The sequence below is a fragment of the Microtus oregoni genome, unplaced genomic scaffold (genome assembly GCF_018167655.1).
Source record: "Microtus oregoni isolate MIOR12 unplaced genomic scaffold, Mior012 000000F_ref0000247, whole genome shotgun sequence".
Lineage (NCBI taxonomy): Eukaryota > Metazoa > Chordata > Mammalia > Rodentia > Cricetidae > Microtus > Microtus oregoni.
The window spans coordinates 11,078,011-11,195,682 of NW_024543059.1; the positions used below are offsets into that span (position 1 = coordinate 11,078,011).

The 117,672-nt window shown below is 43.2% G+C and overlaps 2 protein-coding genes and 1 long non-coding RNA gene across 9 annotated transcripts; 2 read left to right on the forward strand and 1 right to left on the reverse strand.

Moving 5' to 3' along the window:
• Positions 1–21,822: 21,822 nt before the first annotated feature.
• Positions 21,823–26,090, reverse strand: LOC121432282. The gene is made up of 3 exons (XR_005974146.1): positions 25,906–26,090; positions 23,186–23,279; positions 21,823–22,188 (listed from the first exon to the last, which is right to left on the reverse strand). It is a non-coding gene; the product is annotated as an uncharacterized LOC121432282 (long non-coding RNA).
• Positions 26,091–26,317: 227 nt separating this feature from the next.
• On the forward strand, positions 26,318–90,844 carry Zfand6 (zinc finger AN1-type containing 6). Of its 7 annotated transcripts, XM_041652050.1 has the most exons (9): positions 26,321–26,487; positions 58,451–58,611; positions 68,273–68,430; positions 75,962–76,132; positions 76,481–76,589; positions 77,734–77,834; positions 84,225–84,269; positions 87,613–87,720; positions 89,916–90,844. In XM_041652050.1, exons 4-9 carry the CDS (start codon positions 75,979–75,981, stop codon positions 90,062–90,064), a joined length of 666 nt encoding a protein of 221 aa, XP_041507984.1. In that variant the 5' UTR covers positions 26,321–26,487; positions 58,451–58,611; positions 68,273–68,430; positions 75,962–75,978; the 3' UTR covers positions 90,065–90,844. The 7 variants fall into 7 exon arrangements, with proteins under 7 accessions (XP_041508017.1, XP_041508026.1, XP_041507984.1 ...); XM_041652074.1 differs by lacking the exon at positions 68,273–68,430; XM_041652059.1 differs by lacking the exon at positions 58,451–58,611.
• A 5,539-nt stretch (positions 90,845–96,383) lies between these two features.
• Fah (fumarylacetoacetate hydrolase) lies at positions 96,384–116,327 on the forward strand. The gene is made up of 14 exons (XM_041652948.1): positions 96,384–96,579; positions 98,345–98,455; positions 99,375–99,496; positions 99,683–99,732; positions 101,238–101,328; positions 103,166–103,263; positions 103,371–103,423; positions 105,177–105,276; positions 106,269–106,399; positions 108,016–108,091; positions 110,335–110,381; positions 111,486–111,587; positions 112,182–112,299; positions 116,141–116,327. Exons 1-14 carry the CDS (start codon positions 96,499–96,501, stop codon positions 116,218–116,220), a joined length of 1,260 nt encoding a protein of 419 aa, XP_041508882.1. The 5' UTR covers positions 96,384–96,498; the 3' UTR covers positions 116,221–116,327.
• Positions 116,328–117,672: the final 1,345 nt, after the last annotated feature.

Below are 117,672 nucleotides of genomic sequence, written 5' to 3' on the forward strand. Positions count from 1 at the left end.
TAAACACCCAAAAACCACAAGTGGAACCCTAATCTGTAATGAAAGGGAGGAATTGTTAAGATAGGAGACAGCACAGGAAACTATAAAACATTACACCGCATAAAAGAAGCCAGCCACAAACACAGTTCATAGCTCATAACCTGTTTATGTGAAATTCTTAAACAGGCAAAGCCAGTCTTGGAAGGGCAGAATAAAGGAATCAGTGGTTCCCAGTGCCGGTGTCTGGAGGGTGCTGCACAGGGTAGGAGGGGTGTGTTCAGGTGGTAGGAATATTCCTCATCTTCAATATGTTGACTGTGGTTACAGAACGAGTTTTGAACTGCAAAACCTCTTCTAACTGAAAACAACCAAAAACAAACAAACCAACCAACCCACATCAGATGGTGCATTTAAAATGGATATAAACTTTATCCCAATAAAATTATTTTTAAAAACAACCAGTCCCCTTTGTTTTGCAATAGAAAAACTAGTTATTTACTCTTTGAGGATGGGACAGTTTGGTACCAAGAAAGAAAGAGATGGGGTGCAGCAGTGATCGAGCATTTTCCTAGCATGGGACAAGGCCCCCCAAAACAAGAAGTGACCTTGAGGAGAGGTAGACATTTCCTTTAAAATTAGACTTCATAGCCGGCGGTGGTGGCGCATGCCTTTAATCCCAGCACTCGGGAGGCAGAGGCAGGCAGATCTCTGTGAGTTCGAGGCCAGCCTGGTCTACAAGAGCTAGTTCCAGGACAGGCTCCAAAGCCACAGAGAAACCCTGTCTCGAAAAATCAAAAAGAAACCCTGTCTCAGAAAACAAACAAACAAAAAAATCACCAAAGCCAAAAACAGACTTCATTCTTCAGAGTAGTTGTGGGTTCACTGAGCAGAAGATGCAGATCTTTCCGGTTTAATCTCGGTTCCCCACATGCATGCACCGTCACCTCCACTATCAGCACCCAGCACTGAATGTTCCACTTGTGAGAACTGATAAATCGGCATGGAAACGTCACTATCACCTGAAGTCTGCAGTCCACACCAAGTTGCGACTGGGCACTGGGCACTTGATGGGTCTGGACAAATGTACAGTGGCGTGTACCTAGACCATGATGGTATCAGAGCTTTTTTGTGGCTCTGACATCCCTCTGGGCTTCGTTCTCTTATCTTTCTCTATCCAGCCTTTATAACCCCAATCCGCCAGCAGCCACTGACGCATGGTTTCCCTTCTCAGGGCATCATACAGCTGAAATCATCGTCTGCGCACTACGCATACGGGAGTCTTTTGACTCTGTCACTTAGAGTTAAGTTGCCTCATCCTTTCATCAGCTCGCAGATCTCTTTTTTAATAGCTAAAGTGCCAACCTGCCTAGACGTGCGATGGTTACATTGCTTATCCATTTACGATTACATTTGCCAATTTACCTTACTTGTTCTTGTTGCTGGGACAAAATACCTCACAAAAGCAATTTATAGAGGGCTTTATTTTTGCTCTCTGAGGGAGAGATGGTTTTCCTTTGGCTTTCCCACCTCATATCCCTGATGGCAGGAGTATGAGACAGTTGGTTACATTGAGCCTGCAGTCTGGAAGGGAGAAAGTGTAAATGCTGCTCTCCTGGGGTTTCCTCCCCTTAATTCAGTCTGGGGATGAGCCCGTGAATAGGTGCTGCCCAGCTGGGCAGTGGTGGCACATGCCTTTAACCTCAGCATTTGGTAGGCAGAGGCTGGCGGATCTCAGTGAGTTCGAGGCCAGCCTGGACTACAGAGCAAGTTCCAGGATAGGCTACAAAGCTACAGAGAGAAACCTGGTGGTGTGGCAGGGGGGAGGTGTTGCCCATATTCAGAGTGGGTGTTTCCTCCTTAGTTAAACCCTTCTGGACACACCTCCATTGAAATTCTCAGGGGTGTGTCTCCTAGATGATTCTAAGTGCTACCAAATAGACAATGACAGTGAGCCATCACTTCTATAAAAACGTATCTTGTTTGTTGGAAAAATGAATAAAGCTGCAGATACTCGTGAGCCGGTTTTTGTGGTTTGTTTTGTTATTGCTTCGGGGGTTTTGCTTTCTTTTTCACGGTGCTGGATATCAAAGCCACACCCTCACAAATGGTGGGCGAGCACCCTGCTACACCCCAGGCCAAATGAGAAGAGTTTCGTGTTGACACTTTTAATCAAGTTGAGTAAATATTTAGGGGTATAGGTATCCCCTGTGATCGACTCCAACCGTGTTAGCCACTAGACCCGTCTACTCAGAGTCCACAGAAATTCTTCAATTACAGTTCTGATTTCCCTGCCCTTGTATTGGCTCCTATGAGAAGCACCTGGTCTTGGAGTAGGTACGGCAGTGAAGAGGCCAGGAAAGGAGGGGGTTGAAGATCTAGGTTCTGGATTGGCTGGGTTGTACTTATATAACTGAGAGGGCAGTCATGCCAAGTCCAGCAAAGCTTCAGAATGTCTAATTTTCTGAATGTAGAAAACAAGAAATGTGACTAATAAGTACAAGGGGTGAGACTCAGGGATTAAGTTATAACATTCCGTGTGTGTGTATGTGTGTGTTATACACTTATACACAACTGTACCCAACCAAAGAACTTGGCATCAGAGACAAGAGCCTTTGGGTGGTGGAGAAGCTCAACCAATCAAATCTGGTTAGGGTGTGGCCACCTGGAGCAAAAGCAGAAAAATCGGGAGATGCCTGTGCACGCTCTCTCTTCGCGGTGCCCGCTGGACCTACCGGATTTCGGAACTCCCATTCTTACAGTGTAAGTTTCCCCTCTTTAACCATTAAAGTATCCCTGTTACTCTTGAGCTAGCCTGGGTACTTATCATAACTACCTAATTCGCCAGCAATTGGGTCAACAATAGTAAGAGAGGTGTTCAAATGCAGCTCTCAATTTTCCAGGAGTAAAGCGGACAGGTCGCCCCTCCTTTTTCCTTTCTTCCAAGGTTATTAGGAACAGTTAAGATCCACCCATAAGATCCAGTTAGCCCCCAGCAGCTGGACTTCTGCCTGTGTCCGAAGACTGAGTATCACTTAGCATCAGAATCGTGGTCTGTCCCCATCCCAGTAGAGGGCAGCAAGCCAACTTCCACCACCCTGTGAGTAACCAGGAAGAGCCCAGCTACAGACATGAGGTATTAGTCAGATTTCTCAACTGCAGACCACAGGATCCACCCCAGCAAGTGTAAACAGAAAAGTATCTATTAAGGGTTAAAGACGGCTCACAGAACTGCTGGAGGCACAAAGGAAGCCGACACTGGAGGAACCTTCCAGAAGGACTCTCCAAACCACAATAGAGACCTGTGCATTCAAGTCCCCTCCTGCTTCTGTGCTGCCAGGAAGCTTCAGAAGCAGGAAGACGCTACTCCGGTCACCTCCAGGAAGACATCTCCCAAGTCAAGAATCCAGAAGCACCAGTTCTGTGCAGCCCTTCTCTCTCTCTCTCTCTCTCTCTCTCTCTCCCTCTCCCTCTCCCTCTCTCTCTCCCAAATTCATTATTTTCATTATTACGTGCAAAATAAATAAATAAAACACACACACAAATGAATTACTTTTGTGGAAAGTAATTCATGTCTTCTCTAGGCACACAGGAATCTGGAAAATACCATTTGTAACTATCACCTCTTAGAATAGAAAGGAAATGTACCAATCTATTATGTCTTCATTTCCTCTATTTTCACTGGTCCCTAAAAGACCAGAACATGTTTTTTGTTTTTTTTTTTTTTTTTTTGAGACAGGCTATCACTACATAGGTCTATCTGGCCTGGAATTGGTACATAGACCAGGCTGGCCTGGAACTCACAGAGCTCTGTCTGCCTCTGCCTCCCTCCCAAGCGCTGGAATTAAAGGCGTGAGCCACCACACCTAACTTGTTTATATTTGCTTGTGTTTTGAGCATTGTGAATTGCTGAAGCTTTTCCCGTCTCCCAAACTCCATAGCAATAGCTTACAGGGCCACAGCCAAGAGGCTTCATAAGTGTGTACACTTTTCTGAAAAGTGCGGGATTTCCTTTCTTCCATCTTTGTTCTTAGTGTGCTCTCTTTGGTATTTGGGGCTATATGGTTCTCTGAAGCTCTCCTCCCTTCCATAGGATGCTTGTCCACCATGTGGCTCGCTGACCTCCATGAGGCTTAACTTAGCATGGTTTTTCCCCCCTTAATATTACTTTATTTTATTTATTTATGTGTTATCTATTAATTTTATTAATCCCTTGATAATTTCAGACAGTGTATTTTAATCCTAATCCCCTCTGACTCCTCCCTCAACTCTTCCCATGAGGCATTGTAGACTATTTTCCCACCTTACTAAGACACTAGAAGTTAGACAAAGCCCCTAGGAGGCAGACAGACAGGAAGTGGGGACAGGTACTAAAGCTGGTAATTTTACAAACTTTTCCAGCTTCTTTCTCACCCTTCTGACTTGAGACTAAAACCTAATAGCTTAAAACAAAGGCTTTGCAGGCTTCTGTCTCCTGCCAGCAGGCCCTCTGCTGATGGACTGCTCAACAAGTTCAAGGCCTTCTCAGAACATGTCACAAAACAGTTCTTGGCTACACAGCCAATCCAGCTTTCTCCAAAATGACCAACCCTAAATTAAGAGAGAAAAATTCTTCAAAGACTTTAAAACTCCTAGGCCTTGAGAAAAGACTGGATTTCTGAGGCCTGCCAACCCCACTCCCCAGCCCCACCCTGCCTTTATAGAGGGTCTTTCCCCTGAGTGTCCACTGCATGCCTATGTTTCCTCACCCCCAATAAACATCTTTCTTTAAGTGTTAATTCTGCCTGTGGTCTTTGAGACTTCTCTGCTGCCACCTGTTTTGCTCCAGATTTTTCCTGCCTTTTAATTCTTCAACTAGTGGGGGAAAAGAACCCATTCAGAATGTATCACTACCAGGCCCTAACTTCTTTTATAAACCGCCAAGTTCTTTGGTGCCCATAGACTTATGAGTTTGGGGCTAGCCACTGGAGGACAACTGGTTTACCTGTGAACACGCCCTTAAAGAAAACTGAAGAACTCCTGACAGTTGGTGGCTGGGGAGCAGGGATCAGGATCTAAAATGCTGAATGGGCTTGTGTAGGCGACCACAGCCACTCTGAGTTCATGAGTGCAGAAGCCCTTCTGTGTTCAGATGACACAGTATGGCCCTCCCTGACCTCTGGCTAGTATGATTGTTCTGTTCTCCCTCCCAAGATGCTCCCTGAGCCTTGCTGGGGGAGTGGGGATTAGTATAAATGTCCTATTTGCAGCTGAGCACAAGCATGACATTTTTTTTTCTCTTCCTTCTAGTCTCCATTCTCCTTCTCTAGGTGGCTGCTGAGATCTACAGCTTGCTTGACCTGGAATTTTTCTTTTAAAACTCAGACAAAGTTCTGATCCTACTGCACGTACTGGCTTTGTGGGAGCCTAGGCAGTTTGGATGCTCACCTTACTAGACCTGGATGGAGGTGGGCGGTCCTTGGACTTCCCACAGGGCAGGGAACCCTGATTGCTCTTTGGGCTGACGAGGGAGGGGGACTTAATTGGGGGAGGGGGAGGGAAAATGGGAGGCGGTGGCGGGGAAGAGACAGAAATCTTAAATAAATTAATTAATTAAAAAAAAAAAAACTCTGACAAAGTTGTCCTTGGTTAGAGTAACAAAACAGCAAAACTCCATGGCACTGCCTCCCATGGTCCAGCTTCTCAGAGGCTCAAGGCCCTTTGGAGGGATGCTGAAGGGTCACTGTGCTTAGTCGCCTATGGGTGTACGCTCCTCGCTTCTTAGACATCTGTCCTAATCCAGTGAGAGATTTTGAGGTTCACCCACTTAACCTAGAGCATGACAGTCCCCAGCTACGGGAACCACTCTTCTCACACAGCCAGCTTGGGAGATTCGGCAACTGGTCTGGCTTCTTCTGTTCCTTGAAATTCATTAAGGAACTCTTGTAATCTCTAGGACACATGGGTGCAGAATATCTTACTAGCGGAGATAAAGACCTTGGATTTATAAGCAAAAGGCCTGAGTTCAAGTCCTAACTCTCTGATAAATTACTCACATGGGTAATTTTGATAACTCATTCACTTACCTCCTGGAGATTTTCCTTTTCTCCATTCCTAAAACAATCCCACTATCAAACACAGTCCACCCTCCATGTCTGTGGATTCTACATCTACCGATTCAGTCAACGACAGACTTAAAATAATAGGAAAAATGCGTAAGTCTGGTATGGTGATATATGCCCATAATCCCTGTACTGAAGAGGCTGAGGCAAGAGGATTACTGTGAGTGGCCAGTCTGGGCTACATAGCAAGGCCCTATCTCAAGTAACTAAAATAGATAAAAGTACTAAACACGTACAGATTTCTTGTTTTGCCATTCTTCTCTAAATTACAACATAGCAACTATTTACAAAGCATTTACATCATATCTGGTATTACCAGTAACCTGGAGATAAGTCCCAGGATAGAGGGGGATATGCATAGGCCAAATACAAGCACAATGCAGTTTTATAGAAGGTACTGAGAATCTCCAGATTTGTCCATCTTCAGGGATCTCAACCCCAGGCCCCTAAGAATACTGAAGAAAGACTATTTTTTTTTTCATAAAACTAGCAGGAAAAGCAAAGGCAACACACTGAAATTTTGGTTAAGCTAGACCTGGAATCCTAGTGACCAAGTAAGCCGTGGTAGGAGAATTCTAAATTGCATAATTAATCTTTGTTGTCAACCTGACATACTGGGGAAGAAGAAACCTTAGTTGGGAATTGTATCCATCAGACTGACTTGGAGGGACAACCATGGGGCATTTTCTTGATTGATAATTGACATAGGAGGGCCCAGGCTAGTAAGTAGGATATACTTCAGGAGCTAACTCATGATCTATTAAGACCAGGGCAACATCTCATGAGTTGATCATCATGAAGCTATCAGAACTGTTTGCAAACTGGGCTGAGAAGGATTCTGGGTTGGCGGAGAAGAAGCAGTTGTTGAACAGAAATGCCTGTTGCGATTATGAAAGGCTGTTGGTGGCAGAGCATTGATTAGTAAGGATGTCGCTGATGTCACAGATTTGGAATGACTCTTCTCAACAGGTAGGTGTTGTGGCTATCATCATAATGTCAGATGTCATATGCAGCCACCTTAAAAACACAAGGCCAGTTCACTGAAGGAGCAACAGGATAACAGCCCCAGAAGAATGTGACCTGGAGAAGCAAGGGGCTTCCTTTGTTGGACCAGGAGTTGGTTTCCCAGACATCAAAGTTCATACAGGGCCATCACTGGCTGGAACTAGAGGTCTGCATTATCATACGTGTTCCAAGTAGATAGTTCCTCCCTATCCACCTTGCCTCCTGCTTTGTGTGATAAAAACTTGCTCAACAAATCTTACCTACTCCCTTAGTGTCAGTGTCCTCCATGATCGCTGTGTCCTAGATCTCCTAAACCCTGCTCCTGTCAATCCAAGTGTGACCTAAACTTGAAGGTCTATATGGGACCAAGTGCCTGGTTAAATGCAGTAGAGAGACCTGATGAGTTTGTACAAGAGAAAGAGACTGTTGTAAAAGTATATATTAAGAAGTTCACAGAACCTGAGAGACAATCATGAGAGACAATCAAGACCAGCAAAGTGCAATGTCTAAGACCACTCCACGGAGCTGGAACCAGCAGACAAAAGTATGAGCAGCCCCGACATGATGTGCTGCAGCCCATGCAGTTACCACTTCCGCCTCTCCTGGCTGTGGAGGGCACTGCTGTTGTCTCCCTCGGCTGACTGCCTTCTCAGAGCCAGTTGATTCTTTATGCCGTGGTTTCCAAACCAAAGCCAGAAGGCAAAGCAACTAAACAACACAGGAGAAGTCAGACGCCCAAGCCTTGGAAATCTGAGAGTTTCAAATGGTTAGCCTTATGGTTCTGACACATCAGTTCAGGGGAGGGATTAGATGCTAGATGCATTTGGGGGCTACAATGCTACAGTAATAACAGATGGAGGAGTCAGGGACCGTGAAGCCATCACGTCAGAATATGTGCTCACCCCACACACGGACGGTTAGACCATCATGGGGACCACAGAAACAAAAAGAAAGTCAAACCAAAAACAATTTGAATTCCCACTTTTTTGCTTCAACAGAGACTTCAAGGCCACTGAGGAATCTTTTTTATTCTGTACCTTCAGATTATTCTCTCTTATTGTCAATCTCCTCGCCACAGCCAGAACCCTGAATATTACCTGTCACTCCTTCCTTCCTCGGCTTCACTCCTGAAGCAGCTCCTATCAGGCAACCACTGACCAAATCAGACAGACAGTCTCCAGCCAACCCCTCCTTGGTTTTCCCTCCTTCCTTCCCACTGTGGCCTGTTCACCAACCCTTAACTAACTCTGCCTTGATTCTAGATCAGTCTATTAACTGGCCTTGGTTCTGCCTCAGTTCCAGTCCACACATTCAGACATCCATCATCTCTCCACCCACCCGGTCATCCATCCATGCATCTACACACAGCCATCTTTCCACTCACCAGCCAACCACCACCCAGCAACCCTATCCATCCATTCATCTACCATTTCACCTTATGTTATTGTGCCAGACAGCATAACTACTATAATAAATGAATCCCTGGCAGACATGATAAACACTAATAAAACAGTTCCTCTAATAAATACATAATCAAAGATGCTATGAAAGAAAATTACAGGGTGCTGTGAGAGCATCACAATGGGGCCCCGCATTCGTGAAGAGGCCAGGGAAGCCAATCCTAAAGAGATGACCTTTGAGGAGGGTCAAATGATGGAGGAGATCACTTGACCTAGGTAGGCGGAGCTAAGATCTTCTAAACAAAAGAAACAGTGAGTATAGATGTTGTCAGATAGGAAGAAGCAGGGCACATCTGGGAAGTCAAAAGTTTGATACGACAGAGGAGCCTATCCTTTGTACTATACTTCCAGAACTGGGCAGCATGCCGGCATACAACAACGGTTTCAATGGTTTGTTGGAGGAGAAAATGGATAGATAGGTGGATGGATGATAAAGATATGTGGACAAAGAGATGGTAGCCGTCATTCACAGCACAACCTACAACTGAGAGGCAGGGCTGCATCCTCCCTGCTAATCTGCAGTCTCAAATCTCTACCCAACCTTACAGCGACTTATGCCACCCAGGCACTTATCAGGCTGCATATAATTGACTGGTGATTGTCTCCTCTCCCCCATAATAAGAGCCATAGGCCCTTGACTTGTTTCCCAATAGAGCCCCGGCACCCGGCTCATTACCTGCACAGAGGAAGTGTTGCATATAAATTTTAATGAGTTGGTAGGCATCAAAGTCAGGAGGGCAGGAGAGGGTGGAGTTGAGAGTGAGTCATAGGAGTCAGCTGCCAGCACAGGAGGGGCTGAGCGCCAAGTGGAGCACACACATGCCAGGGGCATTCAGCATTCATGTCTGGAGACAAGCCCAGAGCCTGCAGGTGAACGAGGGAGCAGGTGCAAAGGACTCAAGGAGGAGCCACAGGGTGGGCCCACGCCTTCTAGGGTATGGCATCCTTCTGGCTGCTCTACAGAGCCTGATTTATAGCTTTAAGGTCATTCTGTGGCCTTCAGGAAGCTTTGCTCTTGACATTTAGCCTTCTGCACAGACAGGGGGTTAGGGAAGAGATTGTGTGTACACATACACACGCATGTGTGCAGTCCAAATTTCCCCCACACCCATGTATGAATGTCCTGTTCCTCTTGACTTGTGCTGCTACTGCCCAGCCCAGTAGCCAGCCTTTTGGAAGAGTCAGAAAAAAATTACTAGAGAAATTTGAGCTCTGGACCAGTGACCAGTTCAGTTGAAAGGAGACCCCCAAGACCAACAGAACTTTGATGGGAAAGATACCAATACTACGTTGCAAAGGTGGTTGTGGCGTGCCTGAACAATTCCATTGGATGGTTGGAAATCCGATTTCCTACACTGCCTGTTCTGCTCCTCTAGTTTTGACTTAATACCTTTCAAAATTCTCAGTCCCATCCATTTCATTCTGCCCTGTTGGCTCCTTGTCTCTGCAAAGACTACCCTGATTCTTCATGTGCGGTTTAGTAAATATTTACTGAGACCCTAGCATGTCTTGGATACTAAGTCACGATACAGTGTTCTCTATTTATTTGTTTGTTTGTTTGTTTGCTTGTTTATGCAGGGTCTTACTATTTGCTCCAGGCTGGCACGAAACTCACAATCTTCTTACCTTAGCTTCCCTTGAGGCTGAGGTTACAGGTATGATCCTGTATCCTGCCTATACTATTTAATCTCAATATTTTCCTTAGATGTATTTCCTCATAGATGAAGATGAGTAACAAGCCAGAATCGGAGGTATTTAGGTCAGAGATGCCACTAATTAATTGCTTCCGAAATGCCTAGCCATGTGGTCCTTCAGAGGAGCTAGACACAAACACCAACTTGGCCCCATTTGCAGGGATGATGAAGCCCCAGGGCTTCATCTTGGCACCATCGCTTGCTCGCTCTGCACACGGCCACTCCTCACTCCTGTCAAGGCTCTCAGTCCTCAGACCTCATCATTTTATACCACAGATGTTTCCAAAGATAGCGATAAAACCAAGCCAGTCCTGGGCAAACCGAAAGAGTGGGTCTAACTCAAGTCTGTGTTCTTTGCTGCAAAGCCTTCCAGAACAGGCGGCTTGAGCTGGCTGAGAGGGAGAGGCGGCGCCCGCCTGTCGCACAAAGGAACTGGCTCTCAGATCAGGCACTCAGCCAACCCCAGTTCCCTAGATCCAGGCCACTGGAACCTCAGGGCCTGCTGACTCAGCCACACCTGGGCTGCCAAGTCAGTTGTCCTGGCAGCAACAGGAAGAGCAGCTTTGAGCTCTGGAGAGTGGAGACGGACCTGTTGCTCTGGTTTACGGCTGCGTGCCTCACAACAGAGAGCTCAGTGAGGAATAGACGACCAGTAATCCTGGTCTCTTTCTCTCTAATCAGAGGCTTGGAGCAAATCCTAGAACCCCTGCCTCATGGGCCACCCCCCTCAATTCACCCTCTTCCATCCCTACCTCAAGAGCCAGCCTAGAAAATCCCTGTTGTCTAAAACCCGGGACACCTTCTCTACAGGAACTCTCCAAAGCTCCTCCCAGGCCCTTCGGACCAGTATCCCACAATACCCCACTACCCTTTACCTCTGAAGTAACCTTACCTTGTGTGAGCCAAACTTCCTGTGGTCCGGGGCTGGGATTTTCACATCCTGCTCAGATCTCTAGTGTGTGGCAGGCTTCCTTACTCTCGGTTTGAGGATCTGGTTTCCAGGCTAAGAAGCTCTAGGAAATCTGCATGTTGGCTTTTCTGAACCTCTGAGCTGGCACCATCCCTAGGTTCTGTCCCAACCCCCACCTGGCTGCACCCTCAAGGTCAGTCACCCTTAGCCAGGTGAAAATGAGGCACCGAGGAAAGTGCCAATCTTTCCTCTTCCTGATCAACACATTTACCACCAGGTAGGTAGTTCCCCTTCCCCTACACCCCCCCCCCCCAAGTCTATAGGAGGGTGCAGAAGAAAGAGGAGCTGTTGGTAGCCTCACAGTTTCAGAACTGGGAGAAAATGTGCGGGTCACTGAACCCTGCTCCTCATTTTTATGGAACTCTTGCTGTACGATGCGCACCAGGGGGCGTCGGCTTTTGCTCCGATCTGCCTGGATGTGTGTTTCCTTCTTTTCCTGTGGCCAGCTGATAGGTAGGAATGCCCCCACCCACCCCATATTCATCTCTTCGAAGGAGGCAGCTCCTTGTGGTACGTGTGGTAAATGTAATCCAAGGCCGGATTCTGGCAAGTCTCCCCAATTGGTACCATTGAGAGTTGGGGTAATATCTCCCTTCCATGATGTTACCATGCCTAGCTGTACCAACCATGATCCCACTCAAGTTAAGACAACGTGAGACAGTGTCTTAGTTACTGTTCTATGTTCTGAGTTATGCTATGAAGAGACACCGTTACCAAGGCAACTTAGACAGGAACACATTTAACTGGGGGGCTTGCTTACAGTTTCAGAGGGTGAGTCTATGATCCCTGGCTGGAAGGCACGGCGCTGAAGCCATAGCTGAGAGCTGACACTCTTGATCCACAAGCACTTGGCAGAGAGAGACAGAAAGAGAGAAACAGAGACAGACTTGACCTGGTGTAGGCTTTTGCAACCCCACCCCCAAAAAACACACCTCCAACAAGCCCACACCTCCTAATCCTCCCTAAACAGTCTACCAGCTGTGAACCAAATATTCAAATATATGAGCTTATGGGGGCTGTTCTCATTCAAAGCACCATGGGTAGATTTATCCTCAAAAGGACTACTGATCAAGTTGAGGGCAGGAGTATAATGAAAGCTCAGCGACCTGCCTGAGGCAGCAGGTCTAAAGTTAGGGAGATTATGAAGCCTAGAAAGTGGGTTCGTGTGCTGGAGATGGGTTATTAGGACCTGGGTGGTCCTATCCACCCTGCCACTCACAGTCAGAAGCCAATGCTAAGGTGGATCTAGGCAGGGGAAGGCTTTCCAGTAGAGCTTCCTAGACCAGTTACCATGGGTGCACACTGGGCACCAGAGGCTGTGGAGCAGGGAGATTGAGGTTTTGTCATCCGATCTGAAAGCTGAGTGGGATGAAGGAAGTGAGAGATCTGAGCGTTTATGATTCAGAATGTGACTGGCTAAGGCAGGAAATCTAGATGGCAGGCCCAGGAAGCCTAGGAGGCTCCCTATCTATGAGAGGAATGACAGGGCTTACTACAATTGGCCTTCAGCTTTGGTCTGGTCTCGTCACTCTTCAAGATTTCTTTGTTGCTCCAGGCTGAGGATCCATTTTTTTTAAAATTTTATTGAGCTATACATTTTTCTCTACTCCTCTCTCTGCCTCTCCCCTCGCCTTCAACCCTCTCCCGTGGTCCCCATGCTTCAAATTTACTCAGGAGATCTTGTCTTTTTCTATTTCCCATGAAGATTAGATCTATGTATGTCTTTCTTAGGGTCCTCATTGTTATCTAGGTTCTCTGGGATTGTGATTTGTAGGCTGGTTTTCTTCGCTTTATGTTTAAAAACCTCTATGAGTGGGTGTGGGTTACCTCACTCAAAACGATGTTTTCTAGCTCTATCCATTTGCCTGCAAAATTCAAGATGCCATTATTTTTTTCTGATGTATAGTACTCCATTGTGTAAATGTACCACATTTTCCTAATCCATTCTTCGGTCGAAGGTCATTTAGGTTGTTTCCAGGTTCTGGCTATGACAAACAAAGCTGCTATGAACGTAGCTGAACACATGTCCTTGTAGCGCAATTGAGCATCCTTTGGATATATGCCCCAAAGTGGTATTACTGAGGACCCATTTTCTTACAGAGAGTACCTATTTGACTGGACTCTCTATGTCCTTGTCAGAGCACACAGTGATGCTGAGCAGCTGAAGTTTCTTTGAGCCTGGAGCCTTGTTCTAAAGGTCTATTCAGCAATCCAAGCCTCACGTGTCTCAAAGTAAAACTTCCCCTGGGGTCCTGTTAAAAAGGTGGCAATGATCCAGCAGGGCCTGGTGGTGTGGGAGATTTTGTTTCCAAAACACTCACTGATGGTACTGATGCTTCCTGGTCACAAGCCCTTACCCTAGCAGTTCTCCAACAAGATAGAACCGGAGCTACCTGGAGCTTTGAGAAAGTGAAAGGCAACCAGTGTAGGATGCCAGGCCAAGCTACAGCTAGCGAACCTTCGATAGCAATCCCTACAGGAACCCTCCTCCTAGGGTGTCCATTAACTCCCTTCTTGTCTCCTTTCTCCTAGTCTGTCTTCATGATAGCACAGAGAGACCTGGCCCACAAACTTGGAACATAGTTGTTGTTTTTTTTTTGTTTTGTTTTGTTTTTGTACATAAAATAGACAAACATACCCTGCCTGCCCACTGATGACTAAAAGTTCTGAAATGCTCTCTGATTGGCCCAAGCCAGTGAGAAGGGTGAAAATGAAATGAAGAAAGTCCAGATGTGGGTGGCAAGCCAGCCATCGAACATCCTCTTCCACATCACTGAACCCAGAGTGGGATGCTGTGGAAGACTTCTAAAGCTCCTTCGGGGTCTCTGCTCAATACGCCAAGAGTACCACCACTGTCGTCACCACCGTCTGAGATGGCATACATCTTTGTTCTGGGACTTGGTTCAGGCCAAGGCTTCTGCTGGGTGACCCAACTTAATGCCATGGATCTACTATGATACTTCTTGTCACCCTGTAACTCTGGTTTCTCTCCCCCAAGGCTCCAATTCACTGCTGATACTGGTAGTCCCCACTGCCTAGAGCAATGGCCCACAGGCCAGATTCATTCAGCCATTTCTAAAAGCACAGGTATGAATGAAGTGTGCTTATACTTTGAAAAATTTCACATTCTATTATTTTTGAAGCTCAAATGTTATCCCTAATTTATTGTGTACTTTATAGCTTTAATTATTATTATCACTATTGTTGTAGCTTGTAAACTCATGCTTTTTAGTTTACAACTCTGAAAATAACAAAACTTATACTTGAAAAAATGAAAGTATGACTTTTACCAAATTTCTTTTCCTTTTTTTTTTTTTTTTTTTTTTGTTTCTTTGAGACAAGGTTACTCTGTATAGCCTGGATATCCCTCACAGAGATCCACCTGCCTCTGCCCCCAAGTGCTGGGATTAAAGGCATGCACCACCACCACTCGGTTCTGATTGTTTTTAAAGATTTGTTTATTTACTATGTATACAGTGTTCTGCCTGAGTGCCAGAAAAGGGCACCAGATCTCATTGCCAATGGTTGTGAGTCACTATGTGGTTGTTGGAAACTGAACTCAGGACCTCTACAAGAAAGCAGCCAGTCTCGTAACCTCTGAGGCATCTCTTCAGCCCCTTTCTGATTCTTCCAGCTTGGCTGGTTAAAAAAAAAAAAAAAAGCCAGTGACTCTTGTCTCCACCTCCTAGCATGAGGATTTCAGGAGCATGATGCTGATCCCTGCTTAAGTTTAAAATTTTTTTCTGTGTACTCTGGGTATTGAACTTAGGGCTCCATGGATACCAAGCAAGTGATCTACCATTGACTTAGACTCTCAGCAACTGTAAATCTTTCTTTCTTTACAAAAAGACATTGAGGGACTGAGAAGATGGGCTAAGTGGAAGAGTGACTAACTACTCTGTAAGCATGAGGACTTGAGTTTATCTCCAGCACTCGGATAAAAATCTGGGCATGCCAGGAGCAGTGGTGCACACCTTTGATCCCAACACTCTGGCGGCAGAGGCAGGTGGATCTCTGTGAGTTCGAGGCTAGCCTGGTCTACATAGCTAGTTCCAGGACAGCCAGGGATACACATAGAGACCCAGTCCCTGTCTCAAAAACAAAGAACAAAACCGAAACAAAGGCTTCATGTGATTTCATGTACTTGTACCCTAGCATTGGAGGATGGAGGAACTTGGATCCTAAATGCTTCCTGGCTAGTCAGCATAGCCCAAACAGTGGGCTTCCAGTTCTGTGAGAGGTCCTGACTTGCATCATGCTTTGAATTCCACATGTGCATGAACAGGTGTGAACACTTGTGTATACTCACATGTAACACACACACACACACACACACACACAGTAAATAAAAAAAGCAATGGTTATTTAAAAAAAAAAAACAGCATTGTTGGTAGCTGCCTCTTGAGACGCTCACACCTACACTGGGGTGTGTCCCAGCCTTCCCTGAGCAATTCTCTCTCACATTAATTCTCTCTCACGCTTCAAACTATGCAATAGGCTTTTCTTAACAAACTCAAGTTAAAAAAAAGAAAGGCAGTGTTCTAACCGCTTTAAGTACTATCAGGACAATATTTTACTTTTGGAAGGGAGACATGCACACTCTTCTATTAGTTCCAATTTCTTGCCTAACCAGCTAGGTTGAATAAGTTTACAATTTTTTTTTTTTTTTGCCAACTTCATTTTTCTTTTTTCTTTTTCTTTTTGGTGGTACTAGGGTTGAACCTGGGCACCACACACACTGAACCAATTGTTTGGGTTGCTCATCAACTATTTATTTATGTTATCTACTTATTTATTTATAAACTATTTATTTATGTTATCTATTGCAAAAGACAAGCTAATTTTAGCTACAACTGAGCTGAGTAAGACTGATGAGCACTTTTCACTCTCCCACAGGTGCTAAGCACTTTGCTTATGCTATTCACACTTCATCAACCAAGAGAAGAAGATAACCCATAAAGATAAGGAACTAGGTCTTGGAGAACTAAAATCACTTAAGCTCACCTGAGAAGTTGAAAGACCCACAGTGTGAGCCTGGTTCTGGAGGTCCACTGCTCTAACTGCTGAGAAGCAAGGTTACAGGTTCTCACCATGTGAACTGTCTGTAGTTCATTGGCTGACTCAGGTTCATGCAGCAAGCATCTATCTGCCTGGTGCCCAGGGCACTGGTGAGGTTGCTCAGAGGTAGAGATAAGCTCTCCCTGTGGTGTTAAGCAGGGGCTGTGCTTCAGACTGATAAGGGACACCAGAGGACAGGAGTGAGCTGCAATGACACCTGGAAGGAGCAGATGGATGGAAAGGACAGCTAACAGACGCTGTGGTTTTGGCAGGAGAATGTCCTCAGCCTTCTGTGAGGCACCAAGGTTAGATGTGAGAATCAACATGCCAATTTCACTCCCCCCACCCTACCTCATGGGAGCTCATTGAGGAATTCCATGTGGCTCACCTCTCAGAGAAATTTTTGGGAAAAAAAAAAAAACAACAACATGGAAAAGTTACCTAAAAGGATAATCAAAAACGACAGAAAAGCCTGTATTTTGCACATGGGCACCGGGTTTGTGGCACTAGCTGGGTATCCGTGCATCTTCCTTAATGTATAAGCAATATTCATTAACTCGAGACTTGGCTAAAGCAGGCCACCAATGTACATCTGTGGGAGAAGAAATAGGTTAGCGGAGGGATGTCTGAGGTGTTACTTAAATGAATAAGTGGAATAAATGCATTCTTAAATGAAAATTTTATTTTAGGATAGTTTATATATTAAAATTTATTTGAGCTCTAGAGTCACCAAAAAATGATGATACCGAAAATCCTCATTTAACCTTTTATTAGTGGTACATTTGTCACAATTAATGAAGCAGTATTGACACAATATCATCATCATCATTATCATTATTAGCCTTTTCAGGACAGGATTTCTCAGTGTGTATTCCTGGAACTGACTCTGTAGACTAGTTTGACCTTGAACTCAGAGATCCTTCAACCTTAACCTCTGGCAAAAACAAATATGTCTAATATGTTTTTCCCCAACTTTTATATCAAAACATCTTTAAATCAAAACAACACTGACCATTTTGTTAGGTTGCAAAATACCGAGCCAGGTACATTCTGTCTTTACAAAGCTAAAAGGTGGTAAACATAGGCATACATCTTCAAGAACAACAATATTCTTCAAAACTTAACAAAGCATATTTACAGAAACGGGTAAATTGCCTCCGAGCCTGTCAGCACTGAATCAGGACAGTTCTCAGGGTCTGGAGTGACAGCTGGCATCCCCAAAGAGAAACTTGAGAAGGATAAGCACCCAATGAATTTTAAGGGAAAATAATTGAGAAAAAATGGGGTTTCTGGGAATGATCATATTTGTCCCATATATGACTGACAATGTGACATTAAAAACCTCTAAGAGAATCATCAATAATACGAGAGAGAAGAGAGTGTGCAGGCTGCGTGGTCCCAGCAGTACTCTGCAATGTCCCCAAGTCCACTGGTCCTTGCCGAGTGAGACTGTCCCCATGGGCTCACTTGGAGACCTGTTGGACGAGCACTCACATACTGGTCTGAAATTAGGCCATACAAGAGTGCCTTCCTTCCTTCGTTCCTTCCTTCCTTCCATTCTATCAATTTTATTTATTTACTTAATTATTTATTTTTCGAGACAGAGTTTCTCTGTAGCTTTGAAGCCTGTCCTGGAACTAGCTCTTATAGACCAGGCTGGCCTTGAACTCATAGGGATCCATCTGCCTCTGCCTCTTGAGTGCTGAGATTAAAGGTGTGCACCACCACAGCCTAAAAGTGTACCTTTCTAAACTTTAAATTGTCCCTTAAGATTTTCTGCAACAAAGCCATTAACAAAAACACCGTAAGTTTACTAACAGTGTACATCTCGACATTCTTTCTAAGGGTGGTGGTTGAATCATTAACCTGCTTCAGCAGCAACGCTTGGAAAAAGGCAATCACTATAATCCTAAGTACTGGTGACGCTGCCCAGTGAGGGGCTAAAACCCCTTACCGTTTTCCTACAATTTATAGATTATGAGGGATGGTGATCCCGAGGGCAATAAGCAGAGCTATGCTCAATAACAGCATGAGATCCTTGGGAAACAGTCTCTGGGGCTCTGCCTTTCCAAGGCTCACCCACCATGGTTACGCTAGCAAAAAAGCAGTTTCCCTGAGTTCCAAACATGGCTCCCAATAATAAACAATCCCAGAGCAGCAAATAAAAAGAAGGGTCACACACACACACAGAACATGGCTCACTGATATCTCCCAACATCAGTGGTACCAATTCCCCAGTAAAAAAAAATCAGAATAGATGCAAAAACAAGATCCATCCTTCTACTGCCTCCAAGAAACACATCCACATCACGGTAAAAGAACGGAAAAAATTATCCCAAGCAAATAGACCTGAGATTCAAGCTCATGTAGCCATTTTAATATCTGACAAAGTACACTTCAAACTAAAACTAATCAGAAAAGATAGAGAAGGACACTTCATACTCATCAAAGGAAAAATTCAAGAGAACATTGAATTCTTATTATCTAGGCACCAAACACAAGGAAACTTAAGTTCCTAAAAGTAATGCTTAAATAACATAGTGACCCTCACACAGTGACTTCAATATCCCACTCTTGCCAAAAGACAGGTCATTCAGACAAAAACTAATCAGAGAAATGCTGAAGCTGACTGTCATTATAAACCAAATAGACCTAACGGATGTTTCGAGTACATTTTACCCAAACACCTTTTTCTCATCGGCTCATGGAAATTTCCCCAAAACTGACCACATATCTGAATACAAAGCAAGTCTCAACAGATGATAGATAACTGAAATTATACTGCATCCTGTCTGACAGCCATGGACTAAAGCTAGATATCAATAACAAAAGCGACACAAAGCTCACAAACCCATGAAAACTGAATAAATCTCTAATGAACAAAAAATGGGTCAAGAGAGAAACGAAAGACTTCCTACAACTGAATGAAAATGAATACACAGTGCACCCAAACTGATGGGACACAATGAGATAAGTTCATAGCACTAAGTGTTTTTTTTTTCTTAAAAAAAAACAAAACTAGAGAGAGCTCATACTCGTAATATAACAGTATAATGAAATCTCTAGAATGAAAAGAAATCATATGCAAACGGAGAAGGTGGCAAGAAATAACCAAACTGAGGACTGAAATAAATAAAATAGAAATAAACAGACAAAAACAATACAAATAATCAATGAAACAAAGAGTTGCCTCTTTGAGAAAATCTGTAAGATTGACAAACCTTATCCAAATAAACTAAAATATACAAAATCAGAAATGAAAAAGGGGACATAACAACAGACACTAAGGAAATCCAGAGAATCATATGGACATCCTTTGAAAACCTATACTCCACCAAATTGGGAAATCTAAAAGGAATGGAAAATTTTCTAGGTATATACTACTTATCAAAATTAAATCAAGATCAGATAAGCAATTATAACAGATCTATAACTATAGATAGGAGTTTCTGTCCTGCACAGTCCCACAACCATTCAGTCCCAAATAAATACGAAGAGGCTTATATTAATTATAAACTCATTGCTCAGGCTTATTACTAACTAGCTCTTACAACTTAAATTAACCCATAATTCTCATCCATGTTTAGTCACGTGGCTTGGTACCTTTTCTCAGTGAGGCATTCTCATCTTGCTTCCTCTGAGTCTAACTTGAGACTATGTCTCTTTCTTTCCTCTTTCCAGAATTCTTTTAGTCTGGTCACCCTGCCTATACTTCCTGCCTGGCTACTGGCCAATCAGCATTTTACTAAACCATTACGAGTGACAAATCTTTACAATGTACAAGAGATTTATACTACAGCATATAACCCCTAGAGAAACAGAAGTTGTAATTGAAAGCCCCCACAAGCAAAAAAAAAAAAAAACCCAAGACATTAAGATTACACTCCTAAAACTAGCTACCAAGGTCTATTCCCTTATTTGGTCATTTCCTCTTCCTGAGGCTGACCACCAAGGGTTAGCTATCAAAGTACTGAAGTCAAGCAATCAAAAGCCCCCTTTTGGCTAACAAAATTAACATGCCCAATCAAAACAAACCAACTCATCCTAAGGTGGGTTTCCTTTTTTCCTTTAATAAACAGTTATCTACCTACGGGTCACATCTATGTACTTTTGGGGCAAATATTCCTTTCTCTTTCCCTTGCTCCTTTTCTCTTCTCTCCAGTCCTCTATACCCTGTCTCTGTCTCTGTTCCCTGCCCTTTGTCCCGCCTGGGCAAATAAATATCCTTGGTTTGGTGTGTGCTTGTGCCGACTCAATCCTTTGAGGAGCAGCATACAAAATTGTATCACAAAAATCAGTAACTCTCCTATACACAAATGACAAACAGACGGAGAACGATATCAGGGAAACAATACCTTTCACAGTAGCTGTGAATAACACAAAACATCTTGGGGTAACTAACCAAGCAAGTGAAAGACCTATATGATAAAAAAAAAAAAACTTTAAGGCACTGAAGAAAGAAATTGAATAAAATATCAGAAGATGGAAAGATTTCTCGTGTTCACGAATCACTAGGATTAATATATTGAAAATGACCATTCTACCAAAAGCAATCTACAGATTCAATGCAATCCTCATGAAAATTTCAGCACAATTTTTCACAGACCTTGAAAGGACAATTTTTAGCTTCATAAGCAAACACTAAAGTCTAAGATGGCTAAAATAATCCTGAACGATGATTAAAAGAAAAAAAACAACCAAACTTCAGGATGTAGCACTATCTCTGATTAGAATTTGTACTACAGACGTATAGTAATAAAAACAGAATTGTAATTAGGTCGGGTGGTGGTAGAGCACACCTTTAACACCTGCACTCAGGAGGCAGAGGCAGGTGGATCTCTGTCAGTTCAAGGCCAGCTTGGCTACAAGAGCTAGTTCCAGGACAGGTTCCGAAGCTACAGAGAAACCCTGTCTCGAAACAAACAAACAAACAAACAAAACCCGCATTGTATTGTCACAAAAAATAGACACATTGATCAACAGAATCAAATTGAAGACCCAGACATAAATCCACACTTCTATGGCCAAAAACTATACGCTGGGGAAAAAGAAAACTTCTTCAATAAGTGGTGCTGGCATAACTGGATGTCAGCATGTAAAGGAATCCAAATAGACCCATATATATCATCCTGCACAAAACTCAACTCCAAATGGATCAAAGACCTAAACATACAGTCAGACACACTAAGCCTGCTAGAAGAACATGTGGCAATATACTCCAACTCATCGCCACAGGAAAGAACTGTCTGAGCAGACCACCATTAGCACAGGCACTAAGATCAACAAGTAATAAACCGAACCTCATGAAACTGAGAAGCTTCTGTGAGGCAAAGGACACCACAAGGAACAAAGCAGCGGTCTACAGAATGGGAAAAGATTTTATCAACTCCACATCTGATGGAGAACTAATATCCAAAATACATAAACAACTACATATCAAGACAATAAGTAACCCAATTAAAGTCTGGAGTACAGAGCTTAACAGAATTCTATAAAGAAGAAACTCCAATGGCTGAGAGACACTTAAAGAAATGTTTAACTTTATTAGGCATCAAGGAAACACACAAATCAAAACTATTCTCAGATTTCTTATTACCACAGTCAGAAAGGCCAAGATCAGTAATACCAGTTCTGCTCGTGAGGATGTGGGATAAGGGGAACACTTATTAACACTTATGGGAGTGAAAACTACTGCAGCTGCTATGAGAATCAGTGTGCTGGTTCCTCACAAGGCAGAAAAGAATCCACGTCAAGATTCAACAGTAACACTTTGTGCCATGCTCAGCCGTCAGGAGAGAAGCTTCCTTCTGCAACAGAAGGGAACAAATACAGAGACCCACAGCCAGATATTATGCAGGGACTTGGAATACTCAGCCCCGATGGGATGTCTTCATCAAATCCCTTCCCTCAGAGCTCATGGAACCCTGTAGAAGAAGAGGGGAAAAGAGTGTAAGAGCCAGAAGGCATGGACGACACCAAGAAACCGGAGTCCTCTAATCAGCTTGAACAAAGCTCGTATGAACTCACAGAGACTGAGCAGCTTGTGCAAGGCCTGCACAAGTCTGCACCAGGTCCTCTGTGTATATATTATGACTTCCAGTTTAGTGTGTTTATGAGATCCCTGAGTATGCAAATGAGTGGGCTTCTGAGGGCTGTGCCATTTCTTGGGCTCTTTACGTTCTGTTTGTCTTTTTCCAACTGTAATGTGCTAGTGTTTTATTTTATTTTATTATCCCTTAGAAGGCTGTTTATTTTCTTTTTCTTTCTTTCTTTTCTTTTTTCTTTTTGGTTTTTCAAGACAGCATTTCTTCGTGTATCTAAAGCTGTCCTAGAACTCACTCAGCAGACCAGGCTGGCCTTGAACTCACAGAGACATGCCTGTCTTTTGTTTTCTAATGAGACACAGAAAAGGGTGGATCTGGTTGGGAGAAGAGGTAGAGGGTAAGTAGAAGGAGCAGCAGGAGGGGAAATTTGTAAGAAAAAAATCCATTTTCAATAAAAAGATAAAAAAAATCATATACTCAAGAGAAATGCATACTGGTAACACACACACCTGTAATCCCAACAGTCAGGAGGCAGCAGCAAGTGGATCTCTACATTCAAGGCCAGATTGGTCTACAATGTAAGTTTCAGGACAGCCAGAGCTGCACAAAGAAACCCTGTCCCCAAATAAATAAATAGATACTCCAAAAAAAAAAAAAAAAAGAAGGAAAAAAGAAAAAAAAAGAGAAACCAGAGAGAGAGAGATACACATATATGTTCTCACTAAAAGTTAGAAGTAGTCACCATGGCACTATTTATTTTGCTCCCAATCAGAAAGAAGCAACTCAAATGTTCATATGCTGATTAATGGATAAATAAACCGTGGCACGTGGCATATCAAATACAATGGCATATTTTCTTAGCAGTGAAAGGACTTACGGCACCAACGCAAGCATGAATGGACCTTGCAAACATCATCCTTAGTGGGAGCAGCCAGGCATCATGCTACGGTTCCATCAGTAGTTGCCTAGGGCTGGGGTGTGGGAAAGAACCGGAAAGAAGGAAGATTATTTTAGTTACTCCAGGTGCTACGGCCAAATACTTGACAGAAACAGTTTAAGCAAGGATTTAATTTGACTCATGGTTTCAGAAGATTCAGTTCATGATGTCTTGGACCTGCGCACTAGAAGCAAATGACACAGAGGGGGGAACACGTGGTTGGGGAGCTTCAGCTTGGTATGGATGCAAATCAGAGAAAGACACAAAGGGGGCTAGAGGCGGGGTACCCTCAAGGACCTCCTACCTCTTCCAGCTGGGTCCCTTCATCTAAAGGTTCCAGAACCTCTGAAACATGTCAGATATCTGCCTACAGATCTTACCTTCCGCTTGGATGGGCTGGGACCTCAATTCTCTCTCACTCTACCTCTCAGTTGCGCGAGCCAAAACTCAATCTCGCCTGATTCATTTCTCTCTCACTCCACATTCCACGGGAGTGAAAAAGTATCATCCGATCAGGAAACTCTGTTGGCTCTATTTTAAAAGTATACCCACAATTTGGTCTCTTCCGGTAGCCTCCCTCGTTGCCGTGGTGTAAGTCGCCATCAGCTCTAACACACACAGTCAGACAGAATCTTACATATAGACTCCTGCTGCTAACGTAAGTGTTCTTGGGACTACCCTTTTGTTTTTGTTTTTTTGAGACAGGTTTCTCTGTAGCTTTGGAGCCCGTCCTGGAACTAGCTCTTGTAGACCAGGCTGGCCTTGAACTCACAGAGATCCACCTGCCTCTGCTTCCCAGTGCTGGGATTAAAGGCGTGCGCCACCACTGTTTGGCGGGACTACTCTTAACAAGGAATTATCCCTTAAAGTGTTCCATGTTACTTTTCTGTTCAAAACCCTGTGCTGGTCCATTTTACTTACAGTAAGCCCATGGTATCTACAAAACCTCACAGGTTCACCCGATTGACAGTTTCCCCACCCTCCCGGGTCACAGGACCCACCACCATCACTTTTTTGTCCTTCCTAGCTTGACAATGAGGTTTATCAATCCTCACACTCTGGAATCCTCCCCAGGGCACTCTCACTGTTTACACTTCTGTTCAAACTTCCTCTTCACACTGGCCTGTCCTGACTACTGTGCTACAGCCTCCAAGCCTCCATTTAGATGGCTACCTTCTCCACCTAGGTCACCTATGGCCTTAAGATTCACAACAGACCAACAGACGTTTGCTATTAGGTTGATTTGCATGCCCTCCATCAGCATTCCCTCTACCGAGGAGGGGGATCTTTGCTTCCCTCACTGACAGTTTCCCAATGGGTAGAAAACTGAAGACCCCGAAAGATTAGACATGGCTCAATGTAGTAAGTCAAAGGCGGCCGAGCAGCAATTTAAACCCCAAAACAAATTCTACATTTTCCTCCTTGGGCAAAATTCTCTTGGTGGTTTAGCCTGTGAGTTAAAGAGAGGGCGGGAGGGAAGGAGGGAGGGAGGGAAGGAGGGAGGAGATTTGTTGTTTTTGTTTTTGGACTAGGTCTCTCTAAGCAGCCCTGGCTGTCTGGGAACTCACTCTGTATACCAGATTGACCTCGAAGTCCGAGATCCACCTGCCTCTGCCTCCCTAGTGCTGGGATTAAAGACAAGAGTCACCACACCTGGCTTTAAAGATTTATTTTCAAGCGTATCAGTGTTTTGACAGTTGTGAGCCAGCACGTGGACGCTGGGAGCCCAATCTAGGTCCCCCACAAGAGCACTAAGTGCTCATAACTGCTGAGTCATTGTTCCAGCCGTAAACAGAAATATTGACAGGAAGTTGAATGCTTCTCAAAAATACCCCTAGGATACCCACCGGAGCTGAGTAAGGGCCTCCAATTCTGCTCCGTTTTCATGCAGTAGGCTTAGCTTTATTGATGTTTATTTGGGGCTGGGTTTCACTAAGTAGCCCTGGCCATGCTGGAAATTGCTAGGTACTTCAAGCTGACCTTGAACTCCAGAGATATGCCTGTCCCATGGCTGGAATTATAATGGCATGGGCCATCATGGCTGGTCTAGCTTTAGCAGTTTAATACCTTGCCCCAGAAGCTGTCTGTCATCTCTCAAGCCCTGTTCAGGAGAGCATCCCCTGGCTTTCCAAGAAGTCGTTTTTCAAAAGTTAGCTCTTCCTGGAATAATTCTTCCTGACCTCCAGCATGTCCCCCACACCAACTACCCTCTCATTCTGCAGGACCATAGAAAGCAGCCCAAACACATGGTCAGCTGTATCCCAATCATGCGCCCGCGAGCCCTGCTACTGTAAAAGTAGGGCAGAAACTTCAAAAGAAATATTTTAAAACACCAAAATTAATTAACTGACAAATTAACAGAATTTCAAATAAAGACAGGAATCTTGGCACTCCTGCTCGGGCTGGGGACTCTCAGGGGAGTCGCTCACGACATCACACTTGCTCCCCAAATCCGCCTCTCCCTGCTCCTCTGCACGATTTGTCAGGAGTAGCTGAGACTGGAATCCACACTTCCGCAAAAGATAGGGGTCCAGGAGGCTCCTAGAGCCCGTGTGTGTGGGTGTGCGTTACACAAGCGAGCACACACACACCTCCAAGTCTCCTCTCTGTTTAAGTCCAGGCTCAGTTAAGTTCAGACCCTGGACTTTGCTCGGGCCCACCTGGAGGCCGGGAAAATAGAAGCTCAAGATTTCCTCTCACGCTATGCAGGTGAACACTACACGTGGGCAGCCGCTCCCTGAGGGGCTGCAGAGTCCGGAGCTACGTCATCGGACCCCCAAAGCCGGCGCAGGACCCTCCCGGCCACGAGGCTGCAATGGAGGAGGTAAGCCCAGCCCAGCCGACCTCCAAGAGGGCAGGGGCGTGGCCGAGGAAGGGGCATCGCCTCCGCGTCACGCCCCTCCAACGCCTTGACCAATAGCCGCACGCTCCGAGCCTCAGCCCCGCCCCCACGCCGCCGCCGGCCCGCGGCCCCGCCCGGCCCGGTCATAATTAGGCAGCGGGGCTGGGACCGCCGCGTCAGCGCGCGTCGCGAACCAATCGCGGGCGCTTCCCGGAGGCCGCGTCACAAGCCGAGCAGCCAAACAGAAAAGTTTAATAAACAGCGGACGGAGGGCCGGCGGCGGCGGCGGCGGTGGCGGCTGGCCGGAGCGAGTGGGGGTTCGGCGGCCTCACCTGTCCTCAGTCGGTGGCGGCGAGAGGCGGCGGCGGCGGCGCGTCCGGTGGAGAGGGCCGCCCGCCAGGTGAGGAGCGCGGGCCGTGGCGGGCGCAGCCTCCGGGCGGCCTGGGAGCCGGAAGCGGCGGGCGGCGCAGCAGGTGGCCCCGCAGCGGCGAGCGGAGGGCGCGGTCCCGGCGGGGCGCGGTCCCGGACTCCCCCGGGCGCGCGCTGGGGTCGTGGTTTGCGCTCCTGGGGCCGGTTCGGAGCAGCTGAGGCCGGCCGAGCTGTGTCTCCGCGACGTCCCTTTTGTCGTCTGAGACTGGGGAAGACTCGGTTGGAGTCTGCTCGCTGCCAGTCTCTGCCCCTCTGAGAGCGTTTTCAAGTTTCTCACCGTTGGGTGCGTAGACGAGCTCCGCGGTGTGTGGTGTCTGAAGTCAATTTAACTCTATCAAAGCTCCGTGATTTGCTTTCAGCCGCCAGAGTTGTCACCCGTGTGCGGAGCTGGGGCCTCGGGGTCACCTCCAAGCCGTGCATACTCGGTCGTCAGCACCTGGTGGCTCCGAAAAAAAAGCGAAATTAAACGCCACTTTGAAACCAGATTCGAAATTTATCTTTTTTCCTAATGTAAAATGCCACGTAGGCTTTTGAGATTACTTATGTAGTATTTTATGGTAGTTGTTGTTTTATGTATTGTCTCCAGGCCTACCAGGACATTATTTTTGTAAGCCATGAACATTTAGATGTACGAAAGGATTTTAAAAGAAAATTTAGGGTAACCTGTTTTGTAAGTGGGGTAAGGTAGGAAAAATTCGGGTTTGTTTGTTTTTTTTTATTTTGACTGCAGCCATTCTTTCCTGTGTTAACGTCAAAACTCACTAGTTTTTAAGTCTGTGCAGTTTATTATATGTGAGTTATATCGCAGTTTTAAAAGTAATAAGGTTAATAGCCAGGGGAGTACATAACACGTGAAAAATTCCAGACCAAAGCAAGAACCTAGAACATTACCCAGACTTGTATGTCCTCATGAGTTTCTTATCTGTCCAACCCCAGTTTACTGTTTCTGTGTGAGGTAAACATTCTAGACTTGTGGATTTTGTTTATCATTCTCTGTTTTTTTTTAATAGTTTTGTCACATGATCATCTCCCAACCATGTCATTTTAGTGCCCTTTTCCCTTTGAACTTTGGGCAGATAGTATATGGTTGTGGTTCATGTTTCATTGCTTTTTAATAACGTGTTCATCTTTAACCCCGGTGTTGCGATAGTGTTTCTTGTTTTGCTTTTAACAAATGTACTCTGCGAACTTTCCTTCTTGCAGCTGTCCTTGCACAAGCTGTCTCATCTAAAGTAAATACTGTCGCTCATGGGCGAAGTTTTAGGCAATCAGGAATAAAATAGAAGTCAAGTGAATGAAAACATTGAGGTTCTGCTTCCTTTAATCAGTAAGACTCTTTGTCATTGTGATTGGTTCCTGGTTATATTTGCACGGGGAGCTAAGATTCCTGTTAATCTCTTTACACTGAAGTCCTTCAAACAGATTGTGGAAAGTCTGGCACTGTTTGGTTCCCTTTCAGTGCAAAAAGAGCAAGTTGGAGAAAACCCTTGTTGTTTTGTAAAGCCACCCTTTCTCCTCCCCTCCGCACAGCCCTTGGCAGATTACTGAGGAATCTTCATGGCCTTAAAACACTCTTGCAAAAGAAACGTACTAAGCTTTCTCTACCTAGTTGGCACAGGCTTTGGCGGAAGGGAGCTTCTGTCAGAGGGCAGAGAAACATTAGGACCCCCGTGTCACTGCAGCTTTTGAGAAGGATGTGTGCCTCTGCGGTAGATATTTCAAGACTTGTCAACCACATGCTGAAGTATTTTTTAGGGATTTTTAAAAAATGTCACATTCTTAATACTCCAGACAAATTATGGAGCAATATTTTCTTAATTTCTCAAACATGGTGTGTGTGTGTAAGTAAGATAACTGTGTAGCTTTAAAGGACTTGTTGAAGGCATGACAGAACAGCTTTTTTATTTTTTGTATTTTTAGACAGGGTCTCACTGTGTGGCCTAGACCTGTTTATGTAGACCAGGCTGGCCTGGAACTCAGAGAGATTCCCCCAGTCACTGCCTCCAGTGCTAGGATTAAAGGCATATGCCACCACATCGAACTGAAAGGAGCATTTTTAATGTTTGTAGCTTGCAAACATTTTGTTTTTATAGGCTATAGACTCTGCTTTTAAAAAATAGCTTTGTATTTCATTATAATGGCAGTGGTGGAGAGTTTGGGGATTTCCCGCACAGTTTGAAAATGAATAGGAAGGGCAGAAAAACCACTCACGGTACTAACTCATAAAAGCATTGTTAATTAACATTTTGTCAAGCATACCTTTGGCCTTTGTATTTTGTATCTCCTAAGTTATTACATGTTTCTTTAGAGTTCATTCTAGGTACAGACGCTGAGTCAGAGCATATGAACATTTTAAAGTCTTGATAACTGTTGCCCAATCTTTCTTACAACTTTTACCAAAGTGTGTGTGTGCGTTAATATGCCACTGAAGTCCCAGCCACTCTAGAGAACGAGGCAGGATTGTGTGAGCATTTCAAGAGTTCTAAATGTAGATAGGCTGGCCCTGCTTTCAAAACTTACTCCAAATGTGATGTCTCAACTCCTTTGTTTTATAGAAGATGATAACAGTAGTCATCTAATTATTACCCTTTTTTCAGGTTTTGATCCCTATAGTCTGTCTTCTCTGGCTGCTCCGGGGGCAAGATTATATGGCCATTTAAATATGTTTATTAAAAAAAAACTGTGAGTGTGGCCATGTGTGTGTGGAGGTCAGAGGACAGATTGGAGAGTCATTTCTCCCCTTTCATGTTTACATGGGTTCTTGGAATCTAACTCAGGTCATCAGGCTTGTACAGCAAGAACTTTTACCCACTTGAGCCGACTTGCCAGTCCTGAATGCGTTTATAGATTAGAGTACTCCCAGGCCCAAAGTCCTTCAGTGACTCTTTAATCCTTGAGATAAAATTCAGACTCAGTTTTACTGTGTTTTATATACAGTGGTTGTGCCAGTGCAGATTTCACATCAGAGTCATGATAAGTAATTTAAAATTTTCTCATATCACAAGAGACTTATCTTAAATAAAAATATATTTCACAAGGTGGGCAGTGCTGGTGCACGCCTTTAATCCCAGCACTCGGGAGGCAGAGGAAGGTGGGTCTCTTTGAGTTCGAGGCCAGCCTGATCAACAGATTGACCTCCAGGACAGCTAAGTCTGATCCACAGAAAAACCCAGTCTCAAAAAGACAATATAGGGCTGGAGAGATGGCTCAGTGGTTAAGAGCATTGCCTGCTCTTCCAAAGGTCCTGAGTTCAATTCCCAGCAACCACATGGTGGCTCACAACCATCTGTAATGAGGTCTGGTTCCCTCTTCTGGCCTTCAGGCAGGCATACAGACAGAATGTTGTATACATAATAAATAAATAAACATTTTTTTAAAAGCCAATATATATATAGTGCTCTCAGTGGTGACTGTGAGAGATTCTTTGTAGGATAGTTTGTGCTTTCAGAGGTTGTGTGCATCATTCACTTGTAGTGTGTCCTATTCTGGTTGGCCATGATTCAGGGTTTATACTTGTAGGATCTTTCCTATGGAGCCTTTTATCTATCTCGGATAGCAGCCTTTTGCTCTGTTGCAAATATTTTTCCTGGCTCTTCATTTGCCTCGTATTTGCTTACAGGCCATCCTCCTGTCTCTTCTTTCCCAACCTGTTTACCTCCTTGAATTTTTAAAATATCTTGGTTAATATAGTTTAAAGATTTGTTTAAAAATTGTGTGTGTTGTGTGTGTGCGCGGGTGTACGCGCACACGTACTCACATGCCCACACACACGCGCATGGAGCACCGGTCCCTTGGGAGTCCAGGAATGGATGTTGGATCCCCTGGCGCTGGAGTTACAGTTGGTTGTAAGCTCTCTGATGTGGGTGTTGGGATCTCAGTTATTACCGTGTATATGATATAGGTGGTAGGTGAATGCTTGCATGCATGGAACAAAACATGGAAGTCAGAATATAACTTCGGATTCAGGCTATCAGGCTTGCATAGCAAGCCGTTTCCCACTGAGCCATCTTGCCAGCACATCAGTTATATTTTATAACTTTACACTGCTTTTGTATTTATAGTAGTCTCCTACCAAGATAACTTTTACTTCTCTTCCAATATTTAGTTTTATTATTGTTGTTTAATTGTGTGTGGGGGGGCAGTGTGTACATGAGTGCTAGAGGCTTTGCCTTCCCCTGGAGCTGGAGTTAAAGGTGGGTGTGGATGCTGGAAACTTACATTCTATAAGTTCAGCACTGACTCTCAATTTCTCAGTCATCTCTCCAGCATCTCTCTTAGTTCTTTAAAGTTTCATTTTTTTCCATTATCTGTATTTCTGTGTTCCTCTGAGATGTGTTTTAACATAAATGTAAATTGAAATAACTAGATGATTGAGCAGTTATTAGAATTCTATCAAAAATATTACTGGGGTCAGGCCCAAGTCTGGTGACCTGAGTTCATCATCAGGTAGAAGGAAAGAACTGATGTCAGAGGTGTTCTCTGGCCTCCAGACATACCTGTGGCACGTGCACCCTCCATCCTCACATCATCGTGTATACTTTTGCATACAAACACTAAATAAATTTAAATTTACCTACAACCCCCTTGTTTCTCTATAATAAAAACACTCAGGAGGTGGCGGCACACACCTTTAATCCCAGCACTTGGGGGGCAGAGGCAGGTGCAGCCTGGTCTACAGACCGTTAACATAGAGAAACCCTGTCTCAAAAAACCGACAAAACGAAACCCACCACCTTTATTTACATACTGAAATGAATATATACTTGATTCTCTTTATTAATTTAATTAATTCTGATTAATACAGTGGTTTGGTATTAATACTCCCTTCACTCCCAAAACTTGGTTGCTGGGTCTCTGACCCTGGGCAAGTACTTTTCCCTGGGGCCTGCCTTGAGCCCTGCTATGTAATGAGTTTGGCAAGTTCCCTTGGCTGTGTTTTTCTCCTTTTCCGTACTCTGAGCACCTGATTCACCCAGCCTTTGTGTTAGTGTTGAGGAGACAGTAATAACCAAGTTGTGCTTGTTTTTTTTTTTTTTTTTTTTTTTTTTTTTTGGTTTTTCGAGACAGGGTTTCTCTGTGGTTTTGGAGCCTGTCCTGGAACTAGCTCTTGTAGACCAGGCTGGTCTCGAACTCCCAGAGATCCGCCTGCCTCTGCCTCCCAAGTGCTGGGATTAGTTGTGCTTGTTTTTTTGTGGAGTTTGTAAGTGTAAGAAAGGGAGGCAACTAAAGCCACAGACATCTTTTCAGATTTTAAAGTGTTTGGAAATACATGATAAGTGCTAACTGGGTGCTTTTAGCATGTATCTATCTCTAAGGATTGACAGTTGACCCTGGGTCGTTGGTTGTTTCTTAGTTTCTCCAACCTAGGGGAACCTTTTTTCCCCTCTAATTTTTGAGAATTGTTTCCCACTGTGGACCCCTGGCTGCTCTTGCAATCCCCCTGCCTCAGCCTCTTGAGCACTGAGTGTGTGCCATTGTACCTGGCAAAATCTTTAAACCTAAGGTCAAGCGTACTTTTTGAATCCACTGTCATCCTGCCGTGCCTTCCCTAAAGTTAGTCCTGTGGTTGTGGTCTGTGGAGAGGAGGAGTTACTGGAATCGCCCAGGGGAGGAATGGCTAGTGCGAGGGAAGCACACCTGGGGTCTGCTGAGTGAGGGCAGAGTGGGACGTGCTCAACTCTGACTTTGGAGACCTCTGTTCTCTGTGTTCTTTGACCCTGGGTGCCTTTCTTCACCATTCCTAATGCATTGTCTGTTTGGACGATTTTTTTACTTTTGTCCCCCCTGAGCCCCTCAAACGTACCCATCTCCCCACCTCAACCTATAAGGTTTTTGCATCCTTGTGATTTCCTCGAGAATTCTTTACCATTACTACAAAATAGGCCTTATCTTTCTGTTGGTTGTACGCAGTTCTTTTGTAATCAGTTAGCAATGGGAGTCCATTAATCAAGCATGGTTCTAATGTCTGTTTCTTCCACCAGTGACATGTTTGATGGTTTGGTAACTACCAGCCTTTTCTTTCTGTTTAAGGAGTTAAAATGGCGTGATATTAAACAACAGTTCTTCGTTTATATTAGTCACATTTTAGGTACTCAGTATCCATGTGTAGTTATTGACTTATATTGGATAGGAGAGATATGAAGTCTTTTGCAGTAATAAAAATTAATCTTTAGAATCATGTGGCTAATGGCTACGTTATTGTAATTAAAATAGCCATGCCTAATAAGTGAGAATTGAAATACAAACTTGACATTTGTTTTAAAACAAGAATGAAAGTTTAAAAATAATATGTAGTCAGGAGTGGTGGCACATGACTTCAATCCCTGCACTCAAGGCCCAGGCAGGCAAGGGCAGCCTCATCTACATAGCGAGCTCCAAAACAGCCAGGGCTACATAGAAAGACCTTGTCCAAAAAAAAATTTTTTTCTTGAATAATAATATTGGTGTATATTATATAGTTACAATTTTAATGTTTTACTCTGACTCAAAGAGAATTGGACGTGTGTGCTTTGGTTACTTTTATCTGGACATGGTCTTACTCTTAACACAGTTGCTAAAGAGGTAGAGACCATGTTCAGAGACCCAAGCAGTGTTCAGAAGGTGTGGTGAGGTGGTTAACTTAAATACAAGATTCTTTTGTGAAGATTTATTTCATGGTCTAATTATATGTATGTGTGAGTGCAGGTGCCCCTGGAATTCTGAAGAGGGGATATCAGATCCCCTGGAGGAAGTTGTGAGCCACCCAATTGTGGGTACTGGGAACTGGAGGTGGGGTCCTCTCCAAGAGCAGGACACTTGACAGGAGACTTATCTGCTCAATTTCTGCTTTCAAAAGTGGTAAAATTGCTTTGTTTGCATCAGTGACTAAAAAACAAAACAAAGCTGGGTGTGGTGGCGCCTGCCTTTCAGCCTCTTTGAATTCAAGGCCAGCCTGGTCCACAAAGCTCATTCTGGGAGAGTCTTGGCTGTCACACCAAGAAACCCTGTCTGGAAAAAAAAAAAGAAAAGAAAAAAACCACGATAGTCCTTTTTTTTTTTCTTTAATTTTTCGAGACAGGGTTTCTCTGTAGCTTTTGATTCCTGTCCTGGAACTTGCTCTTGTAGACCAGGCTGGCCTTGAACTCACAGAGATCACCTGCCTCTGCCTCCTGAGTGCTGGGATTAAAGGCGTGCACCACCACCGCCCAGCCACGATAGTCTTTTGATAGCTATCTAATAACTAGTCTTTGGCTTTTGTCACAACACCTAAAATGATTTTTTTAATCTTTTTTAGATGATAGAAAATAAATTATTGTTGAAAAAATAATTTTTTTTTCTGGTTTAGGCAACGAAGTAGGGAGGAAAAAAACCTTACCAATCTGTAGTATGTTTTTCTCCATCTAGCAGTTTGATCTAGACCCGTGGAATATTTGTATTGTTCGTACTCCTGTTATTAAGCAGTATTGTTTGCCTCCAGCCCAGAACAATACATGGGGATTATGAATGCCTTTCTTTTCCTTACATTTTGTTTTGATCCCCATTTAGTTTGTGCTTATTGGTGACTTTGTTTAATCTATTTACATACCTTAAACAGCAGCTTACTGACTCTTGTATTATACATTCTCTCCTATCTGTAGTTTGTCTTAATTTTCCTTTTCTTTTCCTTCCTTCCTTCCTTTCTTTCTTTTTCGTTTTTGGTTTTTTGAGACAGGGTTTCTCTGTGGCTTTGGAGCCTGTCCTGGAACTAGCTCTGTAGACCAGGCTGTCCTCGAACTCAGAGATCTGCCTCCAGAGTGCTGGAATTAATTAAAGGTGTGTGCCACCACTGCCTGGCCTGTCTTTAATTTTCTTAATGTTTCCTTTGTGTGCAGTGTGTGGTTGAATGGGCATGGCCAACCTCTGAGCACATAGGCTTTGTATTCTCCTGCACCCTCAGTCAGAAGATAAGCCACACCAGGGCTGGCAAACTAAAGCACATCCCTGGCTGCTGGAGGTAAGGCGTGTCTGCCAGGGAAATAAGTTTTGAAAATTGTTTCCCTTACCCCATAGATAGTTGATTTCAGACCTTATTCTCGCTGTATGCTGAAGTCAGGGTGGTCTTTTCATTGGTGACTTTGCACATCACCTGTTCTTTCCAGGGAAAGTGCCAGGATGAATTGCTTTTGTAAAAACAACAATGGACGCTATTCTTTTTAGATTTTGTTTCTATTTTTTTGTTTTGTTTTGTGACAGTGTCTTCTTTGGGGTGGGCAGGCCTAACACTGTATTAATAGCCAGGGATGACCTTGAACTTCTGATCTTCCTGCAGCCACCTGCTGATTGCTAGATTTTTTTGGCACGCCTGTGTGTAGTGCTGGAGGTCACACCCACGTGCTTCTAGGGTTCAATCCTAGGGCTTTGTGTATAGTGGACAAGCATTCTCCAACTGATCAACACCCCCACCCCCATCCCCAGCTCTATGCAGGAATTTTTTTTTTTTAAATCAAACCTGGTCGGCCAAGTTGTTGAGTAGTGACTTACTGTTTTATGAATTGTTTTTGAGCTGGGCAGGTTTGGGGAAACCTAGGTTCCCATAAAGAATATGCAGTCTGTCCTCTGCAGTTTCACATAGAGAGCTTCTCAGCGTCATGCAGGCTCCTTGTTCTTACCACACAGTATGTTGTCATGGAATTTAGGTACATACTTCCTGGGTTTGATACTGCTTCTGGGCACTTGATTTTGATGCTCTTTTCTACTGTTAGAAAAAGAGTAAAATACTGTAATTTTAATATGTGCCACCTAAAATCATGATTATCTCCTGGAAGTTCTTTCACTTCTTGGTCTCCAAGTCCACAACTGCCCTTTTTGTTTTTGTCTTTTTGAGAGAATCTCGAAAAGTGTAGTCAAAGCTGGCCTCATGATATGTACTCCAGACTGACCTTAAACTTGTGGTCATCCTCTTGCCTCAGCCTCCCTGGGGTTGGGATTACAGGTGTGTACCAACACAGTTGGCTCACATCTCCCCTTTCGTCTTGGTAGTAGACTGGTTTTAGTGTTAGTACTATGTTAGCATGATTAGTATCTATTCCTTACAAATAATTCACTTGGGGAAATTGCACCCGGAGCAGCAGTTTCTTCGGTGCTCTGTCTACCAGTATATTATTGCCATTTTTTATTAGGCTAATTTTTTATTTTTTTGTGTGTTCTTTTGAGTTCATGTCTTTGAGCACTTCTGGAGGAAGAAGACAACTTGGCAGGAGTCAGTTCTTTCCTTCCACCACATGGGTTCCAGGGATCGAGTTGGGTTGAACTCTGGTGGGCACATTTAGATGCAGGTGCCTTTACCCACTGAGCCATCTTACCAATCTGATCCTACTTGCCAGGTTTTCACTTTGTTTTTCTCTAAGTTGTAAACATTTTGGTTATCCACAATCTGTCTTCCTCACGTCTGCACTTTAAATTAGATGTGTTCTTTTTGCCTATTGCTCTGGTACTTGTCTTCCAGTGATGCTCTGCACAAGTATCACACACTAGCAAGAAAGCCTGAACTTGACTCAAGAAGTGCTGGGCATTCAAAGCAATGAGTTGTTGCAAGGGATCTTGGGCCGAGGTCTCTGTGAATTGGCTCTTTCAGTTTGTCCACTTAAAGGGCATAATAGAATATGCAGCTGTTTGGGCTTCAACAGCGTATTGCTCCATATTCATGTCTAGTTGCAATTATGTGAATTTTCAGTTTGTTAAAAGACTTCTGTCTTCAACACAATTTTGGTGGCTTTCTGTTCTAACATACAATTTTTCTCTGAGAAAGATTGTTGTGAGATTTTGAACTTTGAAAACTTTAAATCTAAAATTCTGTAATCCATAAGGGTATTGAAAACATTTTAAGAACCCACTATAAATAGCAAGCATGGTGCCACTCGCTTGTAGTAGTGGAACTCAGGAGGTAGAGGTTTCAAGGCCAGCTTCACTTTGTCTCATAAAACAGGCAAAGAAAATAATCAGAAGATCCTAATTTGACTTAATTTTATATATTAAAGTATTGGTAGAATTGAAAAGTGCATCTTACTAAACATCTTAAATGCTAGTCAATCAGGTAATGCAAAAATGTCAAAGTTTGGGGTAAGTTACTAAAATGTAAGCAGTTCTGATTAAAGCATAAAATACAGCGGATGCGGCTGTAAGTGACAGCAGGTCCTTTCTCTTAAGTCAGAGTCCAGGAAAAATACCATCCTGCGCAGTTTCTTGGATTGTTTAAAGGGAATACACTTTACATTTGGTAATAATGATTTCCTTCCTTCTCAGCACTTAGGAGTCTAAGGCAGCCTCTTGCTTAGAAGACAGCATAGTGTGTTGTGAGACAGTCTCAGCTATATAGAGTACAAACTCTATTTCAAACAAACAAAAAACAACCTGGGGGGAAAATGACATAATCCTCCCTGAACTTTCTACCTGGAAGTCATGGCAGGATGCTGTCTAGTATGGTTGAGGTTCTGGGTTAGATCCCTTTGCACTGTGAAGTAACCAAATTAACTTTGTTCTGAATGTGCCATCAGACAAATTACCTTGTGTCTTTAGATCTCCTTTTGCAGTGAATAAGCAGTTTTAACTGGAAATAGCAATTCATTAAGAATTTCAGTGTGTTGTGATAACAAGACTGTGTCAGCGAACTTGATAGATAGCTTAGAAGCCACTGTTTAGCGTTTAGGGTTTAGCTTAGAAATGAATCTCTAGCATTGAGGGTTTGTTTTTTTAAATGCTGTTTTTTGGTTTATTTTTTTTCTTAAGTTAATGGTCCCCTTACTAAATCTTAGCGAACACACTGCTTTGTTCTTAGCGAGATTTTACTATGGATTTTGTGTAGATGTTTAAAATTTTTTAGATAAAATATGAACTCTGAAAAAAACCTGAACTCTGTTAAGAGTCTTAAAAGAATAACTACACTCGTGGCTTCGTAAAAATGCCACGTTGTTTATGTTAAAAAGCATGTATCTTCATAGCTTTTCACCAAGGAAGTGAAAGTTGCTTCTGTGAATTTTCATTGTACTTTAGCCCAGACAAAAGAAAGCAAATTGCTTATGATGGGAAAACTGAAACATTGCAGCCTGTTTCTTTAAGAAACCAGCTTATCCAGGGGTTTAGTGTGTTTAACCTAACCTGCTAGCGAGGAAAAGTTCTTTAAAATAATGGATATTAGTCGCGTCCAATCACAGCTGTCAGCCTCACTAACAGGGAGGAGGTTTGGCTCTCCAGCCACTAGCATTGCGGGAGGTGGAGCTTGGTATTCAGGTTTGGTTGCTTTGGAGTTCAGCTCCAAGTGAAGTTAATCTGAGGTGAAGCAAACAGAAAATTGTGGAGGTTTTGTTGGTAGGATTTTTGTTCTAATCTTTTAATGATCTTATATTTTATACTTTTGCTTCTTTATGCTTTTCTGTATACTAGGCTTTGTCATTGTTTGTATTTTCTGATGCAAACTGAACATTAAAATTAAGCAGGGAAGCAGAACAAAAGGGCTGTTTGAACAGGAAATAGGTGCTCAAAGCCTGACTTTGTTATTATTATTATTATTTTTATTTTAGAATGCAACTGCCATTAAAAACCTTTCAGTCAAAATCATCCTTACTAGCAGGCTTTTCTCTTGAATCGGGTATTGAAGCAGCCATTTGTCAGTTTTTATATATGACATCTTGAGGAGGTCTGTTTGATATCATTTTCTTTAAATGTAAACTGTTAACTTGCTAAAAGAATGAGAAATTTGTTCTTTTTAAAAAATAGAAATGCTACTGTTTGATTTTTTTTCCTCTTAGTGTACCACTCCCCCTTTAACTCCAGTGTATTTTAAATTTAGGAATATGTTGACATTTTTAGTATCTCAGTACAAACGTTATTGATAGTACATATAACAAAACTGCTTTCTTCAGAATTCATTTTTTTGAAAGGCAAAGATAGTGGTTATCTCTTTAAAACAGGAAAAAGTGGGTTTATATTTTTAATAGCTATATGTGGGCTACCAAAACTTGAAAAAAGTATGGATCTGTTAACATTTTTTTACCTAAGTAATTGCAAGTATGCGTCAGTATTTTTTTTTTCTCTTGTGCCTTTTGCTCTCAGGAATCGAGGTATAAAAAGTTCTTTTTCATATCAACACAGTTGCCAGCCCAGCCCTCCCAGCCAGTGTGTGTGTGTGTGTGTGTGTGTTTGCTGTCTGATTGTTCCAGAGCACTCGAAGCATTTAAATGAATGCTTTTCTCCTGTGGCTATTGCTTAAACAATACTGTAGTACAGTCAGTAAGTCACATGCGTGCTCACAGTACAATTGCATGGCCTCTTTTTCCCTCTACTTCTGTAGCTTATATTTCTGCATTTTACAATAGTTGTAAAATTGTGTATTGGACGTCTTGTGTTAAAACAATCTTAGTTCTGGTAGTTGTTTAGTCCTCTCAACTGATCTAGTTCTAGTTTTTCATCTTTAGGTTGTTCTTCATTTTTCATTATTTTAAATGGTACTGCAGTGACTATCTGTATCTACTACAGTACTTTTTGCAAAATACTAATTTATTCAGGAAAAAAGTCGCCTGTGGAATAGGCTTACCTAGATAAGAGGATATCAACCCTCACTGGCTAGGTTGCTTTCCAGGAAGATTTTCCCCTTTTCTGTCGCTGCCCACAGGGCAGCTTCAGAGTTCCCTGAGAATAACCCCTTAATTTTCTGTTAACTTTGTACCTTTTGAGCTCCGCATTGTTGATTAGTTTTTGTCTAAACAAATATTCTATCTTAAACTTCATTTTCCAAGATACAGATGGATCTAAATGCATTTTCTGGTTATTAAAATTAGCTTACCCACTTTAGTAAGCAATTGTGTGTCTGTTGGCTGTTTTATTTATTTATTATGCGTATTGCTCTCAGCATGTTCAGGGCTTAACATTTTACACTGGCTTTGTTGAAGCCAGCTCTCCTGAGTATGTGCTGCTTCTGTAGGCTTATTACCATAACAAACATGTTTTTTCCAAAGAAAATATATCAGGAACTTTTTTTAGAGAGTCCCAGTGAGAGCACTTGTTACCTCTTTCTGAACATGTAATAATTAAACAGCCATTGTTAATTGTGTTTCTGTACTTAAAAGGCAAAATTTATATAGTTCTATGTTTTAAAATATCAATACTTTGCCAGTATTTGCAGGTTTTTAGTTAAAGGTAAAAGATAACTTTATACACAGTGTTTCCACCCATGTCTGTGCTTAGGGACAGGCTTTGTTTTCCAAGAGTGCTGTCAGGAACTGGTCTCTAGGTGTGATAGGCTGTAGCTGAGTTAGAGCTGGTGGACTGATGTTGCAAAATAAATTTGACAGTTGTTTTAAGGCAAAATTCGAAATTACTAACTTTTAATAGGGATAATGATAAGCATGGACTGTTTTGTTACTCATAATGAGCACATATAATCTTGACTTAGTTGATCTCATTTTGCATTGTAAATGAGTTTGTTTCCTGTAAATTTTTCTTATAATTTACTGATGACTTAGTATCATTATTTTCCTAGCTGTTAGTGCTGTGATTGTCTTGATGTTTGTTTCCAGGGCAGTAGAGGTTTTTTTTTGGGGGGGGGGGAGGCTGTTTAATGCCAATTTTTTTGTTATGGTTGATGAATGATTTTCTTTTCCAGACATTTTTATTTCTTCATATTTGGAAAGAAGAAAACAAATAAATTATTTGTATTTCCATCATAAATATGTCCCTTATTCTTAGAAAAAAATGTCTGATTTTCTTACAATTTAACCTTACCACATCGAGTAGAGATGAAAATAATTATATACGTAGTAATTTTAGTAGCAGCCACTTAAGCGATGCCTGTTGATTAAGTTTTAATAGTTACTAAGGTAAAGATTTACCTGCTTATGTGCTCTGGGGAGCACTAACACTTTGAGAAATGATTACCCTGACCAGTTTCTCTCCTGCTTCTCTGCTCTATTAGTCTCTCGTTGACAAGTAGGAACTGTCCTCTCAGTTCATTGGCTTAGTGGAAGAGTAAATGTCTGTGAGTATAGGGAGAAGAGAATTTGTAAATTTACCTTAGATGTTGGGGAAAGATGTGAGAAGTGAAACAGTCAAAGTCCCTACTGTTATCATGGATAACAGTAGGATGTAATAATTTTTCCCTCTCAGTCATATGAGAAAAATTTTTTTGTTTTTTTGTTTTGTTTATTTTCAAGACAGGATTTCTCAGTAGCTAAGGAGTCTGTCTGTCCTGGAACTAGCTCTGTAGACCAGGCTGACTTCAAACTCACAAAGATCCGCCTGTCTCTGCCTGCTGAGTGCTGTGAACCATCACATGGCTCATATGAGGAAAAATTTTAATGGGCAGTAAGTTGATAAAACTTGAGGCAACCTTGAAGCTTGTTTTTTTATGAGGTTTCTTTGTTCTATATAATAACAGATTTTAGAGTTTTGAAATGTCTCACCTGTATTGGCTTCTACGTGTTTTATGAGGTGACTTCTATTGGTAACATAGGAAGTACTCATTTATGAGCTGATATCTGACTCTGTTGGGTGAATTTGGTCTTCTTGGTTTGGATATTCACTTGAAGCAGGTTGTGGTTAGTGGTGTGGGGAAGATGAGAGCAGATCCATCTTTGTACATTTCAGTTCTGCCCTGTGCATGCACCTGGATCTCTTCCCTTCATGGATTTTTGTCCTGCACTGATTTCCTCAGTAACATTTAGTACTCTTGACAGCTTTGAAAACCTTCTCATGAGTTCAATGACACTATCTGTGCTCCTATTTGTAAACCTTTGTGTCCTTTGTAAGTGTGTAATAGAACTCGATAGGATTCTTAACCCTTTCCTCATTCCAGCCACGTGTCCTTACTGTTATTGGTTCCAGGACTGGATTCTTTAACGTGGGTGGGGGGACATGGACGCAGGCACCTGAGTGTGCCTGTGTGTGCATGGGTGTGGTACTTGAGACCTGTAGTCATCCTGCTTACCAAACTGTGGGTGGGGGATGGGGGGATCAGGGGGTTCGGACTTGGGTGTCATTCTGATGATTTCTGTTCCCCAGGTAACCACAAAGTGTTAACTCTAAATCAGTAGTTATATCTAGGATCTGTCCATTTCATTTCCTCACCTCCTTAGCATGAGCCACACTGATTTTTGCTTAAAATTATTAGAACAGCTACCTCGCTGACCTCTGCCCCATTCTTTGCAGAGAGAATGTTGACTGTACAGTGTTGTCTAGCTGGGGACACCTGCCTCTGGAGCTGTAACTACCTAGGGGTAGTAATAATGCCAGCTCATTCTGGACTAAACATTCTCTCTGGTAGTCTCTAAACAACCTTAAAAGTAATGGGACATTTAGAAAGGCTAGCTAATTTGTCCAAAATTGCCTTCGTGTGTAGCTAACACAATGAGATTGAAACCAAAGTCCTTTCCCACTGCTAAGCTATGTTCCGTTTTGAGATAGGGTCTCATTGTAACCCGGGTGTCTTTGAACTTGGAGCAGTGGTTACAGATGACACCATGCCTTGCTGAGTGTGTCTTTCTAAACTTGAGTGTAAGAGTACTTGTCTAGATTTTTACTGCTTTTTTTCTCACACTACTCTACTTTATTCTTTAACCAGCTGTTTACAGTTCTCTTCAGGACAGACTCAATTTTTTGACATTTTTTTGGAGGAACTTTCCAAAAAAAGACATGACACTTTAGTGTGCATCTTCATGATATAAGAAGAAAAAAGAATGAGACATAGGAAAAGTGTAAAGGTAGTTTTCCATATGTGGCCTGTTTTGAATTTCTAAACTGTTGAATTCCTCACATTTAATAAAAGCTTGAGACCAGGCTGTGTTAGTGGAAGATTAGGCAGAGTGTGAAAGCGCTGTATCTGAGCTGTGGAAATGCTAATGATTGCTTCTGTAGCTGATAGACTGGGCCCTGGGTAAAGGTCTATCCTGCATCCAGGTGTGTGAAGTGTCTGCTTGGGAGCACAGGGCAAACAGGCTTCCTGGGTAAACATACTGCATGCCAGATGAGGCTGCTTACCAGTTCTTCTGTATCAGATGAGACTTTGCCACAGATGATGTCAATAAAAAGGATGAAGATGAGATAAAAAAAAAATCATTGGCTCGGATTAATTTTCATTTCAAATATTTCTTTCCCTTTTACTGTCCTCTGTTATCTACCCTACAATGTATGTGTTTAAAGCAAAAGGTCCTTCATTGAAAACCAGCAAAATACAGCTTTCCATCTTAGTTTTGAAGAAAGGGGTAATGAGCTAGGATTTAATTTCTTTAAAGAAGTATTAACATACTTAATCACCATTGGAAATAAAGGTAGAGTAAATATTTCATAGGTTGTTTGAAAACTAAAGGGTTTGTTTTTAACTTAAATTTTTGTGAAACAGAAACTACTAAACTGCTGTAAAGAATTTTAAGGTAGCATATTTAATATCCAAAATAATGTCTAGCTAATTTTTGATAGTGAAAAATAGCAATATATGTGTTATAACAATGTGACAATTTATGCTGTAATAGATTTTCATGTTATATAACGTATGTAATTTAGAAAGAATTTCATGTAGATAGAGTGCAGAACCTTTTAGCCAGTTGCTTCAAGTATATAGCATATATTCAGTAGCTGTAGCATTTTGTGTGTGTGTATGTGTGTGTAGGCTTTTCGAGACAGGGTTCAAAAGCATAATTCACCTTTAATGATGTGATCAAAAAGTCGTCAAATGGAGAAAAAAATTGTGTTAGGAAAAAAAGCTTGTTTTAGCTTTTTGCAACCAAAGTCATGCTGGTTAGCAGATGCTACCTATATTCTACTTGTCCAGTAGCTTGGCCTCACTCAAGCAGTTCTTGGCAAGGGAGGAGGCTCCTAGGGAACTAGGGTGACAGAATGGTGTGAGTGTGAGCCACACTGAGCTGTGAAAGCTTCTTTCTTTACAGAGTAGTGAGAACTGCTTAGGAAGATTGGTTCCGTGATAGCGGCTCCTACTGAACCCCCAGTCACATTTGCTCTGTTTTTACAGGGCTGAGAATGTAACCAGAGGGCTTTGAACCTTCTAGGGAAGTTCCCTACCACTAGTTATGTGACTAGCCTGCCCCTGAACCTGTCCTTTTTAATTCTCTTTGAGTTGGTGCATGAGTGTTTTCCTTGCATGTATGTGCACCCACATGTATGCCTGTTGCCTGAGGAGGTCGGAAGATAGCATCACATTCCCTGAAACTGGAGTTGTACATGGTTGTGAGCTGCAGTGTGGGAAGCATTCTCTTTAGCTACTTGTATTAAATCTTTATGGCTTGTTCTTTGTTTTTTATATAAGTGGAAATGCTTTGTCGTGTATAATAACTCAGTAAGAAACTGTTAAACAGTTTGTCTTTCACTTGTATTAGTAATACTTTGAAATTGTTTCCTCTCATAGTACTTGGTATGATCAGATTGAAATTTTTAATCATCCTGTGGATATAGAGCAGATACCTCACTGATGCTAATTCGCATTTTCTAACTATTAAAAATGTTTATAGTTGTTCATAGTTAATGCTAATACCCTACCTCTATGTGGATATAGTCTTTCTGTCTTTCCAGTTCTCATTCTACCAAGACTCAATTTCTTTTCCTTTAGCCTCTGATTCTCTCTTGAATCACATTTCTTCCTTCCCAATACTCAAGGCTTATAAAGCTGGTGATCAGTTCTTCCATCTACTCTGCTTCTAAACCTCAGCTACCAGAAGAAAAGCACATTATATTTGTGGTTTTTGACACAGCTACCATTTTTCTGCAATTTTAAAATATTTTATTCAAGGTAAAACTTTGTTTTTATTTTATTTTAAACTTTTTTGGTTTTGTTTTGAGACAGGGTTTCTCTAACAGCCCTGGCTATCCTGGAACTGGCTCTCTAGACTGGCCTCAAACTCACATAGGTCTGTCTCCTGTGCCTCCTGGCTTTATTTCAGGCTTTTATGCAGAAGTTGTGTGAAACGATTAGTAGCTTTGCTGACCCTACTCTGCCCTTACATTCTGTCGTCCATTCCAGTTTGACTTGCTGTGTTATACTCAGTGTGTGTGTGTACATGAGAATTGTGTGTCAGCAAGCTGGAGACATGTACCCCAAGTACTTTGTACTTCCTTAACAGAATATTCTCTTAGTGAGATTAAACTACCAGATTCCATGAGTTGATGTTTGGGGATAGTATGACATAATCTTGTGTCTGTATTCAGCTTTGTCAAAGATCCCAACAATATCTTTTATCATAATTTATTTTTTTTACCACTGATCTGAAAGTAGCAGAGAGATGTATTGGGAATGAGGATGTAAATAGGGGAATAAAACAGGGACCAGAGAGAGACGTGGGGACGTTCTAACCAAAAGATGTTTGAGATGGCCAAAGAATAAATAGAAGTTTCAGTATGAACTTTATAATTTACAACCCCTTCTTGGATGTCCTTTTAGGTAATAATAGCCTTTTCCCATCTAACTGTGTGGTTGGTTTAAACTGTTGTCGCTTTACAGGACTTGGACTTCCATAGCATTTCATCTCATAGTTACCATCCAGATTGTCATGAGATTTTCTCAGCTTCCTGTTTCTGCCTCCTAATTCACAAATACCTGTACCTTCATCTTCGTTTCTTTCATGATGGGAAATACACATTCCTCCTTGGTAAGGAAATTCTCTTGACATGTACAGTAGGCCAGTTCTGTTTAACATGGTAGGTAATGGCAAATTTTTAAATTTAAATTAAGTGAAATTAAAAGGCTGGAAAACTCCATGTGGCTCATTGATACTCATTGGACAGCACATGTTTAGATTCCTTTATATCCTAACATTTGAAGGATTTTCTTAGAGGCCCTCCATGGTCTTTAGCTTTTTATCTATTTGTCTTCATGTGTCAAACAGTTGTGTGTATATTATGTTTTGGTCAAGGAATTAAATACATTCTTTACAGATACCAGATGTCTTGCCTTAATCACCCTTACATAGTTCTGTTTGGTGTGTATAAACCTTCATATATTCCTGACAGGATACTCCAGTTTACAACTTCTTTTTCACTCATCATACAAGACGGCTGTAATTCAATACGTCTGCCTTTATGTTAAAGCACAGCACGATAGGGACCTTGCAGTGCTTACTTTGTCTCCTCAGAGCTCATATTCAAATAAATGTTGAGGTGAAATTTTGCCTCTATCTCTAAATGTTCTCTGTTGGTTAATATACTATTTGTGTAGCTCCCCATGTCTGTAAAAGTGACTAGCCTTCCCTGTAGCTGCCTGAGCTCTTTCTCCCTAGTCTCCTTTAGACTAGTTTGGGCTCTAGACCTTGACATCTGTGTAAATGCTGGAACTGTGTTTTATTATTCTACTGTCCTTCTCAAATCCAGCCTGTAGGTATTATACATCAGGGATAGTAGGCCACTGTGGCTTTGCTCACATTGAATCAGTTTTTTTTAACCCAGAATATCTGTCCTGTTTTAAAATACTAACCAGGCAACATCATAAACAAAGCAATCCCCTCTTGTGACATAGCAAGTCACTGTTCTGTAGCTTCCCTTCCTTGGTTAGGTTTATGCATGTTTGTTTGGTCTGCTTTTGTTTTTCATATGGTTTTGTGATTTGCTAGCTTTCTTATCTTTCTGATACTAGTGGCTGTTCCTTATTCAAATATGTAGCTCTGGAACTTTTCCAGGTTGCATATCTATTACTCTTAGAACAAGAATTAGAACCAGGTACTTGTGTGTATACACATTCTTTGAAGTGTGTGTGTGTGTGTGTGTGTGTGTTTTGTATTCTCAACCCAGATATACTTAATACTTGATCTTCATGGAAATGCCTCTTGAAATGATTGATTAGTGACCTTGACTCGTGTATCAGAATCCATGTCTCGGGGCTGGAGAGATGGCTCAGTGGTTAAGAGCATTGCCTGCTCTTCCAAAGGTCCTGAGTTCAATTCCCGGCAACCACATGGTGGCTCACAACCATCTGTAAAGAGGTCTGGTGCCCTCTTCTGGCCTGCAGACATACACACAGACAGAATATTGTATACTTAATAAATAAATAAATAAATATTAAAAAAAAAAGAATCCATGTCTCATTCTGCACTTGCTTGGCCTTTTAGATGGAATTTCTTGGTTCAGATCATTGCTTTACCCCTACAGTGGTTTGGCTATTGCTTGAGTCCTACAGAGGTGAGAAGCTTAAGTGTACCAATACTGAGAAGTGTTAGATTCTTTTAGTAGTAAAGGATTTGTACAAAGTAATTGGGTCAGAAGAGAATAAATTGGTCCACGGGAGTGAATTCCTCTGAGAATGATATTTATAAAAGAGAGGCATGGCTTCATAATCTGGCTTCCTGTCTCATCATGTGTTCTTCTGCGTGACTCCTGCCCAGTGATATGTCCTCTGCCATGAGGCCCTCACTAGAGGTCAAACCTCTGGGGCTACCCAGTCTTGGACTGTCAGACTCAAAACAACAAGCTAAGTAACCTCTTTATAAATGTTCGTGTATTTTGTTACAGGGACAGAAAACAGACTAATACTTGCCAGCAGTGTGACTTGAGCCAGTTCCATGATTTCTCTAATTTCCTCATCTGTTTCTACCTCCCAAGGACATTGTGAAGATTGGAGGGGACAGTGCAGACAAAACATTGGAAGTCCTCTTCTGTTCTTACCTTGTCCTGCTGAGAGCTCACTGGCAGTTTATTTAGTCTGTACTACCCCATTGTCTTTTTACTGGCAGAGGCAGGAAGTTACCTAAGTGAATTTCCAGTAGACAGTTTAGTAGAGAAAACCCAGATAGCCAGGCGTGGAGACACACCTGTAATTCTGGTACTAATGTTATGTAGTGTGAGACCCTCCTGTTAAGTTGGGGGCGTAGCCCCAGCCCCTGGCCTGAGAGCTGCTTTGCTCTGGACTCCAAATCCCAGCATGCAAGGTTCTGACCCCTCCCTGGGAGTGGAGGGTCAGGACCAGTCCAACAGGGTATTTAAGGGGCCTCCTAGAGGAGGAACACGTGGTTTTCGGGTCTGCATGGGCTCCTTGCTGTCCTGTCTCCCCGCCATGCACTCGGCCACCCGAGAGCATCTTACTTAATAAAACGATGGGCATTTTGATTTGGTTTGCTCAGGCCAGGGGCTGGGGCTACACCCCCAACCTAACACCTCCCTTAACTCCCCTCCCCCACCACAGAAAAGAACCAGGAGAAAGGTATTAAGAGAGTTGTATTGGAGAGAGATCTGTTCCCTGCTACTAGCTAGAACTCTGAAACTGGAGCATGGGAACAAAAAGTGACAAGTAGCAGGTGGTGGGTATTGTGATTTTTAATACTAGGAATTGTATCTCTTTGGGCAGCAGAGTCTTATTGTGTATTTATGTATATGAGTGTTTTGCTCAAATATATGTCTATGCAGCAGGTGCAAACCTGCCTTTGAGGTCAGAAGAGGCCATCACTTCTCCTGTATCTGCCATGTGAGTGCTGAGAATTGAGCTTGGTCCCTCATGTGCTCTTAACCTCTGAGCCCTATCTCCAGACCCAGGAAGTAGAGTCTTAATTTTCTTTTTACTTTTTAATTTTTAAGAACATTTAGAAATACTTTTTTTTGGCATTCATAAAATATAAGACCATGTACCTGAAGCAGCACTGAAAATTTAAATGCTGCTTTACTAGACCTGTCAGTGGTGGCAGAGGTAGACACAGTTCTATGCTCCTGCCTATAGCAGTCTGAATTCTTTTCATACACCTCCATTCAGATAAACTGAATCCTTGACTACAATAGTAAATATCAGAGTGGACAAATATGAACCCAACATGGAGCTTATTAAAAGGATGTTTCATAAATGTGGTTTTAAGTGCAGGGGTTAGAAAGAGAGACATTGAGGGAACGTACACGGCACACCCAAGTGTATGTATGAGCTTCTCGAGGTAGAGCTGTACTTTATTGTGTTCACAGTAGTCATATATGTGACTTTGTGGGTTTCAGAGCTATGAACTTCAAAGGGTTGCTGAGAAATGTAAATGAGGGGCTAGATGGTGTTGGTGCTTCCTGCCAAGGCTGATGATCTGGGTTTGTTTCCCAGGACCCACATGCTAGAGAGTGAACTGACTCCCTCTGACTTCGCTAAGAGTCTTGTGTGTGTCCACATACCAAATAAATGTAATACTTTTTAAAAAATGTAAATAAGTTACTGGAGAATTCCTGAGGGAAATGACAGGATTACAGTGGATAAAGTCAAACTCTAGATCACAGGGATGCTAAAAGGTAGGTATCGTCACTGTAAACAAAAGTCTTTTGTGTGAGTCCCAGAAATAATCCAAGAATGGAATAAGACCACACATGTAACCCAAAGCCCAGCTTTGTTGATTACTGTTTAACATTATTGGAACATACTTCTCTCTAAAACGATAGTAAACGAGGGTTGTCACAGCAAATTTTGATATTTTTTGTGTTGGAATTCTTGATTCTCAGCTAGCTTCTCATAGTCTCTTGTATGAGAGACTCCTTTTGCATATCCTCATAACTTACCCTCACCTGCCCCGTCTTAAACCTGTCACCAAAAGTTTTGGGGTTTCTACTAAAATATTCCTTGATGTTGGGTCACACTTCAGTAGGTTTTGATTTAGAAGGTTTTCTTATCATATCTCTGACTCCATTCTGCAAACAGAAGTCACCAAAAGGAAATATTGTCAAAAAAGAATTTCATCAGTGAGTCAGAGTGGTTCTTTAGACCCAGTGATTGGGGAAGTGAAGCGGGGAAGTTTACTTGAGCCCAGGAGTTCAGGGCTGAGCTGGGCAGTGTAGGAGACCCTGTTTCAGGGGTTGGGAATGGGTTCAGGAAGATTTCGTTAATGTTCTGTTGTCATTTTAGTCCTTCCTAAGTGTTAGGTGATTTTTATGTCGGAGAAGGGTGAAGAAAGGTACCACATGGGAACTAGGGAGCGAAGGCCCTTCAGGATGCCGAGTGACTGGCCGTCCATGTGAAACTCCAAGCCACATTGTATTCTAACAATTTGAATGGTTTTCTTAGAGCAATCAAATGTCCCTTAAAAGGAATGGGTTACCAGGACCTTTTTGTTCATTTTTATAGAGAGTTCCATTGAGATAAAACAGTATTTTAATAATACAGTGTTAACAGTGAAAATCAAGTGAAATATCTTAGATAAAAAGATTTTTAAAAAAATCACTTAAGGTGATTTGTCCTCAATATTCCTTGATCAAATGTTCTTGATTCATTCTTTTTAATAAACATTCTAATTTTAATAGATACTTAATTTCATCCTTGATATAACCATTTGTATTAGCAACTGATTATGTTCCTGAGTTTGAATGTTTGTTCCTGATAATGCAGAAATCTTACATCTCAGACTACAAGCAAATCATTTACAATGACTATTTAGTTGACAGATTAAGAGCTGTTTTGCCTTTTCAGTACCTTTTTTTAGAGCAAGAGAGCACTGAAAAACTTGAGTGTTTGTCAGTACAGAAAGAATGACAATCCAGTTCACTAGTATGTGGTCATTTGATCTAGGCTTATCGTGTCTTATGAGTAACCGTAGGAAGAATATTTCATTCTGACTAGAACTTTGCATGTTAATGTCATGAGAAAGGGTAATATTGATTGATAGGAGAGGAAGGAAGATCTTATATTTCAAGTAAATACTTTGTTTGTTAGGACCTTAAACAGAGTAAAAGAGATGAACGATTATTAAATAATGTTCCAGGTAAACAGAAAGTAGGTAAGATACTTATACCCATGGGTAAGGTGTTACAGTGCAGCATTTTTATTCCACTTTTTTTTTTATATTTGTGGATGGAACCCAGGGACTTGTGCATGCTGAGTAAATTCTGTGCTACTGATTCACCTCTCCAGCAAAACTGAGAATTTTTCTGAAATTATGATCTCAAGAAATCTGGTCATTTCATCATGTGCTAGATAGTTTTTATGTCAGTTCGACACATCCAGAGTCATCGGAGAGGAGGGAGCTTCAGCTGAGAAAAGGCTTCCCATAAATTCATTCTGTAGGAAAGCCTGTAGGACATTCTCTTAACTAGTGATTGATGTGGGAGCGCCTCACTGTTGATAGTGGTTTCTGTCCCATCTGATCCCGCAGTTGTTAATAATTATAAACTGGTTGGCCTATTAGCTCTGGCTTCTTATTCACTAATTTCTAAATCTTAACCTGTAATACTTGTCTGTGTTAGCCACGTGGCTCTGTACCTTTATTAGCGCGAGGCATTCTCATCTTGCTTCCTCTACTTCTGGGTGATGACTGCAGACTGAATCTTTCCTCTTTTTAGAATTCTCCTATTTTTATTGCCCTGCCTCTATTTCCTGCTTGGCTACAGGCCAGTCAGCGTTTTATTAAAATACAAGTGACAAATCTTTACATTGTCCCACAGCATTGCACCCTTTGTGGGTGATGCCACCCCTGGCTGGGTGCTAAGAGAAAGCAGGTTGAACAAGCCGTGGGGAGCAGTACCCCTCTGTGGCCTCTGAATCAGTTCCTGTGTCCAGGTTCCTGTCCTGTTTGAGTTCCTACCCTGACTTTCTTCAGTGATGAATAGTGTGATGTGGACTCATAAGCCAAATAAACACCCTTCAACTTGCCATTGGCCATGGTGTTATAGCAATAGAAAGCCTAGCTGAGACACGTCATTTACTTGAGCTATGTCGTTTTCTGACTGGACAATCCACCCCTTCTGATGGACTTCGTAGAATTTGCTTTATAGTTTCGAGAGAGAAAGGCAAAAAAAAGAACTGACTTAAAGATAGACGTTTTCCTTCCTGCAAACTGTGAATGTTTTGAAATAATTCAAACACGGGTCTTTTGTAACTGCGTTTTGTGAAATTCTGATGCATTATGCCAACCAAAGAAAGAAAGAGCTGGGAGAGTGGAGCACCCACGGAGCACCCAGACCTCTGACTGCCCTCTTGATGTAGCAGACCTTTCTGTCTCCTCCCACTGTAGGAGAGAAGCATTCTCATGTGGAGCAGGCTATCACTCTCTGGAAATAGTTGGGGTAGAGAGAGCAAATGAAGCTGGGAGTTTTTCTCCCCAAGAGAGTTTTCCTGTGTGCCACAGCTTTTCCAGCTTAACCTCATCTGTGGTACCCAAACTGGAGAGCACTGGCTTTGCTGGTTAGTTTACAAATTAGACGTTTTCTCTACTAAATACAAGCCATATGTGACTTAAGGTGATTTTGAGAATTCTGTCAGCTGTCTAGTCAATGCCGACTTTTCAGAGGAAGCTCTCAGAGAGGGGCTCTTGTATATTACCATCCAAATACCACTTAACCTACTGGGCAGCTGATTTCACAGTGGTGCTATTTATTTGCAGGAGACCATTTCTCCCTTTTACCTTTTCTCATCTTGTTTCTGGCAGTTTTGACAGCAGCATTTTTCTCTGCAGTGTTGAATTTGGAAGTCCTTATGCCTCTTTTAATGCCTGTCCGGTAGTTCAGAACAGAGAATATGAAGTGGACCATAGCAAGAGAATACTTATGCATTAGTTCATGGTGGACCATTTAGATAGCTTCCATATACGCTTTAATCTCCACCTCTGAAATTTTTTACCTAATTTCCCCTAAAATTGGAGTATTGTTAATTTGAGCATTCACATAAAGATTTAGGTATCCTTCTTTTAGATAGTAAGATGGTGATAAATACAACTTGGCCCCTACCAGCTACTTATGGTTAGTAAAAATCACATTTTCTAAAGGTGGTGTCTTAGGTGGATGCCCTCGAACTTGCTGTCCAGAATGACTTTGAGCTTCTGACCCTCCCTCCTAAATACTGGTATTTCAAGTGTGTGCCACTGTGCCCAGTTTATGTTGTGCTTGGGATTGAGCTCAGGATTTCATCTGTGCTGGTAGAACACTTTACCTGTTTAGCTACATCCCAGCCCCAGCACATTCTTATCCTAGCTAACCAAAAGCATTTATTGATACTAAAATCACAAGTCCTCTTTCTTAAACTTTACAATGGAGGTTTTGTTTTGTTTGTTCACCCTTAAGAGAATTCTTTTGGGAATGCAGTAACTCAAAAGAAGAGACAAGTTTTAAGAGCTGGCATTAGCTAAGCATAGTGATTGCATGCCTATCTCAGCACTCCAAAGGCTTAGGCAGGTGGCTTAGTAGTTCAAGGCCACCCTATGCTACTTAGTGAGACATTTTACAAGCAAATAATGACAGTAAAAATTTGGAGCTTTCCTGAATCATTAAGTGTGGATTCTTTCCTTCCACTATTTATTCTTTCTTGTGTTGCTTTTGAGGCAGAATTTCACTATGCAGCACAAGTTGCTCCTAATTTACTCAGGAGATCTTCTCTTTTTCTATTTCCCATGTAAATTAGATCCATATATGGGTCTCTTAGGGTCCTCATTGTTGTCTAGGTTTTCTGGGATTGGGATTTGTGGGTTGGTGTTCTTTGCTTTATGTTTAAAAACCACTTATGAGTAGTATATATGACAATTGTCTTTCTGGGTCTGGGTTATCTCACTTGATAGGATGTTTTCTAGGTGCATCCATTTGCCTGCAAATTTCAAGGTGTCGTTATTTTTTTCTGCTCCATTGTGTAAGTGTACCACATTTTCCTTATCCATTCTTCAGTCAAGGAAACATTTAGGTTGTTTCCAGGTTCTAGCTATGACAAACAAAGCTGCTATAAACATAGTTGAGCACATGTCCTTTTGTCATGATTGAGCATCCTTTGGATATATACCCAAAAGTAGTATTACTGGTCTTGAGAAAGGTCATTTCCTAATTTTCTGAGAAATCACCACATTGAAATCCACAGCGGCTGTACCAGTTTGCACTCCCACCAGCAATGCAGGAGTGTTCCCTTTACCCCACAACCTCTCCAGCATAAGTTGTCATCAGTGTTTTTGATCTTGGCCATTCTTACAGGTGTTTTGATTTGCATTTCGCTGACTAAGGATGTTGAGCATTTCCTTAATTTTAGATTCCTTTGTTGAGAGTTCTCTGTTGAGGTCTGTACTCTATTTTTTTTAATTGAATTATTTGTTCTTTTGATGATCAATTTCTTGAGTTCTTTGTATATTTTGGAGATCAGACCCCTGTGGGGTCTGTGGGGTTGGTGAAGATCTTTTCCCATTCTGTAGGCTGTCGTTTTGTTGACCGTGTCCTTTGCTTCACAGAAGCTTTTCAGTTTCAGGAGGTCCCATTTATTGTTTCTCTCAGTATCTGTGCTACTGGGGTTTTATTTAGGAAGTGGTCTCCTGTGCCAATGTGTTTGAGTGTACTTTTTTAATCAGGTGCAGGTTTTATGTTGAGGTCTTTGATTCATTTGGACTTGAGTTTTGTGCATGGTGATAGGTTTGCATCTATTTTCCTCATTCTTCTACATGTTGATATCCAGTTATGCCAGCACCATTTGTCAAATATGCTTTCTTTTTTCTATTTGATATTTTTTGCTTTTTTGTCAAATCAGGTGTTCGAAGGTATGTGGATTAATTAATTAATATCCGATTCGGCTCCATTGGGGCTCCAATCTTGCCTCTTCCCCTCTGTGAGACCAGAGTACACATTTTACCACTCTCCTTCCTACTGTGTTCTTTGTGAGAATCTAGTGCAGAGACTGCTGTCTTAGTGATCCACAAGTTTTAAGGAAAAGGAATTAGGAACAGGGTGGTCATAATTGCCTTTGCTGAGGATAGAATCTGCAAACTGCAAAATGGCCCTCTACTACTGGGCAACACCACCCACCTCCTCTCCTTTTTTACTTTCACTTCTGTGTGTGTCACTGAAATAATTGTGGTTTGTCCCTGGTGTTTTGATGTTAACATTCTTTATCTTCTCCAAGTGCAGGATGCTGTGTAGTGAGTGCGTTTGCTCCTCAGCCCGTGTTGGCATTATAGAACATTGTTAGGTTTAAGGTGTGTCTTGATATTTTCAGTTGCTGCTCTTGATTGCTCATTAGCTGTTGCTTTGCTTCTGCCTTGCTACCTGGCATAACCAGAAATTAGTGTCATTTGGGTTTCTAGGAAGAAAACATGTTTGCAGATTAGGAAAGGCGGTGCTGGTAGAAAGGTTTGCTTCTTCAACTCTTTTTTTTTTTTTTTTTTGGATTTTCGAGACAGGGTTTCTCCGCAGCTTTTGGTTCCTGTCCTGGAACTAGCTCTTGTAGACCAGGCTGGCCTCGAACTCACAGAGATCCACCTGCCTCTGCCTCCCGAGTGCTGGGATTAAAGGCGTGCGCCACCACCGCCCGGCTCTTCAACTCTTAAGAGAGATGGGGAAGGTTGTATCAGTACAATAAGGAAGGAAGGGAGGGAATTTCAAATGTGAGCCTCAGAACTTGTTACCATTGCATGGCATGTGTCAGGGAGCACTTACTTTGTGGTGTTGTGTCAGGCCCTGTTTCCTGTAACTCACTGTGGTTGCTGACCACATGTCAACCCTACTTACACTGGAGTAGGGATACAGCTGTAAGGTAGGAAGTCTCATTTTGTTTTACTAGATGTCGGAGACCAGCTTCGAAAAGGATACCACTTAGCAGGGTAGGAGCATGGGGATTAGAAAAATAAGTAAAGAGAACAAAGACGCGAATGAAAAGAGTACAACAGAAGCATAGGATGGCACTGGGAGGGAGTTCCAGTGAGTACGGAAATCCTTCTAAGTTTAATTTTCCGCACACTTTTGTACCCCAAAACAACGGGGAGAAGACAAAAGACGGCTTTAACGTGATACAAAGGACAACTAGAACAGTTACTTGCTTCAATACTTGGAACCATCAAGTCATTAATTCTTCTATTGTTTAGGCAGTGAACCCACCCTAGACCAAGTATCCCGAAGGCAGCTCCTCGCTAGGTCAAACCTCTTAATTTAAAAGAAAGAGCAAAAGTATGCTTGAATATCCTAACCATTGGTCAGGGTGGAGTGGATCTACCTGTATGGGCCATCTTAATGTACAAAACACCAAGTAACCACACCCTAGGTCAGGGTGTGTAGCCTTACTTGTCAACAACTGTGAACAAGGTGAAAATAAGCTCACACTTTTGGGCCTCCACAGCTCAACTCTGGGGACCATCAGAATGTCAGCTTCAAGTATTTTTTAAATATTGTAAACCTAAGCTTATAGAAAGCTACTGCAACCTTATAAATTCCTTGTGTGCTTCTTAGGAGGGTCCGAGCTCCATTAGTACTTTATCCAAAGTATTATTGTATTCTAGTCAGAATGTTCTTTGGTTGTTGTTGGTTTTTGTGGTTATATGCACATGTTTTGGAGGCTAGAGGACAAGTTCAGATGGCATTCCTTAGGAGACGTCTACCTTGTATTTTGAAGCAGGATTGATTTCTCTGACTTGGGGCCAGCCCATTAGATGAAGCTGCCTGGCCAGAGAATCCCAGGGAGCCTCCTGCCTGACTCCCTGGCATTGTGTTTCACTGTATTCTGTTTGTTTGTTTACATGGGTTCTGGGCATCTAACTGAAGTCCTGTTTTTGCAGAGCAATTAGTGTTTTCCTGATGCTCGAGAACTGACTTGTGTGCATTACAACGTGACCTTGTGTTCTTTTAGCATATGGACCGCATATGTTCTTCCTAAGGACATTACTGTTACCAGATTAATATAATATGACATCAATATTGTCTAATTGTCTGCTATACACTGTATATTAAATTTTCACTAGTTTTCTTAATGATTGTTTGAGGTACTTTATTTTTTCATTTAGTCTTTTGAGACCAGGTCTCACTCTGAAACCCAGACTGGCTTCAAAATCATGACAGTCTTCCTGCATTAGTCTCCTAGGTGCTAGGTGTTTAGGCATAGACCACCATATCCAGCTCCAGTAATGTCCATGAAATCTGATCTGGACCACTCGTTGCCATTTCCTGCCACATCTCTTTTTTTCTTATTCATGTTATTAGGGACTTTTCTTAATTTTCTTTTATTTACAGACTTTGATGCTAGGGAAGTGGGTGGCAAACTTTATTGTAGACTATAGATAGACTATCTGTCAAATCAGGCTCATTCATGTGTCAGGAATGTCAGTCTGTGGTATGAGATTCTTGGCATTCCACATCAGGAGGCATGTGTTCCCCTGTGTCTTCGTTAGGGATAAATTTTGATAATTTGATTAGTATGAGATCCGCTCGGGTCCTCATCAGTTAATTTCCAGGTGTGCTAAGTCACCTATGGAATGCACCTTGAGATTTAGTGTATAGCAACCTTCAGGTAGCCTTCAGCCACCAGCTTTAACCCTCTGCTTCTTTCCTCTCTATTGACAGCATTTCAGTTGTGTTTCTTTTTTCCCCCTTGAGGATATTCCCTCTAGTTTCCCATAATTGCTTCCTTTGAAGAGATGGCTTTCCTAAATTTATAGCCATCCTGCCATCTTCCTGATAAAGCTAATTTAGTAGTGTTGTATTTGACTATACGAGAGACAGTTCCAGACATGGCTTGCTATAAATAGAGTGGATCACTGTGGCCTGTTATCTAATCTCACCTGAGGCTGAAAAGCACTGAGTTGAGGAGAAAGATCCAGGCCTAGTTCCATAGTCTGTGAAGAGTGTGCATTGTACAAGAGACTTGTTGGAAGGAGGATAGTACATGTCTGTAAAACTTGTGTGGAAGGTTTTCTAGGAAGTTACAAACTTTGTGAAATGTTATTTCTCAGATCATTTGTGTTTATATAAGTAGATTATAAAGAAGCATTTGCTTTGAATGAACTCATGTAGTTATCTTTATAGAATAGAATAGCATATGTAGTATTTTAGCATTAGTTACTATAATTCTTGTAAAGTTGTTTCTTGTACTTTTAAAAGTCATGTTAAGTATTTATCCTGTATTCATGAAGTAGTAAAGCTTGTCCTAAACTTTACTATAGCTAATGAGAGCAAAATAGATACATTGAAGCCATGTGCATATAGAAGGGAGATAGTTATCTGGATTTTCAAGGACAATTTTATTGAAATTTATTTTGTCTGAAATTTATTGAAATTTATTTGTCTTTTATTGCCAATAAGAAAGAAAAACATTGAGCCATCTAAGCTTAAAATCTGTCCCTGTATGTAGCTGTCCGTCACAGCAGTGAGTCCAGAATTTTAAATAGATTGGATAAATGTATGGGCAATAATACCGTTAACAGTACTCTGCATCAGTTTTCTTACAATAATTTATTTATTATGGAGGGCGCAGGTGGAAGAGGGGTACATATGTGTCATGGCATGCACGTGGAGGTCCAAGAACAACCTGAGTCAGCTCTTTTTCCATCAGAAGATTCTAGGAAACAAACTCAAGTCTTCAGGCTTGGCTGCAAGGGCCCTTACCGGCTGACTCATCTTATTAGTCCCTGCTTCAGAATTTCAAATAATACATCATTTTTATCTAGGAGTATAATTGTTTTAAATAAATGGAATCTGCTAACTAAAATCTTTGTTTCTGCAGTGTAAAATGTCATCATGGCTGTCTAAGTATACATTAATGAAATGGAGACAGGAGTTTATCATAATTGTAATTAACTTCCTAATTTCTAAACATTTTGGTTTTCTGTTTTGCTTTCAAAGTTTAGTTTGAGTAGGATTACATAATTCTTGCAGAAATGTAGTCTTATTTTCCAGAGAAGCCTTCTCTCATTTGTTTAACCTATAGCTGTGGTATGTACTTACTGTAGGGGCTGGGGACCTGTTCTGCACACTAGGACCTCTGTCTCTGGAGAACTGAAGGCCTTTCATCCACCACTTGTAAAGATGTGGCAGTTATTCTAAATAAATTGCCAAGCTTCAGAAAAATTGAAGAATATCTAGTTTAACTTTGGGTTAAATGATTATAAAAAGTAACTCTTGCTCATCTAAGCCTATCTCCCTGTGTAGAATTGGTACGTTATGGTTAATATTTGTACATTTATTAGTCTCAACACCCCTTTTTTTGTGTCCATGAAATAATGAAAGCATTCCTCAAACTTTTAGATGATTAAAATGTAATGAAATGACATGATAAGTTTTAACTCTCTCAACTCTGTTTCATGTTAAATGTGTTACAGGAATGAGTCTGAAGTCTGCTGCAGTCAAACACTGGAGGTTTTAAAATGTTTTCTTGCATAAAACTCAAACTTTAAGTAGCTGCTTATGAGGATAGGGAAGGCAGGAAGCTAATGTCTGTCTCAAGATACAAGACAGCTGTTTGCTCATCAACCTCAACTGTGTGAGTAGAGACATAAGCCTGTAATTTTATGTAAGTGGACATAGAAATTAACTTTTAAAAAACTCTAAAGAACATGAAGATAGACTTAAGTCAGCATGCTAAGACTTTAAAGCCTCGTTTTTCTGGTGGGTAGGATTTGAGGGTGGAGTGGATAGTAGGTATTTAGTCATAAAATACTGTTCGCAGTAACACAATGCTGGTGACCACACATCTTTAAGTTATACTCTGCATGACTAATTTTCTTGTGGAGAAAGAGATTATGATCTTTTAGATTGCTATTTATTTTAGAGTTAATTCCAGCCAACCATAAATTTTTTTTTCGGAATTTGATATTAGTATGGAAAATGGTCCCTGATAATTTAATAATGTAGAAAGAGCATTGCTTGAAAGTAAAGGAATGCTTATTTCATAAATGAAGTTTGAAATGTTTTAACATACTTAAAACATTTAACTTTAACATACTGTTAAAGTACTGGGCAGAATCAATTCATAGTGACGGTAAAAAAGGGATTCTCTTTTCCTAAAGTTATCACCTCAAGAATGCTCTTAGGAAGTCACATTTCTCTGATGTGGTGGTGGTGGTGGTGGTGGTGGTGGTGGTGGTGGTTTTTAGAATGAGACTCTAACTTGGATTCTCTTCTCTACCTTGGTGTGTGTGAATGACTGGAAGCGTGAGATGGAGCAGGCTGGTTACAGTTAGCTGTGGTGAGACAGAGAGCGGTACAGGCTGTTTGCTTGGTGTATTTGCATTTAATATGAGTCCCTTTCTCTTTGCTGTCACAAATGGACTATACTTCAAAGCAGGGAACAAGGAGATGCACATTGAATATAGATATTTTTTTGAAAGGTGAAGACTTCTGTCTGCCCGCTCTGGTCAGGTGATACACGTGGAGTCTAAGGAGCTCAGAGGGCTGATGCTGTGATCCTTTGGTTAAGGATAACAGGTGCTCTGGGTTATTGAACGGGTATTTTTACTCTCTAACCAAATGTTTGGCACTGACTTGTGAAGCCAAGATCAGTTTGGCACTGGTCTTTAAACACACAGACACACACAGGAATCCAACACTTTCTTCTCTTTTTAGAGTCAGAAATAAAGACAACTCGAAATGAAAGAAGTCTTTGGGACGAACTCACGGTCAGATTAGGCAGAAAGGAGACTGTAGGAAAGGGATGCCCGATAACGAGAAGGCTGTGGGAGCCAAGGAACTAGGCAAATGGGTGGCAGGTTTAGTTCTGGCTTCTGCCACTCTGAAGTGAATCTCTGCTCTGTAGTACTCTTGTCAAGAGTGTGCAGGGCAGTGCAGTAGCCTAGCTGTCTACTTCAACAGCAGGTCTTTGTGGGGGATGTGCACGTTCTTCTTTGGCTCCCGGCCCGATTACTTTACCAGGAAGGCTGTACACTTGTTGAGCCACTCTCTTACCCAGAGGTATACATTATTTTGGCCTCTTTGGCTTCTGCATTTATTATACAGCATGATTAAAATGAACTTCTTGCCCACGGGAGAGCCAGTGGCCATGGTTAAGTGCCAACACTATAGAGTCAGTCTGTCCTGGTTTCACATCCTAGGAATTACTATTAATAGTCAGACGAGCCAGGTGGTGGTGGTGCACATCTTTAATCCCAGGACCTGGGAGGCAGAGCCAGATGAATCTCTGAGTTTGAGGCCAGCCTGGTCTACAGAGCATGTGCCAAGACAGGTACCAAAGCTACGTAGAGAAACCCTGTCTTGAAAAACAAACAAACAAACAAATAAATAAATAAATAAATAAATAAATGTCAGCCAGATGGTTTTACCCCTTCTTTCCATGCCTCTATACAGTGCAGTTATAACTTTCTGTATCTGCTGTTCTGTCTCCTCTGCTTGGGTTATAGGTAGCTTGTTCGTAGGCATTTCCTCTGTTATCAGAAATTTGGCAAGACCTAAGCACTGTAGGTAATGCAGACTATCAGAATGTTAGTAGGAGCACATTGAGCAATGTGTAACTGCTAGATGATTGGGAAAGGGATATGTGAGGGAGGAAGGGATATGTGATGTTGTGTCCTACAGTATTTGGTTAGTGATATAATTTCGATTTTTCAGTTTTTGGTAATTCCTACCCCCCCCCCCCACACACACGCACACACACAAAAGATTTGGACTTTGGACCTTTTAGGCAAGAGTTTTATGTCCCTGGTCATTTTTTTTTTCTTTCAAGGGGTAGCAGGTTCACGAGCCCTGACTTTCCTGTTAGCCTATTAGCCACCTAAGTGCTGAGTTTATAGACTTGCACAACCAAGCCTGGCTCCAGTTTTTAATCTGGGGGTAAAGTTTGAAAAATGTAGGATGGATTGGTAAACTGTTAAATGAAAAACATCTCCATTGAGAAACTTAGGGTGGCTGTATAATTGGTCTGATGGTGCTATTATGCTCTAAGCTGTTGATGACTGACCTTCCCTGGGAGTTGTTCTCTGATTTCCATACACTGTCGTCCCCACCACCACCACCATACACACATGCCAATTCAGGTCACTCAGAAAATACAAATAAAGGTAATATAGTCTTAGGGCTACTATTGCTGTGATGAGACACCAAGACCATGAAAAAGTCTTCTAAAAGAAGGCATTGAATTGGGGCTTGAATACATTCAGTGGGGTAGTCCATTATCATGGCAGGAAGCATGGAAGCACACAAGCACACATGGTGCTGGAGAGTAGCTGAGAGTTCTACATCTGGATTGGCAGGCAGCGGGAGGAGAGACACACAGGGGGGCCTGGCTTACACATTTGAAACCCTAAAGCCCACTCCCACGGGTCACACGTCCTGTCATAGTGCCAAACCACCGCATATATAAGTTTAAATTTTTATTTAACTTTAATATTTTAAGAAAAAAATTATTGCCGGGCAGTGGTGATGCACACCTTTACTTGGGAGGCAGACAGATTTCAGTGAGTTTGAGGCCAGCCTCTTATACAAAAGGAGTTCCAGGACAGCCAGGACTGTTAAACAGAGAAACCCTGTCTCAAAATCCCATCTTCCAAAGAGAGAAAATAAATTATCAATCTGCTTATACTCCCTCCCTTCCAACTCCTTCCATTCTACACAGCTGTTCCCTTCTAGTTTCATGCACCTCACCGTCAGTAGCTTATTTTATTTCTCAAGTGTGTGTTGCTTGTCATTGTATGGATATGTGCACAGGCTCACAGGTGCCCATAGAGACCAGAAGAGAGCATTGGAGTTATAGGCAGTAGTGAGCTATCTGATGTGGCTGTTGGGAACCAAACTGAAAAACAGTACTTGATGAACCAACCATCTCACCCATGTGTCTTTTATTTTTATAAACTCACCTCAGTCTGCTAGTACCACCAGTATGTGCAAGGGTTTAGGGCCATCTACTGGAGCAGGGCTAGCCTCTGGGCCAATACACATTGAATCAATGAAGGAATGGATGAATGCTTTGTTTTATGATCTGTAAAAGTTGACAACACAAGTTAGTTAAGGAGGGGTTTGTGTTGACTGACAGTTCAAGGGTACAGTTATGATGATAGATCTGTGGAGCAGTTGTCAGATTGTGTCCATAGGCAGGAAGCAGAAAGCTTTAAGTGCTGGAGCTCTGTTTGCTTCTTTTCCTTTTTATGCAATCTGGGATCCATGCAATGGCTCCACCCACTTTCAGGGTAGGTTTTTCTTCCACTAAAATACCCTTGTAATAGATACTCTGAGAGGTATATGTGGGGTGATTCTAAATCCAGTCAAGTTGACAGTGAAGATTAGCAACCACAGATACCATCTGACTTGTTTTTTCCCTACTGTTTTCCTTTAACAGCCACTTTTACCTACTGTGATGTCATGCAGCATCCCTTTTTATCACTGAATTCTTTTCAAAGCAACATGAAATACATAAGAGAATGGCAGTATGTGGTGAGCAGTGCTCGTTAAGGCTCCTTCTAATTGTAAGATGAAATAATTCCCTGTAGAAAAAAACAGGTATCACACCTACCTCCATGTGAGGAGTCTGGGTTCAGCATTAGTAGACAGTGTCATAATCAAAGCTGGCGTTAAAATTAAGACAGTCTGTTCTTTTTACCGTTGCCCTGTATATGAAGTTGGCCTTGCTTATCTAATTGTTCTGCAGTGAATTGTAGTCAGGCGTCTTCTCGGGATATTTGTTAGCCTTACTTCAATTGACTGCATGTTTGCTGGAAAAAAAAAATCAGCCTCTGGAAATGCCACGCATGTTGTTATTTATTTTACTTGCTTGTTTTGTGGTGCTGGGGACCAGATCTAGAGCCTGTGCATGTCAGCAAGAGCTCTACCACTCTTCTCAGCCACTGTGCTCTTCTTTTTTGTCTTAACCTCTGTGAAGTTAAAATGATTATATTCCTAAATTTTTTGGTTACTTGTTAGGACTTTGTGGTTTTTGTGGATGTTTTAATTTTGAAGGTAGATTGTCTTTTTAGGTGCATGAACATCAAACATTAATATCTGCCCTTGTTGATTGAACCCATGCTTACCAATGACCTACCATAGAGCCACATTCTTATCTTTCTACATTGATCCTTGCAAGTAGAACCTGTGTCATAAAATTGCCATTATAATGACCAGCAGAAGAGTAGGCAGCACTCACTGGTCAGTGTATCATTCTTGAATAAAGCTGTAACAAAAAAGAAAAAGTGGTTTGCTGTCATGGAGTCTTGCTGTGTCTTTCCTAGTAACATTTCTAACCAAACAAGTTTTGAAAGTATTCTGGGTTTTTCTTGAGTGCCTGCTGGATACACTGTACCTGGGTCAGGAATTGGCAGACCCTGGTCCACTAACTAAATACTTCTCGGTTAACTTTTATTGTTAACACACTCATTAATTAACTTTTGTGTGTGACTTCTTTGTAATACCAAGGTAGAACTTGAGAGTTGCAGTAGGGACCATATGGCCCACAAAGCCTGATATTTATTGTTAGTGATTAGAGGAAAAGTTTGCCAACATCAGTCTATTGTATTTTCAGATATAACTCTAGGGGAAAGTGGTTTGTGTATTGAATTTGGTGTTTCCCTTTTCTGTCTTCATTCTTTCTGTCCTCACTGACAGGTTATTTGTGTATCCTTCATCTGTCAGTTGATCTGAAGGGCACCACTGCTGATTATAGACATCTGTGCTGTAACAATCCCTCTGGGTTTGTAGGTGTCTGTTCCCCCAGCAGGCCTGTTCTCCAAAAAAGGAGTCATGAAACTTAACTCTGTCCAAAAGGTGACTTTTATCTGTGTCATATGGGCAGGAAACTATGAGGAAGGCTTTATTCCAATGTGCCATTATCCCAGAAATCTTATAAAGGAAGGGTTGAAGGGAAGTAAAGCAGAATCTGTACAAAGATTTAATAAAGTCAATAATTTTACTGTTTTATTAGGAACTCCTGTTTTGGGATGGAGAGATAGCTCAGTGGTTAAAATCACTTGCTGCTCTTGCAAACTATTCAGATTCAGTTCCTAGCAGTCCCCTATGCTGGCTAATCTAGTCCCTGTTCTTCTGTGAAGAGACACCATGACCAATGCAACTCTTGTAAAAGAAAACATTAAAGTGGGTGCCGCACAGTTTCTGAGGTTTAGTGCATTGTCATCTTGGTGGGCCGCATGGAAGCATAGAGGCAAACATGGTACTAGAACAGTAGCTGATCCAAAGGCCAAGAAAGAGGCAGAGACAGACAAACTGGGCCTGGCACGCGCTTTTTAAGCCTCAAAGCCCACCCCCAATGATGCACTTCTTAGTCTTTCTAACCCTTTCAAATAGTGTCAGTTCCTGGTGATTAAGCATCCAAGTATGAGACTATGGGCCATAGTCTCTCACTCAGACCACTACAGTGGCTCACAGCCATACGAATTCTAAGTTACAGGAGATTCAACATCCTCTCCTGATCTTTACAAGCACCAGATATGCATTTTTTCCCTTTTATTTTTCAGACTGTGATATAATTACATCATTTCTCCTTGTCTTTTCCTTCAAACCCTCCCATATTACTACTCCTCACCTTGCTTTTCAAATTTATGGCCTCTTCATTGATAGTTGTTTTCTACACACACACACACACACACACACACACACACACACACTTATCCATTCCTAAATAAAGCCTGTTTGGTGTATATGGTATTTCTTGTATTTATGGTTTCAGAGCTGGCCATGTGATATCCAGTAACCAACTGGTGTGCTCTCTCTTAGGGAAGCCTGTTTGTCCTACTCTCACCATTTCTTAGTTGCCCTTAATTCTTTGTGTAGGGTTGAGGCATTCTGGCATGTCCATTGTTGTCATCCTTATTCAGTTCTTATCTGGGGAGTCATGGAGACTTTATGGGTTTAGCTTTTGACATTACTAGGAATCACGACAAACTCTCTGGTTTTTTAATTTAGTGGTTTTCAACTTTCTAATCCTGAGACCCTCTAATACAGTTCCTCACGTTGTGGTGACTGCCAGCCATAAAATTATCTGTTGCTATTCCATAACCATAATTTTGCTGCTGTTATGAATTGTAATGTAAATATCTGGTGTGTGATCCCTGTGGGGGTTCACAGCCGATAGAACTATTCTAGCTCTTTAGTCTTTCTGCTCTGTCTTCTACAATGTTCCTTGAGTTTTTAGGGGCAGGAAGGTTTTATAGGTGTACCCACTGGGACTTCACAATTCTGCATTTCGATTGGTTATGGTTTTCTGTAATGGTTTCCGTCAGAGAAACATGCCCAAACAGCTAGACTTCTCTTTAGCCACTACAAGATCAACTTTTAAGAAGAGATAAGACCTTTCCAGGGGTTCTGGATATAGTGAAGTTGGAAGAGTGATTGCCCAATATGCACGAAGCCCAGGGTTCCATCTCCAGCAACAGTTTTGGAGTAGTAGCACATGCCTGCAATTCTAACACTTCGGAGGCGGATGGTAGCAAGATTAAATGTGAAGCTAAATTGTTGCATAGGCCTGCCTGGGCTAGGAGAGCCTACAGAACATAAAATGAAGAATGTTAAGGGTTAGGGATAAAATGTTTCCTCACTTCTCACTTCTCAGTGCCACTGCTAAGGTGTCAGCTGTTTAATCCTCTCTTCTACTGCTGGCGCAGATGCCGACACAGAAAAAGACGCACGCTTTGTTTTATTGTTTGAGACAAGGCAGCCTGCCTGTGCTGGAACTTGCTGTCTGATCTTGCCTCAGCCTTCCCAGTACTGTTATACTGTCTCTGTGCTACACTTGGTATTTTTTTTTTTTGAAATGGGGTTTTCTCTATGTTATGTAGGCTGCCTTTGAATTTAAGTGGAAGTGATCCTATTGCTCCAGCTTTTCAGTACCAAGAAGTACAGGTACATGATATTACCTAGGGCTATAAGTTGTTAATATCATGAAAGTAGTTTTGATCTCCTAAACTCAGAAAAGGTCTCAGGGAAACCAGGTTGGCTTTGCACGCTTGGTTTAGAGGGTAGACTGTAGCCAGTAGTGGCCAGAATGGTTAGGTTGAATCCTAAAGTATCTACATCTATAATAAAGTCATTGTACAAATTCCAAGAGGTTTAGAAAAAGATGTTACTGAAGAATTTAAGTAAGCCAGTCATTCACAAAGACTGTAAACTAAGTTGGCTGTGAGAAATGAAGGAGATAAAGATGTGGAGGGAAGAGATAAAGCCACTCCTTGCTCTGACTGCCTGGAAGTGGTAGTTGGATGACTTAAAAACTTGAAGGTCAAAGAGGAGGAAATGAGAGGGCTTATAGGCACGGATCTTGTGTATTACAGATCACATTTTATATTTGGGGTTTTGTGTGTGTATGTGTGTGTGTTGTTTTGAAAAGCATATGAAAGTCTAAATGAGGCAGCCACTGGAGAGCTCTGAGTGTATTTTCCTGCCTTTTGTATAAAGGGGGTATTGAGTGATTTTATGTATGTAAGTACTGACTTATTTTTTTGAAGAAAAGTAGTAGAGTCAATATCAGTTTTGAGAGCATGTTAGCTGGAGGTCCAACTGATTACCACATAGGTCTGTCTTGATGATGTGGCAGCCAGCTTCCCCAAAGTGACAAGCATATGGACAGGCTGATAGTGCCTCGCAGCAAGGAACGAACGGTCTTTTTAGTAGTGTCTTTGAGGTAGTTATGTATGCCTAAAGCATACAGTCCTGCCTTATTTTACATTTTAAAAGTTGAGTCCATATAAATCACCAATAAGAGATAAAATAACAAAATCTAGAAGAAAAGTATAGAATATCTTCATGATCTTGAAATAGACAATAGTTTATTAAATAGCACCTAACAATACGAGGGCATTGTTAACTTACCTCACTGTGATGAGATATCTGACAGAAAGAAGTTTCAGGAAGAAAAATCTGTTTTGGCTCACAGTTTCAGATGACTCAGTCCAGCATGGTAGGGAAGTCCATGTTATTAAAGAAAGTGTTATAGGCCCCTTGTTTCACAGCAAACCAGGAAGCAAAGAGTGCAAGCCCAGGATGAGGGACTTCGTATCACCTTCAAAGGTTTGCCCCCAGAAATCTGTTCCGCAGGCCCAGCTTCCTAAAGGTTCCACAACGTCCTAAAGCACTGCCACCAGCCAGGGAACACACATTCAATAGAATTAAGCTGCATTAAAAATGGAAAAGACAGGGCACATAGTAGGCAAAATCGGGGGCGTGGAATCATCCAACAGAAAAGACAGTGAAGACAGAAGAGGATGCCCAGTAGCCAGTCAGCATGCTGATGCCCTCTGCTGTGCCAGTGATGGTGAAGCAGTAAGGCATGGGGGCACAAGGACATTAAATAGAAGGAAAGTAGTAAAAAGCAAAGAAAAATAATTCTCTTGATTTTAGAGTCCAGAAATCAGAAATGAAAGTGCAACTGAACATCTTAGAGCTTGCTGTGTCTCTCTCCTAAGCCTTACCTGGTTAATCAAGGATGAGATGGCCTCAGATTCTTACTCTATTTGGGAAATAGGGTTTCAGAGGTTAGGGTATGGGTATCTTTGGAGCCATCATTTAGCCCAGTGTAGGGAGAATCAAAGAATAGCCTGAGACTTATGCTGCTAGGAACATGTAAGCATTTGTGTTTGCTTTGGGAAACTGGTGGTCTCTGCTGAAGTTGAATATCCACATACCATGATCCAATTTTTCTACTCTTAGGTATGTACTGAGCCAAAGTATGAATGCATGTTAACCAAAAGTTACATAATATTCCCAACAACTGTATTTGTAGAAGTCATAGATATAAGAAAATTCCAAAACCCCCATCTACATGAGATAATCTTTTATGCCATGGAGCATACTATATAGGGATGAGAATAAACAGTTACATAAAGAACATAGCTGAGTCCCACAATGTTAGATGTTATTAATTTCTTTACAAAAATTTAAGAGATACTACTGAGTATAGTACTCAGGCATGAACACACATACACTGACCACTTGCACCTTGCCCCATTTGTTGACTTTGAACTCGCAGAGGGCATGTGTCCTTGTCTAGCTGTTACAGACCCTTTTGATGAGATTTATTGTTCAGGCCTGTGGAAACTTTCAGTAGCAGTAGCTAGGCAAGTGGGGTTTATAATATACTTCTTATGTTGATGTGGTTAGCATGTAGGAATGATGTGATGTATGTTTTCTAGGAAAATATTTTTAAAGATTTTACCCATATGTTAGGAGGACTCAATGGCCTTTTTGTCTTTCAGTGCAAGCAACAGCAGGAAAGAAAACTCGACATATAGGGATCTGGGGACTGCTATGCAGAGAGTTACCAAGCCTACAACAAGTACAGTAGGAACTCTAACCTAAGTCCCTGTTCTTTCATCAGAGTGAGCAGCTTTCTTCCCAAGAGTTTTCTGTCAAGGTGTGTTTTCTGTTTGCTTTGTGACCTTCCTATTTATCTCTGCATACCACTTACCCCCCCAACTGTGTGTGTGTGTGTGTGTGTGTGTGTGTGTGTGTGTGAGAGAGAGAGAGAGGGGGGGGGGGGATCTTCACTCATGGAATTAAAGATCCTGTTGTTTGGGTTGGAGAGGTGGCTCAGTGGTTAAGAGCACTGACTACTCTTCCAGAGGTCGTGAGTTCAATTCCCAGAAACCACATGATGGCTCACAACCATCTGTAATGAGATCTGGCGCCCTCTTCTAGCGTGTGGGCATACATGGAGGCAGAATGTTGTATACACAATAAATAAACAAACAAACAAATAAATCTTTACAAAAAAGATCCTGATGTTCAGAACTCTGAGAAATTACTTTGTGTCAGATTGGCCACTAATTGATCTTTGGTTCGTGTATTAAAAATTATAGTAGGGGGTACCTTTATTCTTTGCAGCCTTCTGAGATTCCATTTCCTTTTATACAGTAATAGAGAACTAGCCATGTCTGGGTGCTAAGCTTTCTGGTGACTAATGAAAGGGAGCTGGGCAGTCCCAGGACTCAGGAGATAGAAGGAAATGATCTCTCTGAACTTGAGGCCAGCCTCCTCTATGTAGTGAGTTCCAGGCCAGCCAGAGCTACAAAGTGAGACTCTCTCCAAAAAAAAAAAAAAAAAAAAAAAAATTCAGAAAAAGAGTGGAGGGACATTAAGGAGTTTGTACTATAGCACTGATTAACAGTTTAATTGCTTGCTACATTATGTGTGTGCACACTACTCAACTCCTTTGGAAATTACTAGTAAGGTCCTAAACTCTGGTCAGGGGCTGGGGAGATGACTCAGTGGTTCCAAAACCTCAGATTTGGTTCCTAGCACCCATAGTCATCTGTAATCCCAGTTCCAGGGGATCCGATGTCTTATTTTGGCCTTTGCCAGCCCCAGGCATACATGAAGTACATGTACTTATATAGGCACACGTGTGTGTGTGTATTTTTTACTACTGCTAGGAGATGAAGGGCCCAAAGAGTATATAGCCTTTGAGAAGTTGACCATGAAGTGGATGGCCACACATCCAAGAATATTGGCCAGCACAAATTGGCCTTAATAGGGTTGGGGGAGCGACACAAAGTTGAGTGGGGTGGACTTCAGAAGAGTTGGGGGAAGGAGGGTGAACATGGTCAAAACATTCTGTACAAAATTCTCAAAGAATTAATAAAAACTATGTTTTAAATCTGAAAAATAACAAGAAGACTGGACCAAGTGGGCAGGCACAGAGGGCATTCTAGAGTTCAGGCCTGCCTAGCCGAGCTTCAGTGTTGAGAACATGAGCTCACTTTGTATGAGGTCTTCCTATTTTTCTTGGAAGTCTGAAACTTCTATGTAACATTCCCCAAGTTCTGAAGACTAACAAGTAGGTAATTTTAATATGTGCTGGCCAACCAAACATGGCCGAATAAGATTAAGTTGGTATTTTACAGCTCTCTGAGTGACTGTAAATTTTCTATCTAGTTTCCTTTAGATCAAGTCAGGAAAACAATGGGGCATGCATCTTTTAACTGCTCTGTTCTAAATCACATTTCCACATTACTTTCAACAATAATGAGATGTGGTTAGTCAGCAAATACTATGTAGGGTTCATGTGGGCATAAAAGGGATTTGAAGACTCTTCGTACAGATGGAAAGTGAGTTATTAGATTGCCCTATGGTAAGATTGAAGCATCATAAAGAGTGCCATATGCAGCTTTCTGAGGAATTCAAGAAAGACTGACTTCTTGAAATAGGACTGTTGGGACATAGCAGACAGCATCTACAGGGAAGGAGCGGCAAGAGCTCTCAGCAGTCTACATAAAGCAAGGGACTGGTAGAGTTGGAGAAGCTTTAGCTGTGTGGTGGGCTATGTGCATGATTTAATCTCTTGCATAGGTAATGTGTGTATTCTAGAGCATCAACACTAGGGTAGATTACTGACTTATTCAGGCTCTTCCAAACACGGAAATGGCAAAGTTGGGAACTGCATTGTTGCTGACTGACTCCAAGGCTGTTCTCATTTGACATGGTATACTTTGCCTGGAAAGTAGACTGAGCTAGGTACATTATGTGGAACATGAATGCTTGGTTGAGTATTCTTCAAGGACAGTTACTATATAGTAACTCAGACTAAGTGTTCAAAGAACACTAAAGTCAGTGGACTGAAAGCAGGGTAGTAAAACAGAAATATTAAAAATAGTGCCGCTATTGTGCCCATGAGACGCCTAAAAACACCCCCACCCTTGCTCTCCAGTGTGAAGGATGGAAAGTAAAGTAACATGAGAGATTCCCAGATGAAATCACTAGAACTGGTTGGTGATTTGACTATAAGAAATGAAATAAAGGCATGCCCTTATAATTACATCTTTGTCTTCATTCATTGCTGATTTTTATAGGCATTTTAATAGTAATGAATTTTTTTGGCATTTTCAGATGATGTCATTTTGAATTTTTATACAGATAAGGACTTCGTTAGGGAAAATACATAAAGAAAAAATTAACTTTGAGTACAGTTGTTTACAGCTAGTTAAAATTGCATATTATCTTAAGCCTGAACAATTGCGTAAATTTAAGCTAGTCTTTAAATGCAGATAATAAAAATTCATGAATATTTCAAAATTAGATTTATTTTTAGATACTATAGATTGCCTTTTTTTTTTTTTTTTACATAAAAAGACTGATCTGTCTGTTTACCAGATATGTGACTTTGGACTAGTTACTGAGTTTTTTGAGTATTATTTTCCTCATTTTTAAACTGGGGGTCTCATAGCACCGTCTTGGAGAGTTGTTTAGAGATAAATGGCATAAGGATAAAACAATAGTCCCACAGTAAGTTCCGAATGACTGAAGCATTAGCGAGCAGGAGTGATGGGCTGTATTTGACTCTGAAGAACTGCTTCAACACTTTCATGGGCTGTTTTATTACTGTACGTGCTAGCCAGTGCTCGAGCTTATGCCTGGCATTTTCTCCTGGATTTTTAGCTGTGGAGTCCCACAGTGCAACAGGAAGAATCTATCTGCCCTCTTCTTTTCCCCTACCTGTTTTGCTCCCTGCTCGTTTCAGTGCTAGATTGATGCCTTGCAAACTCACCTGCCAGAAAAAGCACAGTGTGGTGTGAGGGCAGACTCTGGTGTTCCCATGGACTCTTGCTGTGCCGTTGCCTTCAAATGAATTGTTAACTTTTGTGACTTATTTTTTTTGATAATTTTGAATCTTTACAAAAGTTACTTTTTCAATGTTTTGAAAATGAATAAATAAGATGGAATGTTTTTATATACCTGTGTAATACCTTGTATCTTTTGAATTCTGAAAAATTATTGTCAGTTTGCTATTGTGCAGGGTATAGTTTGGCTTAGGAAATAGCTAGAATTAGATGGTATAGAATTTTAATGTTTGTCTTGAAGTTAAATGTTGTGATAAGAAAGCTTGATGGTCATGCTTTTGTCTGTCTGTTTACCTGAGTGTTCATAGCAATGCATCCCCTCTCTCTTTTGTCTGTGTCTGTTTACCTGCGTTTTGTAGAAGTACGCCCTTCTCTCTTTGGGGTTTTTGTGATTTTTCAGTCACACTGAAATGCTTATCTATTGTGGGGGAAGCTCCTTTTGTTTTATCTTTTTGTTTTATCTTTTTTTAACCTGTTGCTTAGAAATATGGCATAGTAACATTTGAACCTGATTGTTTCTAAGTTGTCTTTACTCCGTTACCTATCCTCAGGGCCTTGTTAGGTGTCCCATGTAGTCTCCACTGATAAAATTTTACATCCAGAGGTAATACTGTGTGTCTGTTTGTACACAAAAGAGTAAGTCAGCTTTGTTCCTCTTCCCAAAAGAATCCGTGTCAGCCCTCTTGAAGTGCTGTGGCCTGTGTTGAGAAATGTGCATTCTGCAGCAGTGTATTCTCAGTGTTAGGTCCAGAATCTTAGGCTTTCTCAAACTGATGAGTACCATGAAAAGCTTTTCTAATGAATATTATGTGTTGTGCTATTTTTCATATGACAAGTAAAACTGAGGAGAAAATGTAATACTAATTCATTTAAAATGTTTTAATGGAAAATTGCATCTACTCCTTTGTACACTTTTTTTTAGTAATAGGCTTAATAAAACAAGATTCTCATAATTGGCTGAGGATTTAACATAATACAGGTCTGTAAAGAAAATCTGGGCTCTTGTAGTTGAGAAAAGAATGTCTTAAACCTTTCTAGATGATAAAAGGTGGTGTTCTTTAATAGTATCTCAAAGTTTCTTCAGGGATGGTTGCAGCTAAGACCCTGATATCATATAAAACCTCTTTGTCTTCTGTTGGCCTGTCTTTCAGTTTGAATGGATCTTTTGTACTGTCATACATTCGGTACTTGATTCACTGATTTACAGAGCTTTTTAAAGATCGGTTCAGTATCATTTAATCATTCTATTAATAGTACCAATAATTTTACTAAAATACTCAAAATATTAGAGATTTGTTAAGCCCTTTTCTGTCTGAACGCATGAATGTTGTCCTTGGCAGAGACTACTTTTGTTTGATTGTTTTGGTGTAGCAGGTGCATTTATTTTATTTTTAAGGAAATGTCGGCCATATAATCATATCTGAATCACCAGTTCATCAGTCATTCTTTCAAATAAAATTGTTCATTAAAAGGATAATTCAATCACTTCACAATTGAAATAGTTGCACAACCATTTTTTTCTTTTATATTTCTCCAGAATGTAGAAATGCTTCATAGGTGACCTCTTCAGTTGATCACACAGAATAATAAAATTATGTAGTGGCACATGCCTGTGGCCTCAGAAAACTCAGTCTCAAAGAAAATAAGATACGAGTGCCTAGGCAAAATTTAATGAATAAATTGCTTTTTGCTCTGGGTGTAGCTTGATGATGTCTGCTAGTATGGTTTATTCCACTGCCTGTTTGGCTCATTGAAAGGCTTTGGATGTTAATACACCGCTACTTTTGCACTGTTAAGGATCATTGGCAGGATGTTTGTTTTAGGGCAGATAACTGGTTAATGCTGATCTTCAGGTGATAGATACTGACCTCCATAGGGTCTCACGCACCATACTTTTAAAACTGCCAGCTTAAAACCTGGACTTGGTATAGCCAGGCTACCTGGATGAATCCCAGCTGCATTATAATGATGAGTAGTCATCCTGATAAGAAAACTAGACAAACATGAAAAAAGAGTACAGGGCTAGGGAGGTGGTTCAGTGGATAAAGTGTTTGATACACAATCCCCCACAGTCACATAAAAAGCCAAGCACTGCAGCATACTTTTGTAATTCCAGTGCTGTGAAAGTGCAGACCGAAGGATCCCTGGCACCGGCCAGACAGACGGCCTAGCTGTATTGGTGAACTCCAGATTCAGTGAGACATACGTTTTTAAACACAAGGTAGAAAGTGACCAAGGAAGTCTCCCAGTTTTAGTTTTAACCTCTGGCCTCAGCACACCTGCACACACACAGTAACAAACACAAAAGAAAATGCAATAGATTAGCGTCCTTCTGGAACATCTTGCCATCAGACTTTTATATTAGCTTCTTTCCATTTGAATTGTCTTTTAGTTGACATGTGAATCTACAGAAGAGAGATGACTGATGCAGTATGTGCTTCACACATACACTCTGGCAAGGATGAGATCCCGAAAGAACTTGTCATGCAGTGAAAAGGGAGCTTATTAGAACTTCAGGTCGTATTTCTAGCTAAAGGTCTAAATACTATCAACAGCCTGAGACATAGTCTGTTGTTTGTGATTTCCTGTTTTTAGGCATGGTCACTCTAGGTATAGGTAGCCCAGGCTGGCCTGAAACTCCGTGTAGTTCAGATTGGTGACTAGGGATTGTCTTGATTCAACTGTAATTACAGGTATGCATTACCACACAGAACTAGGACATTTTTTTCTTTATTCATTTGTTTATTTTGAGACAGGGTCTCACTGTGTAACACTGGCTGGCCTAGAACTTGCCTTTTAGACCGGGCTGGACTGGATCTCATAGAAATGTGCCTGCTTCTGTCTCCAGGTGCTGGACTAAAGGAGTGCTCCGGCATGCGGGCTAGGACAGTACTAATGGGAGATGCTAGGCCTGCAGCTTCCTTTTATAGTCCAGATAAAGGGTTCTTGGTTCTTAAATTTGGTACATCTTCTCTGTCAGCAATCTACAAAATACTGAGATAGAGCAAACTCTGGTTCCTATGAACAGTGAATGCTTTCCTTAGGTGTTTACCAAATTAAGGCAGTTTCAGTGACAAAGTGTTTTCTGTTTTGTGTGTCTTATTATTGTTGGTATGTAATGCACAAGGGTGTGCCTGTAGTAAGGGGTTCTTTTTAATAGCCTGTTCTAGTGTTTGCTCCGAAGGGTTGATTGTGCCAGATAGCCAGGTGCTTCCTGGGAGAGGTAGCAGTGAAGTCCTTCTGTCTTTCTGGGTTGACGGTCAGCTCCATGTGCTTCCCAACAGTTCTGAGTCCCAGCTGCTGGAATTAATGTTTCTGTCTCATTAGATTTTAATTTCACTCTTGAAAATTACCAATACTTTAAAAAGTAAAAAAGTTTTCCCTAATTAGGCAAGTGGTATCTTCATTTGAAAAAAAAAAGTCTAATGCAAAAAGGAACATATCAGAAAAAAATTAGCATTGCTATTCTTGAATATGTTTTCTGTTGCTCTTTTATAGTTCATAGCTGCTCCTTTAGCAGCGGTCAGCAGCAAATTGTATATAAAGTTTGCTGTACATTTTCACTAGCAACATTTTTTTTCTCTGAGAAAGTCATAATGTTACTGGTTCTGGAATTTTCCTTCATTAATACTTTTTGTCATTAGTCCTTTATTCTAATGTTAGGCATTTGAGGTGTTGTCAGGTTATGAACACCACGATAGCCCGCGAAGCATATCTGCATTCGTTGTTCTGTTTTGAATTATACGTTAGATGTTTTTCTATAGATGACCCTTAAGGAAAAGCAGTGATTGATTCAGAGAGCAATTTAGCAGGGCTCTTGAGGTGAATTGCTAAATTGCCTTCCAAAATGATTGAATTCATTTCTTATTTCACCAGCACTCTGCCCAGTTCTACATACTGTTACCAGAATGAATATTACATTCAGCTGTAATTTTTAAACAGAATGAGTCACAAGTTAATGTGGACTTAGAACAAAATTTAAATAGCTAGAAATTAAATAGTATAACTTACAGTAAAACTCAGTGATTGCTGGTTATTGTAAGAGTCCAAAATGAAGTTAATCTTTGACTGGTGCAGTCTCTTCAGAAAGAGGCCCCTTGCTCTAGAGAAGTTTTATTGTTTCTGAGCCAGCACAGACTTGCTTATATAGAGTAGCTTGAAGTAGAAGTTACCAAGTATCCTTTGCTCTTTACTTTTGTTGTTTTTAGGAACAACCATAGAGTACTTAGGGAAAGGGCACATATGTGGTTTCCCTTTCATTATAAAAAGATATTTGGATGATGTAAGACTGAAGTCGTGTATTAAGTTCTTATTCTTTGCAAATTTCAGGGGTACAACAGAAGAACATGGCTCAAGAAACTAATCACAGCCAAGCACCTATGCTTTGCTCCACTGGCTGCGGATTTTATGGCAACCCTCGTACAAATGGCATGTGTTCAGTATGCTATAAAGAACACCTTCAAAGACAGAACAGTAGCAGTGGTAGAATAAGCCCTCCTGGTAAGTGATCCAGCTAAAGCCCAGCAGTGTTGGTGACAAGCACATGGGATATGTGCAATACCCCCTTTCACGTTCTTCATGTGTGCAGTGCTACACTCCTATCACTGAATCACATTTAAAAGAGGTGGGGGATACAGGTATTGCTCAGTGGTAGAGCACAAGTCCCTAAGTTTAACCACTAGTACACTCCCCCCAAGTTTTCTCCCCATCAGCAAATTATTACAAAGTTGTAAATTAAAGAAGGAAAATGCGTATACTATGTTTTGTGGGCAGTTGATCTTGCATGTTGCTTTTGGATCAGGTCTTGGGCTGTTGGAATTACTAACATGCAGTGTGGTTGTGTTGCAGCAGCTTCTGTCAGCAGTCTGTCTGAATCGTTACCAGTACAGTGCACAGACAGCAGTGTCCCAGACGCTCAGTCAGCACTAGAGTCTACGTCTTCATCTCTGCAACCAGGGTAAGGTTATGCCATCTGAAAGGTAACTCGAAGACTGATGAAAACTAGAGTATTGGTCTTTTGTTCCTGATCACTTCGTTAAGGAGCACTTTAAAGCCACTGCAGGGTCTATTGATCTAACACTGTATCTCATTGCTTGCTGCTCACTAGTTACAAGATGCTTTTTGCTGTTTTTATGTCAAGGGAGAGATCTTCCAAGTCTTTAATCCCCCTTTGAGACATCTTTCTCTTTATTCTTTAACTACATCCTGACCTGGTGCTGCAGTCCCTTTAATCTAGCCCAGTGTCGGGTTAGTTCTTCACATTGCAGTCCATGGTCTACACGTATTAGTGCCTTGAATCAGAAGAACCTTGTCTCTGTTTCTTTTTGTTTTTATCATGAGGTAATACTCAGTGTTTTATACATACATACATACACACACACACACACACTTTGTTTTTAGCTCTGAAGTCAGAGATAGAGGAATGCATACAGAAGTACATGTTTTAGCCTCTGAACATCCTGGTGCATGCCTGTAATCTCAGGCTTAAGAAATGGAGGCAAGAGGATCAAGATCAAGGCCAGGCTCAACAACACTGCCAATTTGAGACCCTTCTAGACAAGAGAAAGAAGGGGGAGGGCCGGAAAGACTTGTCTGTTTGTTCCCTTACAAATCAGGCTGTTACTTTTTCACTATGGTTCCTTTTTAAAAATCTAAAGTAGACACTCACCACTCTGTTTAATTCTGTTTTAGAATTTCTGAAGCAAGACTGCATCTTTCTAGTTTTCATTTAGTGTTCCTGTGGTGGTTGTTACATATATATGCTGTTGCTTTGGTTTCCAAAGCATGAACTTAAGACCCAGATTAGCCTGTGGTTTCCAAGCCTTCATGATTATGTTAGGTTATGAGTGTCTCTGTGTTCTATAGTAAGTGGTACTTACTACGTTCCTTCAGTTATTATGGATATTTGGAAGGTGACCTTTTCAAATTAAACTGTTACTGGGAACAGTGAAACTCAACTGAAGGAAGCAGGAGGTTCTCTTGAGCCCAGGGGTTTTAAACCATCCTGGGAAACAGAATAAGTCCCTATTTCAGAATCAAAGAAGAAAAATAATTTTTAAAATTTTATGTTAAAAAAATAAAAATATCTCTTGCTTTTCTAGCCCTGTATCAAATCAGTCACTTTTATCAGAATCTGTAGCACCTTCCCAAGTGGACAGTACATCTGTGGACAAAGCAGTATCCGAGACAGAAGACCTGCAAGGTTTGCATATGATAGAGCATATGTTTGTTGTTTATTAACACTTGAGTTCGCGAGGCCAGAGGTTAGCATAGACGTGGGTATTAGAAAAGTACCTGCTTATGAGTACATTCTTTGATAGTTTTGAGAAGAATATTTCATAGTCTCAGATATTAAATTGACTAGAATGTTGGGATCCACTTCCCACTTAAATAATGAGATCAGCATAAAGAGAAGACTCAAATCTGTTTGAAAATATAATTAGAATGACCAGTAAAGGCATTAAACTATTATGTTCTGTTGTTTTCTCCAGTTAAGTATAAAAAAAAACCTTTGTTCTCCAAGCACTGGGATTACTGGCTTGGGGGAAGCTGGCTGTCTCTGGTTTTGACTGCTTATCTGAGGCCTTTCTTCTGGGTGGCCAGGCACTCCAGGCACTCCTCTCCCCATGTGACCTGCAGTGCAGCAGACATGTCCAGCTGCTTGCAATCCTAGTGTGGCACCCCATGCCCTTTCCCCCTGGCTCCATCAAGGGAGAGTACTGTGCAAAGACAAGTTCAGGGATGTGTGACAGCATGGCAGGGTTTAAGGAGAGAGCACACTGACCTCTGTTTGCATCCTGTATGGCATGGGTAGCCTGGTGACATGCTATTCATTTAAGTTTGTTGAATTTTATATTAAAAAATATAGATAGTTATCCGTGATTTATTTCTTGCCCAGTCATTGCTTAAGCAGATTTACCTATTTACAAATTTTGCTACAGGAAGTGAATTTTGCTTTGTGACCAACATAAATATTTTAACCTACCCCCACATAGCACTATAAATTCATAAAGTATAGTGTACAATTTTTTTGTAAATAGAAAAGTTTAAGGAAAAGTAGGGATGTGTGGGTTATTTTAAATGCATAAAATAAAAAATGTTAAGTTACCCACTAGTAACATAAACTAAAATAGGTGGTATCAAAGCTTAGCTTTATAAGAGTGACAGTGATGTGATTACCTAGGCAGGGAAGCTGAGGAAGATACTGGTTACAGAAAGGGTTTTAAAAGCCAGGCGGCGGTGGCGCACACCTTTAATCCCAGCACTCGGGAGGCAGAGTCAGCCGGATCTCTGTGAGTTCGAGGCCAGCCTGGTTTACAAGAGCTAGTTCCAGGACAGGAACCAAAAGCTACAGAGAAACCCTGTCTCGAAAAATCCCCCCCCCCCCCAAAAAAAAGAAAAGAAAAAAAGAAAGGGTTTTAAATATTTATTTTTATTTTTAATTGTGTGTGTGATCATGTGCATGTGAGGGCAGATGCTAGAGGCATCGGATGGAGCTGAGCTGCTCATTGTGGACCCTGAAATTGAACTTGGGTTCCCTGCAAGAGCAGTATGTGCTCTTAAACATTGAGCCATCTCTCTAGTCTGCTACAGAAAATGTTAATGAGTGAGGAAGAAGTGATAAATTTAGAATTTGAGAGAGCTTATTTGGAAGATGTAGGTAGGTAGAAGAAAGGTGATGCGGATTGAACCTGAAGTTGGGGTGATCTGGTATAGGCGGCTGAAGTGAGAGTTTGAAAGCAAAGCAGGAAGGTGAGCCAGCAGTGGAGCAGAAAACAAGGTCACTTATCTGGGTCCCGATAAGTTTCAGGCCGTAGACTCCACCAAAGGGGAGTTCCAAGGAGCAAATGGTTTTGAGAGGGAGGCTAGCAGAGAAGGAGGAGAAAGGCTGCTGCTCACCCAGGAGTTAGAACAGAATACCTTTTAGATTGTTGTCTGTGAAAAGAATTCAGAAAGATTAAAGATGCAGCTGGCTGTGATGGTGCGTGCCTTTAGTCCCAGAAGAGGCAGGCATATTTCTGAGTTCACGTCCATCCCGGTCTACATGGGCAACAGGACAACAGCCAGAGCTACATAGTAAGACCCTGTCCTGATAAAATGAACCAGAACCAACAAATAAGATTAGAGATGCAGTAAGAATTGAACAGTTTGACAAAAGATAAAGATTATTGGTAGGTGAATTAATAGTGCAGTAATATTTATTGTAGATGCTTCATCTCATTCTTATATATGGAGAACATATTAGTTCCCTCCAGCCCACCTTGAGTGTATTAACTGAGAAAGTGATTGAGATGTCGTATTAGGAGAGAGATTGTGGAACGATTTTGAAAGTTAGAGTTTCTTTTTTACAAGTATGTTTTGAATGACATTTAGGGTCAGTATTAAGTTCCCTAAAGACTTAGCATTCATAACTTCAGCACACAGACTCTTTGACAAGTCAGATATGTTTCACTTTTACCTAAGTTTAGGAAGGGATTAGTCTTCAACTCATAAAGTCTCTTAACAGCCTCGTGTGTGTGTGTGTGTGTGTGTGTGTGTGTGTGTGTGTGTGTGTGTGTTTGCATGTGGAGGCTAGAGCATAGGGTGTCTGTCCTATGTTACTTTTCTTATTTTCAGACATCCTCTTACTGGCCAGAATTGACCACGTTGTGTAAAGAGACTGGAGTGATTACAGACACATATCACTGGGCCCACCTGTTGTTTTATAAGCAGGTTCTGTGGGGCTAAACGCAGGTCCTCATGCTTGCAGAACAAAGCACTTTACAGACCTTATCCAGAACAATTGTCTTTAAAATTTTTTTATTTTTAAATTTAAAATGTATTTTTCTTTTTGTCAACAAATGTAATATGCTTCTTTGTATATATATCTACTTATATGTACACACACTTTGTACATAATTTCCTTGCTGACCAAATCAGAGAAATGATGTCTTCATCTATTGAATGAATAAAAACAGAAAGGCTCCTGCAGCACACATGGGGAGCTGGGACCTGGCATCCACTGTGTGGCTCTGTTCCCTTCACTAGACACTGTGGTGCATATGGACTGGGATTCACTGTATGCAACTTTCTGGTGTGCCCAGCCTCCTTTGTTCCCCTAGTAGGTCAGATCGATTGGTTAGGCAAGCTGACTGATATCCGTGTGTATTCCAGTGTCACTGGGTCTTTCAGAATAGCATTCCCTCTTCAGGTATCCTCTTATAATTAGAATATGGTACCACCAAATAGGTGATGCTTTTATTTTGGCATGATGGCTCTAAAGAACTTTTCTCATGTTAAATGAAAAGCTAGCCTATTGCTTTATATTGGTTATTTCATTCCTTTTTTTAATTAAAAAAAGATAGCTGTATCTCAAACTCTTCTTAAAAATCTAAATCATACTTATCAGTTCACAAAAACGAGTTTAAAGACAAAATACATATGCATCAATTATTCTGTGCTACTATACTAGATTGACTGCCCTATTGAAGATAGAGCTGAACTTTGGTTACCCTCCCAGCCCTCCAGGTCTTGGGTGGTGCAGACTGAAAAGAAGATGGGGTTTAGATGTAGAACTTCTGGTTTCATATCTTCATGTGCCACTGACAACATTTTTGCACTGTATTTTCATTATCTTTTAATCAAGTCCACCTTACAGGAAATTTAAAATAATTCAGACTGCAGAGGCAAAATGAGCTGTACAAGCAGTGGAGGGTATTCTTGTTTTGTATATGACCCAAATGATTTGAGAGTTAGAGACTTAGAATAAAAGATGACTAAAGCTTTCCAGTGTAGAATGAATCAGCTTTTTGGAGGGCTGGGCTGTCAAGGACAAAGCAGAGAGAGTTGTTAAATCAGTAGTTCATAGTAGAGGAACTCTTGGGCTAACTTGGGACTATTATTTAGGAAAGCTTACATAGTGTAGAAATCAGGGATCTCATGTCAGAAGGTGGTGGCCTTTAATCCCAGCCAGCTCTTAGGAGGCAGAGACAGGCAGATCTCTGAGTTCAAGGCCAGTCTGGTCTACAGAGCAAGTTCCAGGACAGGCCCCAAAGGTACAGAGAAACCCTGTCTCGAAACACCAAAAAAGAAAAAAGAAATGAATCAGGAATTTTATCAGATTTTGAAGAATGGGTAAAAACAGCCAAGACACTCTTGAAAAAAAAATACAAGACTTAATAGTTCCCAGTTTCAGACTTTATTAGAAGATAATAGTAATCCTAACTGAAGTGCTGTCATAAGGATACTCACATAGATCATTGGGATAGTATTGATAGTCCAGAAATGTAGTATTTGGAGCAGCTGAGCTGCTTCCCGCCACCCGGCTAGCTTTACCTGAAATAATTACACAGAAACTGTATTCTTTTAAACACTGCCTGGCCCATTAGTTACACCCTCTTATTGGCTAGCTCTTACATATTGATCTAACCCATTTCTAATAATCTGTGTAACACCACAAGGTGGCTTACCAGGAAAGATCTTAACCTGCGGCTGTCTGGAGTGGGAGAATCAATGGCAACTGCTTGACTCAGCTTTTCTCACAGCATTCTGTTCTGTTTACTCCGCCTACCTAATTTTCTGTCCTATTAAAGGGCTAAGGCAGTTTCTTTATTTAACCAATGAAATCAACACAAAACAGAAGACTCCCACATCACAGAAATAACACCCAGAAGCTTAAGGGCAGTTGAACTTAAAGGTCTAAGGTCATCCAGTCAGAAAATGAAAGTCTAATCAAAAGAATGAATTGGATCCCTATTTCATAAAAGATGTAAAAATTCACCCACAACATAGCCAAAGCCTACACAATTATAAGAGCTGAAACTGTAATAACTTTTAAAGCAAGTGTAAATTTTGTGCCTTTGGATAAGACACCTAAAGCAATAGCAACCAAAGATTGATGACTTTTGTTTTCATGAAGAGAATAGAAAAGCAGCATAAAAAATGTTTTACACCATCTATCTCATAATGCATAAAGAAAAATTTCCTGTTGAAGCATATAGTTCAGAGGTAGGGCACTTGGGCAGCATGCATGGGATCCTAGTTTAAATCTGCAGTAGCTATAAAAATAAGGAAAGAAAGAGGGAAATATGACAATTCAGTGAAAATAAGTAGAACCGTGCTAGGTGGCCAAGAGCATTTGCTAATCTTGCAAAGAACTGAGTTCTAGTCCCAGGGCTCATATGTAGGGCCTTGCAACCAGTTCTAACTCCAAGGGCATAAATATGCATGTGGTGCCCATACATATGTTTAGTCAGAACACTCTCACATAAAATATGTCTAATAAAAAATTAAATGCAGTGTGGGAAGTTCTCAAAGGATTAATAAGATGTTTTTAAAAGAAAGAAAAATGGGCAAAGGCTCTGAGTAGTTTCTTTCCCAGAGAAGACGTACAAACTAACAGTCAGCAAGTGAGAGGATGCTCTGCATCAGTCGTCACCAGGGAACTGGAAAAGCATCCCATGATGAATTGTCATGTGACCCCTTTGCAGGGTGCTGCAAACACTAGTAATAACAAGTGTTGGTTTGCTCTGTGTAAACTGAAACACTTGCTCATTGTGGAAATTCAGAATCGTATAGATGCTTGGGAAAGCAATCTGGTGTTCTCAAAAAGTTAAGGATAATTATCAGGTGACTTAATATCCTCAGTCTTAATTCTGAAGAGAATAAAAGCATGTCCTTCCTTGGTGCTGGAACTCACTAGAGTTGTTCTTGCCTTCCGCCGTGTAGCTTCTGGGTATTGGACTCAGGGTGTCAGGTGTGGCAGCAAACAGCCTTACCTGCTGAGCCATCTTGTCAGGCCTGTTTCTACTGAATATGAGTCCTAGAAAATAATAAAAATTGGACTTGTTTCTTTTGGATGCTAGTACCAGAGCTAGTCTGATTTTTCTCTTGGAAGTTAATTTTTTTTCTCATTTTACATAGAATTTTAAAACTGGGAAGAGTCTAAATTTTATTTAATTTAAATCTCCATATAAGAAAATGGGGGCTGGAGAGATGGCTCAGAGGTTAAGAGCACTGACTGCTCTTCCAGAGGTTCTGAGTTCAATTCCCAGCAACCACATGGTGGCTCACAGCCATCTATAATGAGATCTGGTGCCCTCTTCTGGCAAGCATACATGGAAGGAATGTTGTATACATAATAAATTATAAATTAATTTAAAAAAAAAAGAAAGAAAATGAGGTCTCTTTTGAAAAGAAAAATTTCCCAGTTGGTGGTTTAACCACCATGAGTATCTAAAGAGCATTTGTTCTGTGTTAGCACTGGGTTCAGAGCAGAAGTAAGCAGAACAATTAAGTTCCTTAGTTTTGATCCTTCACTGGGCTGGAAGTCTGTGGTAGAGTGCTTGTCTTACGTGCTTGGGCCCTGCAAAGGCTGCACACCAAAAATGCCTTGTCTAGTTCTTGGGAATTGTTGAGACTCTGAGGAAAAAATTGAGAGAGAGGGATATTGTATCCCCCACCAAGAGAAAGTGAGATAGAGTTTGGGGTTACCTATCATGTCACCTTAAGTTTAGTTTGGTTTTTCACTGTGTTTATGAATATGCCCCAATAGGTAGTATTTAAATCATGTTGTGTACTTACTGTTACATTTGTATTCTTTTTCTGTTTGCAGGACCCAGAGCAGAGGGCCTTGTTCCTCTTGAATGTGATCCTCCATGTGGGTAGTTAAACCACTCTTACCTGTCCAGTGCTTTCTGAAGTCTCTTAACAATAATGGCCAGTAGACCATGTCTAGTCAGGGTTCCAGTTAGCAGTTCAGCTGGCCAGCATATTGTTAATGATCTTGCTGCCTTTATGCTGTCCTGTCGACCTCACCACATACCTGTATGATCAGTGGGTATGACAGAGAGTCACCAGTTTATAAATACTAACAATATACCGTGTGTTTCTAGCTCTCATTTCCCTGTATGAAAACCTGTCTAGTTCTAAAGAAACTGTTCTTAACTTTGAAGTCGGTAAGACTGTGGTTCTTTGGCTTCTTTGCTACTAGATTGCCCTAGTTGGGATTCAATAGTTCTTTTATAAATAGAATTGGATAGGGCATTCTGTGGTCTTCATATCTTACATATATTACCCAAGGAAACAGTATTTTCTTAGAATCAGTCTTTCACAGAATACTCACATATCGCTTGTGAACTGAGGCTATGCTGATAGTTTGGGGTGAGCAGATGTTCCCATCATCTCTCTGCTATATCTGATACTCAGCAAGCCAAATGCAAGCTCTGGCTTATGGGCGTTTTCAGACAGCTGACCAGTCTTTTAACTTCAAAGTTGCATCTGCCATCAGTAGTTTGTGTTAGGTCTTTAGGGCTAATCGAGTTTCACTTTGAAGTATGTAACACTGCTTGTGTTCAAAGGAAGGACGTGAAATTTTATGCTTCTCCATTTCCAGATACTACTCAAAATTTATCAGTATTTAAACCAATTCTGTTTAGAAAAGAAATCGGGGATAGTGTTACTGACATTTAAGTATTAATTTGTTTGACTACTATATTTTTTGAGAAGGTTAGCTGTAATGGCTTACAAATTTAAAAAAATAAATATACAGGCTCATTTCTGGTTACAGTTTAAATTGCTTTTGAGTTCATTTATACACCCAAGCCTTACCTAATTCTGTTTTAGAGACAGAAAAAGGCACCCTTGTCCATAATGATCTCACATTCTAAGGGCACTTTTTTTAAAAATTGATTTTATTGAGCTATACTTTTTTCTCTGCTCCCCTCCTCGTCTACCCTCTCCCATGGTCCCCATGCTCCCAATTTACTCAGGAGATCTTGTCTTTTTCTATTTCCCATGTAGATTAGATCTATGTAAGTCTCTCTTAGGGTCCTCATTATTACCTAGGTTCTTAAGAATTGTGATTTGTAGGCTGGCTTTTCTTTGCTTTATGTTTAAAAACCACTTATGAGTAAGTACATGTGATAATTGTCTTTCTGGGTCACCTCACTCAAAATGATGTTTTCTAGCTCCATCCATTTGCAAGTTTCAAGCTGTCATTTTTTTCTGCTGTGTAGTACTCCATTGTGTAAATGTACCACATTTTCATTGTCCGTTCTTCAGTTGAGGGGTATTTAGGTTGTTTCCAGGTTCTGGCTATGACAAACAATGCTATGAACATTGTTAAAGACGTGTCTAAGGACACTTTTTATAGAAATAAAAAGCTTTGTGTCTCTGTTTTGTTTTTAAAAATACAATGTGGCCAGGTGCGGTGACTTATACCTGTAATCCCAGCACTTGTTTCGAGGCAGGAAGACTGAGTTTGAGGCCAGCCTGGGCTACAGACTAAGACCCTGTCTCAAAAGCCATAAGAAATAAGGCTGTATATTAGTAGAAGTTACTCTGGCCTGGGTTTAACTTTTCTGGTAGAGAAGTTGCGCTGCAGAAATTTTCATTACCATATTTCACTCATAATGTTTGGTGTTTTGTCTGACATCATGCTTTTTAAAATACTAGATGAATTACCATAAGTTATGATCCACTAAAACAAGTATGTGAGTGTCTGCTGCAAGTAGATGGTTATAAGGGGTGCTCTACTCTGGCTGTAGATACAGTGGGTAAGTGACTTAATGCAGGTCCACAAAGATTTATTCCTTGAGTTGTAGAGGAATCATGATAGTCTCTGGTAATAGGGATGGTGGGACAGGTTCCTGTCATCAAAGAATTCACGTAGGCCAGGTTAAATGGACAGTTCTAGGCACCTAGGAAGTACCTGCATAGGTGCACAGGATAGGGAGGGGTTCCTGCTCCGAGACTGTAGGGGTGGCCCCATTAGTATAAACAGGAAAGACAAGATGGAGTTAGTTGCTAAAGATCAGGCGCAACAAGGACCTCTAACGAGCACACACAGGTGTGAGAGAGATGTGTAAAAGTCAGGCACTGCAGTGTGGCACAAGCATGTGTCAGTTTGAGGAATGATATAATATGGCCAGGGAGAGGGTGGCAGGAATGGTGAAGATCCCTGGACATTAGCCTGGGGAATAGTGGGGAACCATCACAATGTTTTAAACTATTTACTTTTCACCTACAACACATGAAGCCTGGGTAATTGGGTGGAAAGCCACAAAGTGTTGACGAGGGAAAGCTATTGGATCTTGACTCTGAAGAACACCCTTGGTTGGAATGGGAAAGCCTCTTGGGGTAGCTTGTAGAAGTGAGCCTAGACTCCTGGGAAAGTCCCTGGTTGTGACAAAATGGGCAAGTTGGAGTTTGATCCATGATAGGCTACTTAACTGTTTCCTAGCTAGATGTCATGTGTACCAGGCAAGGTTCCAGCTGTCTCTGGGGCACCCAGGAGGGCCAGGGTGACAAGTGACAGGAAAGGACACATTAACAGAGTTTAGTAACAGTGACTCTGAGTTGCAATGCATCTGCTCTTGATCTTAGTATGGAAATGCACTGTTTGTTAGTTTCAGTCTTCATTGTGTCATTTTAAAGCTTCCTTGTGTCTGATTATTTTTCCTAGCGTCTTGTAGGGGTAAGGTTGAGAAAGAGTCTCATTCTCTCGCCTTTTACTCTGTAAACAGCAATCCTCTGGGTGCTGGATTATAGGCATGTGCCACAACACTTGGCTTAAGTGGTTTTATGTGACATGTTCTGAGAACATGGAAATTTCTGCTTTCTGAGAAGTCCATGTAGACCAGACAGTGAACTGTTATGCTCTCCTACGGCTATCTTCTTCTTAGGCTGTTTTCTAACTTAGACTTTCATAGGCAGTGTCTATCTCTGTCTCTCTGTCTCCTTGCCCACTTTAGATTAGAAAAGAAAATTTGTAAGCCACCGTTTAGAATCACTGTGTATTATGTTATGTGTAATGAAAGGAGGGTCGTGTTTTATAATAACACAAATTTATGAATATCTTTCCTGACCTATAAGTCTGTTCCTTAGCTGGTCTTTAAATTACAAATCCATGAGATAGTATGGGGTGAGGGTCAACCATCGCCCAAACACCAACTCTTACTGAATAGTTAAATTTGCCACCCTCTTGTTTTTCTCAACTTCAGTATCAGATACAACGCAGCAGCCATCTGAAGAGCAAAGCAAGTCTCTTGAAAAGCCAAAACAAAAAAAGAATCGCTGTTTCATGTGCAGGAAGAAAGTGGGACTTACTGGTAAGGGCCTCCTTGGACGGTTTAAAGTTAAGATCATGTTTTGAAAACATATGCTCGCTGTTACTGGCCAAATAAGATTTTTACTGCCTTTGTGATCATTGGTGTACATAAATGGTCAGCTTCTGGGTTTCTTTTTTTTTCTTCAGCATTTAAAAAATTATGTCGGTCAAGCAGTGGTGGCACATGCCTTTAACCCTAGCAAGAGACAGGAGGATCTCTCTGTGAGTTCGAGGCCAGCTTGGTCTACAGAGTGAGTTCCAGGACAGGCTCCAAAGCTACAGTGAAACCCTATCTTAAAGACCACCCCCCTCCAAAAAAAAAAAAATGTCAACTGGGTTTGAGAGTATTTGCTAATAAGTAAGGTCAGTGTAGCAAATGCTGGTGAAGGGTAGAAATGTCTCCTACCTTCAAGGAGAAGGTATTTGGGAGGGACTTTGGTTAGCTGTAAAGTGCTTTATGTGAAACGGTGCTGATCATGGACCATGCTTGGTCAGTGAGCTAAAAGCAATCCAGCTTGGTGCAATGTAGAAGACCTTACTGGTGCATGCCTGCTGCTAAAGTCAGTTGTCAAAATTGTTAAAGGGGAACTATTCAAAAGAATTTAGAAAAGAATGTATGTTAAGTACAGTCAGACTGCCCTGAGCATTCAGGGACAGGAGTTCTGTTATCAGGAAACAAAGGGGGTGGAAGCCTGTAAAGGAAAAAGTGCTGTCTCTCCTCTGACAAGGGAGCTGTGTGCTAAGATAAGAGCACGGCAAGCTCTGTGCTTGGCTTCTCGAGTGATGCAGCTACAAATAGTTTTGCTGATTGTTTACTTAGGCATCATGACAAATACTTGTATAAAAATTAGAAATATGGATAGAGAACAGTTAAGATTTTGAGTGAAAATTGTACTTCAAATGGGAGTATGGTAGCACATGGCCTGTAATTCCAGCACTTGGGAAGTGGGGACAGAAGGATCACAGGCCATAAACTACATCAGATCTTGCCTCATAAAAATGGAAAAGAAAATAATACCTTAGGATCACTTCATACTTCAGAATATATTGTCATTAAGGAAGGAGATTAAGGTTAACCTAAACTATCCCACTTCTCCAATATATATTTAATTTAAAACACAAATTTAATATCAAATGCATATTTGATATATTCATAGAGTCTTAGGCTTCCTGACCACAGGTCTAGGACTTTAACTTTTTATCTAATTTGTCTATTATTTGCTTTAATTTTTTATTACATAAAGATTCAGAATATGTATTTACAGTTAAAATGTGGTTTAAAAAGTGATTGTCAATTATTGGTTAAAATATTGATTTTTTTCCTGAGCTACGTTTCCCCAAATCCATAATAACCTAATTCTGATTTGGATGGAAAAGACTGCCACTTTGTTTGTGGCTGTATTTGGGTTTCAGCCCATAGAGCTTATCCCTAAAGTAGCTTTTTAGTTTTTTGTTTGTCTATTGTTGTTGTTGTTGTTGTTGTTGTCGTTTTGGTTTTTCCAGACAGGGTTTCTCTGTGTAGCCCTGGATGTTCTGACACTCGCTCTGTAGACCAGGCTAGCCTTAAACTCAGAGACCCACCTGCCTCTGCCTTCTGAGTGCTGGGATTAAAGGTGTGTACCACCACCACTGCTTGGCTAGTTAAGTAGCTTTTGTTGGGTGTTTATTGTATATTGGACAGTCACTTGATCCATATAGTAATTCATGATTCCATAAAAAATGCACATGTGAGTCTCAGGGAAGCTTAGTGTTTTGCCTCTGATAATGAGGCCATTGATGCACAGAAACCTGACCCCGGAGTCCACCTTCTTGGTCTCCCCAAAGTTCACATCGCCTGAGAAGTTGGAGGAGGAGGAGTTACATTATCACCCAACAGCAGCTGCTCAGGACTCACTAGTCTGGCCTTAATAAGTGTCATGGTTGCCTTCTGACAGCAGCACTTGTTTTCATATTACTTTTTCGGTTTAAAAAGAAAAATGACCCATTTTCAGTTTAGCAGTGAAACCGACTCAGAGAAGTACAAACATATTTGAGGATAGGAGAAAGAAAGAGGAGCTCTGCTAGGGAGCTGAGAGTGTGGCTCTGGAACGTTGCAGTGATTCCTCCTAGACTTATGTTGCTTAGCATTAGCTGTGGGACGAACTAGTCTCGCCCTCCCGTCTAACCCATGCTGTACACATGTTCCTCCACTTCCAGGGTTTGAATGCCGGTGTGGAAATGTTTACTGTGGTGTGCACCGCTACTCAGATGTGCACAATTGCTCTTACAATTACAAAGCTGATGCTGCTGAAAAAATCAGAAAAGAAAATCCAGTAGTTGTTGGTGAAAAGATCCAGAAGATTTGAGCTCCTGCTGGAATACAAAACCCTTTGACCATCTGCAAACTAAAAATTGACTTGAGGTTTTTTTCCTAGTCCTTGGGAATGTAGAGCACCGTATCTTGCATAGACCTTTGAATCATGCATGTCATCAGAAGAATAGATTTTTGTTTTTGTTTTGAAAATGACTCTGAACATTTATTTCCATTGCAGTTTCTGTGGCTGAAAAAGAAGTATTATCCTTTTAAGATCATTTTAATTTTAGTTGAGTGCAGAGGGCTTTTATAACAAATGTGGAGAAATTCTGGAGGGCTGTGATTTTTCCAGTATTAAACATGCATGTGTTGATCTTGCAGTTTATTTCTCATTGTGTATGTATATATAGCTTTTCTCTGCAGCACGATTCCCTTTTGATAATGCCCTTCTGGGCACAACTAGTTATCAGTAACTGAATGTATCTTAATCATTATGGCTGCTTCTGTTTGTTTTCTCATTAACAAAGGTTATACATGTGTTGTTAGCATATAGTTTCTTTGCACCACTATTTATGTCTGAATCATTTGTCACAGGAGAATATGTGCTGTTGAGATTCTAAATTTATGGGTTTTTTTTTCTTTTTAGTTTTTTTTCTTTTTATTTTGCAAGGGAAAGAAAAGCTGAATGCATTTCACTGCTGACTGCAAATTTCTTTCAGATTACTGTTGATTGGTCTGTGTGTGCACAGTATAAAGAATGATCTGAAGTCATTGTGCTGTATTTATGTTTATTCACCAGTCTTTGATTAAATAAAAAGGAAAACGAGAAAAATTACTGCTTCTTTTTCTTCTTTCTGGTAGTTAATTTTGTCTTTTTAAACCTTTTACAATTTTGCTTTCCTAATTTGTTAAGAGTACCACTGTTTGTCTTATATCTATTCATGCTAATTTGTTATGACAAATTTTATTATGAATTGAAGACCTTAGCATTTTTTTCAAAACCAGGTTGCTGCGATGTCATGTATTCTGGCCCTCATCTGACTGTCCTGCACTCCGGCACACCAAACTAACATCTAATGGGGGCTTTTGTACTCCATAGGATTAAAGACATTAAAACTGTGCATCAGTAGAATTTTAAAATAGAAGTTGTAAGCCCTCCTAAGACCTATTTGTCCTCTGGTTTCCAAACTTTTTTGAAAGTTAACCTGTTTAAAAAACAGACGATGGTTTGTTTTATAATATAATTTTTAATGTACAATTTCTTTTTTTTTTTTTTTTTGTTTTTCGAGACAGGGTTTCTCTGTGGTTTTGGAGCCTGTCCTGGAACTAGCTCTGTAGACCAGGCTGGTCTCGAACTCACAGAGATCCGCCTGCCTCTGCCTCCCAAGTGCTGGGATTAAAGGCGTATGCCATCACCGCCCGGCTAATGTACAATTTCTTAATATTAATTACTGACTAGTGTATATACTGTGGTTTAATATTAAAATTATATATTTAGCTGATCATGCAAATAAGTTTAAATTAACTACTGTGACTATCTCAGCAGATTCAGATAAAGTAACCCAGGTATGGTGATATGTGTCTGTTATTCCAGCACTTACCAGAATGATTACTGTAAATTCAAGACTAATCTGGTCTCTATAATAAACATCAGACCTGGGTAATATAGTGAGGATTTGTCTTGGGGGGGGGGGGGGCGGATTCCTTTCATAGTTAACAAAATGACAGCATTAGAAAGGGATTGGTTGATTAGTTAAAAGTTTGCTATATCCCAGCCTTAGATTTAATATGTAGTTTAGGACATTTCCCACCATGCTTAATTTATGCAGGCGTATGTATGTAATGCTGGAGATGGGGTCCAGACCGCATGCCAGACAAGGATTTCCTGAGGCCAGTGAAAAGCCTGTTGTTAGAACCAAATTCCAGAGACCTTAACTACTATCATGGGCGGGGACACACACACAAAATAGTAAATTTATAAAACAAAACGGCCTGGCAGTGGTGGTGCATGCCTTTAATCCCAGTACTTTGGAGACCAAGGCAGGCAGATTTTTGTGACTTTGAGACCAGCCTCATTGAACATTTTATGATTTTTATTTGAAAAATGGCAAGCCTTGATAAATCAAGGAAGAAATCAATAGTAAGGTTTAGCTAGGTGGCAAGTCAGAATGCCAGTTTTCACAGTTTTCCATGAGTTAACTGAAAAGCCAGACGACCTTCCGCGGCAGCATGCGTGCATCACCAGTTTGTTATCTTGAGATTGCTTTGGGGTCCACTCGATTGCCTCGCAAAGGACCTAAGTGAGCTCTGGTTTCAGGGAAGGATAGGAGACAGAGCTGCAGGGAAGAGTTGGTTCAGAAAAGGGAGGGTAATCCTTTCACATAGTAGAGAAGAATGTTAAAAGGGAGAGAGGGAAAGCAGCACTCTAGAACTCCAAGAGAATAAGATTAATGCTTAGACCATCCCAGACCTTAAGATAAGGTCAGCTCTTGACTGAATAGAACATTTAACTGAATATTTTTGGGAATTTAGGAAAGGATCTATGTAGCTTGTTGCTTCTTTTTCATACTGGCTTCTTAGCTTTATGTTTTTTTTTGGGGGGGGGGTATGTAATCATTAAGATTAACTCAGGGGCTTGGAGAGATGACTCAGCTGTTGAGTTCTTGTTGCTCTTACACATCTGGGTTCAATTCCCAGCTCTCACATGGTGGATCTGCAATTCCTGGGCTCCCTGTGTGTATGGTACACATTCATACACAAATCTAAAAGATGTTTTTAAGCGGTGAATTAAGTGGGCAGTGGGAGTAAGCGAGGAACGTGGAAATGAGATGAACAGAATATAACCAATGAAAGACTTCTACAACTTAGAAACCTGAGGCCCCAGCGTTCAATAACCTCTGTAGTGCTGAAAGGGGAGAGTGGTCGCTTTAAGAAGAAAGAAGAGCCATTCAGTATAGATCCCAGGAAAAAAGATTAAAGAATCCTATGGACTGTTCTATGCCCACAAACTGGGTAATTTAGATGACTGCCCAGTTCCTTAAAAAGTCCAGCCTTAGTGTTCTTCCTGTTGTGATAAACACTGTAACCTGAAGCAATTTGGGTAGGAAAGGGTCCCAGTCCATCAGTGATTGAGGACGTCAGGAACTGAAGCAGAAACAGCTGATGCTGCTTCCTCCCTTGTTCCCTATGAACCGCTCCATCACAGACGCTGTTTCTTGCCTTGTTCCCCATGAATTGCTCAGTTTGCTTTTCTTATACAGCCCAGGACCACCTGCCCAAGGGTGGCACTGCCCACAACTGGATAGGTGCTAGACTCTCCTACATTATTTAGAGAATGTCATGAACTTTCCTCCTGGCTAATCTGATGGAGGCACTTTCTCAGCTGAGCTTCCCTCTCCCAAGATGATGCTAGTGTGTGTCAAGTTGATGAAAAATTAGCCACAGGAACAAACTTCTAAATCCACAGACAGAACAGGGTTTATACATTAAAAAGAATATATAATCTTTCAAGGAGGAGTAAAAAAGAAATCCCCTGGTAGGTAAGCTAGTGAATCTAAACAAATTAGGTTGTCTCTCATGTAAAATGCAGTGGCAAAGGGAGTGCTTTTTTTTTTTTTTTAAAGATTTCTGTATGTGTATTTTGCCTGCACATATATATGCATCTCATGCCTGCCTGGTACCTGCAAAGGTCAGAAGAGGGCATCAGAGGTCCTCTGGAGCTGGAACTACGGGTGGTCGTGAGTCACTATGTGGGTGCTGAACTGAATTCAGATTCTGTGCAAGAGCAGCAAGTGTTCTTAACCACGGAGCCACCCCTCCAGCCCTGAGAATGCTTTCTAATGTTTTCTACTAAATACATTATGAGATAGTAGATCAGTGCTTTTCATAAATGTCAATGCAAAAGTCCTTAACAAAAACGTGGCAAGTAGAACCTAAAGATGTATTCTTTTAAAAACACACAACAATCAGACAGGATTTAGTCTTGGTCTACAGAGTGTTCTTGGAGAATCTTAGACAGAGAGGAAAGGATAGGCTCAGCCAAGAACATGGAAAGGATAAATTTCATCAGAGGAATATACACAAGCAAAGGAGAACTAAGGAACAATCACATGTCCAACACAACTAATAAGCAAACTTCTAATCAAAATAGGGAAGAAAAGAATGAACATCCTGACCAACCAGAAAAACCAACAAAATGTGTAGGAATTGACAATAATAGCCTGAATTGCTGGGCATGGTGATGCCAAACTCCCAGTACTCAAGAGGCTCAGGTAGCTACAACTTTGAGGCTAGCCTGGACTACTTAGATCAGCCTTAGTACCAGAATGAGAACCTTGACTCAAAAGAAAAAAATGTTAAAAACAATAGCCTAAAGCAAACTATCTTTAACACTCAATTCAAAGAGGCCAACTGGTTGATTGGATTAAAGAGCAAGATCCAACTGTGTCTTGTCTCTAAGAAACATATCTGTGTGAAATCACTCAGTTCACCAAGTGAATAGAAGCTGACATAGCTATTCTAATAACTGAAAAAGTAGACATCAAACCAAAACAAAGTCACTACATATTAGTAAAAATCCACTGAAAAGATTCAACAATCATAAACACATGCACTAAAAGTTTGAATGGAGTCCCAGTTTCATAAAGCAAACACCAATGGACTTGAACAGAGATTCTGATATAATAATCTTAAGTGACTTTAATATTTCACTCTCATCCATAAGCAGGTCATACATACAGACTAAAAATCGATTTAAAAAAAAAACTTCAGAGGTCAATTTAAATGAAGCCGACTTAACATCTACAGAATATTCCATCTGTGTTAATTTCTCACTGATGTGACCAGATACTTGGCAGGGGTACTTAAGGGTGGAAGAGTTTATTTAGGTTTACAGTTTGAGGAGATGCAGTGGGGAAGGAACCTGAGAAGGTATGGCACGGTTGTATCCACAACCAGGAAGCAGAGAAAGATGAATGCTGGCATCTAGCTCCATTTCTCCTTCACTTACTCAAGGCCTCCAGCCCAAAGAGCGGTGCTGCCCACATTCAGTTAACCTTTGCGAAACACAGACACGCATAGGTGTTTCCATTGTGATTCTAAATCCGATAGTCAAGTTGACAATATTAAACATTAAACCCTCCAACAGCTAGAGAGTACAAATTCCCAGAAGCCCATAGAACTTTTCTCAAAAATAGACCACAGTTTAAGCCATAAAGCACGTCTTCGCAAATACAAAAGAATTCAAATAATCCTTTGTATTTTAACAGATTGCGTTCCTGAAGCATTTTCACCAACAAAGCCATAATCTGAGGGGTACCCCTGTAGACCTTACTTGAACTAACGTGCACGCCCAAATTTCTAGTCAGTGATTAATCCTACTTCTAATATTTTAGATCCAGAGTCCATAGTCTTTTTCTCCCTCCCTCTTATTACACACCTGGCGCGTGTGCCAGGTACGATTCTAGGCAGTCTACCAACATTAACTAATTGAATTCTTTTATCTACTCAGAAGCGGACCTCCCGCTAGTTTTATAAAGGGGGAAAAAGGTGAGGCAGAAGAACCCTGAGAGGTTAAACAGGCGTGTCACACTTTTCCTGATCTTGGCTCCAACTCCACCCTTCACTAGCAAAAGCTCTAGAAAGCATCTCTGCGGACCCCGAGTGAAGCTAATGCAGGCAGATGAGCTGGGGTGTCTGTAGTATCCAGTGACGCCGGAGGAGCTGGAGGCAACTCTGGACAGAAGAATGGGGTCACCAGGTGGATCCCCAAGTGCAAACTGGAGGTGGGGTCCGAGAAAAAGCAGGGCTCCTAGGGAGGCGGGGCCGCTCTGAAGCACTGCGGGGCCTTGGAAATGAGGCGCCTACAGGGGCAGGGCCTTAGGGCTAGGGCGTTCTAGGTGAGAACGAATACTTGGACACAGGGGTTGGACCAGATAGATAGATGGCCCTATGGACACAGGGACGGAACGGTCCTGGGTTCCGGGATGGAGAGGGGGCAGGACCAAGGCGGGGCGTAGACGGGTCCTGGGGGAGGGCCGGGGGCGGGGCGGGGCGTTTCCGGGGTTCCGGTCATCTCTGGGCCGAATAAGGAGGACTGTTTTATGTGTACGATTGGGTGAGGTGGTCCTGGGTGAGGGGAGGTCACAGAAGAGCGAAATAGGGTCGTCCCGGGGTGGGTGCTGGCCGGTTCCAGGGTGGAAGGGGGCTGGTCGAGGGGCATGGGAATAGGGTGGTCCCGGGTCGGGTGCTGGGTGGTACAGAGGGTGGACCCGGGGGTAAGGGAGGCGCAAAGTGGGGGGGGGGGGGGGGGAGAGGCGGTCCCGAGGGGCGGGTTAGGGGTGTTGCCAGGGTACGGGTACGGGCCTCAGAGAAGAGCAGTCCCTGGATTGGGGCGGTCTCTGCGTCTGAGTGCTCCTCTAGCCCTAAACACAGCCCCGCTAACCAAACCCTGCCCGCCACGGGTTTTCCTGCTGGGTGCTCGTCAGCATGTCCTTTATTCCGGTGGCCGAGGACTCGGACTTTCCCATCCAAAACCTGCCCTATGGCGTTTTCTCCACTCAAAGCCACGTGAGCCTGGGCTCGGGCATGGGGAGGTGGGAGCTCCGGTTGGTTCCTCCCGAGCCTCGGTGGAAGGCGCCTGTGGCTCGGCTCGAATGCGGCTGTGTAGGATGTTGAAATTCAGTTTCAGCTTCTGTGGGGTTGTGCGAGAACCAGTTGCAAAGAGAAAGGGGAGCTATCACCCCTCGCCTAGACAGCAGTCCCGTGCGATTATTGTGACCCAGAAACGGACGTGTAGTCCTGCTGGCTGTTTCCTTCCAAGAAGCCGGGTGGTCGTTCACTTTACTGCTAGTCCTTGACCCTACAACCTGAAAAGTACCAGCTGACTCCCATAATTTTTGAGCAAGCACTTCCTGGCCTAGAAACTGTGCAGTCTAAGACACCAGGTTCTTTTACCTCTAGCCTAAATTCTTTCTGCTCTAGTGTGACCTGCTGGGCATTCCCTGAACTGATCACAAGCTCGGTGGGGCAAGAGAAATGAACTTTGACTTGTACACATAGTCTGATTAGAAAGAAATCTTTGAAAACGGTTTTAGTGGAGCTGAGTTATCAACAAATACATAAAGGGGTCCTCAGATAGGCAAAGCACAACCTTTTGAAATGTCTGTGGCATTTTTCTGCTTGCTTTTTGCTCGCACTGTTGCTTCAGTTTTGTAAGCCATAGAACCATGGGAACTGCTTGCACCTAATAGGAGTCAGAATTTCTTTTCTTTTTTTCTTTTTTTTGGCCAGGATTGACAGGTAGCAGAGTGCTTGGCTAGCAAGCACCAACAGAAGGAAGGAAGAAAAGGATTCCTGGCAATTGGTCGGGTTCTCCACATCTCTTGCCCAGAGGACTGCCCTTTTGTATCCTGCCTGTGCTGAATGCCTTGGTCACAAGAGCTGACTGGTGGTTTTCACAACCACCAGGCATGAGTAGATGTTGCAAGGATGCAAAGTTAATGGGTCATCCTGTCCACATAGGAGGTGTGTGGAGCCTTAACCTGTGCCAGCCAACCACCTTCTAGGGGCAGAATACTCCCTCTGGCCTCCCCTAGACAGTACTGTGCCCTCAGCAGAGATACTCTCAGTCTTTTCTGGGAGCGCCAGATGGGTCAGGCAGGACAGTTTGTGCATGCAAGCCCATCCTCAGCACTTGGTTGGGTAGTAAGGGGCTCTGGCTTGCCCTTGCAGGCGAATCTGGAGTTACTGTTCTTTTATATGCTACTAGAAGTGAAGTCTTCTGATGTGCTTAGTGTTGTGGGGCCAGGGGCCAGCCTTGACAAAATATTTGGTCTGCTGTATCCATCTGAACTCCTGCAGAGCTTTTATGGGAGCATAAGCAAAATTCATCCCTGTGGTTAGAGCACCGTTGCTTCTTCAGCACCCTGCTACCTGAGTTCTGTTGAGTTAAGGCTACCATAGAGCTGTTGTTCCAAGTTACGACACGTGGAACACTCACCACTCTGCTTCATAAGAGAAAGGCCCTGAGCAAAGTCCTAGGCCCAGTATGAAAAGGAATTCAGGTTCTTGGTAAGGTGGTGAGCAGGCAAGCAATGCTGGGAACTTTGCCTCCAGAGGCTCCCTGGTCTTCCTCTAGTCTTTGGGCGGGGGGGGGGGGGGGTTGATTAATTTTCCATCAAGAGATCACAATTTTGCTTTCTTTCTTATCCTGGTCTTTGGTCCTCTCCTTGAGAGGGTTGTCCCAAAGGAACCCACCAGTCCCTAAGTATTGGGTTTCTGTTACAGTGAATGAACTGGCCTATCAGAACTGACTGTGTCTTTCTCCTCCCAGCCAAAGCCACGGATTGGTGTGGCCATCGGTGACCAGATCTTGGACCTCAGTGTCATTAAACACCTCTTCACCGGGCCTGTCCTTTCCAAACACCAGCATGTCTTCGATGAGGTAGGACGCTATGTCATGAATTGTGTCCATTTTACTATCTACTGTGAATGAGATAGTGTTTCCTTAGTCACAGCTTATCCCTGGGTAAGTGGGAGCTGTTCTGACACATATAGGTGACAGGAGGTAGCTTTGACACCTTAGGGTGGTCTCTCAGCAGAATGTGAGCTCCTGACTCCAGTGGGTCTCTCCTATGAGATGAGGATAGTATATAACTCCGGTTTCTTTTTATCCTGGGCTATTCACGCTTTGGTGTTCTAAGGCCCAGGAAAACCTTGAGGTAAGGAACCGTGACTGTTACAGTCCAGATTTGGGGTACAGCTTGATACAGTCATCCTGGCTTTCTTGTTCATGGGGGATGGCTGCCCAGTCCTTCAAGAGAACAGTCCTGGAGCATCCATCCTTGCTTGTACCTACATAGAGTGACTGTCCTGCCCTCTAGGTGTGCAGTTGTGCCTGGGGACAGCCAGTTTGGCCTCCATGTCTATGGGGGATGGGTCTAACTTTCCTCCCTCATCACAGGTCGGTTTGTAGGATCTGCTTTTTTCCTGACACACAGGCAGGGGTGCTCATGGTGTTCCCTAAGGACCTCTTTTGTGCAGGAGCTTTGCACACATCTTCCCCATCGGTCCTCCTGGCCACCTCTGGCCCGGAGTCAGTCTTGTCACTAGACAAATGGGACTTGTGCAGTTCTGGGGTGGCTGTCCACATAATAGCTATTTGGCATTGTGAGGTGCACATCCAGGAACAGATGGGGCGTCAAGAAAGATGACCAGCTTTCTCTAGCTCTATGCAGAGAGGACAAACATATGAACAAGGGTCCCAGCTTGTGACTGCATGGAGAGAACTCAGACCCTGGCAGGAGAGATGACTCGAGGATTTTCTCAGGCATAAACCATCTCTAATCCTGTTTTGGCCTTAGACAACTCTCAACAGCTTTATGGGCCTGGGTCAAGCTGCCTGGAAGGAGGCAAGAGCATCCTTGCAGGACTTGCTGTCTGCCAGCCAAGCCAGGCTCCGAGATGACAATAAGCTTCGGCAGCGGTGAGGAACACACGGGGAAAGAGGGACGTGGCAGGGGGGATGAGGCCGGGGTAGTTGGCAGTGCCCTTATGCATCGTTGCTTGGCTGCCTGGCCGCTTCACCCAGCCCTGTTCTGGGTTGCATGCGGTGGGAGGGGAGGGCTCTGGGCCTGGAAGACCGGATGGAACCCCTGATTCTGTGTTTCAGTGCCTTCGTCTCCCAGGCTGCTGCCACAATGCACCTTCCTGCGACCATAGGTGAGTCCTGCTTCCCTGTTAGGTCATCCAGAGTAGTTTAGTGGGCCTGGCTGGCTGGGCAGATGCTTGGATCCCTGTATCTTGGTGAGAAGAAAACAGAGTGAGGACGTTAGGATTGCGTGCTGATCCCATCATGACCAAGCTCAGCAGATGGTTAGCCTCTGCTCAGGTTGTCTCAAGCCTGCTCTTCCAAAGAAACAGCAGCCTGTCTAAGTGTGTGACTAGCAACATGTCTCCCTCAACAGCAATTTGCTCCTTCTTCCTGGAAGGTTGTGGGGGAAGCACTGTGAGCTGTCAGGAGAGAGTTTTGAGGAAAGCCATGTGTGCTTGGCATCTGATTTGACCGAATCAGCAAGCTGCTGGCGGTACAGCCTGATATAGCCTGAAAATGAGATGGGCCCATCAACCTGAGGCCAGGCGTAGGCTGCATCCTTCTATGTCAGCCAAGAGAGGGAGCCTCTGCTTTTACCTGGACACCTGTGGTCTGAGAGCTGCATAGTTCTGCCTGGAAGGATGGGATTTCCTGAACCCGTTCCTCCACTCGGCAAAGTCTTGCAGAGGTTCTAATGCCCACAGCTAGGTAGAAGACAGGCTTGAGGATGGGCTCATCTCCTGTTTCCCTTTAGGAAAGTGCTCTACTTTCAAGGCAAACTAGTTCTCTTCTCGGGGTCCTTCATCCTTTCTAGTTAATGGATGCTGTGACTTCCTTTTTCTATGGTCATGGACCTGATTATTTTCTGACAAACACACTCGCTCTTGCTTCTGTGCCCAAGACTGAAGGTGGGAAGTAGTGAGCAGGGCTCAGGCTGGCTGCCCCTTGCTTAGACTGTGCCCTCTCCTTCCCTTTCCACCTCCACTTCTCATCCAAGCTGCTTGGATAGGGGTACTCAGCTTTGCTGTGGGGGTGGGGGTGGTACAAGGTCCAGGAAGATGGGTAAGCAAAGTACTGTAAGTGGGCTTCCTGGCATCTCGGTAATTCATTCACGTGTGAGAGAGGGGCACCTGGAGCTCATGGACCTCCACGTTCATCACAATCATTAGGCACTGATATACAAGTTCAAATACAGAGACAAGATGCCTTGTTCTTGGTGCCGAGTGCCAGTCACGTGAAATAAGAAGAGCCGAGCTGGGACCGGCCTGAATGGTGACAGTTTCCTGAAGATCTGCCTGCATGGGACTGGAGCTCAGTGAAGACCACCCCAAAGAAGGGTTCAGAAGTGGGGCCTAGGCCTTGCCAGGATTTAAACCGACAGAGGGGAGGGAGAAGCGAGGCTAGGGAGCAGGCATACGTTAAACAAAGGCGTGCCAAGGGTTGCCCAATGAGGGCCATAGCAGCTCTATGTGGTCCAGGTGGGAGGGAGTGGGGGCAGCCATTTCATATTTAAATCTCACTGTCTGAATCAGGAAGTGTGGGTAACTTTTTCCTGAAGGGGTCCTTGAATCTTGAAGAAGGGTATGAGTCCCTCCTCTTGGGTCACTGGCTGTTTTGGGTCTTCCTTCTGCAGGAGACTACACAGACTTCTACTCCTCTCGGCAGCACGCCACTAACGTTGGCATTATGTTCAGGGGCAAGGAGAACGCGCTGATGCCCAATTGGTATGTCCTAGACCAGACGTCGGGATGAATTCAAAATCATCTCTCCCTTCCCCAGGAGCTGCAAAGACCCTCTTTGGTCAAAGCAGTCTAGGAGGAAAACTAGAAGGGATGACGTCCCTGCCTCTGGAAACAGCAGACCTAGCTTCTGGTCCCCTCAGACTTTAGGGGTGGGGGACTGTCAAGGCCTGTGGGTCTGTCCCTTCAGCTCCGCTCTGGAGAACAGACATGGGGATGAATCCCCTGCGATGCTTGATCTCTAGATTCTTTCATTGGCCAACTGCCTATGTTCTAGCCCATGAGAATTCTGGGTAAAAAAAAAAAATCAGAAATCTAAAATACTTCCAGTCTCAAGCATTTTAGAGGAGGGAGGCTCAACCCAAATGATCTTTGTAGTAAAGAACTTGTGCATAATATAAACAAAGGCAGCACCGGGGACCGCCCTGAATCATGCAGAGAAGGCCTTGGTTCCTACTCTGTGAAGGAGCTTTCGGCCAAAGGCTGTGGCTCCCAGTTTGGTCCAGATGAGGGTAAGGAAGCACATCTTCACCGGCCTTGCCCCTCACTTCCTGAGCCCTGTTCTTTGGCTAGACGAGTTCTGGCTCCCTGGTGACAGGCAACTCCTTTAGGGGCTAGAGAGTCTGTGGATCATTTTCCCTGAGGTCACGAGAACACACAGTTTATGACTGATAAGTGCAGCCTGGCGCTGTGCAGGATGGCAGTCTGTCATATCTACACACCTGAAGTAGGAGTCTGGAGACCGGGCCCAGCCTGCTGTGCCCTGCAAGACTGACCCTTATTATCCATTTCCCTGATGCTATGGACAGTCCTTGTGGCTATATCACTCTTAGCTGCCCCTGTCTTCTCCGTGTCTTCTACCTTGTACAAAGGCCCTCTGGGATCTAGGGACTCTCAGATGATCCAAGGTTGTTAGTTATGTCTGAAAAGATTATTCCTAGGGACTGGAGAGATGGCTCAGTGGTTAAGAGCACTGACTGCTCTTCCAGAGGACCAAGGTTCAATTCCCAGCACCCACATGGCAGCTCACAACTGTCTGAAGATCCAGTTGTAGGGGATCTGACACCTTCACACCAATGCATATAAAATAAAGTTAAATAGACCATAAAAAAAATCTTTAAAAAAAAAAGATTATTCCTACATCTTCCTGGGGGGTTGGGGTATAGGTAGGCAGAGCTTTTGAGGGAGCCGCCACTCACTGTTCTGCAGGCATAACCTCTTGCTTTATTCAAAATAACCACCGGTGTGTATCCTACGCTACATGTAGTTCCGTGTGTTCATCTAAGAGCACCCCGGCCCCACCTTGCTCCGTAGTGCTTTGATATTTGGGAAAGCTCTTTTATTTCCTCTCCATAGTCTTGTCTTGCAGGCATCCTCTGAAAGTGTTCCCCAGCCTTGGATAGCTATTGTTCCAAGCAGGGCCCACAAAGGAGGCAACAGAACTCTTGCCTGTAGTCAGAGAAACCCAGGTTCTTTATTTTTCCTCCTCCTTCTCCTTCTCCTCCTCACGGTGGAGCTAGCCCTAGCTGTCCTAGAACCTACCATGTACACCAGGCTGCTACAGGCTTGTGGTCCTCTTCCCGCCTCTGCCCATTCAGTGCTGGGATTGCAAGCACACCCTGCCACCTTTTCTTATTAAACCTGACCCCCCCCCCCCGTGATGTACTGTGTTTGGTTTCTCCATTCCTCTTTCCGTGGACACTTGGGCACATGTTTGAACTTTTGAATAGTAAGTGTGAACTGACTCTGTTTCTTTCTGAAGTTTATTTTACACCACATGTAACATCTCTGGCACCCACACTCTCTCTCCCTTCTTTGTTAGGCTCCACTTACCTGTGGGATACCATGGCCGGGCTTCCTCTATCGTGGTATCTGGCACCCCAATCCGAAGACCCATGGGACAGATGAGACCTGATAACTGTAAGGGACTCCAAATATCCAGGCCCTAGCAATGCCCAGCCCCGCCCTGTTGCTATGAGCTCTGTAGTCTGGTGTTGATGGCTTCTTTTATCTGCTGTCTTCCCCAGCAAAGCCTCCTGTGTATGGTGCCTGCAAACTCCTGGACATGGAGTTGGAGATGGTGAGTTAAGTGCCGAGCCTTACTGAGTGGGATCCACACAGACCTGCAGCAGGCGAGCTCTCTTTCTGGGACAGCAGTTCACACCTGTCCAGCCACAGACAGCAGCCCCGTGACCCCATGGGACCATTGAGGGCAGCTGATGCTCGCCCTTCAGGTCCTGTGTTCGTGAATTCACCTACTCGCGAAACTTATTTGCAACCCAAATAGTAACACAAGTCATTGCCACAGGGAGAAGTGGAAAATTTGAGTCTCCTTGATGCATACACTTGTCCCCAGTGGAGGTCACACCGGGCTCCCTGTCTTCCTGTTTCAGATCTCATTCTATAAACGTGTTATTTTTCTGGTCTGCCCCCCCACCCCTGTATTTCCCACACACTCATGTGTTTTGAGTTGATTTTATTTATTGTGTTCTCTGAGTGGAGAGCCCTTGTGCGCTCCTAACTTCAAGAGGTCAGAGGTCCCTTATAGACCCGTGCTAGAAAGCCCTCCTTCACCCCTGAGCTGCAGCTCTCGATGGGGAATTCAGTGTTGATGAGCTGACGCTATCACAGATGCCATTAACAAACAGAACCAAAGTGTGGTTTTAGATAAAACAGCTGACCGTTCTGTTGATGAGTGCTGCAGTCGGAGGCTGCAAAAAACCATTTCTTTGCTTCTGGGGGAAGCAGCGTCTCACCTGTTCTGTTGGCATTCGTGGTGATTTTATATGTTCATATGTGAGCAACAAGCATCAAGCAGCCCTCGCCACCTTGTTACACCTGTGGCATGGCCTGCACCATTTCAGAAACACGCTTACACCAAGGCTCCGCTTTTTTTTTAAAAAAAAAAAACATTTATTTATAATTTAAAATCATTTTTTTTTCCCAAAAGTTTCCCCTCCCAGTCAGGCTCCGCTTTTTATTTAAATTACTCATTTTTATTATGGGAGTGCCAAAGACCCACGTGCAGCTATGAGAAATGAGGCGGAGATCCTCTGGTCTTGAACGTGATGGCATCCTTCATGCCTCGCTGCCCTTGGATCTCTCTCTCTTTTTTTTTTATCTTGATGAAAACTTGGCCCTGTCACCGAACAAATAAAACTGACCCTGACGTCATGAATCAGCTGATTCTGTGCTGTTGAAGGAGTCGCCCCCACCCCCACTCCCACTCCACCCTGCATGCACCTTTTAGTTTCCCATGGACATGACTGGAGGTTGTGTTGGTTCATGGCTGGCACACGCATCTCATTCCTCTGGGGACAGGTTGGACTGTGAGCCACTGTGTCAGGTGCTGTGGCATGAGTCGTCTACCTGATGCTTCGGTTCTACCTGATGCTTAGGTTCTTCACGAGCGTCATAGAGCTGTCAGACATTAGGTTATGCAGTATAGGGAACAAAGAAAGGAGCAGAAAGGCCTGTGGTGCCCTGAGTGTCAGGAGGAAACGGTCATGGGGCTGCTAGGAAAACAGGGCACACGTGAGTGCAGTTCTTGTCTTAGAGACCCAGTGAATTAGCACCTGGTCCCCAGGCTCTGCAACCGGCAGTGACCCCGAAGGACAGGCCGTCTTTTTGTTTGTTTTATTTTTTGTTTTTCGAGACAGGGTTTCTCTGTAGCTTTAGAGCTTGTCCTGGAGCTAGCTCTTGTAGACCAGAGCTGGCCTCGAACTCACAGAGATCCACCTGTCTCTCCCTCCTGAATGCTGGGATTAAAGGCCTGCGCCACCACCACCCGGTTTACAGGCCGTCTTGATTCTAACCGACTTTCCCTGTGACAGGCTTTCTTTGTAGGCCCTGGGAACAGATACGGAGAGCCGATCCCTATCTCCAAAGCCCACGAGCACATTTTTGGGATGGTCCTCATGAACGACTGGAGTGGTAATGCCTGGAGGCTCGGCTTCCGCCACTGCTCTGCGCATGGGCACACGGGGGTTGACTGTGGGACTGGAAGCCCAAGGACTGCAAGGGGGCTGCCGCACAGACGTGTGGCTCTGAGGATGTGGGCCAGTCGCAGCTCCCCCTAGGGGCTTCCTCATACATGGAAGGACGGTGCTGACAGTACCTAAACCTTTGTCAAGCCCCACCTATCTCCACTCCCTGTTGCCAGCACCGGCATCCCATTCTGCTGATGAAGAGCTAAGTGTGAAGGGATTTTAGCCAGTGACTGAGCTGAGACTTCAAGTTCTGCAGCCTAGCATCTGAGCCCCAGCCCTCCACCCCGATACCATGTGTAAAAGGAAGTGGGCCTCGCCCACTCAGGGATTGTCCTGTTACCCTGGACAGTGTCTCCAAGGACCTCTGTCTTCACACAACATTCTTCTTTTCATTCCTCTGTAAATGGAGACTGCTCTATCATTCCTGGCTGCCCAGACCTGAATAATCACACAGAAGCTATATTAATTACAATGCTGCTTGGTCAATAGCTTAGGCATATTCCTGGATAACTCTTATAACCCATTTTTGTTAATCTGTTATCACCACGATACTGTGGCCTACCAGTAGGGTTTCGGGCATTCTGGTATCTTTCTCCTTCAGCAGCTGCATGGCATCTCTCTGACTCTGCCTTCTCTCTCTCTCTCTGTCTCTCTCTAATATATATATATATATATATATATATATATATATATCATATATGTGTGTATAATATATATATATATGTATAGCCTGGCTATATTCTGCCCTGCCATAGGCCAAAGCACATTTATTCATTAGCCAATAAAAGCAACACATATACAGAAGGACACCCTACACATCATTCCCTGGGAGGTCTGGCTTGCCAGAGTCCTGTGGAGAGGTCCATGCAGGACAAGAAGCAGCTTGGAGTGAGCCTGTACACCATCATGAACCCTAAGCTTGCTCTTCTCCTGTAGCCCGAGACATCCAGCAATGGGAATACGTCCCTCTCGGGCCGTTCCTGGGGAAGAGCTTTGGAACCACCATCTCCCCATGGGTGGTGCCCATGGATGCCCTCATGCCCTTTGTGGTGTCCAACCCGGAGCAGGTAAACACCCCTCTGCTCTAAGTTCCTGTTTCTGCCCTTTTCTGCTGCCCTCTGAGCAAACTGAGCAAATACAGAGACAGTGCCGTGCTTGCAGGATCATGGTGCAGGTCAGACAGCCGTGACGTCAGGGCTTTCTGTCCCTCTAACAGTTCATAGGGAAAACATACTTTTGTAGCTTTTAGAGTTCTCTGCACTCAGGAAACTGCCTGGCAAAATTGAATAGCTGCTCCATAGCTCAATTTTGCTTTGTGCAATGGCTCCCTCTGGAGTCTAATTTGTAGAATGCATTGGAGTAGAGGGAAAAGTGCGTTGTCTCTGTCACTCTTCCCAACCCCCTTGCCCAGGGCCGGGCCAGGGGTCCTTGCTCCCATCCCCCACTTTGTCACAGTATGCTCTGTCTCACCCCTTCACTGCAGTCACCCTGCCTTTATGGCCTTAAGGCCAACACCGTGTAGGGCCCCAGCTTTCACGGATGTTCTCTTAAACGTAGCTCTGTCAGATGACCTCTCTGGTTCTCCCTTGTCTCTGGGTCCAACTCTCGTCCAGAAGGTTCTGCTCAGGGCTCTCTGCTTTCTCCCTGGCATTGTCTCCTGAGCCTGTGTGCTGCCGCTTTTCTCCCTCACTCATCCATGTATCTTTCTGCTTCCACAACCTGGGGGGACTTACCCTGCAAATCGGCCCTTCATAAAAGACCCTGCAAGACTTTGACTCTGTCTTCTTGGATCTTCCCTCGCTGTCCCCATCATAGCACCCACCTCTCCCCTCTGCTGGTCTCCTTCCCATTTGTCTGTCTCCCTCCACCCTCCCTCTTCTTTTCTGCCTTCGCAGGACCTGTTGGACCCCTGCCTTCAATGGCCTACATCCTCCCTCATCGTCCTCCTTCCATGTCCATCTTCACAGATCTGTCTGGACCCCAGCTGCCTCTGTCCTTCCCCAGTACCATTTATATACAGCTGTCACCACTTTGGTCCCTTCCCAACGAATCATAATCTTTGTTTGTTTGCTTCTCTTCAAAAGCAGCTTCGAGTTTAACCCTTCATGCACTTGGGAAAGAGCTGTATTCCCACCTTCATGCACTGGTCACACTGACCATTAGAAACACACAACCATTCAAATCACCCAGCGTGATCTTATGTCCCACTAAATGATTTTTGTATTGTCTTTTGGGGAAATGCTCTTTTTGCTCAATGGGCGGCATCTCTGCCTGGCCATCAGCTGCCTCCCCAGGTGTCCCAGCACCAAATTCAGCCTGCCAGATTCACTGTTGCTAGGCACTCTGCTTTCTAGGGCATCTGCCTTCCCTTCTCTATTGTCCTGGTCTTTCCTTACAGGCTCTATGGACCATCTTGCTTCCCATGATCCCCTTCCCGAGTCTGTCCTCCCTGAGATCGCTAGAGCATTGCTCCTTTGGCCCTGTGACCTCTAACCTGCTGATACACCCCCTCCTCGGCTTACTTTCTCAAATCTAGCACATGCGACCTCCTGTCCTATCTATGAACAGTGTGCAGGGATTGGGTCTCTGGAGAAGAAACATTGCTGCCACTTGGCACACTCTGTGCTGGGGTGCAGAGGCTGCTGGAACTCAGCCCTTCTCTCTGATGTACTCTTCCCTCTAGGACCCCAAGCCTTTGCCGTATCTCTACCACAGCCAGCCCTACACATTTGATATCAACCTGTCCATTGCCTTGAAAGGTATGTTTCAGGGTGAGCGGTGTTACCCATGTTCAGCAGGCAGGCATGAGCAGGTGTCGTTGCCCCAATGGATTCTGAGCTTTGCTGGGTGACACTAGAGGCACCTGCTCCAGTCTGGAGCTATATGGGGCTCTTGTAAAGAAAAGAAGAATGTGAGGGCCATCCTCCAGTTTAGAGGCATTGTCCCACATGGGAACCCTGGTCCTTCATTCTGTGTCTGCCTGCTCTTCCAGTCACAGTCTACCTAGTCTCTAGTCACATCTGTCCCTGCCACCAACCTTACCCTGCACCCCAGAGGTGTGGCGCATTTCATCAAGTGCCTCTTGGGAAGCCTGATCTCAGAGGCTCATGGGACTGTGGGAAGCAGGGCTCAGCCCTGAACTGCAGGTTGGGCAGCCCGAGATCCTGTGCTGATGACCTGGCTCCACCGAGCCTCTCCACAGACTGAACTGTGGAGTGAGTGGCTGGCTCTACAGACCAGGCTGTGGTGGGAGGGGCTGCTGTGCAGGCTGTGGTGGAGGTCCGGACTCAGCACCACTCCTGTCCAGCTTTGGGGCTTGGGCAAGTTACCAGGCAATCCCCTAGTTTGTCATCTGTGATAGAGGGGAATTACAGCCTTGGTTTGTGGTACAGTGGTGATGACCAAGGAAACGAATCCATAGACCTAAACCTAGACCGAGAACAGAACCTTCACGAGGAAGGGGCAGGTGTCATCTTTATGTCAGGGGTGGAAGAGAGCTTGCCTGGGGACACATTTGGAGACATCTAGTTCCTCAAGGCCAAACTCTAGCTAGATCCTTGTTCCCTCAATTTCTCTCCTTTGGTCTGTGATTACACACATTCTGTTCTGTGTCCTTAAGGTCAATTCCTGGGTTTCAGTCCTCATGAGAGGCAGGAAACTTGATCTCTCTCTCTCTCTCTCTCTCTCTCTCTCTCTCTCTCTCTCTCTCTCTGGACTCAGTTTCTTAAGGATCAAGTATCAGGATGCTCCATCTAGGAAAGACCTGAGAGCCACAGCAGCACCCTCCTCTGGGAATCTGCTGGCCCCATACTTTCATGTTTCAGGTCAGGAAACTGAGGCCCAGAGAGGAAGGATCACCCTGAGTCATGGGACTGTGCCTTGCACCGCGCCTCCATGTCTGTACTCTGTGCGCTGGCACCCAGTTCGTGAGCTTCGGGCAAGGGGGCTGGAGGTTAAAATACACAGACACACACAGACAGAGAGACAGCGACACGGGCCATCTTTGAATTCCCCAAGAATGCCCCCTTTACTGTGTTCAGAGATAGCCACGCCCCAGCCAAACCCACCAGAAACCACTCTCCTGCCATCAGGAACTCCTGAAGGTCTCGTGCTCAGAGCAGCTGTAGGCACTCAGATCAGGGGAAAACAAGTTGTTTACAAGAAATTCAGGATCTGGGGTCTCACTGCTCCCAACAGGGCTGGCTAGGCCCATTCTGGATCTAAGTGCCAGTGCTGTAAACTCCAAGATCGTGCTTCCACTCCCAGACACATCCTTGCAGTGCCTTCCTACCTTGCTCCTGTTCTGGTCATTTCCCTGTGTCAGTGAAGGGCACTGATGGAGAGGGACGGGATGGGAGTGAACCCACAACATCCGGGGGTACAGAGCTCAAGCCACAGTTTTGAGGTTCCAAGCTGACATCAGAATAACAGGGAGGCAAAGCTGCACTGTAGGCACCCTGACTTCCCGTGGGGCTGCAGAGCATACCTTCTGTGGTAGAGGGGCTGGATTTGAGGGGAGAAAGCACATTCTAGGGGTTCATGCTATCAGAAGATGGCAGTGCTCTTGAATGAAGTAGGTGCTTAGTAAGGACTGCTACATTAATGGTGAATGACTACACTATCTGTTATTACAGAAGTATAGCAGGTAGACCAGTTGTCCAGAGAGTCTCAGGCTGTGTTTGATCAAAGTCATATGTAAGTTTCAGCCTATATAGTGGATGTTAGGAACACTGTAGGAAGGGGTGCTCTGAAGCTGTGTCTAAACTCAGCAGCACACAGTGCTTGCTCTGGATGGGAGAAAAAAAACGATAGCTTAGGTGCATGTCTCTGCCCTCCCTGGAGTAGGTGGCCTCAGTGGGCATATCCAAGCTCTGACACCCTCTAAGCTTATTGTTCCACAGACTAAGTGAAATCCTAGCAGACAAGTGGAGCCAAGTTGAAAGCTTTCCTTTCCGATCAGTGGGACTAAATCTTATGAGTGTCTCTACTCAATCTCTGACAGGAGAAGGAATGAGCCAGGCGGCTACCATCTGCAGATCCAACTTTAAGGTGAGTTTGGGGGCCGCTGGACTGCTGTGTGGAGGGAAAGAAGGGCACAGGAACAGGAGAATAGCAGCCACCTAGGAATGAGATGACAGTCATCGTGAAAGCCTGAAGTCCCCATGACCCTGGTCCTTTCTAGACATGTGTGGCTTCACAGAGCCCTGTCAAGATAGAGGCTGCTGTCTGGATGTGACCAAAGTTTTCTGGGTGCATTTTGCATCCTGTAAGGTCCAGCCTCTGGATCCTGTGTCCTCACGGGCTGGATTGATTGGAAGTGCTGTGTGTGTGCACACATGAAGGGGCCTGAGGCTGACAGTGGCTGTCTTCTTTAGTCATTCTCCATTTTATTTTTGAGACAGGGTTTCTCCCTGAACCTGAGGCTCATGGATGGGCTAGGCCTGCTGTCCAGCAATCTCAGGGATCCTGCTGTCTCTTCCTCCTTAGTGCGGAGATTACAGGCACACATCACACCCAGATTATTACAGGCTCATACCACACTCAGTGGGCCATGGGGACTCAGTCAAACTTGGGCCCTCATGCCTATGCAGCAAGCTTTACTTATCGAGACATCTCAGCAGCCCACTTACTTCTGATCAAACCTTTAAAAATAAAACCTCACATCCCACCCTGTCATTGCCATCCTGCTCTGACATTGTGTTAAAATTACTTCAGCTCCGGGGATAGTGTCAGATCCAAGTCCTGGAGTGGGGGCTGGTCAGCCAGGCCTTACTGCAGGAGGGACAGTCCACTAGGAATGGCTCCGGGAACTCCCAGGCCTGAGGTGCTCATGAACATGTAGACCTGAGCAGACAGAAAAGGCTAAGAAGATGGAGCTTTCAGGCAACTTAGAAAAGGGTGTTGGGAGAGATGAGGTTCCAGAGGAAGCCATGTGGAAGCTGAGGGACAAGGGGGCTCAGAACCTTAGCAGGTGGACAGCAGGTCATCTGGAGAGGGACTAGAGGAAGGCAGAATCTCAACTGAAATGAGACAGACATTGTAAGGATGCATGGAGTGTGGGGGGCAGGGAAGGCATGGGCATGGAGCAAGCAAACGACATCCTGCCCAGGAAGCAGGCTGCCCACACATGTCCTCCTGTGTCTGTACCCTCAGCATATGTACTGGACCATGCTGCAGCAGCTCACGCACCACTCCGTTAATGGATGCAACCTGAGACCCGGGGACCTCCTGGCTTCGGGAACCATCAGTGGATCCGTGAGTGTCAAAATACCTGCTGGGTCCCCAAGCCAAGGATAGGCCAGTTGAACAAGTTGGGGGTAAAGGAGACCTGCGTGAGAACCAGAGCTTGACTCTGTCTCCCCAGAAAGCAGCAATCACTCCATCTAACACAGAAGGAGGTGACCTCACGGCTGTAGGCTTCTCATCTGCCCCCGCACCACCGTGGGCCTGGGGACAGGGGTGCACAACTTGGAAATGGTGAGGTGGGGTGGTGAATAGGTTGACTTCACTCTGTGAGATCCTGGCCATGGTGACTGGGAGGTGACAGTCTCTCGCCAGAGGTATAGTGCTGGGCATGGTACTGCATGGAGGTTGTGGGCTGCAGTCAGTGGAAAGAGAAGGCACAGTAAAGCAGGCCCCTGAGCATGCTATAGGCACAGGGCCTGTAATAGACAAGATGCTTACAGGAAGGATGGAGACACACCCTCTTGAGCCACCAGGACTCATCTGCAGTGGTCTCAGAGGTTTTATGGGCCCCTGTGTCTCATTATACTGTCCACAACAGAGCTGATCTATTTTATCACCCAAGATATAAATGCATGCCCTCTCCCCGCCTTTTCTCTTATAAAGGAACCTGGAAGCTTTGGCTCTATGCTAGAACTGTCCTGGAGGGGAACAAAGGCCATTGATCTGGGCCAGGGGCAGACCAGGACCTTCCTGCTGGACGGTGATGAAGTCATCATAACAGGTGCAGCCCACAAACCCCTCAGGCTGAGAATACCCATCTGGCAATGGAGCAGTCTGTCTGCTGTGCATTTACTGGAGTTTCTGGATTCTGTGTTTGCACTGTATGCCCTGGTCTATCGCATGGGCTTCTGGAAACTTCATATGTTAGTGTCCACACAAGAAACACAGTGAGAGCTCATTTTGCATCCCCCCACCACACACACACACAGCAAATTACCCAGTAATGGGGGGGGGGGCTTGCTTTCTGGACAATGTATCAAACCACGGGCAGGGGCTGATCTGAAACTGGAGTCAGAGGGCATGACTATGGTAGTACCTAAAATTCTTCCAGCCCCTTCCAGGAAGTTGGAGGCTCCATATCTTTGGTTGCCATTCTGTTTTTCACCTGTTTATCAATAGCAAGAAAGGCATGGTCCATGATTATAAGACTACTTCTTGGAGTCATCACCATTCCGGTGACCTCCCAGGGACTCACCAACAGTGTGACAATTGAGGCACTCAACATTCTGAGACTCGATTGGCCTCATCTTTACAATATGATAACAGAGCTCTGGGATTATACCAACAGCTGTGCCCTTGGTAGAAGTGTGCTGGACCCCTGCGGAGTTCCCTGGAGGGCATTCTGGAACTCTAGAGATGAGGAGTAGCTCATACCGCGGTGACTCTCATTGGCTCACACTGTGGTGTTGGCTGTGCACTATTGTACAGGTTACACAGTGAGGTTGGCACTCTGTGGAGGCCTTGCAGACTGTGAATAAGGAAGTCTGGTTTCCCCTCCAGGCAGTGGATCTGTCCAGTCCCAATTCTTGTCACCTTGGGGCATCTAAAGCCTAGAGTGTATGTTACAGCTAAAGTACTTGAACTAGTGCTGATGCGTATTCAGGTCTTCTTGCCCTCTGCTGTTTTACACGGCTGTCTCTAGAGAGATGAGAATCTTGACCTTTCTTTGAGGAAACCTATAACTATCTCCTGCCTTCCCGCCTGGTCTGCTCTCATCAGCCACTGGTTTCCTTTTGGGTATCTTCTGCTGACCCGTAGTTCCTTGATGCTGCCCTGGTACCAACAGTCTGTCCTGTGGACTGGAACGTTGGACCCATTTCCTTATTGTAGTCTGCTGAACATATTTTTAAGGTGCCCTGTCCCCTCTGTACAGCTGGTGTGCCCTAGATCACCTACAGACCCACAGCTGAAGCCCTCACAGGGCTTCAACAATAGACCTTTCAGTCAGTCCTGCTCACGGGGTCCTCCTGCTTGCTTCACAATGCTCCTCTTCTGTCCAAGATCCCCTCCTGGTACCCATCTGCTGCCCCATGCAATCTATCACCTCTTAGCATGTGATTCTGCCTGGCTCAGCTTCCTTCTCCTGCAGACCCTCTGCTAGCACAGTATCGCTTTTCTTAGAGCCGGTGGACCCCCAACCTCAGCCTGGCACAGCCTGGCACAGCCTTCCCTGCCACCTCTGTCCTCTGCCAGCAGCTCGATGTCATTCACGGTGGCAGCATGACTGTCAGCTTCCGTACCCAGCCAAGGTCTCCTGTTCCTTTCCTGTGCTGTGCTAAGAGCGCATGAGCTTGATGATCTTCTCTTACAGTTCTGGAAGGCAGAAGTCTGCTGTGCAGCTGATGGGGGGCTGCGCTTCCTACAGATGTCTGGAGGAAAGGCCTATTCTTGGCCTTCTAGCTACAGCGCCACCAGCAGAGATCTAGTCCCTGTTCCCATCAACACACAGTTTTGTTCTGTTCCTCGAACCTCCCTCCTTGCCTCCTATGACATACTTGTGTAGGTTTCCGAACCCACGCAGATAGCCTTATTTGAGGATTCTTTCCATAGTCACACCTGAAAGCCTTTACTCTGTGAAATAGGTGCCAGTGTGGGAACTGGTATCATTGGAGTTCATAGCTCAATCTGAAGTGCATAGTGACAAGCTAGGCATACTGTTTAGTGGGCTGAACCAAGGTACAGTCAGGGCTCAAAACAGCAAGCAGCACCCCAGGGTTGATCACTACCTACTTTGCTCCCACTAATCCTAATTCTGGTTAACTATGTAGAGCCTCATGGTGTCTGTGCTTCAATGTCCATGTACCCAACCAGTTACAGAGGGAAAATACTAAGAAACATTGTGTCTGTACTGAAAATGGCCAGTCTTCTTGTCATTCTTCCCTACCATACAGTGTAACTTTTGACATGGCATTTGTATTGTCTTAGGCACCGTAAGCCACCCTTAGATGATTTGAAGTGTGTAGGGACCGTGTGTGTAGGTTCTATGCAGACTGCCCAGGGGCTTACCCTGGAGACGCTGAGGGCCGTCTGTGCTTACTAAATGTCTGCAGTGCCCAGCGGTGTTGGAGGTGTGTCTGCTTCCATGCTTTCTCTTCCTACTCGCCCGAGCCTTTTGGAAATGTGTCGTTGCCCCAGTTCTGCAAAGTAAAAAAACCTAGCGGCGTATAAGGGAAGTGACTCATGGCAGATCGCACAGACGGCAAGGTCAGGATACAGTTCCCGTTGCGAGCTGCTCTCCAAGGCTAGACCTCTGCCTGTCCAGCAAGGACACCAACTGCTGTATGCCAGCTTTGTGTCTGGTGTTGCTCCAGTGCCCACCAGCCAGCCTCAGGTCTTGCTGTGGGGTCCTGTGGATTGAGAGAAAGTGCTTTTTACAGTGCTGATATGGAAAAGAGAGGAGAGAGAGAGAGAGAGAGAGAGAGAGAGAGAGAGAGAGAGAGAGAGAGAGAGAGAGAGAGAGACTGAATAAGCTGCCTCAAACAATGCAGAATTGTCTCTGCAGCTGTCAGGCCTGGAAAAGAGGGCCCCAGGGCTGAGGCAGCAAGCCCCATGGTGTTCTTGATGTTTGTACCACAGAAGGAAGGGAAAGTCCTTTTCTGTGTGGTTGTGGGAAGCAGGATCCACAGGAGCCCTGGTTTGTCCTGCCTTGGCCACAGGGCATAGGGCACCAGGACCCATATACCGCCTTCCGACTTCACGTACTCTGGCTCTCCTTGGCTCTTTCCTACTGACTTCCTCTGACTTTCCTTCATCTTGTCATTTCCCTGCTTTCTGCTGTCCTTGAAGAGACAAGTCCCTACGTCACTCCCTGCTTGACCGAGTATGCGGTAGCTTCTCGTGTAGTTCATATGAAACACAGTACAAGGTGTGTCCATGTGTACTCAGTCCTCATCCTTCACACATGGAGACCACAAAGGAAACCCACATCCTTATTCAGCGTCGCACAGGGTCAGGATTTGAATATGGGCCCCTGCAGGGAGTCACACAGGAGAAGAAAGAAACCAAACACCATCCGTTTGAGCAAGTGGCTTCAGGCATCAATCCCAAGCCTTGCCTTCTGTCCTCTCTGGGCATTCTGCTTTGGACCTGCAGGGATCTGTTCCCGGAGACTGGCACTTCACTGCCCACTGCCCTTCAGCTCACAGTTAGTCGAGACTTCTGTCTCAGCATCTGAAACACTGTGACACAAGCCCATTTCCCTCCGTGCGGTCATGTGACAGCGACATCTCTCACACCTGCCTCTGTGTCTGCTATCCTTCACGGCACAGATCTGCTGCCCATCTGGTCCACAGAACCATTGGACTTTTTGACCTCCTGTCTTCTCAGGATTGTTTGTGTTTTCTTCCACTGGCAGCTGGGTTCTCATTTCTCTCCATTTTTTTCCTTCTTCCACTGAATAGCAGGGGACCTGTCTCCAGGGTGGAGGTGTGCAAAGCCACGGGTCACCTTCCATCCTGAGCAACAGCCGCCTTTGACTGTATGTTGCCCCAGTCTGTGCTCTGAAGCACCTGAGCCCAGGAGGTCCGCAGTTCCGTGGCTGATCCTGCCCCACTGTGTTTCAGGTTACTGCCAGGGGGATGGCTACCGCGTTGGTTTCGGCCAGTGTGCTGGAAAGGTGCTGCCTGCCCTCTCGCCAGCCTGAGGTTCCGGAAACCACAGACCACAGCCTTGCCTACTGCGGACCCTGCTGCGGCTGCCCTTCATCCGGGAACAAATAAAGTTCTTTGGCTTGTGGGAAGGGCCACAGAATTCTCTGTCCCTGGTTTTGTACAGCGGGTCGCTGCTCCCATGGTAACGGTCATTAGTTCATCTCTTCCAGGCGTAGGGCTGAAGGCCTTGGTAGGGGTTCTTCGTCAGAACTCCTCAGGCCTTCAGTACTCCCTGGAATGTGGGAAGAGAATGGCCCCTAAAGTGTTCAGTACTCCCCAGAGAGATACAGCCCGTGTGTGTGTGTGTGTGTGTGTGTGTGTGTGTGTGTGTATGTGTGTATGCATGGCATGCATGCATATACACATACACGTGTATGGATGGAAAGAAAGACACATTAAACACGCACATGCATGCACGCTCGTGCGTGCACACACACAGAGGGGGGATTATTATAGAGACTAGAGACTTAAAGCTCCAAATCTGTAGTGCAGGTTATCTGGCAAAATTCTCTTTTCTCTTGTGGCTGTCACCATGTAACCAAGTCCAGCATGTATACCTGAGCCAAGGACAGAATGGACGAGAGTCCTGGTGCTCATCTTTATCCTTCATACCCATTGGAGCTCAGATGCTGCCCAGCCTCTGTCCCCACCCAATCTACACAGTAGCCTTGGCCTAGTTTCTGAGAGATGGAAGAGGATAAGATAACCATGTCTCTTCTTGGGCTGGATGAGTGAGAATCCAGGCCTGCTAATAATTCATGCCTTTCATTATTCATTCATGAGCTTTGTACCTCGCTGACCTTCCTGAGTCTTGGGAGTTTCCTGAGCTCCTCGTTTTGTTTGTTGATGTGTCTCATAACCCTTACTCCCACCTTCCTTTTAGAGGAAATATCTACACAGCACTCCGCCCCTTCCTCCAGCCTTCCCCTCTCTCTTCTGGAGTGTTCCTTGAGCCTTAGAGAGGATGCTATAGACGTCTGCTTATTTCCTCCCATTTATATCTTAGCGTGGAGCCACTGTGCCACGGCAACGGCCACTTATTCTCCAGTTCGACCCCTCATGAAACTCCATAGTAACCCCTGCCCGCTACAAAGAAAAGTTCCCCTGATAGTCGCAGTCATGGCAGGGTATGTGTGCAAATGTTTAGGAGATCATAAGATAGGCACATATTTCTATTTAACAAACAGGAGTCACGTCCCCAACTGCTGGGTTATGACCTGGCTTACAGTTTCAGACATGGGATACTTCTCATTCCAAACATAGAACAGACCTTAACTCTATTCAGAACGTGGTTGAGTTCCTAATAGCCATTCCACTACTGTGCCAGCAGGCACATCTTGCCTGGCATGCTGGCAGCATGGTACAGTAGACACTAGGTCGATAATCAAGGAGGACTATCGGTGACAAAGTTTCCTCTGAAGCCCGTAGAGCACCTCTGGGTTCTG

Bases quoted from the DNA above. Each gene is read 5' to 3' on its own strand.
- Fah (XM_041652948.1), top strand. From the start codon at position 96,499: ATGTCCTTTATTCCGGTGGCCGAGGACTCGGACTTTCCCATCCAAAAC. The intron at 99,733-101,237 runs GTGAGTCCTGCT...TTCCTTCTGCAG, and splicing joins GCACCTTCCTGCGACCATAG to GAGACTACACAGACTTCTAC. The intron at 108,092-110,334 runs GTATGTTTCAGG...AATCTCTGACAG, and splicing joins CCTGTCCATTGCCTTGAAAG to GAGAAGGAATGAGCCAGGCG.
- Zfand6 (XM_041652050.1), top strand. From the start codon at position 75,979: ATGGCTCAAGAAACTAATCACAGCCAAGCACCTATGCTTTGCTCCACT. The intron at 76,133-76,480 runs GTAAGTGATCCA...GTTGTGTTGCAG, and splicing joins TGGTAGAATAAGCCCTCCTG to CAGCTTCTGTCAGCAGTCTG. The intron at 87,721-89,915 runs GTAAGGGCCTCC...CTCCACTTCCAG, and splicing joins GAAGAAAGTGGGACTTACTG to GGTTTGAATGCCGGTGTGGA.